The sequence below is a fragment of the Elephas maximus genome, chromosome 22 (genome assembly GCF_024166365.1).
Source record: "Elephas maximus indicus isolate mEleMax1 chromosome 22, mEleMax1 primary haplotype, whole genome shotgun sequence".
Classification (NCBI taxonomy): domain Eukaryota; kingdom Metazoa; phylum Chordata; class Mammalia; order Proboscidea; family Elephantidae; genus Elephas; species Elephas maximus.
Window position 1 is genome coordinate 9156404 of NC_064840.1, and position 144179 is coordinate 9300582.

Here is a 144179-nt window from a genome sequence, read left to right on the forward strand (position 1 = left end):
CAATAACCCTAGAGAAACAGATGGACATTTTATATCACAAACATTTATGAATAACCCAGACACTGCAGTGTTGGAAAAATAGGGAACAGATGTTAACTTCTCTTTGTGTCCTTCCATCCAAATGAGGTAACCTGCTAAGGCCAGGGCGGAAGGAAGGGAGAAAGGATCCTCTGGGATGAAAGATGAAAAAAGCCTGGCTCAAGAGGGTATCACCTGACAGAAACAGGTCACTTGTGAAATGAAAGATCCAGTTTTCCTAAGATTTGCAAAGTGTATCTGAGTTGATGTAACCCTTATTTCGACTTGGTAAGATGTCATAAAACGACTTTTTGGTTATGTACTGACTGAGATTGGACAAGAAGGTATGATGAGATTATTTCCCAAATTGTGTCCTAGTTGGAATCATAGGATGTTAGACTTGAAGAGGAACTCACAGGTCATATAATCATGAAGATAAAAAAAAAAAGAAGTTAAAGCCAAAGAGCACTTCATCAAAGTCTAATGCAACAACAGCCTAAAATTTCAAAACAGAAAACAGGACAAAGTGATTCACAGATGTTAAGCAATAAAAAAGAGAGTGAAATCCTGGAAATGAGGAGAAGGTTTAAAAAAGAAAAAGTCCTCGATTTAGCAATTATGAGATGGAGGTTTGGAAAAAAAAATTTTTTTTTTGAGGGAAAGTTTCATCAGTTATTAAAAGTGGTTCAGAATTTCAGTCAGATGCCAAAGCAATGCTATGAAGAAAAAGTTGGAACTGTGTGCCACCCATGAGTGATCCAGCTATATTTTTCTACGCTTTCTCCGGAATGCCACAGGAAGGTGCTAAAGATGTTGCTTTGATGATTTAGTTTTGCTATATATATATATTTTTTATTTAATAAACTAGGTATATGTGCTGTTTTGGCATCTTTCTGAATTGGTAAATAAATGTTTCTTGAATAAATACCATGATACGTTTAAGTATTTCGACATCTGCTTCTTAAATGTGAGATTATTTGTCCACGGTATAACTAACCTCCGTGGGTTCGGGTCCCCTCTGTAAATAAACCAGTTTAGGATGAAGGGACTTCCCTCTAAGTCTTGTGGTCTCTTTATCACTTTGTAGGATTACAGTTGATTTGCTTTGTGTTTTAAGACTGAAAATCATTCTATTTAATTTTTGTCAGTTAAAAAAGTCATTAAGTGTTCATTTGTCCCCCTTACCACAGAGCGGTGGACAGAAGTTACTTGGAGACCTCTCGGGATGCGTCTACAACAAAAAAGGGAAAGGCTGGGTCGAGCGCGTTCTGGATGGAGAGAATTCAAGGACGGTGGTGCGACGCCCATACTTCTTCAAAGGACTCGTATTTCGTAGCATCAGGACAAAAAAAAAAGAAAGCGGTTGCCAAAGTTCCGTCCCCTCACCGGTGGCGTCAGGGCACTTGTGAAAAATCCTGATTCCAGGACCCTGCGCGACGCCAACCCAATCAAGGTCTCCTGGTTGGAACCCGGAAATCTGCATAGAAGAGCCGCAGTCGAGCTGGAGAACGACAGCTGGGATTTCCCCGCCCCTCGTTTCCGCCATGTCGCGCGGCTTCGCGCCCTCCTTCCCGTGATGCCCCGCGTTCGGCCACCGCGGTTGCCAGGCAACGCGCTGTCCACCGCAAGGACCGCGCGGGGGTTCTGCAGGGCGATGGGGCCGCGGGGCTTCCAGCCGCTCCTGCTCCTGCTCCTGCTCCTGCTCCTGGGCTGCTGGAGCCCGGTGAGGGCCCAGACGGGGACCACCCCGGCGGTGACAACGGAGGGCCTCAGCTCCACCGAGGCAGCCCTGGCGACTCTCGGAGCCTCCACGCCGTCTGGGCCCCCTGCCACTCCCAGGGCGCGGGGCCCCTCTTCCGGTCCCCGGCCCACCCCGGTCACGGACGGTGGGTACCAAGTGCCAACTCCTGGGCTCCACAGTGATTCAGCCAGGAGAGGGTAATGATAATGATGATAGCTAAAGTTTACTGCACACTCAGTGTGTGCCAGACATTGCCGAGTGTTTCACAGGCGTTATGTAATTTCTGCCAACAACCCTGAGAGGTAGATGATAGGGTCCCCGTTATACAAATGAGGAAACCGAGGCTCGGAGAGCGTAATGGTGCAAAATCAAATATTTTAAAGCACTAGCAGAGCTCTTGGGCAATATTAATGTTAAAGGTAATAAATACTGAATAAAGCGTTGCAGCCTTCCAGCGGCAGATGAAATTTAATCAGAAGTTTCTAGACAGTTGTGGAAATTAAATGGATGGAATGTGTTCGGAGTTTTTAGTTGTATTAAAGAGACTCCAAAGGTCTAGTTTTCTAAATGTCAAGGCCCTCGTCTATCGACTTGAATTCTGAAAACTCTGGATTCCTCTTTAGTTAAGTTTGCCATGGGAAGATATGGGGTGAGGGATTTTGCCCACTTTTTAAGATTAATATGTAGAGCTGATTAACATTTCTCAGAAAGTGTCCCTGGAATCGGACAGTTACATGTTTAGTGAGTATTTTATAATCTGATTTGCCATGGATGACTTAGGGGGTGTCTATGACCCCCTGAGACTGAGTGCAAAATCTTGTGAACACGCATTTTTCTGGGATGAGGGTCCCTAGCAATCAGTAGATCTTCAAAGGAGTTTAGACCTCTAAGTAGATAAATAGCTGGATAGGTTATCTGACTGTGAAGGTTGAAAGAGGTGTGCAGTAGGTTTTATCCCCACTTAAGAAAACAATACTTTTTCTTAAATTGAGTAAGTCTCAGTACTAACTAGAAAAGTCATTATTGGCTGGCATTCTGAACTCTAGGACTTAACTTTAATAACTGAACTGTTATTTCTCCAAGGGGCCTCCCTTATAAATCATGAGTGGTTTGTCTGAAAAAGTATGGTGAAGTATAGTTGTTTAATAGATATGAACAGAATTCTGTTTCATATTTAAACTGTTGATTGGTGAATTAGTAAGGAAGTGAAATCAGTGATAAATTGTGACAGAATACAGCAAAGTATTCAACACCCAAAATTCTCCAAGGTTTTTGGAGCTGGCTTGTCTTTTATCTACGTTAGTCCTCCACCTGTTAATGTGCTTTCTCTCCCAAATGAAGCTATTCTTGAGCCGTCATTATTAGGGCTTGGGTTCAGGGCTCTTTTTGCCATTATAGGGGATTAATTTATACCGATCGTCATCTTTTTAAAGAATACTTTAGGCCTGTGACAGTAATGATAAATGACAGTCATGTATTAACAGCTTGCTATGCGGTGGAGCCCTGGCAGCACAATGGTTAAGTGCTATGGTTGCTAACCAAAAGGTCAGCAGTTCAAATCCACCAGCCACTCCTTGGAAACCCTATGGGGCAGCTCTACTCTGTCCTATAGGGTGGCTATGAGTTGACATCAACTCGACAACAATGGGTTTGGTTTTTGGTTTTGCTATGTGGCAAGCACTGTGGTAAGCATTTCAGCTGTGATATATCTCACTTCACCCTCGTAACAACCCTATGACGTTATCACTATTTTTCAGATAGGCGAAGTACTTGCTTAATTTAAGGCCACATGGCTGGTAAGTGGTGGAGCAGAAAGCTGGCTCCAGTAGAGAACTGGACAGCCATTTGCAAAACTGGTTGCAGCCAGTGTTGGTGGAAGAGAAGAGTGGTAACTGTTCATCTTGAATCTGAGCTCTGCTCATTAGTACCCTACTCTACGATGCAGGCATGTAGACATTAAGAGGTGTGGAAGAGCTACTTAGACCCTTCGAGTGCTCAACAGATACTTGTTGGCTGATTAAGTACACTCGCATCCTGGATAGAAACCCTTTTTTCCTAAGTGGAGTTATTAAACACTATTGCTTTGTCCTTAGTAGTCTTATAACTACTCCCAAGGGTTTTAAGTTTTAGAAAACAAGTCAAGATTGTAATTCAAAACATGCAAGGCAGGGAACCTAAACTTTCTCATTTATATTAGCTTGCATAAGTTGCATTACCATTTTACTAAGCACATAGAGGAGTCCTTGGCTACAGAGAAACATAAACTTAAGAGGGAAAACTTTTGTGTCTCAGACTAAGAAAGATTGTACTTCTTGATAAAATCTTGCCCTTCCCCTCACTCACACTTTTTTCCTGGACATGTTACTGTGCCTTTCTGGGGGAACACTTTTTGAAAGCTTATTTTTATTGCGATATAATTAAAGCATACAAACAAGAGTGTTTGTATGGATCCCCTACCAGCATTATAAAATCTTAATATTATGCCATATTTGCTTGAGATCCTTTTATGAAAAAAGAAAATGTTACAAATAAGATTGAGGCCCCCATCTTATTCCCTCCCTCACAGCTGTAATCACTACCATGAATTCAGGGTATCATTCGCATGCTCTGCTATTTCTTTGAAAAGGTTTTTTTTTTCCTGTTCGTTCTGACAGACTAAATAGGGAATTGAAAATGCAGATAATCATCGTTATTAATAATTAAACATTGTTAAGTGGGATTCCTACGCACACACACATACACACACACCCGCCTTGCCTTGTCTAAATTACTAAGGATATGTCTAGGACCCCAGGTACTAAATCCTGAATGTATTTGATTCATGGCCAGTAACCTGTGAACGTGGGTTCAGTTACAAGGCTGCCGGTTATGTATGGGGAGAGGGACAAGATTGAAAACCCTGTTTCCTAGGTGGGCCCAGTCCTCTGAATCGGATACTCCAGAGGAGGGGCTTGGAAAGCTGCTATTTCAAGCATGTGGCTCTTAAACGGTCAGGCAAGTGACCTAGCGTACTGGTTCTTAAACCAATTTTAATCGTAAGCACTACCTTGGAAGTTTTTAAAAAAATACAGATGTCTGGGTTTCATATTCAGCTTACCAAATCAGAGTCTGTTGGTGGAACACAAACAAACAGAATTTCCAAGTGAGTCAGAGGATTAGTCTCTTTGGGGAACCTCTGATTGAGGGGTGCTCAAACTGACTAATTTTCATTTCACAAGTTTCCCCCAAAGTACAGTAAATTAAAAATCCGTTCCTGTAGAGTCCATTCCGACTCATAGTGACCCTATAGGACCCAGTAGAACTGCCCCCTCAGGTTCCCAAGGAGCAGCTGGTGGATTTGGACTGCCAACCTTTTGATTAGCAGCCGAGCTCTTAACCACTGCACCACCAGGGCTCCAAAATGTAGTAGAGAAGATAAAAGGATCTTTTGTGTGAAATCCACCTATGGTACATTGTGGTGGCAGGGGACAGTCACTACCTGCTGATTGTGATGCTGTGTCTCCTCCGCCCCCCCCCCACTCTCCTTTCTGTAGTTGCTGCTCTATGTGTCTGTGACTTGTCCCCGGCACAGTGTGACATCAACTGCTGTTGTGATCCTGATTGCAGCTCTATGGATTTCAGCGTCTTTTCTGCTTGCTCAGTTGCAGTTGTCACGTAAGTTTATGCCATGTGCAGTTTTGATAAAATTTGCCCAAGATAGTATTTGGGGACAGAGGCAGAAAAACTCAATCCTCAGTACTTTCCAAACCAGTGTGTAAAGGAGTATCTATTCCTTAACTGGATTCAGCCAGATGATAGTGCAGACAATAGAGAAGAGAGTGTATGTTTTTTTCTGAGGTATGTAATGAAATCTGTGCTCAGAGATTGAGTTGCATTTCAGTTTGATTTATAAACAGATTGTGTTTTTGTATCAGTGATCAAGTCTTATGTATAGCCAAGGGTGAAAAGTACACTTTAACTTTACAGTTTTTGTTGTGGACGTACTACTTGGAACAAAAATTATATAGGTAGTCAGGAAAGCTTTGTTTATACTTCTCTAATATGTAAACTCACCGGGAATTCTTACAGTTCACACTGTATAGGAGAACAATCGAATGTGACATTCCCTGTTGACTACAATGTAAAGAAATAATCTCTTCTGAATGATCTGTTTCTCATAATTCAGATTTCAAAGTTTTTTGAAAGAATAGCAGTACCGAGAAGAGGCTTATTTATTCAGGAATGGGACAAACTTATTGTTCAGAGATAGTTAATTTAAATTTAGGCTTCAGTAAAAAAAAAAGTAATTGATACTTGAGAGGATGATTCCTTTCTGGAAGTTATATAATATGTTTTTCCCATGAAAAACTATCCCACTAACCAATAGGAAATTGAATCTACTTCTTATATAGTAAAAATGCTTGGAGAATGGGGTGTTACAATCAGATTAATTTTCTGGTTGCCTGGATTATAAAATCATTGTGCTTTCCTGCCTTAGAAAGTACAGGAGCCTGGGAGTGAGGTTTCTGCTCAGACTTGGGCTCATTATTTAGAATATTTTTTATTAGTACTATAATTTTAAATGTAGAATGTTTAGATTCAGCCAACTTTTTCTATAAAAAGCCAGATAATAAATATTTTAAGCTTTGCAGGCCATACTGTCTCTGTTGCAGCTACTGAACTCTGCCATTGCAAAAGCAGCCGGGGACAATATGTAAATGAACAGGGTGGCTATGTTTGAATAAAAGTTTGATTATAAAAACAGGGTTTGTGGACCCCTGGTTTAGAAGTGGAAACCCTGGTGACAAGTGGTTAGGTGCTATGGCTGCTAACCAAAAGGTCGACAGTTTGAATCCACCAGCTTTGTTCCTTGGAAACTCTATAGGCCAGTTCATAGGGTCACCATGAGTTGGAATCAACTCGATGGCAATGAGTTTGGTTTAGGTTTGGGTTTTGGTTTAGAAGTTAAGGTTGAATTCTTAGTGTCTTCAGGAAGTACGTGAGAGTTTTGTTGAGTTAGTTTTGCTGAATGAAGTACAGAAATAAGAATGAAGAATGAAGGATAGAAATAAACAATCCAAAACTAATAATTCTCATTAATTGCATGTTTTGGTTATTTAGGTCTCAACTTATAAAAGGTTTGTTAACATTTGTTAAATTGTTAACAAGTAATTGTATCATCTAATAAATTTTTAATTTATTTGCAAGATTTTTGGGTTGATGTCTGTTTCCCCCATTAGGTGTAAGCTTCATAGAGCAAGGAGAATATTACTTTTATTTACCATCAGTATGTAGCACAGCTCCTGCCACAGAGTTGCCCTCATTAAAAATTAGTTGAGCTTTCCCTTTGTCTCCTGTGCTGATTGAGGCCCTGCTGGGGTGGCCATGTGGCAGTGACAGGAGCTCGGCCTAGAAAGAGACACACACGGGTCCCTTGCCCTGTCACCTTGCCTGGCTCACCAGCTCAGCTCAGCTCAGCTCAAGGCCGCTGTGCAGCAGCTGCAGTTTGTGTGCATCCCACACTTGCTTCCCTTGGGCACTCCTGGCCCTGGCACTGCCTGGAGGCGATTTCACTCAAGGTTCATGGCCTAAGTAGCAATGTCTGCTCTGCCTGTGAGGAAGAGGAGTCCTCGAAGAGCAAGATGGTGGTGAGGTTCCTCATATAAGCTCATGAGTCATTGTGTGAAGAACTAGCCAGCTTCAAGGCAGAAGGGGCCTGCAGTGCAGTGTATGAAACAGACATATTTGTTGTTGGAAGAGAGATAGGACATGCTTTCGTCAGTACCAGGGAGGACTTTCAGAAAGACTTTGTAAAATACCGTGTTGGAAAAAAATCTGCAGAGATGAATAAAATGAAATCTACAACCCAGGTGAACTGGATGAGTCTATATGCTGCAGAAATTGAAACACTCAGAAAACCAGTTGAGGACTATTTCTGTTTTTGCTATGGAAAAGCTTTAGGCAAATTAACAGTGGTACCTGTTCCATAAGAGAAGGTGCTAAGAGACCAGTAGGCTGCAGTAGTGCAGGGGCTCTTTGAAGAAGTTGCCTTTCAACACCCTGAAATGGATTTTGGAGAACAAAGCAGGGATTTCGTTGATCATTAAGAGACCTTTCCTAGAGCCAAGGAAGTATCTAGGCAGTCATGTGATGATAACAGATGCTGATAGGTCATGTGATGATAACAGATGCTGATAGGTCAATACTATCTCCAGGTATAAGTTGTGGTCCAGTCAAAGTGAAAACTGAACTCACAGAAGATTCTGGCATTTCCCTGGAAATGGCAGCTGTGATAGTAAAGGAAGAATCAGAAGATCCTAATTACTACGAATTTAAAATTCAAGGAGGCCATCATCCTTCAGAGGGCAGTGAAGGAACAGAAATGGAAGTACCAGCAGAATATTCTACTCAATACGCTTCTTCAGAAACAAGTGAGGGCCCCGAATTTGAGGTGACTACTGAAGATGACGATTATTCTCCACCTCCCAAAAGACCAACCAAAGAGCAATGAGCCACCACAGCTGCCAGTTACTGAACCTGCCAGTGCTGGAAAATGAAAAGTGCAGGAGTTCAACTCTGAGAAGTGGAATGCTTGAATTACTGATTTATGTTAACAAGTTGAAGAGTTGTTTGAAAGAAAATATGCTCAAGCTATAAAAGCCAAAGGTTCTGTGATGTCCACATAGCCGCTTTTCCAGTCACATGTTGAAGATCTTTATGAAGAAGGTTTTCCTGAAGGAATTCCATTTAGAAGACCATCTGCTTATGGAATCCCTTGCCTTGAGAGGATATTACTTGCAAAGGAAAGGATTCATTTTGTGAAGAAATGTAAACTTTTGAATTCCACGTGTTGAAGATCTACAGCTTGATAAACCAGCCGCAGGAGTAAAGGAAGAGTGGTATGCTAGAATCACTAAATTAAGAAAGATGGTAGATCAGCTTTTCTGCAAAAAAAAATTGCTGTACCTTACCAGAAATTTGAGGTACATCCTACTGATCTCTATGTGGAAGGACTACCAGAACACATTCCTTTTAGAAGTCCTTCGTGGTATGGAATCCCAAAGCTAGAAAAAACCAGTTAAGTGGCAATCAGACTATATTTGTTATTAAAAGACCAGAACTTCTGACTCACAGTACAACTGAAGTTACTCAGCCAAGAATGAATGCCGTAGCCAAAGAAGAATGGAATGTCAGAACTACCAAGCTATAAAAGCAAGTGGAGAATTTCAAATTTGAAATTTTGCTCAAGCTCTTGAACTCACAGAGGCAGTAAAAGTGCCGTATCCTGTGTTTGAATGAAATCCTGAGTTCCTTTATGTAAAAGACTTGCCAGAAGGAATTGGAATTCCATGATTTGAAAGAATTGTCCATGGGAGTAATAAAATCAAGTTTGTTGCTTAAAAAAATGAACTAGTTATTTCCTACTTGCCTCCTGGAAGAGCTAGTAAAATAAATATTAAAGTATTGCAGACCCCGAAAAGACCACAAAGCCCTGGGAGTAATTCAGAGGTTCCTGAAATTGAGGTCACTGTGGAAGGCCCTAATAAGAACAATCTTCAAACCTAAGCTGTTCAAACCCCTACCCAGGCAAACGGTTCTAATGTTCCTGACTTAAGCTGAGTTCTCTAGAGAAGCAAAACCAGTGAGGTATATATATATGTGTATATAGAGAGAAAGAGAGACAGAGAGATTTATCTCAAGGAAATGGCTCACACAGTTGTAGAGGCTGGCAGATCCCAAGTCCGTGGGTCAGGCATCAGGCTGGAGGCTTCTCCTGACTCATGGAACTGCAAAGGCTGACAAACCCAAGAGGAGCAGATCAGATGGCAGGCCATGGACTGCTGCGGAGGCTGATGAAACCCAAGACCAGCAGGCAATACAGCAGGCAGCTGGCTCAAGTCCCAAGAACTGGAGCTCAGAAGACGACAAGCCAGATGCAGGATCCAGAGCAAGCAAGTGAGCTTTTCCAGAATGCCCACATATATATTGGATGCAGGCGATACCCCCAAGGAATTTCCCCTTACAACTGATTGACTGATCACATCAGATCACATCGTGGGGGATGACTACATCATTACATAACAGCCAAATTACATTATTACATGACTGCCAAACACGGAGAATCATGGCCCAACCAAGCTGACACGCAGACTTAACCATCACAGTTCCCTTCAAGCCTCCAGGGAGTTTTGTTTGAGGCCTGGAATGCCAAAATCACGGACATAAAACAAAGTTGAAAACCTTTTCAGTGAAAAATGCGGTGAAGCTCTTGGCCTTCAACAAGCTGTGAAAGTGCCGTTTGCATTATTTGAATCTTTGAATCTTTCCCTGAAGACTTTTATGTGGAAGGCTTACCTGAGGGTGTGCCATTCCGAAGGCCATCTACTTTTGGCATTCCAGGGCTGGAGAAGATACTTAAAAACAAAGCCAAGATTAAGTTCATCATTAAAAAGAAATGTTTGAGACTGCAATTAAGGAGAGTACTGCCTCCTCTAATACCCCCAAGAAAAATAAATTCATCACCCAGTGTTAATACTACTGTATCAGGTGTTGAAGATCTTAACATCATTCAGATGACAATTCCAGATGATGAAAATGAAAGACTGTCAAAAGTTGGAAAAGCTAGACAGCTAAAAGAACAAGTGAGTGACCTTTTCAGTAGAAAATCTGGCGAAGCAATAGGTACGGGTTTCCCTGTGAACGTTTCCTACAAGAAAATTAGAATCGACCCTGGCTGCTTGGTGGTTGATGGCATGTCCCAAGGTGGGGGTCGGGGAGGGGTCATTCCAAGCCCCCGGTTTCCTGGAAATCAGCTCCATGAGAAGGCTCTTAGATTCTGCACAGTTTATCAAATTCAGTCATTAGACCATTTCCAGGACTTTTAATTAATAACCAGTTGGTTGATCAGAGTGAGTCAGAAGGCCCAGTGATACAAGAAACAGCTGAGTCAGGCTAGTTGGAGGTTCCCATAACAGAAGAAATAAAGGACACTGATGGAAGCTCTCAGATCGAGCAAGAACCAGAGCTGACATGGTAGACCTCTTCCCTCCTAGGCTTAAAGTATTAGGGGTTGAGAAGAGCTTTTTGGACCTGTTACTGCCTCGAGCTGTGTGATGCACTTTTATAACAAAAATACCTTCTATAGAAATCTTTTTTTTTCACCTTTTAGATAGAAATGCTACTTTTTCAGCAGTTCTGTGAATTGAATTAATGAACAGGTGACTGTAGATTTGGAATGGCTGGTTTACCTTGGAATGTATCATAAGAATTTTACAGCAGTGCTGGAAAAACAACAGGGAACATGACAGGGATGGGTATCATCAGATTTTTTGCGTATCGGCAGAGCCTTCAGTGACAGTGTTTATTTTCCACTCGAGTGAAGAGCTCTCCTACTGGAACATCTCAGCTTCTGCAGTGAAGAAAACACCTGTGATAGTTCAGTTCTTTCATTTTTTCTATTTGAAAAAACACCTAAATGATCCTTGTTCATGGCTCTCCTTAATGACTGAGTGAACAATTAGTATCCGTATATTTGACTAAACCCTTTTCCTAAGCTATCTCTCATGGTTCATATGTTTTTTTTTAACATAATATAAAAAAAAACTCTGGATCATCTAACAATAACTCAGCACATATAGATGAATTACAGAGAACCTCTTCCACTTTTACATTTTGTTCTAAAAAAGTGCAAGGTATATGAGAAGTTTAAAGATGGCGGTATGAGTATTTGGGCAAGCCAGATGACGCAGAAGCCTCATTAGCATGTGACCAGCTTAGTGCGGCATGGAATCCTTTGGAACACTGTTCCAGCTGGGACCAGGCTCAAGGGTTTTCATTATTTTATATTTCTACTTGTAACTCTGAGGTTCCAGTGTGGGGAGTAAGGGGTCAATAAGCTAATTATGCATCCTTTGATACCTGTGCCATTTGCAGGAGAAGCTTCCATGTGTTGAGATTTCACAAACAATGAGAGTTGTAAAATACTAGCTATGTGAAAAGCTAGAGTCTGTGATGGCACAGAGTTTTCATTAGCTTTACCACAGTATTCACCGTGGAGAATTATGTTTCATGGTAGCAGAAATAGGCATTTTTATATGCTGCTTATGTTTTACCTCAAATTAAATTGTTGGTATAGAGCAATAAGTAAAATCCATTCATGCATGAATTAGTTGGATGCGTGAATGAATTTCTCTCCTCTAAACCAGTAAGAAGATAAACGTTCTAATAAAAAAAAGGTTATAATATGAATAAGCAACTGACTGCAGAAGAAATACCAGTGATCAATAACCATATGGAAGAATGTTTAACCTCACCAGTAAAAAAGAACACTGAAATTAAAATGAGATAACAGTTTTTTTCTATCTTCCATTGGAAGAGTAAAAACTGAGTAAGTCCCAATCTTGGCAAGAGTACATGGAAATAAGCTGTCTCTCTCCCTCTCTTTTGAACTGAGCGACATTCAGATAATATAAAATTAACCATTTTAAAGTGATCGATTCAGCAATGTTTAGTGTATTCACAGTGTTCTGCAGTCTCACCTCTTTTCTAGTTCCCAAACATTTTCATCACAGAAAAGGAAAATACGCACTCTTAATGACAGTATTGGTGAGGATGTGTATTGTACCTTTCTGGAGGGCAATCTGGCGATATGTCTCAGAAGCCTTAAATAACATACCTATCTTTTGACTCAACAATTCCACTTCAGGGAATATATCCTAAAGAGATAATTGGAGATATTCATGAAGATGGATGTAGAAGGATGGCATCATAGCATTATATATAATAGGGGGAAAATTAGAAACAACCTAAACCAGTAGTACAGAGTTGGTTAAACAAATTTGGGTCTGTTAATAACCTGATATATGATGATACTATTTAGTATAATATTACAGAAGAATATTTGATGCCATGGGAAATACCTGAAAATTTTTAGTAAGTGAGAAAAGGTTTTGTTTAAAGCAATAGGTAGAATATGATCCCATTTTTGTTGTATCTCTATATTCATACCATATCTATATACTTCAGAAAAAAATTTCAAATACAGATAGCAAAATGTGAGCATTGATTTTATAGGTGGTATTTTTCAAGTTTTGTAAGCATGTATAACTTTATACTTAGGAACCAAATCAATAAAAACTCTACTTTAAAACTTCTTACTCCAGTTTTTTTTTTTTTTTTTTTTTTTGAGTCAGCTACCCCCGTTCTATTTTTCTGTGTCTTCCATAGTTACATCTGATTGATCAGTGTGACAGTGTGACTGGGGTTTGTCAAGTCTGGGCTTAGTTGCCTGTACTGTAACTTCTAAGCCCTGAAACTGCCAGGTGACTTCACATTTTCTTCTCACAATTCTTTGAAAACAGCCTTATTCTAAAGACAAGAAATTTTGGATCCATTCCTGATAGTGTGGTTATAAACAATCTGAAGTTCCACAAAATTTGATATAACTGATTCTATCAGAGTTTATTTGGTTCGTTCACATGAAAGTTATGCCCTGACCTATATTCCGTACTTCACAAGATTTCCTTCAGATTATTCTACTTGCCTTAATTTTTTTCTATAAGAGGAAAAAGTTTCAAATGCCAGATATTTTAACACCAAATAAACTAAACAAAAATGGATTCAGTTCTAACATCACGCCTTCATAAATATCCTCCACGTAGCTGTTAACATAGTACAGTACAAGCATCTGACAGTTTTAAAATAATCCTGCTAACCTTGTGTGCATAAGCCTTAAAACGTTGTCGTATTATTATTTTTTATCTTTAGGGGTGATAGCCAGTTTTGCAGTCAGAAAGCAGCCGTCTATTCTATGAATTTTACAGCAGATCCACCTGAAAGGGTATTTAAGCTTGTTGATAAGATCAATCCATCCATTTTCTGCATTCACATTACAAACTGTAAGTATTTGACATTGATGTATTTTGTGAAACTGTGGGGAAAAAAACTTTTTAAATTATTTTATGGCAAAATTTCCCATTCAGTTAGCTTTAAAGCAGCCATTCTTATGGCTTGGCGAGGGTACATCTTCTCAGGCCATTTCCCAGGCAGCTGCGAGTAACGTTCTAGAGCTATGGGCACACATATCTTTAAAAGTAACTGTGCTGTGTAGTTGCCTTTTGAAATCTCATAATTGATTTAAAAAGTGTTCATAATATGTAGACACAGATAAGAATCTAGATTCATTTACGGTTTTTTTTTTTTTACTTTATTTTCTCTTGGTTTAATGGTTGAGAATCAAGTTCAGCTTTGAACATTACCTGTGGTTTCTATTTCCTTTTTCTCTTTTATTTTTACTAAGTGTATTTGCATGAAAACAGGACTTTTATTTTTCTCTGAGCATTTAGCTCAAATAGGTGTCTAGGTCCAAAGTACATGTAAGTATAAAATCTTATCAAGACGTGGAAGTTCAGAGGCACATTTATGGCTTCACTTGTCTGTTTAACTTGTTCACGATCTTTACAGAATGTCTTTCATGTTTTGGTCCTGTTCCCTCTGCTGGAACCTTTAGGTGAATGCTCTGCCGTTTGTAACGTGAGGTAATGACTGGTCAGTCATCGTTATGCCCTCTGACACACCAGCCCAATGCACAAGCCAGCCGTTTTCTTCTTAGTTCACAGCACATTTTTCCCCAGGGTTTGGAAGTTGGCTGTGTGAGCTTGGAATGAGATTCTTTCATTCCTGTCCCATCCCTTGGAGCCTCTCCTTGGAGGTGTGTCCTAGACTCATCAGCCCGTGGGCTAGAGGAAGAGTGGTTACTTGTAGCTTCTGTTGTGCTCTTTACCTGCAAGTTCTAGAAACCATTGCTTCCACAGTTAGAGAAGCAGGCTGAGTTTAGGGATCCTGTTTATTAAAGAAGATTCAATATAAATATGGAAAAGACTTTATTTTTTCATATCAGCCCTTTTTTTTTTTTTTAGTTGTGCTTTAAGGGAAAGTTACAGTTCAAGTTAGTTTCTCATACAAAAATTTATACACATATTGTTATGTGACACTAGTTGCTCTCCCTATAATGTGACAACACGCTCCTCCTTCCACCCCAGATTTCCCGTGTCCATTCAACCAGCTCCTGTCCCTTTCTGCCTTCTCATCTCGCCTCTGGACAGGAGCTGCCCAGTTAGTCTCATGTATCTTCTTGAACGAAGAAGCGCTGTCTTCACAAGTATCATTTTATATCTTAGAGTCCAGTCTAATCTTTGTCTGAAGAGATGGCTTTGGGAATGGTTTTAGTTCTGGGTTAATAGAAAGTTTGGGGGCCGTGTCTTCTGGAGTCCCTCCAGTCTCGGTCAGGCCATTAAGTCTGGTCTTTTTACCGGAGTTTGAATTCTGCACCTCACTTTTCTCCTGTTCTGTCAGGGACTGTCTGTTGTGTTCCCTGTCAGGGTGGTCATTGGTGGTAGCTGGGCACCATCTAATTCTTCTGGTCTCAGGCTGATGGAGTCTCTGGTTTATGTCTCTTGGGCTAATATTTTCCTTCACTCTTTGGTATTCTTCATTCTCCTTTGCTCCATGTGGGTTCAGACCGATTGATGCATCTTAAATGGCCACTCGCTAGCTTTTAAGACCCCAGACTTCACTCACCAAAGTGGGATGCAGAACATTTTCTTCATAAACTTTGTTATGCCAGTTGACCTAGATGTCCCCTGAAACCATGGTCCGCAGACCCCAACCCCTGCTATTCTGTCCCTTGAGGTGTTTGGTTGTATTCAGGAAACTTCTTACCTTTTGGTTTAGTTCAGTTGTGCTGATTTCCCCTGTAGTGTGTGTTGGCCTTCCCTTCACCTAAGATAATTCTTATCTACTATGTATTTAGTGAATACCCCTCTCCTTCCCTCCCCACCCTTGTAACCATCAAAGAATGTTTTCTGCTGTGTTTAAACCTTTTCTTCAGTTCTTATAATAGTGGTGTCATACAATATTTGTCCTTTTGTGACTAATTTTGCTCAGCATGATGCCTTCCAGATTCATCCGTGTTATGAGATGTTTCCTGGATTTGTCGTTGTTCTTTACCGTTGCGTAGTATTCCATTGTGTGAATATACCATAATTTGTTTATCCATTCATCCATTAAGGGCACCTAAGGTGTTTCCATCTTTCTGCTATTGTTAACAGTGCTGCAGTGAACAAGGTGTGCATATATCTATTCATGTGATGGCTCTTATTTCTCTAGGATATATTCCAAGGAGGATATATTCTAGGATATATTGCTGGATCATATGGTAGTTCTATTTCTAGCTTTCTAAGGAAGCGCCAAATCGATTTCCAAAGTGGTTGTACCATTTTACAACCCCAAAAGCAGTATATAAGTGTTCCAGTCTCTCCACAACCTCTCCAACATTTATTATATTGTGTGTTTTGGATTCATGCCAGCCTTGTTGGAGTGAGATGGAATCTCATTGTAGTTTTGATTTGCATTTCTCTAAATGGGTTTTTAATGGCTAATGATCGAGAGCATTTCTTCATGTATCTGTTAGCTGCCTGAATGTCAAAGTTCATATCAGCCTTAACATTACTAAAAGCTTTCCAAAATATTATATATGGAATATAAATATTATATTTTATATTCTTTTAAAATATTTTTTCCAAAACCAGATAAACCTGCGTTATCTTTTATTAATCCTGAAGTGCCTGATGAAAACAATTTTGATAAATTGATGAAAACGTCTGGTGGTTTTACACTGAACGCAGAATCAGACATTTCTTCTACAGCCAAACTGGATTCTCCAAATACTTCTGCTAAATATGAGGTGAGACAAGAACTTGGTTAAGTCTGCTGCTCAGTTAGCCGCATATATCCTGTCCTTGGAAGTTAAATGTTCAATATGTTATCAGCCAGACCGGCTCCCTCAAGACATAGAATTCATCAAGTCTTAGAGTCTGTCGTGAACTGCATTTTGTCTCCACATAATTCTTTGTTCTTCTCACCCTCAGAAGATGCAGCGGATGCTTGAGGCATGCTGCTGGGAACCTGGGCTGGATTGGGCAGGCCCCTGGTCCTCTTCTCAGAATCGTGTTTAGTGTTACAGACTTGAGGGCAGTGTGTGCTATTTTATATCCGTTCATCAGCTATCCTTTAAATGTGATATATGTTAACTTTGAATAAACCTTTAAAAACTTTTTTGGAGGCATCTTTTTTAAAAGGAAAATGTAAAAGCCCCATGAACTAAGTTTAAAAGTCAAAAGGATAGAGGTATGTACAGTAAAAATGGGAAGCTCCCTTTCCCCATTAAAATTCACATGGCAAATCACTGTTAACAGATTGGTTTGTATTATTCCTGATTTTTAAATGTATCTATAAAAATACAGTATTGTAGAGAAGATAGGTCCCTGGGTGGCACAAATGGTTTCGTTTGACAACTAACCTAAAGCATGGTGATTTTAACCCCCGAGTGGCGCTGCAGAAGGCCTGGCAATCTGCTTCCCTAAAGGTTACAGTAAAAAAAGCAAAACAAAAAAACCCTACGGAGCAGTTTTATTCTGTAACATATGGGGTCGCCGTGAGTTGGGATCAACTTGATGGCAACGAATTTGATTTTGGTTTTGGGTGTTGTGTAGAAGTTGGATTTCTAGTTATCCACGCTGTTCTGTGGAGTCCCTGGTGTTGTAAATGGTTAATGCACTCAGCTGCAAATTGAAAGGTTGGAGGTTCAAGGCCACCTGGAGGCACCTTGGAAGAAAGGCCTGGTGACCTACTGCTGAGAAATGAGCCATTGAAAACCCTGTAGAGCACAGTTCTACTCTGACACACATGGGGTCACCATGAGTCGGGGGTGACTTGATGACAACTGGTTTATTATCACCCCCTACCCCCAACCACCTCGTTCCTGCCAGTAGAGGTAAACGTTTATATCAGCTTCTTGGGTATCCTTCCAGAGGCATTCCATAATCAAAGAGCCCACAAATATAGTAACACACACACACACACTCATCCTTAAAAGCGGGGCAGGGGGGTGGTCAGTTAGATGTAAACTCCCTATGGGCAAGGACCACATCTGTTTTTTGCTCATCACTGTGTTCCTGGTGCCTACAACACTGCCTGGCACGTAGTAGTTGCTCCATCAGTGTTGAATGAATGACTTAATAACACCCTACCAGCTGCTGGTTGTTCTTCTGTTTACAGTATGGTGTTCCTGTGCAGACTGCAGATTCCTTTCTGAGATTGCCTTCTCCTCTTACGTCAGAGATGTGCACTGACGACAACCCTGCAGGTAAGAGTGGGCAATCTGACTCCCCTCTGTAAACAGAGTTTGCTCTGGCTTCAGTGTGGTAGCCTTAATTCAGCAAGCCTCATGACTAGAAACAGCCTCAAAGGTTATCCAGGCCAGTTTTCCACCCTGGGCAGGAGTCTTTTCCGCCCCATGCAGTCTCTACTTGAGTACCGCTAGTGATGGGAAACTCATTACCTGAAAAGGGCCTACTCAGATGTTTGACACTTCCAGTTGTTGGAAAGCTTTTCCTTAGTGGAACTAAAGTTAGCCAGTAGCTAATATGTATGAAGCACTTACTGTGTGCTGGGTATGGTGCTAAGTGTATTGGTTTTTCCATTTAATCCTCACCATGAGGTAGGGTGATTATCTCCATTATTTAGATGAGGAAGCTGAGAAGTTCATTTTCTTTCTCAGGCTCACTCAGGCAGCGGTGGAGTGGGGACGGGACCTGTGCCGTCTGCCTGGAGCCCCTGCTCAGCTGCACTCCACTGCCTTCCGTAGTCTGCTTCTCCTTCCAGAAGCATCACAAAATCCCCAGAGTGGCCCCCTAGGTTGTGGGAGGCAGATGGCAGGCTCTCCAGTTCTTAAGCAAGCCTCACTGTGAGGAAGTAATCAAGGACAGCTTGTGGCTTGAGGAAGACATCATTTGATACATGAAGGAAAAATGTATCTTGTTGAAAAGACACTTAATCTTGCTCATCATAGGAACAATGTAAATTGAACCAACCTGAGATACCATTTTCATCTCTTGGCAAAGCTCAAAACATTGAGGCTGTCGGGAAGTGGGTGCTCACCTACACTGCTGGGGGAGCAGGCTGGAAATTGGTGCGACCTCTGTGAAGGGCATTTAGCAGTATCTATTCTTTTCTATTACCCAATAACAGATGCCTGTACCCTTTGACCAGCTGTTCTACTTTTAGAAGCTGATCCTGTGGAAACTCTGCCCACATACAAAATAATAGATTACAGCATTGCTTGTGATAGCAAAGTCAGAGAGAGCCCACTAAACGTCCATTAGTAAGGAACTGGTTGACTAAATCCCAGCATATCTATAGTAGAATACTAATTATATTATCCCTAAAACAGGAGGAGGAAGTATGCCATGTACTGACAGACTGATCTCCAAGATACATTGTTCAGGGAAAAAAATAATGAGGGTAAAATAGGTTGTGTATCTTGTATCTGTTCCCCAAAGGGGAAAGAAGTAATAAATACTTGAAAAAGAATTTCCAGAGGGATATGTAAGAAGCTTTATGCTGGTTGCCTCTGGGGAGAGGAATTTTGAACCCTATGAATATATTGGAGCCCTGGTAACATAGTGGTTAAGTGGTTGGCTGCGAACCAAAAAGTCAGCCGTTTGAATCTACCAGTCACTCCTTGGAAACCTTCTGGGGCAGTTCTACTCTGTCCAGTAGAGTCAGTATGAGCTGGAGTCAGCTTGACGGCAATGGATTTTTTTTTAAACGAATGTCTTACCTATTTGAAAAAAAAATTTAAAGAGCCTATTTTAAATATATCACATATCTGTTGTAGTTTATTTTATGGTTTTATCTAGATGATAACTTTTTTGTTTACCATGAGACTGTCAAAAATTTTCTTCTGTTTCGTATTGTTTTTTTCCTTGGGAATATTATGACTTACAGCGTTTCTGGTGAACCAAGCTGTTAAGTGCACCAGAAGGATAAATTTGGAACAGTGTGAAGAAATCAAAGCCCTTAGAATGGCTTCTTACAGCAGCCCGGAAATTTTGAGGGTAAGAGTTACTCTGAACTGGTTTGTTAGGCATGATTTCTGATCTTTGTACCCTTTTAAAAGAGGTCAAGTATAGAATAATTTCAGTAGATGATTGACCCTCAAGCTTAAATTTCTCTAGTTCTCTGGTATCAGTAACCACTGAGTTTATCACGGAAATAATTTTTCTTTTTACATAGTTAGCATATATTTGGCTTTCATTTATTTTGGTGGTAGCCAATAATAAGTGTTACTTGCATTAAAAAAATCTTAACAAATAGCCAGAAACTTAAGGAATTTCAGAAGCATTTTAATGCCTGTGACAAAAATAATCATATTAGCAGCAAAAAGATCTCTCTCTCACAAATAGACCAGAAGAGAAAATCTGTTTTCAGCACAGGACAGTGGTTGACTGCCGGAGAAGGGAGATGAGGTAGCCCCTTCTCTCTGCTCGCAGTGACCCTGCTCTGAACTGAATAAACATACGAGTCCCCTGGCCCACTGGGAGGTGTGCAAGGGGGGAGGAAGTTTTTCTGTGATGAAAAACCATATGATTATTGTGAAAGACCCCTCCCCTCCTGATTTCCTTTTTTTTGGTGGGAGTGGTGATAGATGTGGTCCATGGCACCATTATTCATCCGGGCTTTGGTTGCCAGACTTAAGTTTAACCTCTTCCTTTCCTGTCCCTCTCCCCCGCTTCCTGTAAGTCAGCTATCTAGTTCTGTTCATTCTTCCAGCTAGTTTGACTTCTCACAGTTGCCCTGGAGGTGGTCCCTCATGCATCTAGGCACAGTTCTCCCTCAGCACAGGCCTCCCCAAACATTTCTACTCACCCTCCCCAAAGCTCCCAATGGCCCAGTAGGATGTCTTGGAATTTTAGAAGTAAGGTTGGTGGAGGTGGGGGACAGGAAGTGGAAAGAGGTAGAACCCTTTGAAAGAAAGCTCTGGCTGTAGACCTGTCACCTAAAGAAACAATAAAAATGTCTTTGTTGTACTTAAAATTCGTTGTGGTTTCTTTTTGTCTAGGTGCCTAATTCAAGAACAAAGGTAAGAATATTTCTTAATGGAAAGTAAGATGGTTTATAATACACTGTCTTACTTCTGAGCCCTTTTAAATGAATACTTTTACGATTAGAAGGGGACCTTAAGGCCAGTAACAAAAACATTTGCCAAAAAAAAAAAAAGGTGAAATAGGGAAGTTTCTCAGTAGACAGCCCTTTTGTAAACACATTTCAGAGTTTTAGGATCCCATAGTTTTGTAGTTGCACAATTTTTCGTGTTTGAATGGCATAACTGTTTGGCTGATGTTGGGTATAACTGACTTCTCTGTTTTCAGGACATTGCTTGGTGTCTTGCCAGGAAAGCTGGGTAGCAACTAGGATGCTGTTGGTCCACTGTAGAGATGTAAACATTGACTCAGTGAATGTACAAATATAGGCAGTGTGCACTCTCCACATAGCCTTCTGGGATTGATCTGAGGGTAGGTTCTAGTCAAAGTTTGTTGCCTCTACCAGGGGGTCTGTCGGGCTCTGGTTGGGAGGCCGAGCCCTCTTTGGTTGTTGTCTTAGGCTAGGTTCTCTAGAGAAGCAAAACCAGTAAAGCATGTATATGTCTATAGAGAGAGAGATTTATGTCCAAGGAAATGGCTCATGCAGTTGTAGAGGCTGGAAAGTCCCAAGTCTGTGGGCCAGGTATCAGGCTGGAGGCGTCTCCTGACTCATGGAGCTGCAGGGCCTGACAAACTGGAGATCAGCAGGTCAGATGGCAGACTGCTGGCTCAAGTCCCAAGAACCCAAGGTCAGAGGACGATGAGCCAGGTACAGGATCCAGAGTGAGCAAAAGCCTTCGAGCTTTGCTAGAAAGTCTTATATATTTTGGACGCAGGCTACACCCCCAAGGAAACTCCCTTTCAACCAATTGGCTGCTCATAGCAGATCTCATCATGGAAGTGATTATATGATTACATAACTGCCAAACTACATCATAACTGCCAAACCACTGAGAATCATGGCCCAGCTGACACACAACCATAACTATCACAGTTGTGGATGTGTCAGGTCACTTTTCCAGGCTCTATATCCCATGCCTGCTGTAAATACAGTCCCCAAGGAGGTGCAAGGCCTAAGAGCCGAAATTTAGAGCAAACATCAGGTTTGTCACACAGATTCAAAGGCCTAGCTGTCTTTAGAGGTTCAAGCCATTTAAAGGATTGCTTGCTGCTTTGTCACTCTGCTGGCAACAGCCATAAATGAGAAATGTCCTTTAACAGCAAAGGGCTAACCAGGGCTTCCTAATTCCGTTTGAATGATGTGCCTCTCGCGTGTTCTCTTGCCCATAGCCCCACCACCCAGAGAGAACCACTTTGTGTGTGTGTGTGTGTGTGTGAGTGTGTATTCAGGCATGTATAGGAGCAGTGTATAATTTAGATCACGTGTGTATTCAGTGGGGGTGTAAGGGTGTGTATCCTGGGGCTGTATGTGGAATATGCATGTGTGTTTAGAACGAGTGGACTTATCAGTAGGAGTTGTGTTTTGGAAGTAAGAGTATATATGTGCTTTCGATGGTTTGATGGGGTGGGGTTGTATGTGTGGGGCTTTTTTTAAGATATAATATTCACCATTTTAAAGTGTACAAGTCAGTGGATTTTATAGTATATACACAGTGTTGTGCAAACCTCCCCTCTATCTAATTCAGGAACATTTTCATCACCCCAAGAAGAGACCCAGTACCCATTAGCAGTCACTCCCCATCCCCCGCTCCCCCAGCCCCTGGCAACCTCTAATCTACTTTCTATCTCTACGGATTGGCCTATTCTGGACATTTCATAGAAGTGGAATTATAAGTGACTTTTTGTGACCGGCTTCTCTTACTTAGCATCACGTTTTCCAGGTTCACCCGTGTCGTAGCCTCTATCAGCGCCTCGTCCCTTTTGATGGCTGAGTAACAAACAGTCCATCGTAGGGAGAGACCACATTTGTTTCTCTCTTCATCAGTTGATGGACATTTGGATTGTTTCCACTCTTTGGCTATTAGAACAGTGCTGCCTGAACACCGTGCACAGATTTTTGAGTGAATACGTATTTTCAGAGATGGCCAGTTTTTAAATTTTGGTTATATTCTTCTGAAGCATTTTCTGTATGTATGTATTTACATATAAATATATGTATCTTTGTAATGTGGAACCAACACTATTTTCCACTTGGCTGACATTTGAGTTTTTCATTATTTTAACCCATTCGGCTCTGTTGTAGAGTCTTTCATAATCCAGGCGTTCTTCCCTTTGCAGGTCCTTGTCACTGTTCAATCCATCGTTGTTCAGTCTCTAAATCAAACGTTAACCCGACTGGAAGACGCTCAGGTTGATTTGCAGCCTGCTTTTGTCAGTGCTGGAAATCTCAATGTCTGCACTCATGTTGTTGTTGAGGTAGGCACCTGGTTTGCTTTGAAAGCATGATCTGCCTGAGGCCCACTCAAGCTGTGTCCTGAGCGGGGAGGGGGGCTTTGAAGGGGGCTTTGGCCCATCTTACAATGTCACCTTTCCTGGCCTTGGCCTACTGCTTGCTTTTATGCTGTCTCGTCAAAGGATGCTTCTTTAAGTCTCTGGAATAATCGTGTAATTTTCCCCCACAAATCCCAGTGACTTGCAAGAGTATGTAAGAAAGTTGTTTTTAACGCCTTTTCTCTGCAGAGATAGGCTAATTGTATTCTGCTTGGGCCAGCTGGCCTGGAACTTAGGAAACTGGGTATCAGAGGCCCATGTGCCCCTGGCCTGGCAGCTAGGGTGATGCTGAGATGGTGACACCTCTCTGCATTCAACTGGACAAGAGAGAAGAACACGAACAGGTGGAGAAACGGAAAAGGATTTGTCTCCTGAGTGTATTTTATTTGCGATGTCAATACAGCTACTGAAATGGGATAGAAACAGGTTTTTTTTGAGTACCGCTTTGTTTTTAGGCCAAGTACAGCCTCACATATACAGATGAAGGTGAAATAACAAAAGCTGGGCTTTCTCTCCTTCTGGGGACAGTTAGCAGTGGACTTGTTCCAATCCAACAAAAGTTTGAAATTCGCTTTATTCAGGTAAGTTTGGTCAATTCTATACAAATACTTAATTGTGAAGTTAAAAAGAAATCAAAACTTCTTAGTGAAAACAAAAAGCCTCAGTTTACAAGTATTGCCACATCTTCCTCTTTGACTGAGCAAAGGGCCTGCGTAGCACGTGGGGTTCGAGATGCAGCCCGGCAGAGTCCTTGATCCTTTTCCGCAGGGGGTGACTCCCTGCCGTGGTGGCTTGTTCTTTTCCAGCATGATCAACTCCCACACGCAGGAGACGTATTTATAGCTCTGAGTGGGGGAGAAATTCTTTTATTGGTGTGATTCCAGATTTTATTATGAAAAGGATTTCATTTTCCCTGTTATTTCCCCATTAAAATGAAAATTATTTGGGGGCATTTCTGCATTGTCTTTCAGCAAAATACAAAGCCGGTTCCTCTCAGTGGAAACCCTGGTTATGTTGTGGGGCTCCCGTTAGTGGCTGGATTTCAGCCTCAGAAAGGGTATCCTTTTTGGTTATGTAGAGAAGGTTGACTTCCCCGTCCACATGTGTGGCCCTCACTTCTCTTTATTGCAAAGGATCCTTGGGCCGCTTATAGGATGGAGAGACCAGGTCTGAGGTCGAGCTTCCTGTGTGGGTTTGGGGGGTGGGTGGTTAGCTGCACATCGAGTGGAGCTGAGAGTGAACTGAGAGAGGTTAGGGGTGAAACCACACGTTGCAAACGTCAGCGTTTTAAAATGAAAATCTTAAGACAGAAAAGTTGACAGACCCCTGGATATATTTAATTTCACATTTAAACAGAGACTCCTAAGCAAATTTAGTGATTTTTGAAATTTTAGAATTAATTTTGAAGGGCTAGTTTCTGAGGCTATTTCTTCTTATAACTGTCTTTTTCCTCTCCTGGGAAGTAACTATCAAAATCCCACAGGCCTAGAGAAGGGACAGCTGGTCACACTCATGTCTCCTGTCACACAAGTGACACCATCTTTTTACCTGAGAATCAGATTCTTCTGATACTGGGTGATTGTCCCTTAACTTCCTGTAAATGTCTGGGATTATTCAGACGACAAATAGATATGGACAACTTACTGTTCTTCATAGCACAACTGAGCAAGACTGTTTAGCAATAGAGGGGATCCGGACCCCAGTATTATTTGGTTATAATATGCATTCCGGCTGTAAACTAAGGTAAGAGAGCAACTTGTTTATATTTGACCTTGTTTGTGTTGATCCAAAAATGAAGAATTCCTACCTGTCCTGTCTTATGAAACTTCTGCGTCGGCTGCGTCTCTATATGACAAACCCATATGTAGCTTCTTGTCATCATTAATAATAGTAGCAATATCTTATAATGATGTAGTTTTTCATTTTCTAATTTTAACTCTCCTAACAATAAACCATTTGTTAATATTCCAAGGAAAACTATTACAACCATTTTTCTTATTCCTTGAATCAAACATACCAAAACCAAACCATTGCCATCAAAATGATTTCTGACTCACAGCAACCCTATAGGACAGAGTAGAACTGCCCCATGGGGTTTCTAAGGCTGTAATCTTTATGGAAGCAGACTGCCACAGCTTTTTGCCGTTGAGCAGCTGGTGGGTTCGAACTGTTGACCTTCTTAGCAGTGGAGGGCTTAACCACTGCCCCACTAGGGCTCCTTGAATCAAATATGGCAAAATAGAAATCTCAAGATTTGTTTCATTTTTAATTCTCCATAGCACTTGAGTTCACACCAAAAATATCTTCCCCACAAGTCTCTCCTGTGTTTCTGAATGTTAATATACACAGCTCAAGAAAATCAGTGATAAGCCAGAACGTCACCTTTGTGCTTAATTTACCTTTTTCTTGTTATCAAACACGTGTACAATGTAAAAAGGCAAATAGCTGAATATGGCTTTTTATAAAAAAAAAAAAAAAACAGCGGGTCCTACTCTCATTTTGCCCACCCCGGAGGCAATCACTTTCAACTCTTGTCACTGATTTTTTGCAAATTTGCCCCCGATCCTTAAATAAGCGGCATATAATGGTATGTCTAGAGTTGTTGTTTCTATGGGTTATTTGTTGACTTCTCACTATGGAAGATGGCGAGCTGGCTCTTCCCTTCTTTATTCTCTACCCCCACCCCACATACTACCCCTCCCTACGTCTCCCCAGTATAGTTTAATGTCATTAATTTTGGTTAGACCAATATTCATCATTAACATTATTCTGATTTCTTTAGCTCAACATTTCTCAACTCGGATTCTACGGTATAGAATCCCACAGGATTTTAGGAGGGGTAGGTCTATGGCCCATAATGTTTGGGATGTACTAAATTCAAGTTGAAACATGAATCCTTACTGTAGGACTTCTCAGAGGCTTTAACACGTGTTTCAGGAGGGAATTGGGGTATGCAGCGTTTCCCCAAATTTGATCATGGAACCCTTGCACAGAGCCTGTCAGTGGAATATAGTTTGGAAACATTGTTTTGACTTCATCTCCATAGACAACTACCAAGATTCCACAAAATTAAAGACAACATAGCTCTGTCAAATAACCCCCATTTTGAAGAGAAAATGAAACTGGCGGGAACTGCGTGTCATTGAGCCTTAAAACTGCTGGCTGAGGGACAGCATCTCATCTGCTGACCTCTTTTTCCTCCCCAAGACTGACCAGAGCTATCCCGTGTCAGCTCACCATGCAGAAGGTGAAGAGCCTCCTCAAGGGCCAGGGCTTTCCAGATTATGTGGCTCCTTTCGGAAATTCCAGGGCCCAGGATGTGCTGGACTGGGTGCCTGTCCACTTCCTCACTCAGTCATCCAACACGAAGGTAATGGGGAGAAGTTGAAGGCCCCATGCTAGCCATCTCTCCCACTCCCAGGCGCTCCTGGTCTGGGTGGGGAGATTAGAGGCGGCTGGGGAAGCCTGAGAGTATTGGCTGTTGATGGCTCTGGGTCAGAGCTTGGACTTTGTTATCAGGTTGGCCTGCATCGTGAATACTAATTTTGCCCCTTAGTGGCAATATTGCCTTTGTGTCTCCACCAGTGAAACGGGATAGTCACAGTACTAATCTCATGAGCTTGCTGATAGGGTTAAATGAGGTACCATTCATTTGGCCCTTGGCATGGTGCCTGGTGGTCCCTCCATAACGGGAAACTGCTGCTCTCCTGTTAACTACAGTCATGCGCCACATAACGTCCATCTGGGCAATGTCCAACCACATATGTCTGTCGTCCGTGTGCACCCTCTGGGGGATACCCACAGCCCGACTCAGCAGGGAGCCCACCCTGCCACCCCCCACCATGTGAACAGGGGCCCCTGCTGCTGGGAGGAGTGCTCCCGAGCACCCAAGATTACGCAGGCTGGGGCAAGGGTGCTGGGTTTAGAGTTGCCCGGCCTGTGCCTGGAGCCTCCCCACTGTGATCTTTATGGGGCCGTGGGGCCTTGTGCCAGGCCCTCCAGCCGAGTGCTCACCTGAGGTGTTGGCAGCGAGAGCCGTCCACATGCTTGCTGCACAGCAGCCCAGGGGCCCCCAGCCCGTGCACCCGCGAGCCCTGCACCCCATGGACCCAGGTGTTCGCACAACGTCCAAATCACGTAACGTCCCATTTCACAGAATAGGTCCTGGATGTTAAGCGACGCGTGACTGTGCTACCATTAGTGGCGGTGGTGTCACAGGAGCCCTTCCCTAGGCATCCTGTGATAAGATAGAGGTGAGGACCGGCTCAAAAAGATGGAGAGGCCTCTCCTCCCCACAGCTGTCCCATCCATCCCGTCTTCCTGGTCTATCAAGGCAGCCCACACGTGAAAGCTTTCAATTCAGAAGGTCCTGAGTTTAATGGAAGTCGACATCCTACAAATAGGTTTTTGTTCCCAAGTGACGCTTCTGCCCACCTCTTTCTTTTGTCTTAGCAGTCAGCGTGTGGGCTGGCCCCATCACGGAGGCATGCTCTCCCACGATTCTTTAATTGCCCAGCTTTTTTCCTCAGCAGTTGCTTCAGGCCTCTCATTATCCTCTTAGTGTATTTATAGCTCAGGGATAACGGGGTGAGGAGGAACTCATGCTCAGCCCCGCCCTCCTACCGAGTCCCCAGCCAAGAGAGCGGTGATTACTCAGGCCCTGCTGCTCAGCTGCTGAAAGTTGGCTGTGCCACTTCAGTGAACCAGGAAACCATGTCAGGCTCCTTGGAGATGGCGTGAAGACACCCAGTTACTACCTACCCCTCAGAAGGAAAACAGGTTGGGAGGGGCCATGGGCATTAACACTGGCAGGGACCTGGTCCAGGGAGTTCAGAGGGCCTGGAGCAGGTTTTATAGCAACCTTCCAGGAAACCCAGGGAGAAGCAGGCATGAGAGCAGCTGCTAAGTGCATTTGACAGCAGCTGCCTGTTGCATCCTCTCCTGACAACAGGATAGTCTCGAGTTTTTCAGCCTACAGTTTCTTAAAAGGCAGCTCCAAGCTAAGGAATTCCATCAGTGCCTTTTGGGCAGGTACCAAATTTAGCAGGCCTGATCCCTTTTCATGCTCAAAAGAGATGTACTTTCTAAAACTTTTCATTACGCAAAAACGTCAAAGTACACAGAAGTAGAACAGTACAGTGGTGTCCCCATCTACCCATCTTGCAACTCCAACACTTACTACATTTGCCACCTGAACAGCTGCTAAAGGCAGGACGAAGGTCTGCAAGACCCACTCACATTTTCCCTTGGACCAGATCAAACAGAGGTCTCAGAGATCTTGGGTCTGGCTCCCGACTGCTCTCAGTTCAGATGTTGTTGCTAGTTGCTGTCAGGTCAGCTACAACTCATGGCAACCTTATGAAGACATAATATCTTTGATAATATATGTATACTGCCTGTATACCGAAACGTAACATCTTAATTGCCAACTGATGAAATTAAATAATTGAAAAGAAAGCACTTCAATTTCCTCTAAGTGCACTTTACCATGATGTGCAGTCAGGTTTAATTTGCCTGTTAATAATGCCATCCTCTCTTCAGTGCCAGTTTCTCTTCTAAAGTATCTCAAATAAATGGAACTGGGTAGGAATGGTCCCATTTTGGATAAGATCAGTTAAGACCCTGAAGGTTCCATAGTTGGGTATTGGGATTATCACAACTCCCAGGTGATGATGGCTTCATTAGCATTAAAAAAAAATCAAACCTGTGGCCTTCCTGTCCTCCCGACTCATAGCGACCCTATAGGATAGAGTAGAACTGCCCCATAGAGCTTCCAAGGAGCGCCTGGTGGATTCGAACTGCCAACCTTTTGGTTAGCAGCTGTAGCACTTAACCACCACGCCACCAGCGTTTCCTCATTAGCAATAGGAGGATTTTTAAAAAACTATGCTTTGCTTTAGGCATTAAAATATTTTTGGAGCATTGAGTACTTAATGAGCTTTCTTAAGCTTTTTTTATCTGGACTATTTTATTCTCTCGTTCAGATCAGAACGTTTTGTAATACGTGAAACATTTTATAATTAAAACTCTGAACTGCAGGTTAAGTTTGACTTGAAGTTGGATCATGTTCAGATCGACTAATGGCATTTTGTTTTGCAGGATTCATGCCAGGTCCCGGTGGCTTTGGTTATAGAGGTGAAGTGGACTAAATATGGATCCTTGGTGAACCCGCAGGCTAAAATCGTGAACGTGACCGCAAACCTCGTTTCATCCCCGTTTCCTGAGGTCAGCCTAACTTCAGTTTAGACGTATAGGTTAGGACACGGGTCGAACCAAAACTCACGTTTGATAAGTGGAGTTTATTACTTTATGGAAAGGATTCTTACTAAAATGTAAACAATCTGGATTCTTAAACAATTAAGTAGTCATTATATGCTACTTAGCGGGGAAAAAAACCCCACTGACAATGGTTTTATTCATATTAGCATTCTTGTTTAGATTTGATCTTTAAAATTCTTATGAAAATTGAGTTGTGATTGATATTGGCAACTTGGGTAAAAATTGTATCTCTCATCCAAGTGAGTGGCTGGTTAACCCTCCACATACCTACCAGATTCACGGGCCAACAGTGGCTGTGTCAGAAGGAGGGCGTACGACGTCCCATCTCTGTTATCCTGGTGACGTGCTGGAGGGCAGGCTGGTCTCACTCTCATTTTGATCACAGGCCAACTCAGGAAATGAAAGGACAATTCTTATTTCCACTGCGGTTACGTTTGTGGATGTGTCTGCACCTGCAGAGGCGGGTTTCAGAGCGCGGCCAACCATCAACGCTAGGCTGCCCTTTAATTTCTTCTTCCCGTTTGTTTGACGTAAGTTGTTCACTAAGGACCCTGCACGCCACAGCTATGAGGGCTTTACCTGTAGCACAGCAGGCACGCGGGCCAGAGGGCCCTCCTAGACATCCCATTTGGTTACCCTTCTCCTAGCCCTGGAGGCTGCCCACAGCAGCACCACCCTCTCCACTCTCTGCTCTCCTGACTTTGGGATTGTAGGGGTTTATCCTACTTGGTTTGAATGGAGAATGGGAGAACATCTGGTCTTGGTCATTGTCAGCATTCTCAACATGTAAGTCAAATATGGAAACCAAATTGCCTTGGGGTGGTGGTAAGGAGAGCAGACCTCGAGGTGGCGCAGGCATCCCAGGCTCCATCCAGCTATTCATCCCACTGCTTGAGTGAGTTATTTTAAAAACATGAGTTGTTTCAGCTCAGGTTTTCTTTCCTTTTCAGGTCCCCTTGAAATGAGTACAAAAATAGCAAAATCCTATCTGAAATGGTGTGAGTAAAGCACAGCGCCTCATAACGGGATCTCTCCCCAAATATCATGTTAGTTACAGCGTGGTCTTGGCTCTGACTGCCATCGCTGAGCCAGGCTGGAGCCCGCTGGTGGGCTGGTGTGGATGCCACACAGTGCAGGCAGTTGCAGCTGGAAAGAATACAGGAGGAGTGTCCAACGGAAGGAGAGAGTTTATTTTATACATTAATTGTACAGTAACTGAAAAAAATGTTGTCAGGTGGCAGAACGAGGTGGAACCAGCTAGAAGCTGCTGATGCAGCTGTCTGCTGTAGAGGGGGGCCTGGGTCCCCGGAGCAACCTCCTGGGGGGTAGGGGAATACAGCAAGAGGAGCTGTTTAGAACAGCTTGGAAGTAAAAAGGACTTCTCTAGAATGGGTTGGCAGCTAAGGTAGCTGCTTTTTCTTTTTTTGGCTGTTTTTCAGAAAGCTCATGTGGAAGGATGTGCAGGCCCTCAGCATATACGTGAACTTTAAAAACGACACTTGAGGAAGTTATATTTTATATACAACTAGTAATTACCCGCTCTGTTGTTCATCTTCAAGCAAGAGTAAAGAGTTCACTATGAGAAGACAGTTCATGATACATTACACAAGTGAGGGTGGGACTGGGATGGGGCACTCCTGGCCACACTAAGGGAGGAACACAGCCTTCAGAAAAACTGCCCACACCGAATCGGAGCTGGACGTGCGGGAGTCAGAAGCATGGAAGCAAACCTCTCCCCACATGGCCCAGGAAAGGCTGCTGTCCTCGGCCTGGGCCCAACCCAGGCCCCGAGGCAGGGTTCTTCTTGGGGTGGAGTGGTATGCATCTAGTTCACCTCACCAAGAAGTCCATGCTGTCTCAATAGCTTGTTAAGTCTTTCAATTTCTTGTTCCTGTTGGTACAGAAGCAGACAAACATCCGAGTTTACCTTCTGTTCCGAGCTTCACCAGAGATGTGACAGGCATTCACTGAGCCCTGGCACAGGAACACAAAAGTGAATGAAAGACAGCAGAATCCCGTCTGCTGAAGGAAACTGCAGCAGTCAAATGTGGCCCAGGGAGCAGCAGTGATAGCAGTGACAAGGGACATCCAGGGTAGGGACACCTGGCCTAGCTCTGGGGAGGTGGGAATGGCTTCCGAGAGAAGGTGATGCCTCCACTGAATCGGAAAGGGCCAGGAAGACTTAGCCAAGGACAGGGTGCCCCTGGCTCAGAGCCCCCTAGGAGCAGAGGCAGGGCAGAGACAGCAAACATGACATTTCTCTGAGGTGTCCTCTTACCTTCTCAGTGCAGCTGAACTCAAGGTGTTGGATCTTGGCGGCCAATTGTATATTCATCTGTTTTAACCTTAAGAGTTGCCGTTCTGAACGTGTCTTAACTGAGATAATGATCCCTGGAAAAACAAGCATCTCCATGACACTGGTTTCTAATTTAACAGTTAATAAAAAAGAAAGATTTGTATTTCTGTATCCTTTACAGATGCATTTAGACAATGCAGAGATACTACAGACCTATCTGGAAGAGTGGTGGCAGACAAGGACAAACCATCAGCCATGACTTAAAGCATCAGAACCAGGAAGGGCAGATTATTTGTCCGAGCTACTTAGCACCCAATTGTGAAATATTTCTCTTCGGCCCCCAGAGGTTGAGAAATCCATACGAATCATCAGTGACAGGGTGAGCGTCATGCTCCTTAATGCAGAACTTGCCGTGACAGTATCATCACCCAGCAGCAGTGCTCACAAAGGCCTCAGGGGCCCAAGCCTGGAAACTGAACCTCTGGTGGGATCATTACTCCCCGACTCGCTGAGTCCACAGCTGTGGCCAGTTGTCAGGTACGACCTACATCTTGGCTGACAGGTCATCAGCCTCATCTGATGGCTCCCAGATGCCCACACAGTAGGGGACACTGCCCTCCAAAGACTATGCCTTTGACCTGTAACCGAGGACACTCTATCCAAGTGAGGGTGCCCATGTCTCAACCTGCCAGGGCACAGGTGGTGCCCGTGAGGTGTGGGGTCAGTGCCTTGGCTCCTCTTGGTTGGTTCACTGAGCTCGGTGTAGCCTTGTGTTGCTTTGTCAGAGCTTTCGGCAACATAACACAGACACTGGTCAGCCCTTCTAAGTCTCCTGACATTTAGACAGAACACGACCAAATCTCAGACTTTTGGTTTCACCTGAAAAAGCAAATCTCACTGTGGTGTGATAAGGGTAATGGATATTAACTGTGGTTAACCAGTCATTTACAGTCAGTAGACGGCACTGGGTTTTTTAGTGGTTTATCCACCTCCATTGTGCATAACCTTTGCAGACTGTTTTTCTCTTTGATTAATGAAATAACCAATCAGCATACACATCTCAGCAGCAACTGAAAAAACCAAAAAACCAAACCCATTGCCATCTGGTTGATTCGTTTCCTTTATTTCCCCCAACAGAATCCAAATGAATGTCCTTAATTGGCTTTATTTTAATGCTGAGGCCTGAACTGCTGGTGACTGACCCTTAAAGCCAACCAGAGCCCACAGGGAGAGCCCTTCCCACTGCACACCACTGAAGTCGATGGTCCTTGGTCTGTGGGTAGTGCTGGAGCCACACAGGTCAGTAGGAGAGTCTGTGGTCATACCCACCAGGCCAAGACGGGAGCTTGATGTCAGAGGACCAGCCTGTCCCCACCCCAGGCCACAGTCGCTTGCTCGTTCTGACACCACAGCCCCTAGTCTAGGGATTCCCAACCCTGGCTGGACACCCAAGTCATTCCCCATATTATAAATGAAAGCTTCAGTGGCGACTCTGGTGCAGCAGAGCTATGGACAGGCATTTGAGGAGCTCTGAACACTTAGTTGGAGCCCTGGTGGCGCAGTGGTTGGGAACTCGGCTGCTAACCAAAAGGTTGGCAGTTTGAATTTACCAGCTGCTCCTTGGAAACCTTATGGGACAGTTCTACTCTGTCTTATGGGGTCGCTATGAGTTGGAACCAACTTGACGGCAGTGGGTTTGGCATTTGTTTTTGAACAGTTTGTCCACTGGCCGTCACTCTGTCAACATAAAAGCACAGCAGAAACATGGCTTCTCGGAAAATAAGTCTCCCCAGACCAATGGAGAAATAGGATTTTTACCAGAAATAAAGCAGTATTCCTAAGTGTGTTCTCTGGAACCAGAGTTCTGTGCCAAACCAATAGGGATTATTTCCCCGGGGAAAGTGCTCCATGTTCAATTTGGAGAACACAAGGTCTCAAAGCCTTTATTATGGTAATGTGTTGTGACCCTCATTTCTCAACTTATTCATACCCCTCTTTGGTGGTCCACCTCCCAAGCTGGGGCTGCTTTTGGGAACACTAAATTAAAAGCTAGAGGTGTTCTGGAAAGCAAGCTGGGAGGGACGGGTCAGGATCAGTCCACCCTGTTTCAGGTTTTTTTTTTTTTTTTTTAATTGTGCTTTAGGTGAAAGTTTACAAATCAATTCAGTCTCTCATAGAAAAATGTGTATATACCTTGCTATATACTCCTAGTTGCTCTCCCCACAGTGAGACAGCACACTCCTTTCCATTCTCTATTTTCATGTCCATTCGGCCAGCTTCTGACCCCCTCTGCCCTCTCATCTCCCATCCAGACAGGAGCCGCCCACATAGTCTCATGTGTCTACCTGATCTAAGAAGCTCACTCCTCACCAGTATCATTTTCTATCCCATAGTCTAGGCCAATCCCTGTCTGAAGAGTTAGCTTTGGGAATGGTTCCTATCTTGGGCTAAGAGAAGGTCTGGGGACCATGACTTCCAGGGTCGTTCTAGTCTCAGTCAGACCATTAAGTCTGGTCTTTTTATGAGAATGTGAGGTCTGCATCCCACTGCTCTCCTGCTCCCTCAGGGGTGCTAAGTGTCCTTTAATGATCAAGAGAATTTGGCCTAAGAGAAAGGCAGTCCCCTCAGAGCACAGGTCAGGGTCGCACTGTGCAGCCCACAGGCGGCAGTCGTATGCCCAATCGCGCCACTTCAGTTTTCTCTAGACTCCTGAGGAGGAGACCGGAAGGGAACCATGCAGGTGAGTGCAGGATCTGGCCCACCCCCTCCCCGGGGCTCAGCAGACGTACCGTTGACGATGCGGGCCACCCGCCACAGCCGGAGCAGAATCAACAGGCCAAGAGCCTCAAACTCATGCTCTCGGAACAGGAGGACGATGTCGAGGATGAAGGAAACCACCACCACGATGGCATCCAGGATTTCAAACTTGTGGTGAAAGAACTCCAGGCGGAAGACAAATATTTTAAAGGAAACCTCCATCATAAAAAAGGTCAAGATGGCGATGCTCATGTAGTGGAACACCTGGAGGCACAAGGAGCTAGGTCAGAACAGGACAGGGGCTGTGGTCAGGGCTGGGCCAGGTCACACAGACGAGCTGACCTCGAGAGCACTGCCTGCCACCAGGAGGAGAATCTACTCATCTGACAAATACTGAACTACGGAACCCCAGGTGCCACGCTCTGTGCTGGTATACAGCTGCAGACGTACACGACAGACAAGGCCCCTACTCTCTGCAGGACATTTAGGCAGTCAGTATCTATCAGAATTAAAAGCATATATAGCCTTTGGCCCAGCAGTGGCACTGCTGGGAGTCTGTCCTACAGCTAAGCTCACGTGTGCACAAAGATGGGTGAGGATATTTGCTGCGGCATTCACTGTAGAACAAAGAGTAGAAGCAGCATAACATACCTATCAAAAGGCCCTCGTCAGATGCTCCATGTGGAGCACTACCCAGTGTTGGAAAGGCCAAGTTAGACCCATGCGTACCAGTTAGGGATGATCACCAGGGTCCGTGGTTGGTGAAAGAGTTCCCAGATCTTGGTTTATAAATGCCACTAAACACCACTAAAGTCCTCACTAAAGTACTATATCTTTCCGCAAATAATGCACTCCCGTAAACAATGCACCCACAAAGTGCGCCTAGGAAAGTAATGCGTGAGGGGGTTGCATGGTTGGCAAAAAACGTGTAATGCACACATTATCTGCATAAAAATACAGTAACCATTTCCAGTTCTGGGGCAGGGAAAGTACAAAGAAGTCTGGGGGCATCTTCTGGTGCCAGAAAGCAAACAAATGGTCCAGGACTCCTGAGTCATGTCTAAAGCACAGAGCAGTCAGCTAAGAGTCTCACAATAACCAAATCTGGGACAATTTGAGCATCCAAAAGATGGATTGTAATACACTAAATTAAAAAAAAAAATCGAGTCCATAGTGACACACGTACACACAGACATGCACACATATAGAGAGAAAGCGCTTCTTCATTGAAGAATGTAGAGGAAAGAGATTAGAAAATGACCATTTTGCATTCCCTGATGGATTCATTGACTCAAGCAAGAATCATTGATGGAGGAAGTTGGGAAAGGTTGCATGGTACCAAAGTACCAGCTGGCAGATCATTTCCCACTGCAAAGGGAGTGGTACCTCCGGTGCAGTGAATGAATGAATACGGCCCTTCTAGCCATAGTCTTCTTAACTCCTACCAAATGACTGGGTGGGGCTATGTAAATGAGGTGCTTGTGGCCCACCATGGGGATTGAATAGCTTGCTAATAATGTAAATAAGGTGGCATGGCGCCCTTGTGGAGGTAAGAACCATGCAAATAAGGAATATGGAACCCTAATGAGGGGATTGGCCAATTTTGCCAACCTGCTGGGCTTAAAGGGAGACGTGGAAAGAGAGAGAGAGAGAGGAGCTGTAACATGGAAGACAGTGAGAGACAGCAAGAACCAGGACTGGTGCCAGAGTTAAGAGGTGTGACACTTGCCCAAGAAGGCCCCCAGCAGGGCCTGGCGCAGAGGACAAGAAGCAGCTGTCCTGATCGAGGAACTGCATCCTGAGTTGTTGTTCCTGTTACTTCCAAGTTGATCCTGATCCCAAATTGTACCCTGTTACTTCCCTAATAAACCCCTCAACAGTAAGTATGGTCCACGAGTTCTGTGACACATTGCAGTGAATTACGGAACCCAAAGACGGGAGGGACGGCACTGAGGGGAGGGGAAGTAGTCCATGTTAGAGATGAGGGAGTGGGACAGCAGCTTGGAAAAGTTGGATATTTGGGACATCTTTAACCTCCACCTCATGGGAACCAGCTTTGTGCTGACCCTTAGAAAAGAAATTATTCATTTAGTCCCCCTGGATGGCAGGGCTGTCTAGCATTTACTGCCTTAACCAGGTGTCACTAACAGCGGGCCTCCTGCCATGATGGGCCTCCTGATGATGCAGTACGGAGGACACAGCCCACCAAGGGAAGGCCCGGGGGCTTTTCTGCTCTGCCATGCTTGGCGTCTTCATAACACAGCCCATTATACTTTGTTCAGGGTGTTATGATGCTTCTAGATGGAAAGTGACACACACCCACACTCAAGTGTAGGTACAGAGAAGTATCCTCAGGCCAAAGCGAGGGTGTATTTTGGCCGGTGCGTGCGTGTGTGTGTGTGCGCACGCGTGCACGTACCTGTGTGTTATCTACCCTACTCTGCCCACCCTCAGTGTGGATAGCAAAGTGAACCAAACAGTTTCCGACACACTACCCTGGCAGCGTAGTTGTTCCTGTCAGGCTGAATGATCTTCAGGTCCAGGATGAGTTCGGCAAGCACCAGGAGGGCATCCAGAACGACCAGGCAAATGATGATAACCTGTGGCCGCGGGAAGTAGAAAGAAACCATCAGGTTTAACAGGGACCCTTCTTTAAGTTATAAGTACTGGTTTGGACACATTTGGTTCAAACTACCCAGTAAAGATGCCAAAGCTGGGCGAAGGCCGCTGCCAGTAGCCCGAGTGCTCTACACGGAACCTGGAGGCCCAGCTGCCTGTCCTACAGAGAAGGCTTCCGCTGCCTTCCGGGCCTGCTTCCCTCCGGCGGGCTCTGCCTTCCCTGCCCTTGTGGAGCGTGTCTGCACCACTCATTTACCAACCCCTTGGCCATTACTAGTCCTTTTCTATCCGTTCCCTGTTTCTCAAATAGCATCTCTCAAACCCCACTGCTAATTCCTAGATGGCAATAAATAAGTAAATAAACACTATATTTCTTGCAGGGGTATGCACAGAACAGATTCTCAATAAATAATGCAAAACATCTCAGCCTTAGCGATCTGAGTCCTGGAAGGGACCTCTGGGGACCACCTACTTCAGGCAATGTGTGATGGTGATCCCCACTGTACAGATAAAACAGCTTCTGCCCAGAGACGTGCAACACTCACCGCAGTTTGTATGTGCTCGTTAGCGGGGCAAGGGTGGCTAAGCCCTGGGTTTCCTGGAGAATTGAGAAGAGCTGCTCTGGGAAGACAATCTTCCATGCAGTCTTATGCCATGTGTCTCGTGGGCTTGGCACCCTACTGGTGGTGGAGGAGGGGGTGACAGGGTAGAGTGTGAGCGGTCTCAGAAATGGTGGTTGAGTGAAGCAGAAGTGATGGGGTGATGGAAGCAGACATGGTCACAGTGATGGAGTAATGGTGTTGGGGAGGGCCCTGATAGTGGCCTGGAAGTGACTGAGTTTGAGGAGACCATGGGAAGGTGACAGAGGTGGTGATGATGTTGGTGGGGCACCGATGGTGGCGTGGAGGTGACTGCATTTGGGGCAACCACAGGGAGATGGTCACGGTGGTGAAGATGGCAGCATGGGAAGGAACCCTGAAGGACACCGGGTGATCCCTCTCTTCCCTTGGACATTCGGGACCATCACTTACTTCCCCCAGGACCTTGCCTTTTACACGCTCAGATCAATAGATTCTGACCTCTGAAAATTAATCTGCCATTACCTTGACAACCTCTGCAGTTTCAGGTTTAAAAAGTTCAGGCCTATGGCAGAACAGACTATTAAACCTTTTGACCATTTCAACCTTTGGCTCTAATTGTTGCAGTAATTATTTGATGGCGTGGCTTATTGTGAAAAATGCACAGTAAACTGCTTTGTAATGAAGTTTTCACATATACCCATATTCAGTAGCTTAAAAGATCCAAGCCTCTGGCGTTTCATTTTCTACCCTTGGCTTTATTAGAGTTAAGGGGGCCTGCCTGAGCGCTCATCTGGTCTAAAACCAAGGCACAGAGATAATAGGACACAGACCCAAGGTCACTAAACTACAATACCCAGGGCCCAACCCCATTCTCCGTCAGCTAAGCCCCAAGGCCCAAGCTCTCCCATTCAGAAGGCTGTACTATTGCCAAGGGAGCCGCGTCACAAAGAACAATGCCGGGAATCCAGTGCTCCTTAGTGATTCCAACTCCTGCCCTAGCACCTCGGGCCCAACTGAGCCTCAGAATTCAGGAGACGGATCGTGGGTTAGCCTGGGGCCTTCAGGACAACTCAGTACTGAGAGCCTCTACACGAGGAGCCTCTCCAGACTTCAGTGCCTCCTGGGAAGAGTGGGATTACCCGTATTTCCTACCCCAGAGAGAAGATGGGAGCATTACCCGAGATAAGGGGGAGGGTGAAAAAAAACAAAGGTCTTCCTCAAAAGTTTCACATAGAATTAATGTATAATGCAGCTACTCTACTCCTAGGTACATACCCGAAAGACTAGAAAGTGGGATCTCAAATAGATCCTTGTACACACGTGTTCATAGCAGCACTATTCACAACGGCCACAAGGTGGAAACAACCCAAATGTCCATCAACAGGTGAATGGGTCAACAAAACGGAGTTTTATTCAGCCGTAAAGAGAAATCAAGTTCTGACACATGCTACGACAACCATGAACCTTGAAAACATCGTGCTCGGTGCAAGAAGCCAGTTACAAGAGGGCAAATATGGTTTGATCTCACTTATACAACATATCCAGAATAGGCAAATATATAGAGACAGAAGTTTAATAGGGGTTACCAGTGGCAGGAAGGAGGGAGGAATCAGGCGTTATTGCTTAAGGGGTACTGAGTTTCTGTTTGGGGTGATGAAAAGCTTTTGGGAATGGTGGTGATGGGTACACAACACAGTGAATGTAACCAATGTCACTGAATTCTACACGTTAAAATGAAAAATTTTGTGTTACATATGTTTTACCACAGTAATTATTTTATTTCTATCGTCCTCTGGCCCAATTCTACCCTATCTGTCCATATTCTCTCCCTTGGCTATGTCATCCCTGTGCAAGAAGTAACAGCACTTGGCCATATATCCTGTGACCATGGCCACTTCATACCATCACAACAGGTGGGGGTTGCAGAAGGATGCCAGCAAAACCTTCTGGTATGCTGATTCTACCTATAGAGAATCACAGCCCCTGAACCCTTCTCCCGTACTCCAATCTGGCCTCCTGCTTCCACCCTGAGCCCTTCTACAAAGCTGACTGCGCCACCCCACCACCCGCACACCCAGAACCTTCGCTGGCCACCCATACCTCAGGACGTGCCCTCACCTCTCTTGCCAAGCTCTCCCTCTGCCCCCAGGCCCTGCCGTCTCTGTTCCATGTCAGGTCCCTGCTGCTTGGAAAGCTCCTCCCCTCGCCACACTGGGCTCACTTCTGCTCCTCCCTCAGGTGCCAGGTGAAATGTCACCTCCTCTGACTCCCAATCCTAAAGCAGGTCTTCTCCCACCTCCAGGATGTCTCAGAGCCTCTTCTGTAATACTTATCTCCATTCATAATCATATCTGGGTGACAGTTCCTTCCACTCAAGACCATGGGATTCATAGGGGCGAGGACCTTATCTGCCTTATGTGTGGCTATACCCCCCAGCACACAGTAGGTGCTTAATAAACAACTGACATGTGAATGAATAAACATCTCTACTTATGTGACAATAGTCAGTCTTCTCTTTTCTCAGTAGGAGGGTCCCTGGGGGTCCCAGGTCAGGGTACCAGCCCTCAGCAAGCCAAGAAGCCCTGTGGCCCGGCCAGGCAAGGAGAAGCCCCTGAGGGGGCGGCCCAGGACTCCCTCTTGCAGCTGGAAGGAAGCTGGCTCCTTCCTTCTGTTCCTGAAATTTAGGGTTTGGGATTTCTATCCCAACAACTTAATACCATGTTTCCTTTCCTGTCACAGCCACAGAGGGAGTGAGCTAACATGCACAGAGAGCTAGGCTGTTGCCTTGTTTCAATGCTTTAAGCCACACAAGAGGGAAAAAAAGACCAAAGTAATTTTTTGTGTGTTTTACCCTAGAACAAGGTCAGCGATGGGAGAGGCAAGGGCGGCTTCTCTCTGTTTCCAAAAGGGACATTGGAACTGGGAGGAAATGGTTTACTCTGTCTTAAGAGGAAGCTGACAGTAACATCCCCAAAATGGCTCCATTCTAGAACTGGACTGACAGGAGCTTCGCCCTTCCCTAAGGTCACTGAGCCTCCCACGTTCTCCGGAGACTCACAACATGCTTCCAGACCCCTAGAGGCCCACTTCAGGGCTGAAGGCAGAGGGTGGTTCACGGAGGGCAAACTCAACCTCCATCTGCCCTTCAAACTCTGAGGGTGTCAGCACAAACCCTGAACCCTGTAGAAAGTCCAGGGAGCTTTGCTATACTTTGAAGTCCCACCTCCTCTCTTACCTTTTCCCCGTAACCACACCTTGAGGCCGGCAGTGGGTTAAAGCCAGGCGGACATTTCTGGCATCACTTCACAAATGAAGAGACTGAGGACCATGGTGATGAGTCTCTGTGAGGGACGAGACCCAATGGGCCTTGTTCAACTCAGAGCCAGCACTCAATGTTTGCTGAAGGAATGAATGAGTTTTTTTTTTTTTTTTTTTCCCATCTCCAATGTTTATTCTTTATTTTTTTTCATTGTGGTGAAATACAAATAACATAACATTTACCATTTTAACCATTTTAATGTGTACAATTCAGTGGCATTAAGTGCATTCACCGTGTCGTCAACCATCACCATTATCTAGTTCCAAAACATTTTCGTCACCACAAATGGAAACTCCATACCCATTATTAGCAGTCACTCCCCCATTCTCCAGCCCCCAACAACCAATGACGTGTTTTCTGTCTTGACTGAGTTGCCTGTTAGGACATCGCACATAAATGGAATCCTATACTATGTGCTCATTTGTGACTGGCTTCTTTCACTCAGCACAAGGTTTCAAGGTTCATCCATATTGCAGCACGTTATCAGGACTTCTCTTTATGGCTAAGGAACATTTCATTGTATGTATGCAGTGCACTTTGTTCAGCCATTTGTCCACTGATGGGCCTTTAATGCACTTTCGATTATGATTCATTTCCCCTGGACACTGTGGGCTCTGTCTGCTGTGCGCCCAGTGCTGAGGGCGGCTGCTGGATATGGATGGCAGAGATGGCCCCACCCAGGCCTCATGACCCTGGCTGAGCTCTTCCCCCACACCCCCAGGGCATCTCGGTCTTCTGCCCCACCTACCTGAAACCTGTGACAGCTGAAGAGCTTCCGCAACGTGGTCCTGAAGTCTGGGAGTGGCCTGGGTGCTGGGGCAGGGCCAGCAGTTGGGTCATCAGCTCTGCTCTCCTCACCAGAGGCTGGCGTTGGCGGCTGTTCCTCCTCCTCCTCCTCCTCATTTTCCCACTTCTTGTAGTTGATGTTCCAGGCGTGGTAGTCGTCCCCAACAACCGTGAAGTGCCTCAGGAATCTGCTCATCCTCTCGGCAGGAGCCACCCTGGCCCTGCGGGTGTTTGCCTGGGGATGGAGGAGGTAGAGATTCAGGCTGGGTGGCCCTCAGAGCCTGTCTGGACCCCTCGGACCCCACGGCGCTCTGATGGGAAGACAGGCCCAGGCTGAGCCAGGCTGCAGGGGTGAAGACAGTGCCAGGGCACTCAGAGCACTGTGTGAGCTCAGAGACTGTGAGGTCACGGTGGTTTCTTGTGCTTTTATTTTTAGAATCCAGGTTCTCAGTGCCAGTGAGGCAACAGGAAACCCCAGACCCAACAGGCCTGTCCCTGTGGTCTGCTTGGCAGTAACCAATGGAATTGGTTCTGCGGCCCCGTCACAAAATACCCACCCCAGGCCCATGGGTGAATACCGGAAGAGCTGGGCCCCATGGTTCTGAGACATCACAACCTGAAAAACCGGAGGTGAGAGCTGGCTGAGAAGGGGGAGAGCTAAAAGTAAAAGTGCCCAGACTTTCACAGAAGTGCAGTGAGACCCCACTCGTACCACAGATCAGTTCTTGAAAGGTGAGCGACAAATGGACTTTTTAAAGTTCAGCCAGTGCTGTTCTAAATATACTATGGACAATCATTTAAATGGGGGAGGCTTCAAAGCAAAAAACAAAGAATCCTCCCCCTGCCCAATTTATCCTACCTGATATTAATTTTTAACAAAGTTTTTAAAATTTTTTATAAAGTTACATTATTAAAAACTGCTATAAGAATAGGTAATATGATCAGTGGAACAGGAAAAGAGAGCCCCAAATAGACCCATGTCCCCGAGGAACCTGAGATGTGATGGTGGCAGCATTACAGATCAGTGGGAAAGGCTGGAGAGACAGGACATCTGGCTTTCACCATCAACACAACAAAAAATCTGATCCCTACCTCACACTACACACAAAATAAATTTCAGAGACACTAACAATAACATATATAAATGTATAAAACAAAACTTGAAAATTCTTAGCAGAAAATACAGGGCAAGTATCTTCAGGACCTCAGGATAGGAAGAAATTACTTAAATAAGACACAAAACACAAAGGGAATTGATAGATTTGACTGCAACAAAACTCAAAGCTTTTGTATGACCAACCAACCAACCAAACCTAACAAAAACCCTACAAAGTTAAAGTACATACCACAGATTGTGAGAAAATATTTGCAACAAATTTAATAGAAAAGGATTTAGTTTCCAGAATATATAAAGAAATCTTACAAAGCAAAAAATTGGGCAATAGATATTAAAAGGCAAGTGGAACCCCAAGTGGCTATGATGCTCAATCTCACTAGTACTCAGGAAAATGCAAATTAAAGTAACCATCACACACATTTTCACTTCTCAGATGGGCAAGAATGAAAAAGTCTACACTATCAAATGGTGGTGAGAGTGTGAAGCAATGAGGTCTCTTGAACATGAAGCTAGGAAAAGCTGCTGGCACCACCACTTTGGGAAGCAATTTGGTATCACCTTGCCAAGGTGAAGCTGTACATAGTCTACTCAGTGATCTAGTGATTCCATCCCTGGATATACTCCAAAGGGAAACTCCCTCACATGTGCCCAAATCAATACCACGTTCAAGAATGTTTACTGCAACAGCTGAAACTGGAAGAATATTTAAAAAACCACCTACATGTCCATTATTGGGACACAGATGAATGCAGTCTTATCTGTTCATATGACGGAATACTATATAGCTGCTAAAATGAATGGAAGTCTTTATATATCACGGATGACATCCCCATTTACCCTCTCAGCAGTACTGTACCCAGCAGATCACTTCTTTCATCTTCAAATATTTGCTTCACTTGGCTTCTGGAAGGCCACACTCTCCTGGTCTTTCTCCTACTTAAAAGATTGCTTCTTGCCAGTCTCCTTTGCTGGATCTCTTAATAGAAATGCCTTACACTGAAGCATTGGTCTTACATTAATATTCCCAGGGCTAAGGTCTCAGACCACCTCTCTTTTCCATACTAAGTCCCTCGGGAACCTCATTCACTCCAGGGCCTTAAATACCATCTCTACGATGATGACATTCAAACACAATTTCCAGTCCCAATCTCTCACCTGAACTCCAGAAATGATATCAAACTGATTGCAGAACATCACCCTTGGATATCTAATAGCTCTCCTATATTCACCATGTCCAAAGCAGAACTATTCATTTCTTCACCTAAACCTTCCCCATCTCAGCTTATTGCATTTCGTTTGTCCAAGTTCCTTAGACCCAAAACTCTGGCATCATTCTTGATCTCTCTCTCTCTTACTCAACACTTGCCCAGCAGTAAATTCTGTTAGCTTTGCCTTTAAACTACGTTCCAAATGGGACCGTTTCTCCCATCTCCATTGCTGTTCCCTGGTCCAAGCCAATCATCGCTTGCCATCTCTTGCCTGGATTAATGCAGTAGCCTCCTCCCTCCATGCTCCCCTTATCCATTCAGCAACCAGAAAGACCTTTCTAAAATATAAATAAGATCATGACACACTCCTGCTTAAAACTCTCAAATGGTTTTTCAGTACACTTAGTCCCTCTTCCTGAAATTCTCTTCCCCCAGATTATCTACATGGGTCACATTCTCTCTTAGTCAGGCTTCTGTTCAAATATCACCTCTTCTAAGAGATCTTGCCTTGGTCGCATTCCATTCCCTTATCCTGCTTCATCTGTCTTTATTGCACTTATTGCTCTCAGATACTATATATGTGCTTGTTTATCTGTTTATTAGCTGTCTTCCCTATTGAACATGAGAGTGGGTCTTTTGTGCAACTGTACACCCAGCGCCTAGACCAGTGCCTTGCTCTTCACAGAGACTCAAAAACATGCCAAAATTTATTAAGTGACTAGATGGGTATAGCAATATGGACAGATTTTTAAAAATATGCTGCATGTAAAGGAAGATACAGAAGAATATGAGCCATATACTACTACTAAGTGTAACTTTAAAATACATGCAAAATATTGCTATGTATTATTTTTTAATGTGCAAAAACACAAAAAATGGGATTTCTGGATCTGGCCACAGTGAAGGAACTGGTATCAGGCTAGTCCTCCTGTCATAAACAATTATAAATGGGCAAAACAGAAAAAGTAAACTGTGATCCCTGAGAGAAGATAAACAAATGAGGTAGCCCCATAATCACCCTGGCTTTCTGCCTTGAGGTACTTTTTTGAACTGTGGAGGCAAAGACTGAAGTTCAGGGCTACAGAGGCTCCCTCCCCCAGGAATTTGCATGGCAGGGTACCACAGGGAAGGAAGCTATGCAGAGAAGGAGCTCCAAGAATTGAATGCGGGCTGAGTCCTAAATTGCACATATGCAAAGCAAGGTTCCATGAGGCAGGGCAAAAAAGACTCTTGGGGACCTGTGAGCTGAACAACAATAAGAGATTACACGGGGCTAGCCTGGGAGATGCTCGAGTTCCAAACAGCCAGAATGGAGATATCTCATTGAACACCCTGAACATTCAGTTGAAAGCCCAGAAAAGCTAGGTCTTAGAAGTAGTAGTATCCCTAAAGTAAAGGCCACCTTAGACTAACCCAACTAAGCTTAAAAATTTAAGTCTTAAAAAGATCAAGCTGATCCACAGTAAATTAACTGCTTGCTGGAACAAAACTCAATAATCTATGAGGGAAGGCAACCCAACGCACTCAGTAACATAGCACCTATAATGTCCAGCATACAACAAAAAATGAAGCAGAAACATGTGACCCATCCATAACTAGTAGAAAAATTAGTCAACAGAAGAGACTGAAAACAGTGATTAGAAGAAAAGGACTTTAAAACAGCTATTATAAATATGTTCAAGGATTTCAATGAATTTAATTTAACGAGGGAACAAGTAGGGGATGTTAATAAAGAAGTGGAAACTATTTTAAAAAAATCTAAAGAGATAGTCTACAATTAAAAATACAATACATGAAATAGAAAAAGATCATTGGATGGGCTTACAAAAGGCAATATCAAATGGTCTAATATACATGTCCTTGGCATACCAGAAAGAGATGAGAGAGAGATTAGGGCATAAAAATGATTTGAAGAAATAATGGCTGAAAAGATTTCTAAATTTGATGTACAGATAGAAACATACGGATCCAAGAAGCACAACGAACCTCAAGCAGCATAAACATACAAAGAAATGGACTAGAAGGAGACACCAAATTTATGGTAGTGGTTGCTTTAGGGAGAGGTGAGGGCTGTGGGAGTGCAAGTGGGGTACCAAAAAAAAAGTGAAACCTGTTGCTGTCAAGTTGATTTTGACTCCTAGAGACCCTGTAGGACAGAGTAGAACTGTCCCCCATGGAGTTTCCAAGAAGCACCTGGTGGAGTCAAACTACCAACCTTTTGGTTAACAGCTGTAGCACTTAACCACTACGCCACCAGGGTTTCTGAAAGTGGTATAGTGGATGTCAAAAAGTACTTGAACTCTATCTGAAAAATATCTTTTTTAACTACAAAAAGACTTGAGGAAAATATGACAAAATGTTAACAGCTATCAATTAAAGATGATGGTTACATAAGTATTTGATATCATTTTTTGCTCATTTATAGTTTCTACATTTTTTTTAAAGTGAAATAAAACTATCTTTCTCTATCAACATACCTTCGGAGTACATTCAGATTTTTTCATAACAGAGTTTCATAAACCGAGAAAAAGAGCCCAAAGAGAATATCTGGTCTTATCTCCCCACTCCTTCAGAGAAGGGGAACATTTCAGAGATGGTATTATAGATTGAATTGTGTCTCCCAAAAGAGATATGTTGAATTCCTAACCCCTGGTACCTGTGAGGAGCCCTGGTGGTGCAGTGGTTAAGAGCTCAGCTGCTAACCAAACGGTCAGCAGTTCAAATTCTCCAGCCTCTCCTTGGAAACTCTGTGGGACAGTTCTACTCTGTCCTATAGGGTTGCTATGAGTTGGAACATGGCAACGGGTGTGTTTTGTTTTGTTTTTGGTACCTGTGAACATGACCTTGTTTAGAAATGGGGTCTCTGAAGATGTTACCAGTTAACATGAGGTCGTATCAGAGTAGGGTGAGTCCTCATCTCAGCTGTGTGGTATCTTTACGACAGAGGAGAAGAGACACAGAGAGACAGACACATGAAGACGCATCTACAAGCCAAGGAATGCATGGAACTACCAGGAGCTGGAAGAGACAAGAAGGGATCTTCCCCAGAACAGAGAGAGTGTGCATGGCCCTGCCGGCACCCTCAATTCGGACTCCCAGGCTCCAGAATTGGGAGAGGATAAATTTCTGTTCTTAGAAGCCACCCACTTTGTGGCACTTTGTTAGGGCAGCCCTAGGAGACTGAGACAGGAGAGCTGGGGCTAGCTGAGGTCTCAGTCAGCAGCAAAGCACTGAGGAACAGGACTCAAGGCCCCTGGTTTCCAGGCCACCGTCCTTTCCTCTGTTCTGCCTCGTAGGTCTCTAAGCTCTAAATTTGGTCAAAGGATACCACTCCTCTTACAAGCCTTCCCTGAACCCTAACATTTTCCAGTTAAGTGCCCTGGGGAGGTCTTTGGCATTATAAAGACTGCAGCGTGTGTACGTGTTTGTGTGCACGTGTGCGCGCACATGCATGCATGCTCCAACACGCTACATTCAGGAATTCAGTGCTTCGTTATTAGGGCAGATACGGGCAACCTTAGCAAAGGCCGCCTCCCTGTTGTTCAGGTACCTGGGGAGTCCCAGACTACAAACTCTCTCAACTGTGGAGAGGCCCAAGGAAGGCTCATGACCTCCTGAGAGTACCTGCATTCTCCTGCCTTCTGATTCTTGATCCTCAATCCTGGGCCTGCCTCAGTCTCTCTTCTCTCTACCCTCACTGTCTCTGCCACCTCCCCTGTCCAACCCATCATCCTTTCTTGCCTGGGGAAATGGCAACAGCCTCCTCACCTATCTCTCTGCTTGCATTTGGGTCCTTCCAGTGCCTTCTCTACCCAGCAGCCTGAGTGGACTTGATGAACCTTCACCCCAGATCATGTCACCTGTCCCTACTTAAATTCTGCAATGGCTCCTTTTTAGTCTTTGGATAAAAATCCAAGACCCTTCACATGAATAATGCAGCCCTGTGGGGTTTGGCCTCGCCCCCTCCCCCAGCCTGCTCACCATACCCCAGCCACACAGGCTGCCTCTTCGTTTCAGTATTCCCAACTTTCTCGGGCTTAGGGCCCTCACCTGGGCTGCTCTGTAGGCCTGGAAGGCTCTTCTTGCCACTTTGAACTTGGCTCACACTTACTCATGCTTGAAGCCTCGGCTTAAGTTCCACTTCCTCAGAGAGGCCCTCCCTGACCCCTCAAATCTAAATTAGACTCCCCCAATTATGATCTAGCCTCATATTTTCTACTTTTCCTTCGAGAGCCCTTATCACAGTTTTTAATTAGGAACACTTTTTGTGTGACTGTTTATTACTTGTCTCTTCAGTAACATATAAACTCTAACAGCAGAAACACCTAGTGGGTCAGGACACTGGTGCTCCATCTCCTATGCCGGGCTGTGGCCTCTCCTGTGACCACCCACCTTGGGTTCCTGGCACTCATCAAGGGCCAGCCCTGTGGGTGTACTCAAGCCCCCTGGGTGGCTACCGGCCATAATTTTCCCCTGAAACACCTCACCCAGCAGGTGCGGGCCTCCCATGCTGTTTCTCAACATGGTGGGACCCTCGGGGTGCTTTGCAAAAACCACATTATACTTCACAGGAGAGGAAAATTTTCTTTCTGAAACTTTTCGCACAGTAAAGAAGCCACTTTCAGTCATTTGGGATGAAAATATTTACAGAACCTAGCAGAGCAGAAAACAACTCTGGTTTTAAGTCAAGAGCCTGTCATGCCAGTAGCAGAGAAGTTCTAGAAAAGAGCAAAGCTATGGTTGATCAAAAAAATGCTTGGGCCAACTTTACCACACATCCTGGACGAGTTCCCCCACACTCCCCAGGTGATGGAAGGACTGACTCAGTGAGCTCCCCACGCAAAGCACTGAGTTCAGCGCTGCCTTAGGGAAGGCTGTGCACCAGCACCGCCATTATGACTCCTTCACAGCAAGCACTCTCCCCTCCACTCCAACAACTTCATGGAGTCTGTGGAGACTTCACTTCTCTGGTTATCTGCCTGCTGCTTGCCTCCACCCAGACTTTTCAGTTACATGAACTGATGAATTCCCTTGATGCACAAGCTAGACTAAGTTTGTTTCTGTCCCTTGCAACCCCAAGATTCTACACCAATAGAGTCACTGACAATGGGCCCCTCCTCATTTCCATCTCCCCAGCATCAGCCCTTGCCATTCCCACTACATCACTGACACAGCGCCCCATGACGGCACTGTTATGGGTTGGATTGTGTCCCCCCCACCCATAAAAGATATGAGGAAGTCCTAACTCCTGTACCTGAGACCTGTTTGCAGATGGGGGCTCTGAAGATGCTATCAGTTAGGTTAACACAAAGTCATTCTAGATAGGGAGAGTTCTTGTTCTATATAACTGGTGATCTTATAAAAAAGAAGATACACAGAGAGAGGAAGAACGTGACACTGAAGCTGCAAGCTAAGGAACACCTGGTGCTACCAAAAGCTAGGAGAACTTTGGAGAGTGAAGTCTGGCGTCTTAAACGCTAGCAGGTGACCATCTAAGACGCATCAATTGGTCTCAACACACCTGGAGTGAGGAAGAATGAAGAACACCAAAGATACAAGGTAATTAAGAGCCTAAGAGACAGAAAGGACCACAGAAACCAGACACTACATCAGCCTGAGACCAGAAGAACTAGATGGTGCCCGGCCACAACCGATGACTGCCCTGACAGGGAACACAATGGAGAACCCCTGAGGGAGCAGGAGAGCAGTGGGTGCAGACCCCAAATTCTAGTAAAAAGATCAGACTTAATGGTCTGACTGGAACTAGAAGGACCCCGGAGGTCATGGTCCCCAGACCTTCTGTTAGCCCAAGACAGGAACCATTCCCAAAGCCCACTCTTCAGACAGAGACTGGATTGGAACATGGGATGGAAAATGATACTGGTGAAGAATGAGCTTCTTGGATCAAGTAGGCACATGAGCTATGTTGGCATCTCCTGTCTGGAGGGGAGATGAGAGGGCAGAGGGGGCCAGAAGCTGCCCAAATGGACACGAGGAGAGAGAATAGAGGGAAGGAGTGTGCTGTCTCATTAGGGGGAGAGCAATTAGGAGTGTATAGCAAGGTGTATATAAATTTTTTTATGAGAGACTGACTTGATCTGTAAACTTTCACTTAAAGCACAATAAAAATTAATTAAAAAAAAAAAAAGCTAGGAGAGAGGATCGATGCAGCTGGCCCACTGATCTTGGACTCCCAACCACCAGAACTGTCAGACCATAAATTTGTGTTGTTTCAAGTCATCTAATTTGGGGCACTTTGTTATGGCAATCACAGGAAACGACTACGCCCACCTTTCTTTGTCGAAGCCCCTGACTGGTTTCAGCCTCCTGACTGGGCTGCATCATCTGATGCTGTGGACTCCGTTCTGCCTGACAAGCTCTCCTCCAGGCTTTTCTTCTACTCTCTCGCTGCCATGTCCCCATCCCCATGCTGGAAGTCCTTGAGGCCCCAGCCCTGACCTTATCCTTGTGCTGGGTGAATTTCTCCCTTCATTAGCCTCAGTGCACCTGTGTTCTCAGTGCTGTTCATGCTCCAATCAAAATCTCCAGCCTGATGTCTGATATCCTGCCAGAAGATTAGTTTATTCCAACCCAAGATGACTAAACTGAACTCGCTTATTATCTTTCCCCCAAATCCACTCCTCCTTCCATGCTCCTGCAAGGAAGGGTACCATATCTACCCTATTGCCTAAATCAGGAGCCAAAATATCACCCTTGACTTTTCTCTCTCCCTCAAGTCCCATCAATTCCTAGACGAGTCCCAACTTCCTAAACGTTGCTCCCACTCCATCTTCTCTTCTCCACCACCTCTTGCCTGGATGTCTTGCAACGGCCTCCTTGCTCGGCATACCGCCCCCACTCTGCCCTCCCTCCAGCCCTTTTACCACACAGTGGCATCCAGAGTCATTTTTCTCCAGTGCAAATCTGGCTATACCCCTGCTCTCTGGACCCCCAATCTTAAAGGCCTTCAGGGCCTCCCATTCCCACCACTGCTTTCAGGATAAATTCAAAACCCTCTTGGTTTCCTCAGGCCCGTCTCTTCTCCAGCCTCATTTCTTCCTAGTCCCCCAGCCTCCTCAGCACCCCAGCCATACCCAACTTGCTGTTCTAGAATGTACCCTGTTCTCCCTTGCTTCCGGGACTTCTCACAGCCTGTTTCCAGTGTCTAGAATACCTTCCTCTGTCTCAACCTATTTATCTTTCAGGTCTTAAGCCGAGGATCCTTCCTCTATTTCCTCATTATGCCACTTACTATCAAACGCTGTGACACCTCAGTATAGTCAATTCTCATTATCTGTGGTAGTTACGTTCTATAAAATCACCATGAACAATGAACTGGCAAATACCTTATGTTCTATAAAACCGCCATGAACAATGAACTGGCAAATACCTTATGTTCTATAAAATCACCATGAACAATGAACTGGCAAATACCGAATCACTGCTCCTAGGAGAAATACAGGGTTACGTTCCTGCAAGCCTCTGGTCACAATATTTTTTTTCACCAATCAATACATAATCTTGTTTCACATGTGTTTCTATTTAAAGACACCATATTTAACACACATTGTGGATTCATTAACATTGAATTCAAAGGCCAACAGCATTAAATTGCATGCCTGAACGAAGCTTATCTAAGACACGTATCTTCTCTATAAGGCACGTCACAGCCTTCTTGCGTGTAGGTACACAAGACAGCGCTTCGGCACTATAGTTGGGGTCCATTTTAAAAAGAGAAATCAACAAAAAGCACAAAAATGCGAACAATGTGGCATTAAACAGAGCATGAAAAGGATGCTTGTTTACACTATGAGAGCTGAGACAGGAAGGCTGAGTGTCGCTTTGTTCCACCTCAGCTGGGAATGTGCACATCAGGCAACTCAAATTTTTGTCACTCTCAGCACGTCCATGAAAGCACCATGAGTGTTGATTTTCGGGTTACAAATAAATTTTAGCAAGTAAGTGAATCTGCAAATATGGAATCTGTGAATAATGAGGTTCAACTCTACTTGTCTGCCTTCTGCAGTAGACCGTGATCTCGGTGAGGGCTCAAACGCTTCCTTCTTCAGTTCATGGGAGGGGCTCAACAAATAATAAACGGATTCACAACGACAAAATTACAGGAACCACCCCTCAAAGGTGAGGGTGTCGCTCATTTCCCTTTACACATGAAGGGTATTTTACCAGAATTACTACGGGGGAAGGAGGGGTGGGAATGAGAAAAACAACCCTAGAAGTGAAGAAGAAAAAAATGTTCTCTTGAGCACTTATTTTTACAGGCCTTCTGAAGCCACACTGTCTGTAGGAGGGGGGAAGTCCCTCTTACATGGCCATTCAACAATCACAAAGGTACTTTTTAAGAAATTCAGCTAACTTCCAATTCCCAGGGCTTGATGATCTTTGGGTTGCCATTTCTCCATTCCCTCCTTCCTAGGGCCAATTTTGAGGAACTGATTTGCTTATTAGCTACCACCCGCCTCACCCTCAAACTCAAGCAAAACCCAACAGCAGCGACACCTATTATTAATGATTGTTTCTCACGTGCCAGGCACTCTGCTAAGTTCCCTCCATGTACTATTTCACTTTAACTCCTAACGCATCCATCAATTTGGGTCTTGATCAGGGAGGTGACTGGTCTAAAGTCACACATGGCTGGAACATAGCAGAACCAGGGTCTGCCCTTGGGCTGTATGACTTGGGCACCTGTGTTCTTGAACACATGGACCCGAGAAAGTCAGGCAGCCGGCAACTAGAGAAGAGCCTGCTACAAGGACGCATGCACGTGCCAGTCTGGGATGGGCAGCCCTGGGGCTGCAAACTCCCTCTCCCTCTATCTTCGAGGGACACGCTCTGAAGGCAGCCACCTTCAGAGGTCACAGAACCACTTGGTCGAAGTCTGTTTCTGTGGCCAATCCCAGCAGCAGCTGCTCCTTTTTGTTTATACCTTACAGGCCACCTCCAACCCCTCTTGCTCTTGCTTGATGTTTGCAACAATCCTAAGAAGTCAGCAGGGCAGGGAGGAGCATTGTCTACATTTTATAGGAGGGGAAACTGAGGCACAGAGAGAGGGAAAACACTTACTGAAGTCAGACCATGTCACCGATCAATAGGAGGTGACAGAGGTGCAGGGAAGTAGGCTCTCTCATATACCCCCTGGTGGATGTTTAAGTCGATGTACCCTTTTTTGGGGGGTAATTAGGCAGTTTTGTTCATCTTTTCAAAAAATATTTGAGTCTCTCCAACGTGCCAGTCATGGAGTAGAGGAAATCAACCATTTTCTATGAAAATTTTAAATGTTCCCATCCTTTGACCTGACCAGGAGTCGGCACGTGTGCACACGGATGCTCACTGCTGTCCTGAGACAACTGTCGACAATTGGATCAAAGTCATCACTCAACACGGCATAGTCTTCTTCCACACGGCAGAAAACTATGCAACTGCTGAGAACGTGACACGCCTGCTCACCTACAGGTATGGATGTAAAAAAGAAGGCCCTGATCTATGGTCAAGCGAAAACTGGCAAGTTACAGACTGGAATGTATCTTACAAAACCAACAACCCAAACCAAATGAGTTATAATCGACTCAATGGCAATGGGTTTTAACGGGGAGGAGTTTGAGATTGGGTTAGGGGGTGAAAAGAAACTTCCATTTTTTATTCTATTAGATTTAACCATAAAAATTGTCATTTTGTTGTGAATTGAGTGGTGAATGAAATATTTGGGGGGAGGAGGAGGGAGAGCACATTAAGATACTAGAAAGAGAGACTCAAATCTTGAACCTGGGGTTGGTCTTGGGGATCCCTGACACACTCTCTTAAAGCTCTTCTTTGGCTTCCCACTACTCTTAAAAAATAGAGGCCAAAGCGCCTCTGCCTGCCTACCTGACCTCATCTCTCACCTCTTTCCACTCTGGCCACGCTGCCTCCACTCAGCCTTTTCTCTGCTGCAGGTTCCTCCCACCACAGGACCTTTGCACATGTGGTTTCCTTTGCCTGGAATATCCCTCCCCCTTTCAGTTCGTCATTTATCTTCTTTGCCTCCTTCAGGTCTCCCTCAAGCATTCTTGTTCAGGGAAACCTTCCTGAGCCCCAGCCACAAGGCACCTCCCCCATTCTCTGGATGAAGGAACCCCTTGAGCAAATAAATCTCTCCTCTGGAAGAGGTGGGGCTGAGTGCTTGCCTCTGTGAGGTGAGGGGAAGGTAGGCAACAAGATTACCTACCCCAGCACCTCTCTTCCCCCACCCCCTAGGGAATCTGTGTTCTGAGGAATGCCTATTTTTAAAATCAAGGAAGTCTTTAAATAAGTGTAGCAGCTTTTCCTTCTCTAGGGTGGGGAGGAAGTTTGAGGTTCACAAAAGCAACCACCGCAACGGCAGACCAGCTCAGGTGGGAGGGGGTGCTCATGAGCCGAGGAGCTTGATGGGGACTGGCAACTTAGCCTGGTGGTCAGGGAATCCCCTAAAGCTGGGCTCTCCACTTGTCTCTCCCTTTCCTGTGGGGTCAGGACACCTCCTGACTTGATAGACAAGTTGCAACCTGGCAAGATTATTGTGAGGTTGGGTGCCCATGATGAAGCATATAATATTTATGTTAGCCAAAATCATAATAACAGTATCTATCTACAGGGCACGTGCTATTTCCTGAGCTCTATGCAAAGCCCTTTATAACACACGGCCCCCAAGAACCTCACAGCAACCCCATGAGGTGTAGAATGAACTGTCTCCATTTACAGATGAGAAAAACCAGGTACAGAGAAGCCATGCAACTTGCCCAAGATCACATAGCCAATGAGAGACAGAGCCGGGCTTCCAGCCCAGGCTGCTGGCCCAGAACCAGCTCCTCCCATACTACCTTCTCGACCTCTCTGGAATAGTGCCCGGCCCAATGCCCAGCTCACAGCTAAGCAAATCCAGGGCTGGGCAGAGGGTACGGGGCAATACGGGTAGTCCCCAACTTATGACGTATTCAATTTACAATGAATTGCACTTACGATTATCCTTTTTTTTGTACATCTTATCATTAGGAATATGTACTATATACAGTGTTGTACCGCACAATTTGCTGATGTTATCATTCTCAGGTGTTCACTCACAGATGTTCCATGTTATAATTCATAAAGACCTTGATAATAAAAAGCAATAAGAAAAACTAAAAAAAAATAATATACACAACTTATGTCCGAAGCGACTTATAACGGAGTCGTCAGAATGGAACCCGGCCGTAAGTTGGGGACTACCTGTATTTCTCAGTAAGAAATAACAATTTACGTCTGCCTCTTAGCCAACACTTAGATATATGCATTCTATAACTGACACTAAAGTTACCATGTGCTGTATGCTCTTACATTTTCCATCTTATTCTATTTAATTTTTTAATTTCTAAAAAGGCTGATTGCAAGCCATGAAATGGAGTTCATGACCTCCCCAATAGGTCAAGACCTCTAGTCTGAAAGAGGTGTGAGGTGCTCATGCCTTGCCTACTTCCCTGGGGGAGGGGACAATGACAACTGTCAGAGACATGACATCGTGTCTGTCACATCTGTCATGTTGACTGGGATGCCTAAGTCCTGGTGCGATCTACTTTATGAAAGCATAAAAATGAAATATCAGTTGTCCAGGTAGAAATTAAGACCCGTCACTAGCATGACTACATTAACTGTGCCACCCTCCCCTGCCCCATGTGTTAGTTATGCTTCACCCATGCAAAGGTGGAAATAAAGAGTTAAGCGCACCCCCTACCCTGCCTCACTGGGCTGTGGTCTGCAGAAGGAGGCCCTGCCCAGTCTGACTAATGGCTCTTGGCCCTGGCTACACACTGGAATCACCTGGAAGCTTTAAGCATACAGATGCCTAGGTCCCACACCCAGAGACTCTGACTGAATTGGTCTGGTGTAGCCTGGGCATTGGAACTGCTTCGTTTCAGTGCTGTAAATGAACCATGGCTTTCACTCAGGGCCTCCAGATACCTCCTGGGAAAAAAGTCAAAGAGCTCCATCAGTATCTAAGCATACCCCTGGCTCCCAAGTCCCCAAATGTGGCTGGTAAAATGGAGTCAACTGAGGCGGGGGAGAAGGGCAGCTGATGGGCTAAAAAGCCAGTTTGTCCTCATGGCAGAGCCAATGCCAACACACCTGTTTTAAGGGTTTGCTGAGGCCGGACACCCTGCTAAGTGCTTCCCAGGCATGATCTTGGTTAATGTTCACCCCAACTCCACGAGGTAGTGTTACTGTGCCCATTTTACATTACAGGAGAGGAAAACAAAGGCTCAGAAAAGTACATATTCACTATTCACGGATTCTAGATTTGCAAATGTGCCCGCTCTCTATGCCAGTGCCTGGCACACGGCTGGTGTTTGAGAAGCATTTGTGTGATGAGCAAATGAACGTGGGAAGGAGTTCCTGAGCCTGCACTGTCCAAGTTCTCCCAGAGTGCCTTGCTGTCCCCTGCTCCCAGCTCCCCTTCTACACACACTGGACTCTGCCTTGGGCTCCTCCCCCAGGAGATCTATCCCGACTCTGAAATGGATCACATCTGAAAAGTGCACAGGCCTGACCAGAGTCATTCAGGACACGGGGGCCAGCTGGAATGGGTCTGAACTTCTCGCCAGCTGGGGGTCCTTGGGCAAGTTGCAAAGCCTCACTGTGTCTCAGTTTGCCTATCTGTAAATTCATAGGATTGCTGTGAGGGTTAAAAAAACAATACAGAGACAACCCTGAGCACGTGCCTGGCACACAGCAAATCCTCAACGGATGTTAGTTGTTGTTGTTATTGTTGTTATTACTACGACAACCATACTACGAGTCCCTGGGTGGCACAAACAGATAAGCCCTCCACTACTAACAGAAAGCTTGGTACTTCGAACCCACAGAGAAACCATTTTCCCCACACTTCAACATTTCTGAAATCAGAATAATTGATGGCATCCTACAAGTGCCATTGGCCACTCTCCCGCCCCCCATCTCTGAAGTCAGAATGACCCTCAGGATTACAGGAATCGTCAATTTAACGAGATACAAGATCATCGTCATCATTCCACAGCCCTCTCTGGGCTATTGACTCTCATGTTTGTTTCTCAGACTCTACCCCCTCACCCTTGCTGCTACTCTGAGCGTCTAGCACTGCCCTAGACACTTCCACCCAGCCAGAATTCTGGAAACTCTAAGCTGAAAGGGAAGTCAACACCTCCTTTCCACCTTGAATGCACAACTTCACAACTGGTATCCCCCAAGCCCAACAAAGCTACACCCTGGATACCAACGACACAGTTTATTAGGCAAAGTGCTCCCTTTGGAGTCAGGCCAGAGTTGGATTCTTGCCTCTGCAACTTCCAAGCTGTATGATTTTGGACAAGAGGCTCTACTTCTCTGCGCCCAAGTTTCTTCATCTCTAGAGTGGGTGGCTAGGAAAAGCCCCTTATAGGCCCAGTGTTTGCCTAGTGCTCTGCGAGCATTGTCTTATCAAACCCTTCCAACAATCCTTCCAGGGAAGGAGTGTAAATCACCTTCCCTCCATTTTCCAGATAAGGAAACTGAGGCTCAGGGAGGCAAAGGGCCCAGTGTAAGGACACACGTTAGCTGGGATATGATGGTCTGATTTCAGACTACCAGGCTATCTCAAGGTTTTGTGAGGCCCTTCAATAGTTTTTCACCTTTGAGACTCTAAATACTTGGAGATGATGGAAACGCCCTGAAACGCTTGGTTCCCTCTAGCCTGTTTGAAAACACTGAACGGAATTATCTCAAGGCTGAGAGGTCCTTCAACACTGCTAGCCCCCTAGAATCAACTTACCTTTTCATTCCAGGTGGCCATTTTTCTGTCACCACTGGGTCTGCAAAAGAAGAACATGTTGGTCCAGGTCTGTCATCGTTCTGTCACTTGCCTTAGTAATGTGGCGTTGCAATATTTTCTTACAAATCATTTTTAACTTTCATAAGTTAACAATGTCTGAAAAGAGTATAAGGCTCAAAGTATATGTTGAAGGCCATATATCCTGGGTATACTCACAAAAGAACTGAAAATAGGTGTTCAAACAGGTAAGCGGACACACGTGTTCACAGCAGCACAATTTACAAAAGCCAAAAGGTAAAAACTACACAAACGTCCATCAACGAATGAATACCCAAAATATGGTCAATTCATACAATGGAATCTTACTCAGCCATACAGAGCAATGAAGCCCTGACGCATGCTACAACATGGATGAAGCTCGAAAATATCATGCTGAGTAAATAAGCCAGACACAAAGCTCATACACTGTATGATTCCATTTATATGTTAGATCTGGAAAAGGCAAATCCAATCGGAAAGTAGATTAGTCGTTGCCAAGGGCTACGGGGGAGAGGGATGGGAAATCACTGTTTAGGGTGTGCGGGATCTCCTTTGGGAGGGACGAAACGTTCCGTCGCTAGACAGAGATGGTAGTTGCACAGTACTGCGAACATGCTAAGTGCCACTCTAAAATGATTAATTTTATGTTATGTAAATTTCATCTAAATTTTTAAAAAATAGGTCGTAGGATATTGGGATTATTCTAAACAGCAGCAAAGACTCTAAACGCCCACCAATGGGAATGTGGTTAAATCAATTAAGCTCATCTGAACAGTGATGGCTCTAGTACTGCTAAAAGGCCGATATTCAATTTTCATATGTGAATGTGGAACGATGTCAACAATAAAGTAGGCTGAAAAAATCATGTTACAATATAATGTGTATAGCATAAGCCTATCTATGTCAAAAAAAAAAAAGTACATATGAAAGCTTTTAGAGCTAATAGATAAACTTAGCAAAATTGCAGGGTACAAGGTCAACAAACAAAAATCAGTTGGGTTTCTATACGCCAGCAATGAGAAATCTGAAAGGGAAATTAGGGAAACAATTCCATTTACAACAGCATCTAAGAGAATAAAATAAAATAAAATATTTATTATTTTATTTTTTTTATTTTAGGAATAAATCTAATCAGAGATGTGGAGGATTTATACAATGAAAACTATAAAACAGGGGCGGAGCCAAGATGGCGGACTAGGCAGACGCTACCTCGGATCCCTCTTACAACAAAGACACGGAAAAACAAGTGAATCGATCACATACATAACAATCTACGAACCCTGAACAACAAACACAGATTTAGAGACGGAGAACGAACTAATACGGGGAAGCAGCGATTGTTTCCAGAGCCTGGAGCCAGCGTACCAGTCAGGTACGGCACAAGCACAGAGACCTGCTCCACCCCCCTGAACTAACCCCGGGAGGAGGACCAGCCGGTTCCACGGGTGGCGTGGGACGCAGCCGTTAGGAGAAGTCCCCGGGAGGCAGTGACTGATCTTGGAGCAGAAAGAGCAGCATCCGAGCCGGGGAACCATCCCGCAGAGATTTGGACTGCACGCAGCAGATTTTCTGGAAAAACTAGTTTCCCAGCGATGGCTCGGAGACAACAATCCATATCAAACCACTTAAAGAAGCAGACCGTGACAGCTTCTCCAACCCCCCAAACAAAAGAATCAAAATCTTTCCCAAATGAAGATACAATTTTGGAATTATCAGATACAGAATATAAAAAACTAATTTACAGAATGCTTAATGATATCACAAATGAAATTAGGATATCTGCAGAAAAAGCCAAGGAACACACTGATAAAACTGTTGAAGAACTCAAAAAGATTATTCAAGAACATACTGGAAAAATTAATAAGTTGCAAGAATCCATAGAGAGACAACATGTAGAAATCCAAAAGATTAACAATAAAATAACAGAATTAGACAACACACTAGGAAGTCAGAGGAGCAGACTCGAGCAATTAGAATGCAGACTGGGACATCTGGAGGACCAGGGAATCAACACCAACATAGCTGAAAAAAAATCAGATAAAAGAATTAAAAAAAATGAAGAAAACCTAAGAATTATGTGGGACTCTATCAAGAAGGATAACCTGCGGGTGATTGGAGTCCCAGAACAGGGAGGGGGGACAGAAAACACAGAGAAAATAGTTGAAGAACTTCTGACAGAAAACTTCCCTGACATCATGAAAGACGAAAGGATATCTATCCAAGATGCTCATCGAACCCCATTTAAGATTGATACAAAAAGAAAAACACCAAGACATATTATCATCAAACTCACCAAAACCAAAGATAAACAGAAAATTTTAAAAGCAGCCAGGGAGAAAAGAAAGGTTTCCTTCAAGGGAGAATCAGTAAGAATATGTTCTGACTACTCAGCAGAAACCATGCAGGCAAGAAGGGAATGGGACGACATATACAGAACACTGAAGGAGAAAAACTGCCAACCAAGGATCATATATCCAGCAAAACTCTCTCTGAAATATGAAGGCGAAATTAAGATATTTACAGACAAACACAAGTTTAGAGAATTTGCAAAAACCAAACCAAAGCTACAAGAAATACTAAAGGATATTGTTTGGTCAGAGAACCAATAATATCAGATATCAGCACAACACAAGGTCACAAAACAGAACGTCCTGATATCAACTCAAATAGGGAAATCACAAAAACAAACAAATTAAGATTAATTAAAAAAAAAATACACATAACAGGGAATCATGGAAGTCAATAGGTAAAAGATCACAATAATCAAAAAGAGGGACTAAATACAGGAGGCATTGAACTGCCATATGGAGAGTGATACAAGGCGATATAGAACAATACAAGTTAGGTTTTTACTTAGAAAAATAGGGGTATATAATGAGGTAACCACAAAAAGGTATAACAACTCTATAACTCAAGACAAAAACCAAGAAAAACGTAACGACTCAACTAACATAAAGTCAAACACTATGAAAGTGAGGATCTCACAATCTACTAAGAAAAACGCCTCAGCACAAAAAAGTATGTGGAAAAATGAAATTGTCAACAACACACATAAAAAGGCATCAAAATGACAGCACTAAAAACTTATTTATCTATAATTACCCTGAATGTAAATGGACTAAATGCACCAATAAAGAGACAGAGAGTCACAGACTGGATAAAGAAACACGATCCATCTCTATGCTGCCTACAAGAGACACACCTTAGACTTAGAGACACAAACAAACTAAAACTCAAAGGATGGAAAAAAGTATATCAAGCAAACAATAAGCAAAAAAGAAGAGGAGTAGCAATATTAATTTCTGACAAAATAGACTTTAGACTTAAATCCACCACAAAGGATAAAGAAGGACACTATATAATGATAAAAGGGACAACTGATCAGGAAGACATAACCATATTAAATATTTATGCACCCAATGACAGGGCTGCAAGATATATAAATCAAATTTTAACAGAACTGAAAAGTGAGATAGATACCTCCACAATTATAGTAGGAGACTTCAACACACCACTTTCGGAGAAGGACAGGACATCCAGTAAGAAGCTCAACAGAGACACGGAAGATCTAATTACAACAATCAACCAACTTGACCTCATTGACTTATACAGAACTCTCCACCCAACTGCTGCAAAATATACTTTTCTTTCTAGCGCACATGGAACATTCTCTAGAATAGACCACATATTAGGTCATAAAACAAACCTTTGCAGAGTCCAAAACATCGAAATATTACAAAGCATCTTCTCAGACCACAAGGCAATAAAACTAGAGATCAATAACAGAAAAACGAGGGAAAAGAAATCAAATACTTGGAAAATGAACAATACCCTCCTGAAAAAAGAATGGGTTATAGAAGACATCAAGGAGGGAATAAGGAAATTCATAGAAAGCAACGAGAATGAAAATACTTCCTATCAAAACCTCTGGGACACAGCAAAAGCAGTGCTCAGAGGTCAAATTATATCAATAAATGCACACATACAAAAAGAAGAAAGAGCCAAAATCAGAGAACTGTCCCTACAACTTGAACAAATAGAAAGTGAGCAACAAAAGAATCCATCAGGCACCAGAAGAAAACAAATAATAAAAATTAGAGCTGAACTAAATGAATTAGAGAACAGAAAAACAATCGAAAGAATTAACAAAGCCAAAAGCTGGTTCTTTGAAAAAATTAACAAAATTGATAAACCATTGGCTAGACTGACTAAAGAAATACAGGAAAGGAAACAAATAACCCGAATAAGAAATGAGAAGGACCACATTACAACAGAACCAAATGAAATTAAAAGAATCATTTCAGATTATTATGAAAAATTGTACTCTAACAAATTTGAAAACCTAGAAGAAATGGATGAATTCCTGGAAAAACACTACCTACCTAAACTAACACATTCAGAAGTAGAACAACTAAATAGACCCATAACAAAAAAAGAGATTGAAACGGTAATCAAAAAACTCCCAACAAAAAAAAGTCCTGGCCCGGACGGCTTCACTGCAGAGTTCTACCAAATTTTCAGAGAAGAGTTAACACCACTACTACTAAAGGTATTCCAAAGCATAGAAAATGACGGAATACTACCCAACTCATTCTATGAAGCCACCATCTCCCTGATACCAAAACCAGGTAAAGACATTACAAAAAAAGAAAATTATAGACCTATATCCCTCATGAACATTGATGCAAAAATCCTCAACAAAATTCTAGCCAATAGAATCCAACGACACATCAAAAAAATAATTCACCCTGATCAAGTGGGATTTATACCAGGTATGCAAGGCTGGTTTAATATCAGAAAAACCATTAATGTAATCCATCACATAAATAAAACAAAAGACAAAAACCACATGATCTTATCAATTGATGCAGAAAAGGCATTTGACAAAGTCCAACACCCATTCATGATAAAAACTCTTACCAAAATAGGAATTGAAGGAAAATTCCTCAACATAATAAAGGGCATCTATGCAAAGCCAACAGCCAATATCACTCTAAATGGAGAGAACCTGAAAGCATTTCCCTTGAGAACGGGAACCAGACAAGGATGCCCTTTATCACCGCTCTTATTCAACATCGTGTTGGAAGTCTTAGCCAGGGCAATCAGGCTAGACAAAGAAATAAAAGGTATCCAGATTGGCAAGGAAGAAGTAAAGTTATCACTATTTGCAGATGACATGATTATATACACAGAAAACCCTAAGGAATCCTCCAGAAAACTACTGAAACTAATAGAAGAGTTTGGCAGAGTCTCAGGTTATAAAATAAACATACAAAAATCACTTGGATTCCTCTACATCAACAAAAAGAACACCGAAGAGGAAATCACCAAATCAATACCATTCACAGTAGCCCCCAAGAAGATAAGATACTTAGGAATAAATCTTACCAAGGATGTAAAAGACCTATACAAAGAAAACTACAAAGCTCTACTACAAGAAATTCAAAAGGACATACTTAAGTGGAAAAACATACCTTGCTCATGGATAGGAAGACTTAACATAGTAAAAATGTCTATTCTACCAAAAGCCATCTATACATTTAACGCACTTCCGATCCAAATTCCAATGTCATATTTTAAGGGGATAGAGAAACAAATCACCAATTTCATATGGAAGGGAAAGAAGCCCCGGATAAGCAAAGCACTACTGAAAAAGAAGAAGAAAGTGGGAGGCCTCACCTTACCTGACTTCAGAACCTATTATACAGCCACAGTAGTCAAAACAGCCTGGTATTGGTACAACAACAGACACATAGACCAATGGAACAGAATTGAGAACCCAGACATAGATCCATCCACGTATGAGCAGCTGATATTTGACAAAGGACCAGTGTCAATTAACTGGGGAAAAGATAGCCTTTTTAACAAATGGTGCTGGCATAACTGGATATCCATTTGCAAAAAAATGAAACAGGACCCATACCTCACACCATGCACAAAAACTAACTCCAAGTGGATCAAAGACCTAAACATAAAGACTAAAACGATAAAGATCATGGAAGAAAAAATTGGGACAACCCTAGGAGCCCTAATACAAGGTATAAACAGAATACAAAACATTACCAAAAATGATGAAGAGAAACCCGATAACTGGGAGCTCCTAAAAATCAAACACCTATGCTCATCTAAAGACTTCACCAAAAGAGTAAAAAGGCCACCTACAGATTGGGAAAGAATTTTCAGCTATGACATCTCCGACCAGCGCCTGATCTCTAAAATCAACATGATTCTGTCAAAACTCAACCACAAAATGACAAACAACCCAATCAAGAAGTGGGCAAAGGATATGAACACACATTTCTCTAAAGAAGATATTCAGGCAGCCAACAGATACATGAGAAAATGCTCTCGATCATTAACCATTAGAGAAATGCAAATTAAAACTACGATGAGATTCCATCTCACACCAGCAAGGCTGGCATTAATCCAAAAAACACAAAATAATAAATGTTGGAGAGGCTGCGGAGAGATTGGAACTCTGATACACTGCTGGTGGGAATGTAAAATGGTACAACCACTTTGGAAATCTATCTGGCGTTATCTTAAAAAGTTAGAAATAGAACTACCATACAACCCAGAAATCCCACTCCTGGGAATATACCCTAGAGATACAAGAGCCTTCATACAAACAGATACATGCACACCCATGTTTATTGCAGCTCTGTTTACAATAGCAAAAAGTTGGAAGCAACCAAGGTGTCCATCAACGGATGAATGGGTAAATAAATTGTGGTATATTCACACAATGGAATACTACGCATCGATAAAGAACAGTGACGAATCTCTGAAACATTTCATAACATGGAGGAACCTGGAAGGCATTATGCTGAGCGAAATGAGTCAGAGGCAAAAGGACAAATATTGTATAAGACCACTATTATAAGACCTTGAGAAATAGTAAACCTGAGAAGAACACATACTTTTGTGGTTACGACGGGGGGAGGGAGGGAGGGTGGGAGAGGGTTTTTTATTGATTAATCAGTAGATAAGAACTGCTTTAGGTGAAGGGAAAGACAACACTCAATACATGGAAGGTCAGCTCAATTGGACTGGACCAAAAGCAAAGAAGTTTCCGGGATAAAATGAATGCTTCAAAGCTCAGCGGAGCAAGCGCGGGGGTCTGGGGAACATGGTTGGCGGGGACTTCTAAGTCAATTGGCAAAATAATTCTACTATGAAATCATTCTGCATCCCACTTTGAAATGTGGCGTCTGGGGTCTTAAATGCTAACAAGCAGCCATCTAAGATGCAGCAATTGGTCTCAACCCACCTGGAGCAAAGGAAAATGAAGAACACCAAGCCCACATGACAACTAAGAGCCCAAGAGACAGAAAGGGCCACATGAACCAGAGACCTACATCATCCTGAGACCAGAAGAACTAGTTGGTGCCCGGCCACAATCGATGACTGCCCTGACAGGGAGCTCAGCAGAGGACCCCTGAGGGAGCAGGAGAGCAGTGGGATGCAGACCCCAAATTCTCATAAGAAGACCAAACTTAATGGTCTGACTGAGACTGGAGGAATCCCGGCGGTCATGCTCTCCAGACCTTCTGTTGACACAGGACAGGAACCATCCCTGAAGAAAACTCATCAGACATGAAAGGGACTGGTCAGCGGGTGGGAGAGAGACGCTGATGAAGAGTGAGCTAATTATAGCAGGTGTACACTTGAGATTGTGTTGGCAACTCTTGTCTGGAGGGGGGATGGGAGGATAGAGAGAGGGGGAAGCCGGCAAAATTGTCAAGAAAGGAGAGACTGAAAGGGCTGACTCAAGACGGGGAGAGTAAGTGGGAGTAGGGAGTGAGATGTATGTAAACTTATATGTGACAGACTGATTGGATTTGTAAACGTTCACTTGAAGCTTAATAAAAGTTATTATAAAAAAAAAAAAAACTATAAAACACTGCTGAGAGAGATTAAAAAAGACTTAAATAAATGGAAAGACGTTCCATGTTCTTGGATTGGAAGACTTAATATATTTTGTTAAGATGTTAATACTACCCAAAGTGATCTATAGATTCAATGTAATCCCAATCAAAATTCCAACAGCCTTCTTTACAGAAATAGAAAAACAAATCCTCAACTTTATATGGAAACGCAAGAGGCCCTGAACAGCTAAAACGATGCTAAAAAAGAAGAACAAAGGAGGATGCACACTTCCAGATTTTAAAACATATTATAGAGCTACAGTAATCAAAACAGCCTGGTACTGGTATAACAATAGATGCACAGAGTAATGGAATAGAATTGAGAGTCCAGGAATAAAGTCATATATCTAGGGACAACTGATTTGCGTTCCCACCAGCAGTGGACAGGGGTTCCAATTTCTCTACATCCTCGTGAACATTTATTATTTTCTGTTTTGTTTTTTTTTTTAACCTTAGCCATTCTAGTGGCAATGAAATGGTATCTCATTGTAGTTTTGATTTGCATCTTCACTCAATGGGTAAAGAAGAGTCTCTTCAATAAAAGGTGCTGGGAAAACTGAATTTCCACATGCAGAAATATGAAACAGGATCCATGCCTCACACCATACACAAAAACAAATTCAAAATGGATTAAGAACCTACATGTGCAAACTAAAACCACAAAATTCTTAGAAAAACAAGCAGGGTCAATGCTGTCAGCCTTAGCTTTCAACAATGGATTATCTAATATAATTACAAAAGCACAAACAGCAAAAGAAAGAAATAAAAATTAAAAACTTCTGTTTATCAAAAGACTTTACCAAAAAAGTGAAAAGACAAGCTGCCAACTGCGAGTATCTTCAAAAACCGTATAGCGAACAAGAATCTAATAACCAAAATATATATAAAACTTTGAAAACTTAACAACAAAAAGACAAATAACTCAATCATGAAATGGGCAAAGGAACTGAATAGATATTTCACCAAAGAGGACATTCAAATGGCCACCACACATGAAAAGATGCTCACCATCATTAGCTATCAGAGGGATGCAAATCAAAGCCACAATGAGATACCATTTCACTTCCACTAGGATGGCTAAGATTAAAAAAAAAAACCCAGAAAATAATAAATGTTTGCAAGTATGTGGAGAAACTTGAACACTTATCCACTGCTGGTGGCAATGCAAAATGGTACAGATGTTGTAAAAAAACAGTGTTCTGGAAACAGAACTATCATATGACCCAGCAATTCAACTCCTAGGTATATACCCAAAAGACTTGAAAGCAGAGGCTCATAAAGAGACTTGTACACCAATGTTCACTGCAGTAATATTCACAATAGCCAAAAGGTGGAAACAACCTAGATGCCCATTATCAGATGAATGGATAAACAAAATGTGGTACATGCATACAATGGAATACTACTCAGTCAGTAGGAGAAATGAAATCTTGATGCATGCTACAGCATGGATGGAGCTTGAAGACATTATGCTGAGTGAAGTAAGCCAATCACAAAAGGACAAATATTGTACAACCTCACTTATATAAAAAGGCAAATGAATAGAGACCAAAGCTCATTAGTGGTTACCCGGAGCAGGAGGAAGGGAGAGAAGGGAGGTTAACAGTGATGGAAACAGGATTAAGTGTAGGGCTGTACAGCCGATTATTGTAATTGCTGTCAACAGGTTGTACACCTGTAAAAAGTTGAATTGGCAAAAGTTGTGTGACAGATATATTTATAACAATGACAAAAAAAAAAAGTAGCTGCTGAGGCTGCTTACGTACAACCAAACACCTCATGGGATTTGGTTCCTTGGTTTGAGGTTTAGGGTCATGGTTTCATGAGACATCTCAGTTAACTGGCCTAATAACATGTTTAGTGCTACTGTTCTACCTCCTGGTTTGCTGCATGGTGCCTGGGGTCTTAAAAGCCTGTAAGCGGCCACCCAAGGCACATTAATTGGTCTCTATTCACCCGAAGCAACAGAGGAAAAAGACAAGTCAGGGATTGAAGGAGGAGGAGGATATGTAATGTGTGGCTAGATGAACAATTAGCCTCCTTTGCCATGAGATCAGAAGAGTTGGATGATGCCCAGTGACCATTACTGAACATTTTGATCAAAGATTGGAGAAGAACGCTGATCTAAAGGGGGAAAATGCAGAGCAGAACTTCAAATTCTTGTGGACTCTAGGCCTTCTGGAGCCATAGTGGGCGGATGAACTCCTGAAACTACTGCCCTGAGATAATCTTTAAACCTTAAACCAGAAATACCCCCTGATGTCATCTTAAAACTGAATAGTTCAGCTTACCTAGTAAAATATGTCTGCCTTGGGCATTATGCTCTTTTAGTAACTATCTATTTGGGATCAAATTGACAACAGCAATTCGAAAGATTAGACAGGAACCTTAGGGGGCAGCGAGTTTATGTTAATGAGGGAGCAACAATTCAGAAAAAGGAGGGTGAGAATGGTCGCACAACTCAAAAAGTGTAATCAATGTTACTAAATTATACATGTAGAAACTGTTGACCTGGCATATGTTTTGCTGTGTATATTCTCAACAACAAAATAAATCAGATTTAGAGAAAAAAAATCATGTATGTACTTTTTTAAGTTTAGAAGAATATAGCAAAACTCTTCAAAGTGGTTATCTCTGAAGAAAAAGGGAGTGATTTCTCTGGATAGGGGATGAGTATTTTCCCTTTCTTTGTTTCTGGAACGTCTAAACCTTTACGATGACTCTGTTACTTTCAAAAATTACTTATTTTTTTAACGTAAGTGAAATATGCATGTAGTAAAAAAATTTAAATAATACATAAAAGATTTACTATGAACAGTAAGTCTTCCTCCCACCCCTGTTCTCCTTTCCAGAAGTGGCCACTCTTACTAGTTTCCTGTATAGCCTTCTGGGGTGTTCTATGCCTTTGCAAGCACGTACATATATATTTCTTTTTGTTTTTTAAACAAATGTGAGCTCCATACACTGCTCTGACCCTTGCTTATTTCCCTTAACTATCTGTGGCAGGTTGAATAATGAGCCCCTGAAGACGTCCACGTCCTAATCCCCGGAATCTGTGAATATGGTACCTTACATGGCAAAAATGGAATCTGCAGATGCGATTAAGGATGCTGAGATGGGGAGATTATCCGGGTTGGCCCACATAATCACAGGGCTCTTATAAGAAGAAGGCAAGAGGGTCAGAGTCAGAGAGAGAGATGCTATACTGCTGGCCTTGAAGATGAGAGAAGGGCCCATGAGCCAAGGAATGTGGACTGTGTTTAGAAGCTGGAAAAGGCAAGGAAACAGAATCTCCCCCTAGAGTGTCCAGAAGGAGTGCAGCCCTGCCAACAAGTTGGTTTTAGCCCAGTGAGACTGATTTTTGACTTCTGATCTCTAGAAGTGTAAAATAGTAAATTTCTGTTATTTTAAGCCACCAGGTTTGTGGGAATTTGTTACAGTGTCCATGGACTAATATAATATCTCAGAGATCATTGTATATCAGTGTGTCCTAGATCAAGTACACTTATGGTAATGGCTACACAGGACCCACTATAGGAACGTCCCTTCACGTGTTCAGTCCCACTACCAAAACCTGTTGCTGAAGAAGCGAGTCCGACTCATAGTGACCTAGCGGCCAACATTCAGGTCATTTCCTAATCTCCTGCAGCCCCAGTGTTCTAACAAATAACCCTGCACATCATGTGATCCTTTTATAATTAAAAAATAAAATGTTACCATTTTAAAGAAAATATTCACAAAGACTAAAAAAAAAAAAGAGCCCTTTCTTTCCCCACATTGTCTAACCCACAGCAAGAGCACAAGGGACCTTCAAAGAGTTTAGTGCTGGCTGACTGACACAGCAGCTCCTGTAACCGGAGTTCAGCTTGGTGTGTTCCCCGTTTCAGCCTCTGGGGGCCCTCACAGGCTCTCAGGAGATAGGCTCAAGCGGAACCATCACCTTAAGTGAAGGTAAAAGGGAGAATTAATGTGCCCTGGAGAGCTCCCTCCCTTTACAAGACAGGGAATAGAAACAGCAGACACATTTAGAAAAACATCCAGCTTCACTAATTCAAGAGATAGATCATTAAAAACGATCATGCCCTTCCCATTAAACCAGCCAAATTCAAAACAAATAAAAAATAATAAAACCCAACGCTTGAGGCGCTGTAGGAAAACATGCACGTTTTGCTGAGAGTAATCTTTCTGAACAGCCGTCTGATAATAAGAGGCAAGTGCCTTCAAAATGATGGTACCCTTGACTTGAAGACCTCAGTTCAGGAACTGTATCTCAAAGAAATCATTTGATAGCAAAAAATGTACAATTTGGACAAAGATATTATAACCAAGCAGGGTATTATTTTGGCTAACTAAAACCGGGAAACAGCCCAAATGTCCACTTTAGGGAAAAACGAGAATGGTAGTGTTCTGTTAAAAGGAATTACAATTTTGAGATCTATGTAGAAATGTGGAAAGAAGCCTATTAGGCAATGATACGTAAGAAAAGTAGAACTCAGACGGTTGCGTACACTGGCAGCAACCGTACAAAAATTATCTGAACGCTTACTATGTGGCAGGCACTATGCTGGGCCCTGGGGAATCAGAAGTGAAGAGCAAAAAAAAGGTCAGGGCCCTGGTGGACTGATATTTTAGCAGAGGAGACAAATAAGGAACCAAGGAAATGCATAAACAAGATAATATCACCCAGGGCTAATGGCTGGGCAGAAAGGAAACAAAGTAAAGGGGATAGAGAGCAAGTGCCTGTGGCTCCTTCAGCTGGGATGGTCAGGGAAGACTTCTGAGGACGTGACACTTCCAATGCTCCCTAAATTACAAGGGGAAGAGTCACAAGAAGGAACCCACCATAACGAACAGCATGAGCACAGGGCAAAGAGAGAAAAGAGCTGAGCATGTCCAAGGAACAGCAAGGGGGCCAGTGTGACCGCAGCGGACCATGCAGTGAGAAGCTGTAGCAAGAGATCAGATCTAAGAGTTGGGTGGGGCCCGAAAATGTACAGACTTGGTAGATAAAGCTGAGGATTTAGGCAGCAGAGGTGCCACGGGAAGATCAGTGAGGAGGCAAAGGATGATGGTGGCCTGGACTTGCGGGTTGACGTGAGGATGCAGAGGGGTGGTCCAATTCAGGATGTGCCTGAACGTAGAACTTGCTGATGGCCTACATGCGGCGGTTAAGTGAAAAAGAAGACTGGAGACGGCTTCAAGATTTTAGGCTTGAGCAACTAGGAAAGGACTGGGTTTTGGAGCAAAAATATTCTGCGCTTCCTCCTTCTTGCTAATCGGTGGCGGAGGAAGGCTTGGGGGCTGCAGAGCAGTTCTGGAATTGTGCAAGCCACAGCTCAAAGATTTTCAAAACCCTACCCTCAACCCACTCTGGCAGAGCTCAGAGCCTCTCCCCCAGGGGAGTCAGATGAGGAGAAGTTACTGCCCCCAGCCTGGGTCTTACTCAAGATGCTTCCAGCTGCTGATGGGGCTGTCCGGAAATACTGCAGATCTCAGAGCGCCCTGACCAACCTGAGGTTAAAGGTGTCCAGAGCAGAGTAGTGCTTTCAGAGGGGCAGGACGGAGTGGAGGGGGGCAACAGGCACTGGGCTACCACAAGAATTCTCTCATTTCATCTTCTCCACAGTCCTGTGAAGTACCTACTACTGTGCTTAACCCATGGGACAGAGAAGAAAACTGAGGCTTAACAAGGTACAGTCACACCCAGCGGAGGGAGGTGCCGGGTAAGGGTTCCTGCTCCGCACTGTACCTCTTCTGTCTTGGGGTTTAGCCCTGGCCCCAGCTCATTATGCCGCTTCCTGCGGATCCTTCGACTAAGTCGGTGTTTAAAGTATTTCCAGGTGAAGGATTTACTGCCCTGGGATGTTCCTGGTGCAGGCAAAGTGCCTCCCTCCCTTCCTGATGGGTGAGGTCCTCACTTCAGCCTCCTCCTGGGACACCCAGCACTGCCTGTACCTCCACTTCTCTCCATGCACGCAGGTGGCAGGGCACGGATGGTAGATAAGAGGGCTTGTGGGTTCACACAGACCTGGTGGAGGTTCTGGTCCGTCTCCTTTAGCTGTGTGACTTCAGGCAAGTGACTTGGTCTCTCTTGGTCCCCTCACCTGTAAGAGGGAGATAAAGATGGTACCTACCTTACCTCATTGCTGTGAGGAGTGTGATGAGGTGAAGGCACCTGGCCCAGGTAATCAATCACTCAATACAAATGGGCGACTCTTAACAACACGCCCATTTTCCAAGGGAGATAACTGAGGCAGAGGCACTTCCCTCCAGGTCCCGCGGGGGCGCCTCAGGCTCTCCCCTCTACTGGACTCCAGCAGCACCGCCTTCCCGGTTGCCCTCCGCACTGGTCCGCGCTGGGAAACGCCAGTAGCCAGGGCGACTGGGGCCCTGGGCCCGCTGGGATTCCGAGGGGCCTCGGACAGGATGGAGGGAGCGACATGGGGTCGGTGGCAGGGATGGGGCCTTGGCTCTCCTCGGAGTAATTAATCGGGCCGGGGAGGCTTGGAGAAGGGGCTGTGCGCCAAGGGGGGTGCCCCTGGCCCCGGAGCACTTACCCTGCGCCTCGCCCGCCCGCGGCCACCGCAGCAACTGGAGACTCGCTGCGCCCCGGGCCGCCCCGCTTCTCCCGCCTCGCCCCGCCCCCGCCCTGGGCCTGCCCCCTCCCACCCCCTCCATCCCCCGTCTAACAGTCTATGTGTTCGGCTCTCGGCTCTCGGTCTCTGTCTCACCTCTTTTCAGTCTCTCTCTCCTTCTACTGGCCTGTCTCTTTGTCAATCTCCCTGTTTGTCTCAAACTTTCCCCACCCGGCTCGCCCTGCCTCTTCTGGGCTTGGGCCTCCCGCAGTCGGCAGATGGACAAAGGTCCCGCCTGTGGGAGCGAATCACGAGAATCCCAGGCCCAAACGAGCCTAAGGGAGGAAGGGAAGGGGTGGGAGGAGGGAACCAACTACTTCCTTTCTCTGGCTGGATGGGGGAGGGGGAAGCCACCCCCCCTCAATGCCACAAACACTTTAGGGTAGCCAGCCTAGCTTCTGGCAGCCGAAGCCATCCCTTGTGTCTGAGACTCCTCATTCCTTAGGGTGGAGTGGCTCTGCTGGTCCCCTGCACAGTATCAGGCATACAGGGGTTGGGGGTGGGCACCCTTAGTCCCTCAGGGCTCCCCGGGATGGGGTCTGAGGCTGGAGGTCCCCTTGATCCTGGCCAACTCCTTCCCACCTTCCAGGCCCAGCACTAATGGCCTTCCCCTGTGGGCCCTCCCTTGCTCAGCTTCTGTTCATACCTCTTTTCTGGTGCGCTCACACCTGGAATTAGTTGTTCTGCCTTCCCAGGAAGACTTGTCCCAAGCTTTTCAAGGGCAGAGGCCATCTCCCACACACCTCTCAGATTCTGATTTAGTGCGGGTGGGGTTGGAGGTAGGTGTCTCAAGTCTTTAGGGGAATATATGTGTTTCCTATTGCTTTTGTAACAAATTATCACAAACTTAGTGGCTTAGAACAACACAAATTTCTTCTCTCACAGTTCTGGAGGTCCAAAGTCTGAACTGGGTCTCACTAAGCTAAAAACAAGGTGTTGGCAGGGCTGTGCTCCTTCTGGGGCACTAGGGGAGAACCCCGTCCTTCTCTCTTCCAGCTTCTAGAAGCCATCTCCATTCCTTGATTTATGGCCCTGAATTACTCAAACCTCTCCTTCTGTCACATCTTCTGACTCTGAGCCTCCTGCTTCCCTCTTTTAAGGACTCTTGTGATTACACTGGGCCCACCCTGATAATCCAGGGTGCTCTCCCCATCTCAAGACCCTTACTTAGCTTAATCGCGTCTGCCAAGTCCCCTCTGCCATGTAAGTAATATATTTATAGGTTACTGTGAATAGGAGTCTACACCTTGGGTCCTGTTTCCATTAGCTTCTACTGGCTTCACTTTTCCCAAGGCTGCTCCCCTGACCCCCCCTGCTGGGCAGCAGGCTTTCTTAAAAACATCTCTGTCTGGTCTTCTGACTCCTTAGTTCCGTTTCATTATTACGACAGTCCCATTCCAGTCCCCAAGGCATTGTTGAGTCCATTTTAAAGATCAGCTATATATTTTACTAGATACTCTCCTCTGCCCCAGGGCCTGTCTAGGGTGGAGGGGAAGTGTGCACTGCTCCCCACCCCCCCACCCCCCCCACCCTCATTCATGCCCCTCACACTGGGGAGGGGAAGAAAGGGAGAGAACAGATATGCCCTCACCTAACTGCCCACTTCAAAGCTCCATCCTTTCTGCTGGTTGTAACAACTGGCCCTGCCTGCAGTTTTAACCTTAGTGTAGACAGGTGGTGGCCTCGGCGGGCCCTACTAAGGCCAGGCTCTAACTAGGACCCTGACTTATCTCTGGCTGACCCCTGCTGCAAGCATCAGTCTTCTTCCCATCTGCTGGCCCCTTTACTCCACACTGCAATGGTCCTGGGACAGCCTGCAGCTCCCAGCCTTACTTATGCCTTGGGGCTGCAGGCAAGGACTTATGGCCTACTTTTTGGAAACCAGGATCCCCAGGGAGCAGCTCAGCCAGTCTGGAGGATTTAATAACGTTGTTCTCAACAGTGCTGCTATCTACGCAGCCTTCTCAGTGGACAGGAGAAGATCTCCCAGCACAGCCTGACACATAGTAGATGTGTCAATTTATTTGCTATTTAATAAAGTAGCAAATAAGTGCTGAGCATAACAAGACAAGGATGCTAGTATTAAGAATGGCACCTAAGATCCCAGCCAATGCAATAAGAAATAAGAGGTACAAAAACTAAAAAAAGAAAAGGCTATCATTTGCAATCAGTGTGACTGTCTACCTAGCAAATCAAAAGACCCAACCAGCCAGAACGGGGCACTGTGTGAGAGGCTCCTTCTAGATGTTTATGATTTACTAGAAGATGCAGGGCCCGCCCCTGTTCTCAGTTGGGGAGGTGAGACCAGAGTAAAGTTTTAACCTGTAGTCCACAAAAACAATTCAGGAAGTTGGTAAACTTGGGTGGGAAAAAATTACATCCTTCTTTTCACTAACCTCTAATACCACAGTGGTATTAACAGTACCTATGATTTTGTCTTCAATCCAACTCACAGATGTTTTCAAATCAGTGGTTACCGTAGATATCTCAAAATATAACTTATGCTCACTACTTTAAAATGACGGTAGCTGTTGAACCAACTGATAGTTCTTGTAGTCTAATGTGCTAACAAGGAAATTCATATATTACTTTATCACAATTAAACGTCATAACTATTTCAAGATAACATGTTCTTTGCCATACCACACATCCTATTTCACGCGTTTAAAAAATCACTCTCAGAAGAGGTCTAGAGGCTTGTTATAGATTGAACTGTCTCCCCCTGCCAAAAAAAAAGTTGTAAATCCTACCCACTTCATGTGGCTATAATCCCATTTGTGAATGGGTTGTGTTTTGTTATGTTAATGAGGCAGAATTAGAGTGTATCTTGTGTCAATCTTTTTTGAGGTATGAAAGAGATTAAACAAGCAAGCAAGAGCCGAGATGAGGGAAGAGAGATGCCAAGCCACGTGAAGATCACCTAGGAGCAGAAGCTCAAAGAGACAAGGGCCTTCCTCCAGAGCCAACAGAGACAGAAAGCCTTCCCCTAAAGCTGGCAGCCTGAATTCGGACTTCTAGCCTCCTCGACTGTGAGAAAATGAATTTGTTTGGTGTGTTAGAGCAGCGCTAGATAAGTAAGACAAGGTTTCACCAGCTGTCAAAGAACCCCTGTTACAAAAAAAGATCAGGAGCCCTGCCACAGAGGAAGGACTTGTTTGGGCAATGCCAGCAAGGTTCCCTTTCACAAGGGAGTCCCAGTAAGGCAGGGAACAGAATTCAAATAGTTGCAGCAGACATCAACAGGCAACTGCCAGGAATTCAAGCCGTATTCAGAAGAGGACATGCCTGTTGGGAGCAGGCAGCAGGGTTGAGTGAGATGCAGACTGACATTGCCCTTCAAACAGAGTGACCATGATGATGATGATAACAAGGAGGGTGCCTGACTACACTCCCTTCCCACCTCAGGGCCTATTTTGGTTAAACATAAAAAAAAATACACACGACTAATTCCAGGCGGTCCCTGGGGTCACGAAAATCTGATTTACAGACAACTTTTTTTTTTATACTTGCCCTTTAATGTCATGTAAATTTGCCATCCCTTTGAAAGGACTGAACAGAGGGGCCCCTAAATCTGCAATTCACACTAACAAATTAAAGTAACAAAGTAACAGAAAATGAGCTGGGGTGCAGAAACATAAACCATTCCCCAGAACAATGAGGCAGGGTATCAGAAAACAGTCCTTAAAGTTGTCTTTCAGAAGCAGCCAAATGAAACCAGCCCCAGGGACACGCGCAGAACATCCACCTGTGACCGTTGTGTGACCTTCCACCAAGGGCAGTGAGAGGCTGCAGCCACAGCTGGGGAATCGAGCTGGGGGAGCGAGAGCGCGACACCCCATAGTAAGTCCTGCTATGAATCCCAGAGGCCTCCCAGACAGAAGCCATCTTAGAAAGCTGCTGAGCGCGCACCGTAGTTAACATATTTTCCACCCAAAAACCTTTAAGAACCCATGCAAATCCTTTGTTCTGTGAGATGGGGGTAAGCCTAGGCCCTCCTCGTCCCCTACTTGCAAGCCTCTTTAATAAAGCTTTGCTCATGTGGAAAATTCTCCGTGCTTTACCTGCTCATTCTTGACCAGGGAGAGGCAAGACCCTTATTCAATTGCAGCAACACCTGCACCACCCCCATGTCCTGCATGTCCACCATGCAGTACAACCCACTTGCTTCTGTATGTCAGTCATCATCCCAGGAGCTTTCTAGGCTCCTGCATTTTGACATTCACAGTGCCTTTTGAGGAAGACCTAAGTACCACCTGTGGAGTCTGATCCTTATCTTGCCCAGAACAGCTGGGCCTGTTCTGCCTTTACCCAGTGGGAAGAGAGACGGTCTGCCTCTGCTGGTTTTGGTTCCTCCAGGACAGTGCTTTCCGCTGCTGCAGTTGACCACTTCCCATCCTTTGGCAAAAGCCAGGTCCTGGCTCTAGGAGAATGTGAAAGTGGAAAGAAGGACAGAGAAGTGGATGAGCTCTCGGCTCAGGAATGACGACGCAGTGGTTATTTAGATTTCGCAGAGTTGTATCTGCTGTCAGGGCCCAGGGGCTCCATTCCCAGCAGATACGATTCATCTAACAGCAGTGACAGCCATATGAGAACATTTGCACAAGGCTTGGGTACCCATGTATGACCATGTAGCTACAATAAAAGGTCATGGCTGACTCTGAGTCCCTTCTCTGAGACTCAGCGCAAACTTTGGCTTCATAGTTCAGAATCATGTGGAAGAGTAGAAAAAACAAAGACTTGGGTTCAAGTCCTATGTCTGTCCTTTTTATTGCTAGCTGGATGACCTTTCCTTAACTCACATATAGTTTGGGTGCCAACTATGTGCTAGGGACTGAGCATACAGAGGTGAACGAGACAGACAGGTCATCCCTCCCTTCACTGGACTTACTCTCTAGTAGGGAGGCATGTTGTTGTTGACCAAATTACAAACTTGGATAAATATCAGCAAAGAAATGAGCAGGTTATGTGGAGACAGAGATGAAGTAGAATGGTTGGAGAAAGCCTCTCTGAGGAGGTAATGTTCCAATAAATACTAAAAGCTAAGGTACAGCCATATATGGAGAGGGCCTAAGATGGGAAAGAGGCTGGCCCGATGAGAAACTGAAAGGAGGCCAGAATTACTGGCCTCATGGGAGCCATCATGGGAGGGGACAGAGTGATGACAAATGAAGTCAGAAGGAAGGACAGAGGCCAACAGGAGGCGCTGGAGTTCATATGAAAATCAAGAAGCCATGGGAGCTTTAAGCAGGGGAGGGACAATCTGATTTCTTTGTAATTGTGGTCAAAAACATGTAAAATTTGATATTTTAACCATTTTAAAGTGTACAATTCAGTGGCATTTAGTACAATCACAGTGTTGTACAACCACCTATGTAGGTCTACATTTTCATCACCCTCAAAGGAATCCCCACACCCATTAGCAGTCTCTCCCCATTCCCTACTCCCCGACCCCGCCAGCCCCTGGCAACCATTAATCTGCGATGTCTATAGATTTGCCTATTCTGGACATTTCATATAAATGCAATCATATAATACGTGGTCTTTTATGTCTGGTTTCTATCACTTAGCATAATGTTTTAGAGGTTCATCCATGCTGTAGCACGTATCAGCACTCCATCCCTTTTTACGGCTAAATAATATTCCATTGTATGGCTATGCCACATTGTGTTTATCCAAACATCAGCTGATACGGTTTGACTTTAAAAGGTGGCTCTGGCTGCTGGGTAGAGATTGAATTACAGAAAGGTAAAAACGGGAGTGCAGGCAAGTGGCAGTGATAACTTGGCTTAGAATGCTGGGAGTGGGGAAGGAAAACAGGGTATGACTTCGGGACCCATTTGGAGACTAGACAGACAGATGGGGATTATAGGTGGATTGGCTGTGGAGGGGCAAGGAAGAAGCTGGAGAATCTGGGTGCACAGTGGTATCACCTACCAAGATGGAGACACCTGGGAAAGGCCAGAAGTGGGAGACATTCTATGTGTTCTTGATAATGTTTCATTTGTCAAAGTGGAGGGGTTAAGTGGGTGTTGGGTTTCAGTCTGGAACTTGGCAGAGAGGTGTGGGAGTCATCAGTGCACAGCGGGAATTGCAAATCATGGACAGGGCTGAGACCCCCTCCAGGAATGTAGACAAAGGGGCCAGGACTGAGCTAGAGCACACCAACTTAAGAGGTTCATCAGGCAAGGAAAAGGCGGCAAAGGAGACAGAGGAGCCAGGGAGATAGAAGGAAAAACCAAGGGAGTGTGGTGTCCTGGAAACTGAGAGAAGTGTTTCCAGAAAGAGGGAGGAAAAAACAGTATCAAATACTGATAGGAGTATGCTGAAGAATACAGATGGGGTAGTGGAGAAAAGATGGGAGAGACCACCCATGGAAAGGAGCAGAGAAATGGGACAATGGCTAAAGGGCTGGCAAGGTCCACATTGGAGTCCTGGCCTAGTGCAATGCCTGGAATTTAAGAACTGCCACTAACCAAAAGCAAAGAAGTTTCCAAAATAAACTGAATGCTTCAAAGGCCAGCATAGCAGGGGTGGGGGTTTGGGGACCATGGTTTCAGGGGACATCTAAGTCAATTGGCATAATAAAATCTATTAAGAAAACATTCTGCAACCCACCTTGGAGAGAGGCGTCTGGGGTCTTAAACGCTAGCAAGCGGCCACCTAACATGCATTAATTAGTCTCAACCCACCTAGATCAAAAGAGAATGAAGAACACCAAGGACACAAGGTAATTACAAGCCCAAGAGACAGAAAGGGGCACATAAACCAGAGACTACATCAGCCTGAGACCAGAAAAACTACATGGTGCCGGGCTACAACCGATGACTGCCCTGACAGGGAACACAACAGAGAACCCCTGAGGGAGCAGGAGAACAGTGGGATGCAGACCCCAAATCTTCATAAAAAGACCAGATTTAATGCTCTGACTGAGACTAGAAGGACCCCAGTGATCATGGCCCCCAGACCTGTTGGCCCAGGACAGGAACCATTCCCAAAGCCAACTCTTCAGACAAGGATTGGACTGGACAATGGGTTGGAGAGGGATGCTGGTGAGGAGTGAGCTTCTTGGATCAGGCGGACACTTGAGACTATGTTGGCATCTCCTGCCTGGAGGGGAGATGAGAGGGTGGAGGGGGTTAGAAGCTGGCTAAATGGACACGAAAAAGAGAGTGGAGGGAGGGAGCAGGCTGTCTGATTAGGGGGAGAGTAACTGGGAGTATGTAGCAAGGTGTATGTAAGTTTCTGTGTGAGAGACTGACTTGATTTGTAAACTTTCAGTTAAAGCACAATAAAAATTTAAAAAAAAATCACCTATGTGAAATCAAATGGTCAGGAATTACTTTACAACAAAGAGAGAATGTAAAAGGGCAGGGAAACTAGATTATGGAAACAGAAGATCCAGAACAGAAATATGAGAATGTTCATACATTGTGAAGAATGTAACCAATGTCACTGAACAACTTGTGTAGAAATTGTTGAGTGGAAACCTAAACTGCTGTGTAAATCTTCACTAAAAACACAATAAAATATTAAAAAAAAACAAAAAACTGCCACTATTCAGCAATTACTACATGCCAGGCACTGTGCTAAGCATCTTGTCCCCATTTCACAGATGTAACTGAGTTAATCGGAGTTTATTCAAGGCTACCCAGCTGGTAAGAGGCAAAGCTAGACCACAAACCCTGCTCCAGATACAGGGCTCTCAACGGACTCCTTTACACATGGCAGCAATGGTGGGTGCTAATGTTCGTGGGTCAAGGTCTCCAGTTCTCTTGAATCTTTCCCATCTATTGAAGTGAGTGAGACTTCCATTGGGAAGAGGAGGGCAGAAGACTCTGGAATTATTTCCTCTCATTTTGGTGAGCAGAACCTAAAGGATTCAGCAGCAGCCCCTGTCCATCTGCTGGTTACTCATGGAAACCACTCCCAACAATGTGGTTTAGCCTTCTTGGCCGGCGGATAAGGCTTCGAGCAGACGGGCCCAACATGGGTCCGACAGCAGACCTGGGATTGACTCCCAACTTCTCTCCACCGCTGGAGATGAGGCCAAACCAGTGTCAGTGCTTCCGTCCCCTTCTTGCTATTGTCTGTTTCAGGAAACGGCATGTGACCCAATGCTCTGGCCAGTGTGATCTGAGGGGAAGTCTGCTGGGGCTTCTGGAAGTTTCCTACTTCCCAAAGGAGACCTGGAAGATGCCTTGCCTCTGTTCTTTCTCTGGAGAAGGTCTCGATGTAAGGCCTGGGACTGCTGCCACCACCCTGCTCCCAGCCTAAGGAGGGCAGAGCTGTGAGAGATGCGAAGCACCCTGATGATGTTGCTAAGTCACTCTGTCCACCAGACCTGGAACAGCCCCACATTAATACTTCCGTTTATGGGAAATGTTACTTTCTATTAGTGTCTGGGTCAGGGCTTCAGTTACTATCCAGCACATCCAGACCCCATCTATGTCACTCTTTTGTTATCAGCACTCCACATTCCCTGCTGGATCCACCCCTGTGGAACTGTTAATCAAGGTACCCCCTCCCACGCATGTACATTCATAGAGGACACAGTTACAGGTACTTCTCAGATATAACCAAACACCTTGCAAGATTTTTTCTGAGTTTGAAGGCTTAGGACCTTATTCACATGGGACAACTGAGCCAAATGGCATAATATAGTTCACACAGTTCATGTTCTGCTTCCTAGTGAGGTATGTAGTATCTGGGGTCTCACAAGCTTGCGAGCAGTCAACCAAGATAGAACTATCCGTCACTAGTAGTCAGGAGCAAAAGAGAAGGGAAACCAAAGTCTCAGAGAAGAAACTAGACTACAGGGCTGACAGCCTACATGAGCCATGGCATCATCTACCGTGAGACCGAACTAGATAGTGTCCGGCTATCATTACCCACCATTCTGATCAGGGCCACAATAAATGGGCCCTGACAGAACAGGAGAAAAACAGAACAGAACTCAAATTCTTTAGAAGTCTAGACTTACTGGACATGTTGAGACTAGAGGACTCCCTGAGACTAAGGCCCTGAGATACTCTTTAGACTTTGAACTGAAAAACTGTCCCAAGGTCACCTTTTAGCAAAATAATAGATTGGCACAAAGGTTATTACCCATAAGTATGGTGCTCCATTAAAAAACCATCTATATGTTGGTGAAGGGTAAGACAGTACACAATACCAAGGAATTCAGCACAACTTTTACAAGGCAAGGTCCTGGAAGCTCCATAGACACACCAAACTCCCTGAGGGACTGAACTGCTGGGCTGAGGGCTGTGGAGACCACGGTCTTGGAGAACATCTAGCTCAACTGGTATAACATAGTTTATAAAGAAAATGTTCTACATTCTATTTTGGGGAGTAGCATCTGGGGTCTTAAAAGCCTGTGAGCAGCCATCTAAGATAGTCTACTGGTCTCACCAGACTGAGTACAGTACAACCAGATGGTGCCCGGCTACCACCACTGACTGCTCAAACAGGGACCACAATAGAGGGTCCCAGACAGAGCTGGAGAAAAATGTAGAACAAAATCCTAACTCACAAAAAAAGACCAGACTTACTGCCTGACGGAAGCTGGAGAAACCCTGAGAATATGGCCCCGGACACCCTTTTAGGTGAGTAACGAAGTCACTCCTGTGGTTCACCCTTCAGCCAAAGATTAGACAAGCCCATGAGATAAAACAAGACTAAAGGGGCCCAGGGACAAGGATGAGAAGGCAGGAGAGGACAGGAAAGCTGGTAATAGGGAACCCAAGGTCGAGAAGGGAGAGTGTTGACATGTCGTGGGGTTGGTAACCAGTACCATAAAGCAATATGTGTACTGTTTAATGAGAAGCTAGTTCTGTAAACTTTCATCTAAAGTACAATAAAAAAAAAAAAATCTAAATGAGACCAAAAGGTCAACAATTACTCTAAAGCAAAGATGAGAAGGGAGCAGAGAAACTACAGCACTGGAAATGGAGCAACCAGAACGCAATTAAAGAGAATGTTGACACATTGTGAAAAGTGCAACTAACGTCATTAAACAACTCGTGAAATGGGAATTTAGCTTGCTGTATAAACTTTCACTTAAAATACAATTTTTTTTTTTTTTAAAAAAAGGCAACCGCTCTCCTAGCTGAGGGGTGGGCACATGACATAGGTGGAGCCAATGAGACAGCCAAGGGTTAGCATTCACTCACGCTGTGGTGGGATCCTGGGAGACTTCTGGCCGTTTCTCCTGAGAATCTTTGGGACAGCTGATGCTCCTCTGTGTCCCGCCCAGCTCTTGAGCCTTTCCTTCCATCTGGTGGGGCCTCATAGCCTTCCAAAAAATGCCCTTTTTGCTTAAGTTTTTCTTGTTTGCATCCAAGGAACTCAGGCTAGGAGCTGAGGGAGAGGGCCAGGGAAGACAGTCTCTGCTATTAAGGAGCATGCCCTTTGTGAGTGTCTTAGTCTCCTACCACACAGTGGGCAGCTTTAAAGAACAGGACTTTATTTTCTCACAGTTCTGGAGGCCAGAAGTCCAAATCAGGGTCCCAGCCATGTCGATTCCTTACAGGGGCTTTGAGAGAGGAACTGTCCCATGCCTCCCTCTTAGTTTCTGGTGACTGCAGGCAATCCTTGGGTGTCCCTTGGCTGCTTATAGACAGACGCATCTGCCTCTACTATCACATGGCATTCCTTCTCTCTTCTCCATGTGATTTTGCTTCTGGGTCTGTCTTCCTCTTTTATAAGATGCAAGTCTTACAGGATTAGGATCCACTCTACTTGGGTATGACTTCCTTAACTTAGCTGATAACATCTGCAAAGAAAAACTTTTATTTCCCCAAACAAGAGCACATTCACTGGTATAGGGGTTAGGACTTTAACATCTTTTTGGAGCACAGAGTTCAATTCATAACAGTGAGGGAGGCAGAGTTGTAAACGACTTTCATACAAAGCAGAAGAATGAAATGAAGAGTGATAACAGCTGTGAAAAAATCACCATTTTTATTGAGTCAGGCACTGCAACAGACCCATTAAATACAACTCATTAAATTGTCACAACCACCCTGTGAGGTAGGTACTCACATACTGGCATTAGATTCAGCGGTAAAAAAACCAAAAAAGCCAAACTCATTGCCACGGAGTCAATTTTGACTCATAGTAACCTTATAGGGCAGAGCAGAACTGCCCCATAGGGTTTCCAAGGAGATGCTGGTGGATTCAAACTGCCGACCTTTTGGTTAGCAGCCGTAGCTCTTAGCCACTACACCACGAGGGTTTCCATTCAGCTGTAATAGAAGTCCAAAATACCAGTTATTTCTCTCATTGAAAATGCTGGAGGCATCAAGTCCAGAGCTGGTGAGGTAGCCTCCATCCCACAAAGCTTTAGAGAGCCACTCCTTTCAGCTCACTGCTCTGCCATTCCTAGGGGCCATCTAGATAGGTGAGGCTGGGCAATCTCACTCGAGGTCCTCCTCCAGCTGTACCCAGAGCTACCTTGGACACATCAGTGGCACAAGTCAGTACATTTCCTTTTGTTGGGCCAGTTTGATAGGTGTTCCTGTCACGGCCAAAGAGTGCTGACTCATATAGAGATGTCAGACTTGATTTTGTCACCACCTAGGGGGCTCGGGGAGTATTTGTTTGTTTTATAGTAGTAGGGCCTAGAGCAGTGTTTCTCTGAGTATGGTCCACAAACCACCAATATCTGAATCACTCAGACACTGAACTCGATGGAAACGCACATTCCTGGCCCCAGTTTCCAAATCGGAATCTCCAGAAGTGAGGCCTAGGACTCTGCATGTTTATAAGTGCTTCCAGAGATTCCCATGGGCATCAATTTCAGAACCAATGGCTGGATTAGGTGATTCAACCTCTATCTCACCAACTTGGGTGTTAAAACACATCTCTATGTTTTCAACAATCACTACCATCGATTTCTTCCATTTAGCGGTTGTTTCCTGTGTGCCCAGCACCGTGCTAGCAAACGCATTACAAGCATGCCCTCATTTAATCCTCACACCCACCCAGAAGTGGAGGCTCTGAGAGGCTAAGTGCCTTGTTGATTGTCACTGCTGGTGAACTCAAAGCCAGTTCTGCCTGTCCCAGGATCAGTGCTAATAAGTACCACACTATAAGGCCTGCACGGTCGCTATGGGTCGGAATCAACCTGATGGCAATGGCTTTGGTTTTTTACTGCCTGTCTTTAAAACAAAATATAACTTTGTACTTTTAGGCAGAGAAAGTGCTAGGATTTACTCACGCTAGAAGACTCTTGGGTTGCTACATGGTCACTATGAAATGAGCTGCTATAGGGTCAGAACTGACTCAGCAGCAGCTGGTCTAGAAGAGTCTTGAGTCTTCTCTTTCCTTACCCCCCATACCACCTAATCACTCCTTGCGCCCCATCCACACCCCACAGCTTCTCCCTCTGAATATCTCTAGAGACTGTTTTTTCTTATCTTTGCTGTCATGACGCTGGCCCATGTCACCACTGCCTTTTGCTTGCACCAGTCTCTCCACTTCCCCTCCTGCCTTTCTCAAACCTCCTTGTCACAGTACTGAGAATAATTTTTAAGAAAATCTAACCTCTTAATATCTCAGACATTCAGAAAATTATACAGGATACTATAAAAAGCAACTGTGTCCTCACCATCAGGCTAAGAAAAAGTTGTGTTTCTTGAAACACAAAGGTTAGAGCCCTTCACTGGCTTCCTCTTGCCCTGGGAACTGAAACCCTCCTTGTGGCCAGCTAGCCCTGCCCGGTCTGAGCCCTGCTGCTTCTCTAGGCTCTCCTGCAACCCCGTTACTCTGCTCCAGCCTTGCTGGCCTTGATTTCCTCTTATGCACCAGCTCATCACCTAGGGCCTGCGGACTTGCATTCCTCCTGCAGAAGCCTCCCCTTGCCACTAGGCTTGGCCGGCTCCAGCCTCCATTGCAATGATGCTTCCGCAGGAAAGCCTTCCGACTCTCCATACTCCTGCCACACTATTTAGTTCTTGGTTTAGAATTAGACCTGTTCCCTGAGGGCAGTGTCCGTGCCTTCCCAGGGCCCGGTGCACAGTAGCTACTTTAAATATTCCCTGAATGGAGAGAAGTATTTACAAGGAGTCAGCCTTTTACAGCCTCACTGAAATACGTAAGACTCATTCATTTGACAAATATTCACTTAGTGCTTACTATGTGCCAGGCTAACATTTGTTTTTAAGAACACATCACTTGGCCCTAGTAATAACAACCTGTGCCTGGCCAACCTTCCCACCCCTGAACAACACCCACTGGTCAGGGTGTACCATAAGCAGAGTGATTTCAGCCGTGCTGCCCATCTCTAAAACAACCTCTGTAACAAGGACTGACAGCCAGTAGTGGGTTAATCCCACCCAACCTTTGACTCTACTTACCGAAGGAGGGTAGGGTGCTAAGTTAGTGAGGCACCTGTACCGTGCATAATGTCCACAACAACCAGCTTGGATTATCTTTGTCCTGAATTTGGGGAATATTTAAGTATGGGCATCAGGGCTTCCAAAAGTGGAATCTGAGTGGAAAAAGGATACTTGGGGCCAGTAGCAGATCAAGGAAGGCTTCACAGAGAGCTCTGAATCTGTGAGGCAGCAACCCTTACTGTCATTCTCACCAGCCTCTACCCTAATGCACCACCCTTCTGTACTCAGACAAGCCGACCCCAGATTACAGTACAGGGGTAGTAGCTAAAAGAACTCTTGTCACTCTAAGTAAACAACCTCACCTGGCAGACCCATTAGGACCCTCATGCTCTTTCTTTGCCTGGTTTCAACGGCAGGCTCCTGCTTCCTTTCAGCACAAGCACAGAGCTGTAATGGGCCCTGCCCAGCTCGTTTCCCTCTCTAAGCCTGCACACTTGGAGGAATTTGGGCTGGGTACGTGCCTTGTTACAAAGAACAAGTGTTTCCACGTAAGTACCATCAGCTCTGTTCGGGGCTTCAAACCCGTCGGTTCATTTCCATCCCAGATATACTGAATCAAATTCTATAGTTTAACAAGATCCCCAGGCGATTCTCATGTAAAATAAATTTTGAGAATCACTGCTCTGCTAGTGGTTCTCAGAACTGGTCCCTAACCAACAGCACTAGCATCAACTGGGAACTTGTTAGAAGGCAAATTCTTGACAGGGGTTCAAACCTGAATGAACCCATTGGAAGTCTTCCTTCTGTTGAAATAAAACATGTTCCCACATCTGATCATGATAGGGTTTTTTTCCACAATTTTTTTTTCCTGTTGTAATCTTGATTTCACACTTCTCTATTTTCAACAAAGGGAGGTAGAATGTTCTTTCAATAAGTTTTTTTGAAAAATTAGAATCAGGGGCTGAGTTGAAAGAAAATAGGGCAGCTCTATAATGTTTTAATATAGAAAGTCTACAAGAAACAGTAATTAAAACAATGTTTAAATATCATTTGTGTAAAAAAAAAAAGATGGAGTAAGGTGTGTATACACATACCCTGGGGTCTGCACAGTGTATCTCTGGCAGGATGCACAAAAACAGCTTCATTGGGAGAGTGGCTGGGGGTTAGCAGTGAAGATCGACTTTAATATTTTAGTGTCTGCATTTTAAAAACTTGATTTACATGTAGTACACCTATTCAAAACATAATTTAAAAAGTAAAAAAAAAAGTATGAACTCAGGGCTAAAGGAAGTGCTCAGGCCTAGTTTTGTAACTGAATTGTTGAGACTCTGTGTGAAATGACTTACTCTTCAGTTTCACAGTTGACCTGGGGTTACCTGTGGATCTTCACAGAACTTTCTAGCAGTGCTTTTGGCAAACTAATTCCATGAACTGATAGCAGACGGAGTCTTTTTGCATTAACTGTTTTATACCTGTCATTCAATGTGACCTGGATTTGGTGGCAGGAAATAGTCAAACAACAATGATGATGATGATAAACCAAAACCAAACCTACTGCCGTTGAGTCGGTTCCGACTCATAGTGACACCGTAGGGTTTCCAGCGCTATAAATCTCTATGGAAAAAGACTGCCACACATCTTTCTCCTACTGCGCCACTGCTGGTTTCGAACCCCTGACCTTCAGTTAGCAGTCAAGTGCCTTAACCGCTGTGCCACCAGGGCTCCTATGATGATACCTAATGTGTGCTGCACGGTTATTATGGATCTGGGTCTATGTTCTTTTTGGTATTAACTTATTCGGATCCCTAAATTCATTACAGAAATGGTACCTCTGCCTACGTAAGAGTAGCTTGGGCGTAGTTTGCAAAAAACCTTACAATATTTAGTTTTCCTGCTTCTTTATAAGAAATGACTCCTAAAGGAATACGAAGCTTAAATTGAATCTCACTCTATATTGTTTGGTCCTTAGAAACTAACAATATACAAAGTTCTCTTATGGCTGGAAAATGGATGATTCTACTGATTATTCATTAAAACAAACACAGATGTGCACAACATAAATACTAACGTTATTCCGATGGGATCTCCGTTACTCTTAGCAAAGAAACCATGAATGTGATAATTACTAATAAGACTGTATAAATACAATTTTAAAACACAAGACAAAAAAAAAAAAAAAGCTCTAAGCCTGGGGGTTTATATTTTAAGAACCCTCTCTAGAATTAACGTAGTAATTATAAGAACGGTTAGTTCCAAGCCAAATGATGTTTAGGTAGGACCCAGGCCCACTCACTCATTTCATACCACCACTTACCCCCAACTAATTATGCAAAACTGACGAGGCTATAAATCCTTTCCTTAGAAAGATTCACATAGGTGCTCACAGGTAATATACTGCCTAGGGATTCACGGAGCTCACAGACCCAGATCGATACTCCCAGAGGCTGAACTGTGGAGTGTTAATGGTCCTCTGCTACCTTGGGCTCTGGCCTCAGTAAATAGGACAGGTCTTCCACAACAGCAGCTTCACTCTCTGGTGTGGAAGCTAGAGTGCGATGAATTCTTGCGGAAGGAAAATTGTCCAGCAGGTCAACAGGGGTCTTTAAAATAACAACAGTAATCCGACCATCCAGAAACTACTTTCTGCTCACACTCTGACCTTAAGAGGATTTCAATTCTACTCCATAACACACGGGGTTCACTATGAGCTGGAATAGACTTGACAGCAACTGCTTTGGTTTTTGGTTCAACTTCAATTTAAATACAAAGTAGAAGATAATTCCCATTCAAAGTGGGACCCAGGATCAAAGATAAGCCTATGTGCTTTCACTAATGAAGGGATACTGATTAAGGACCAATTCAGAATTTTTGTTATGGGTTATGGATTTTCGTAGCTATCATCTGGGATCACATGTGTGTCAGCGGACCATGGACAATGTAAATCCTGCCCATATGAGTCAACAATAAAATTGGTCTAAAAAAAAATTTTTTTTAATTTCTTGAAATTTGCAAAACATGAGGTAAAACATGAAGGCACCAGGCAATGAGTGTGCATACATTTTATTCTAGTCTCCTTCTTCTAGCCTTTTTATTATTTTTCACGAAATTTTTCAAAACATGGTACAATGCATTCTTCCTTACTGCAAAAGCAGTACTTACAGTCCAAATAAATAAAAAAATAAATAAAGCCACGGGATTTTTTATCTCGGGAAAATCACTACTATGTCTTTTTCATTCTAACAAAAGCAGGAGTAACAGGCAGGAAGCAGACACAGCTGCCCCAGAATCCTGCACAACTGCTCACAGCTGTGCATTCCACCAGCTACACGCGGAAGCAGTGATTGGGCCCTAAGATCGAATGCAGGGTAAAAATAACTTACGGGAATTACAATCTCTTAAAAACTACCACTGCAATGCATTACTCCTGATTGGAAAGGTATTATTTACTGTTCCAAAGCTAGAAAAAGGAGCCAGTACCGGAAACAATAAAGGAAAAAATGGTCACTATGGCTGAATGAAGACTGGCAATAGCTTATTCTTGCGATAAGTATGTTATCACCAGAACACTGTAACTGGGAAACATAATGAGGAGGCTTATGTCACAGAAATTAAGGCAAACCCATCAACAATTTAGAAAATTCACACATCCTGGAGGTACCACCTAAGATAATGGTCAGTCTACACCTAAATGAGGCTCCCACTCAGGATTGGCTCCCACCTTGAGGCCAAGTGAGTTAAAATCAGGCTACCCTCTTGCCAAAGAGCTTGAGAGGCACAGGGAGTGGGATGCCATATGTCCCATGGGTCTTGAAAGGGTTAAAGCCAAGCTGACAAGCACCTGAATCCCAAAGTCTCTAGGTTTCAGTGACGATATACTTTAATCTTTGGTATTGTTTTTTATGAATTAAAACAATCATTCACAGAAGAATATGTGCAGTATAATTTTCTTCATACAAAGTTCAAACACTGGCAAAATTTAACATGCTGTTTAGGTACAGGGACACACACACACAGAAAAGCAAGAAAATGATTAACCTCAAACTGCAGATAGTGGTTAATTCTGAGGGGAGGGAGACTAGTGCCATCGGAGAGGTATAAACACATACAGGGCTAAGATATTGGTAATATTCCATTTCTCAAACCAGGTAGTACGTACATGGGTATGTATTTGTTTTATATATTCGTTTGTATTAAGATATGCTTCACAAAAAAGACATTAAAAATACAGTACTTTGAGAAGGGAGGGGTGGGGTTGGAAAAACAATAGATAAGTGGTAACTTTGGTGAAGGCTAAGACAGTACACAATACTGGGGAAGCCAGCACAACCTATACAAGGCAAGCCTATGGTAGCTCCATAGGCACATGGACCTGAGGGACCGAATTGCTGGGCTGAGTGCTGTGGGAACCATGGTCTCAGGAAACCTCTAGCTCAAATGGCATACAGAGTTTATAAAGAATATGTTCTACATTCTACTTTGGTGAGTAGTGTCTGCGGTCTTAAAAGCCTGTGAGCGGCCATCTAGGATACTCCACTGGTCTCACTCCTTCGGGAGCAAGGAAGAATGAAAAAACTGAAGACGTAAGGGAAAGATTAGTCCAAAGGACTAATGGACAACATCTACCACGGCCTCCACAGACTGAGTCCAATACAATTAGATGGTGCCCGGCTACCACTTACTGCTCTGACAGGTATCACAACAGAGCGGCCCGGACAGAGCTGGTGAAAAATGTAGAACAAAATTCCAACTCGAAAAGAAAGACCAGACTTGCTGGCCTGACAGAGTCTGGAGAAACCTTGAGAGTATGGCCCCCGGCCGGACACCCTTTCAGCTCATCAATGAGGCCACTCCTGAGGTTCACCCTTCAGCCGTAAATGGAACAGTCCCATGGAACAAGACTAAAGGGGGGCACCAGCCCTGGGGCAGGGACTGAAAGGTAGGAGGGAACAGGGCAGCTGGTAATAGGGAACCCAGGATTGAGAAAGAAGAGTGTTGACTTATCATCGGGTTGTTAACCAATGTCATACAACAATGTGTGTACTGTTTGATGAGAAACTAGTTTGTTCTGTAAACCTTCATCTAAGTTCAATTAAAAAAATACAGTACATAAATAATATGTATTAAAACATATCTAATTAAATCACAAACACACACACACACACACAAGAATACAGAAACAGCAGCACCTGCTATTGTGAACCCCCCACACTGAAAACCCTAATAGCAGCCCTGAAGGATGTTTTGCTAGGACCTGCAGAACGCTTTCCTGATCTATTGTGTCCCATAATGCAATGCAAAGAAACGAAAACCAGCCAGTTACTTTGAAAGGGGTCACTTTTCTACCTGGGGAGCAGGTGGATGTAATTTCTTTTTTATTTAGACCTTAGACAAGGCACACAAAGTCCGGAAGACTCTAACAGTATAACGTTGTACCACATCTTATGGAAGCTGATCTATATAAATACAGACCTGGAAGTAGAAGCCCATGTTTCCCTTAGAACAGGGGTTTCAATCCTTGGGGACTGAAGTGGGGTGGGGGGGGCAAGCATCCCCCAGCCCCTGCTTCTAATAGAGCTATCTGATTTTATTTATTTTACATATAACGTCTTTGATATGATTTTCTTTGAAGGGTTCCATCTGTCAAAAAAGTTTGAACATTGCCTTAGAAGAATCCTAGCTTTTTGAGTTGGGAAGAGAATTGCTCTTCTCAAACCATTCATTCATATATTGAAAAACAGAGGTTTTAAAATGAAATGGTGTTGACCTGGGCAAGGTTATACATTTTGACCTTATAAAAACATGCCATTCATGGTGACCCAAATGTGCACCCAATAAGTACTTTGCATTGTAACAAATCTTAAGATTGCCTGCTTCTCACCTGTCTTGTACTTGGTCCGTTGTGATGAGAAGAAAATACTCCACAGGCTCCCGAACAATGGGAGGCACCTGGGGGAGACTTGAAACCAACCCAACCCAAGGTGAAGTTAGCAAACCCTGCCATCCAGGATCCTCGCATCTTACTGTTCACGCCTAACCACTGGGGCAGTATTTGAGTCTATGATCTGTTACAGTCAAACCCATAACCCATTGCCATCACATCAATTCCAACTCATATCAACCCTACAGAACGGAGTAGAACTGCCCCCTAGGGTTTCCAAGGCTGTATTCTTTATGGAAGCAGACTGCCACATCTTTCTCCAGCAGAGCAGCTGGTGGGCTCGAACCACTGACCTTCTGGTTAGCAGTAGAGTGCTTAACCACTGCACCACCAGGGCTCCTCAGTCAACTCTTAATCTGAAGGACTGGCATTACTGCATGTAAAAAGGAAGACTCTGTGTTTCTGGATGGGTAATCCAAAAACGGGAAGCCGCACTTTCACACTGGTAACAGACAAGCATAGATTCTGACTCCTCTGAAAGCTTGCAGAGCTGGCGACTGAGCAAATTCCAGCAGACGGCATAGAAACTTCTGCCACCCTCAGGAAGAACACGTTTATCCCACCCGCCACACGCACCTAACTTGCCAGGGTTTTGCTGGAAAGGTCAAGTACCCAGTTTGCCCAAGAACATAAAGGCTGGTTTACTGTTTTCTTGTTCACCAGTTCCAAACAACTGATGTGTGGGCCGGTCCTATCTGGGAGGCAAGCTATCTGATAACTGTGCTAATTGGTAGCTAGAAGGAAAGAAGGAGCATGCATTTTTAAACGGCTTTTAAAATCTTCTAGAGTTGCACCCAACACACATCTTGGCTGAGTATCAAAGTCAGTATCAGTTCAAAGCAAAATATCACTGCGAGAGAACTGGTCTCTCGGGACTCAAGAGTGAATGTGGAATTGTACCTCAAAATGTTTAGTACAACGGAAATTCCCAATTTACTGCCCAAAAGTTTGATGCTGGGCAGTAATTTGCGCTGGTGGTATCTGCACTGTGATGCTAAATAAGACCCTTTTATCTGAGGTTGGGAGAAGAGCAAGTTGGTTTTTGGCCAGCCCTACCACCAAAATCAAGCCTTCCACCCTAATAGTAAGATGAAGACTTACCCCTTCCTCCTCAATTTCTGGACTTTACAGAGATTCGGCTGATGGCAATGATTTATTTTCACACAACCTCATGCTTTGTGCTTCAGGATCTGAGTATTCTCAGAAGCACTTCAGTCTAGTGCCACACCAACTAATTTTCACTACTTTGCATGCCTTATATTTTTGAATTTTTATAAGCTTTTGGTAGCTCAAGGAGTACAAAGCTCTTCCTAAACTTCTCTAGATAACACTCTATTTCCCTCTTTAATCACTGCACATGTCTAGTTCTAATTTTTTTAATTACAAAATCAACAGCTTTCATAATTACCCAAAGTGCTTTATTTAGTCCTGTAATCTATTTATATTCCAAACAATAAAACTCATACAAACGTGTATCTATGGCATAATTTTCACAAATTAAACACTTACCTGTGTTTGAAAGTGTTCAGATATTTGCCATAAATCCAAATGCCAGGCCTTGTTCGAGCAACTGATGCTGTTGTGATCTAGCGGAACAGCAGCAGTCTCTGATCAGGCCCTAAGTCAAGGATAGTGAGAATTCTCCTCACACGTTCACTCTACTTCAGTCTTGCACTGAGGCTGAAGCTGAATGTACTGCCCCTTCACTCGTACTGTCACTTGGATTGACTTTGCTTGTACCTGGACCAAGTTTTCCTCGTGTAACTAAGTTCCTTCATGCCGGCATTGGTTTAAATCTTGAAAATGGTCTTTGGCACACCTCCTGATAGCTGATGTTTATCAAACGCTTACTATCGCCAGGTAAACGGTAAGCACTTTTTGTGGCTTCATCCTCACAATCCCATGAAGTAGGTATTCTATCAGCCCTATTTTATCAAGGTGGACACCAAAGCCCGGGGCAGAGCATGTCCTGTTCTCGTCTGAATTTGCAGATTCAAGCGAGCTGGTCCCGAAGACTGAATGAGCTTCATGTCTCTTTAAGAGATGGGAAAACGGGCAGCACAGAGAACCTCGGACCTGTTTTAACCTACTTTTTTGAGTGAAAAATTTCATGTCTTCTACATACCCAAACATGAGCAAAACATTCCTTCTCTGTCCTCATGCAGATCCCAAACTGTCCTCTGTACTAAATTCAGGTAATATGTGGGAGTCTAAGACTCTTGCCTTAACCGTCACATGCTCAGTCTGCAAAACTGTCAGAAGAAAACCCTCTTCACGTAGCACTTCTGCAATTCCTTTGCCCTTCTTGGGGATCATGATGCCCACCTTGTCTTGGTTTACCAGCAGATCTTCTATCTTCTCTTCCCAAAAAACCAAGTTCCTTTTCAACCTCCAATCACAGTCCCACACTGGGAAACTTGATTTCTCTGCCTTTCCATCAGTCTAAGTCCTATATCTTCTTCATGGCTCAAAACCTAATGATTTGCTCCTAGTCCCCACATCCCCTATTCCATTTATGTGTATGTTACTTGAGAAGTCTCTACTCTTAATTCACAGTGCCTCTGTGTCGTTCACAGCAGTCAGATGAGGGCAGGCCTAGTCAAATGGGCCAAAGAAGTAATTTCAATGGATGGGCTTCAACTATGTTATATAAATTACTTAGATACATTAAGGTGGCCGTCACTTGACTTTCTGTATGGTTTTATAATGGTGCTGTGATTGAGCTAATTCATGTATAAGAAAACTAGAATTTAAACTATCACAATAATTATTGCAACAGCTTCATGTTTCCTAGTTATTGCTTTCGTATCCGCCATAAACATCTATAACGGTATTCTATACACAGTAAGTGCTCAGAAAGGTTTACTATCCATGGCTTGGTATCAGGGCATAAGGGGCAGGTGCCACTTAGAATTCAGCCAGCTGACATTCAAACACAATAGAACTGGAATTAAGGCAGTTAATAGTTAGCACTTACTGCATTCTATTATGCATCATTATTCTTCTGAAGACATCAATTCTTCCATTCAAGCTTCACGATAAGTAGCACTATTGTCCCTGTCTCACAGCTTGGACACTTTGGCTCAGAGTTCAAGTCACTCACTCAAATCACTAACCTAGAAGCAGAGCTAGGAGTTGAACTATGTGTGTGTGACCAATAAGTTATAAAGGTAGACGGGGCCTCAGCTGCACACTTAGGTAAGAACAAGGAAAAAAAGATGAGTGTAGACTGAGATATACAAGGCAAGGCCTCATGTTCTGTTTTCACATGCTAACTTCAAAATCCTGGGGTCTCTCCTAAGGATTGCCATCCTAAAACCAAAGATCAATTTTGCTCTCTACTTAACAGATGCAATATGCCTATATTCTCTTTGACACAACTTATCATGTCCAGGCATGGATTAAAGACAAATAAAGCTTGCCCAAGACACAATCTATTACTGTCTATCTTTTTTTTCCTATAGTCAAAGGGGTCAAGGAGAATATTACTGAAAACCGAAGTAACTGCAAGTCTGGGTATGCCACAGAAAGCAGAGCAGGCAGGCTCCAAAGGCCACCAGGTCCACCCTCCCTCACTCAAAGAGGAGCATACTGAGGGTCAGAAACGTGGGCCAAGGCCTCCGATGTGTGCATCAGTGCAGACTGGGGCTTGGCCTTGGCGCTCTGTCCTCACAAGCCACAGTCCTTCCAATCATTTCCTCGCTAGAAAGCCCTCTCCCAACACCCCAAGGGAAACCAGTTTTTAACAAAAGGTAATATTTTTCAAATGGCATGCTTTTCAACCACTTTTAATGTACTCTGAGAGATTAATATGCATTCAACACACTTGTGACAAACGTAATATGGCACAACATTGTGTTCCATTTGAATTTGGTAAGGGAAAGAGATCCAAGAACTGTGCGTGAAAACACTGGTGGCAGAATGAGTATAATAAAGAAGGCAGCTTCTTTACTTCCAAGTTTGACTGAACCCAGACAGTAAGAAAACAGCACGGATACAGGTAATGTCATAAGGACTTGGACAGATCACAGCTCAACAAATCCCTCCTCCCCCAATAGTAGGTCTTATCCCTAAGAGCACAGTTCAGCCTCATCACTCTATACTAGACTTCCAGAAATTTAGTTATACCCAGGTTAGAGCTCAAAGACTATGCATATCCACGTTATAACCCATCTCCGGAACACAAGACTGAAGGAAGACAAATCCAAATTGAGACTGTGAGGTTTCCAGAGCAATTTATTCATTAAAATCTATTCGATATGCCATCAACAGTTCTCCTGTGTGTATTGTGCTGATAAATGGACACTGAGAGGATTGTTATAACAAGTTCTTCATTTAATAAGTCTGAATTCATTTTCACCACATGGTATTACACACGGTCATCTGTTGAAACATTTCTTTAATAGATCTTAGTTAAAAAAAAAAAAAAGTCATAGATACTGTGAGTTTTGTATAAACTGGTGGATAGTAAGTTAGTTCCTTTGTTTTGACTTATAAGCCTCAACTTCACCGCAGAATAAAGAACGTAGGCCAAAGAAAGCATAATCGGTCACTCGTATAGGACAGTATTGTTTCTATAATTTGAAGCTTTCTGAATGGACGGGTTCAGGCCTGATGCAACTGTAAAAAGATTACTTAGTGAATAGGCTATATGGAAATTGTACAAAATGTTATTAACTTTAATTATTAATAGCTTAAACAGGACTATCTTACTAATTGCTATTCAAAATAAAAACCTGTTTCTGAATTCCCAAAAGGTGGCATGTGTACATAACCATCCCACCTTCTATTTTGGGCTGTGTCAATACATATTTCAACAGAAACTTTGGCTTTAGGAAAGTGTCACAAACATTTAAAATAGTGGCTTTAATTGTCATTTTAAGTATATGATGGGGAAACATGTGCTTTAATTAAATATACATCATACCAGTGATGCTGGAGAGGTTGAAAGTTACTCCCTAAATGTTGACAGCAATAAAAACTAGTTTGTACATGAAAAGACAATGAGAGGAAAAAAACCAATCCCTTTGAAACATGTTTTTTTTTTTTAAAAAAAAAAGTTCACAGTGGTTTATATAGACAGTATGCATTTTATGACAATAACATGTACAGATTCAGAGCACCCTAGGGCTCTCTTTATGCCCTAAAGAAAACGAGCATTTACATTATTCATGGGTTGTACTGAATTAAAAAAAGATCAGTTGTGTACTTACCCCTTAGACAGGATAAACTGTCCTGAGGTATACAGCTTTAACACCATCATTAAAAGTTGTTTGCAAAAGGAATAGAGAATTAAAAAATAAAACAAAACGCTTTTCTTGGGAGTGGAGAGAGTCCTTCATTTGCTGTTACAACCAGCAAATGCTATTCAGTAAATCAAAAATGGAGTGGGGCCCACAAACACAGATCTATTTGAGCAAGCTGACCAGTACACATTACAGTTTTAAAAATGGAAGTTATATACTATATGTTACAAGTCCCAACTAGGCAGTGTCAAAATGACATCTATTTCTTTGCTTGCTTTGTGATCATACCCCTTGGTGGTGTTACAGGTCTAGTGGCATTTGGCTTCTTTTTCTCTGCAGGCTTTAAAATCTGTGAAGATTCAAAGGATGAAGTGTTTTAGAAAATACGCAACCCAAAACTTTAAGATTCCTTAAATCTCCCTCAAATCTTTTGTTTAGAAAGATTCTTGACTATTTAAAAGTATCCCGGAAATTCCGAAAGCCTCTCTAACCGATCAACACAAACCAAGATGACAAGTAAACACTTTGGTAATAAATACTACAAAGAGCAGATAAAATATATGATCTGGACAAATTATTTTGCCTCTGGATAAAAGGACAATTTTTTGAAGGCTGTACCTGATAGTCTCTTCTGGCCACCCCCCCCCACCCCCCACCCCCCCCCCCCCCCCAGTATAGGGAAAACGTTCTTTAGAGCAGTGTTTCTCAAACCCCTACGGGATCTCAATCTGAGGGAGCTGGAAGTTCTCCATGATAACTGGCCAACAGTAATTTCATCTACTGATGCCTGCCATGTAAATTCAGTGGCTGCATTTATGTTTAGAACTAAGCTGGCTTCAAGTTGTACAAGTTTAATTATCATAAGCGAATAAGAAAAAGACTGACGCTGGCTTTATGTGTAAATGATGCTTTTGTGCCAAGTGAAGGCCAAGTGATGTCATGGTGAGTCAACAAAGGCTATGTAGAAATTAGACCAGAGAGAAATGGTTGTAGAATTGAGTAATCACACGGAACATCTGGCATATGGCAATCAGTACTGTTTCACATGCAAGCAGTGATTTATTTTTAGCAGAACATCACAGTGACATTATGGTTTTAGATTTACAGTAAAAGAGCCACAAGCATATGGAGTTAATATTTATTTTATGTTTTTACCTATTTAAGTAATGTAAAAACAAACAACACTGGGGGAAAGGGTCCATGCTATATATATTTTTTCTTAAAAAGGGCCAATATGACAGGGAACACAACAGAAAATCCCTGATGGAGCAGGAGAAAAGTGGGATGCAGAACTCAAACTCTAGTAAAAAGACCAAACTTAATGGTCTGACTGAGACTGGAGGGACCCCAGGAGCCATGGTCCCTGCACTCTGTTAGCCCACAACTAAAACCATTCCCAAAGCTAACTCTTCAGACAAAAATTAGACTGGACTATAAGATTCTGGCAAGGAGTGTGCTTTTTTTTTTTTTTTTTTAAGCTCAAGTAGACACATGAGACTATGTGGGCAGCTCCTGTCTGCAGGTGAGATGAGAAGGCAGAAGGGGACAGAAGCTGGTTGAATGGACACAGGAAATACATGCTGGAGGGGAGGAGTGTGCTGTCACATTGTAGGAGAGCAACTAAGGTCATGTAACAGTGTGTGTATGAGTTTCTGTATGAGAAACTGACCTGAACTGTAAACTTTCACTTAAAGCACAATAAAAAAAGAGAGAGCGAGAGGTGGGCTCACACATTACAGAAGTTGGAGAAACACTGGTTAAGGAAAAATACAGATATATCCTACTCAACATAACTGAAAGTACACAACCAGTTTTTTTTTTTTTAAGACTCAGCAAAATTATGACAGAGTAAAAGGAAATCATGAAGACATGCTGTACCTGAAAAGAACACATGAGCGTTTCATCCACACTCATCATGGCACCTGCATTGTCAAATTCTCCACAATAATTGGGTGCAGAAAACAGAGTGACCAACTGCCTCTTGGCAAAAAATTCATAACCATCTTCAACCACCTTGGAGAGAGAATGTTTTCATTATCAGTACACGTAAATTTTAGCTAAGTAAAACCCCTCTTCAGTTTCCCAATGAGCCTGATACCCTGGTAGGTCGTTTCCAGAGACATTTTGTATAATAAGCATACCTACCCACCAAAACCAACAAGGAGAATCTGTGTTCACACACATGCTCTTAAGGGTACATGTAAAATTCAAAATCAATACCTGATGGGCTCTACATATAAGATCCAAATCATGCTTATGGAGAAATTTTGCAACCACTTCTGCACCAAATGTGAAGGACACTCCTCTGTCATTTTCACCCCAGCCTAAGACATCTTTATCGGGGTCAGACCACAAAAGATCACAAAGAAGACCTTGATCTGGTACATCAGTTGGTCGCATAATTCGCCGAATCTGCTCCATAGATTGAAGATCTGGTGATAAACCTATTAATGAGAAGAGGGGGGAAAAAAAAGGAAGACCATGGAACTTTAAACAGGATGTTATCGCTTTGAAACAGCTCCGCGTGTCTACTGAATTTATTATATGCACTCATTTGTGGGGCATACTATGTTTTAACAGTTTATGGAAATAGCTACTGCAACATCACAGGAACCTGTGAAATTAAAATCCAGTGACTTTTAAAATTACCCTTCTGCTCCCATCCTTGAAGCTGATAAGAATAATGGGCAACATACACACTGGATTTTACCAGTGACCACTTATAATGACTGGACATAGAAGACGCAATGCTCAGGGGTGATGAGACTCTCTAGGAAACCTGTGCTGTCCACGGGTCTCCAAATTCTGAGTCTCAAATTATCAGATCAGCTCAGATGCAGTTTACTTTCATCTAAGGTAAAATCACGTGCCCATCTCTACCAAAACCCGTGAAGTATGAAGGGCAGGGATAGTGCCTGTACTAAAATACATTATGTTGGCTCATTGACAGTTGCCTTATTTCTGAACACAGATGAAAAGAAACACCCCCAATTCAATCACTGTTTTAATTACACTATACAAAGCACAACCACTGAGCACAGCAACATTCCAACTACAACTCAAAGGCAGAAGACAGTATCCTTGAATGACTGAAGCAAATTAATAGCTTTTAAGGTCCAAGTCAGAAAAATTTCTGAAAGGAGAGACTCAGGAACAGATCCAGGGAACGTCTACTCACATCCTCAGTATTCTAGATGAGATCTGTGGTATAGCAAATTAACTGCTGTTCATTTTCTATTTAAAAATATTTTCTGCTGTATTTTCAAATCTTACATAGCCTAGAGCTCCCTTTAACAAAATAATCCCCGCTTTAACCTTCTATCCAAATTATCCTGGGTTGTCCGAGGAGACCTGTGATATAACGTGCTGATGACGATTAACCTGACATAGGAAGCCATCAAAACTATGCACAAATGCTGAAGTGTCCACCCTTTAGAAGCGATCAAAATCTCTTTGGAACTCAACTTAGCCCGCTTACCTCCATGACAGCAGAATATCTTCTCATCCACGATGGCGGCTATCGGTAAACAGTTAAAGCAGTCTGTGAATGTTTTCCAGAGTTTAATGTTGTACCTTCTTTTACCTGTGAACATTTTAGGGTGGTTTAAACAGATTGTCTCTGTACGTTTCTCTGAGGATACAAAAAAAAAAAAAAAAACCCAGTGCCGTCGAGTCGATTCCAACTCATAGCGATCCCGTAGGACAGAGTAGAACTGCCCCAGAGAGTTTCCAAGGAGCGCCTGGTGGATTCGAACTGCCGACCCTTTGGTTAGCAGCCACAGCACTTAACCACTATGCCACCAGGGTTTCCTCTCTCACGATAACTTCCCCAAAACCAAGGTTCTGATTATCTTATAAACTAAGTGCAAACTATCTGTGAACTACCACCTAGAGGGCTTAGGAAAACTGAATATACCTTGGAGATATCTGATCTATAAACAACAATTTACATTTTCACATGAAATATTTAAAAATTCCATAGGCGTCAGAAACCAGAATTCCAGACATGATAATGATTAAGGAATTTCATCAAAACCGACAATTACTTGGTAGCATGAACTCCGTAATCCAGTCTGCTGTTTTGTTTAATTTCTACCTACGCATAAGCTCCTTATTTCTAAAGATAATTTAAGAACATTTTACACATGTGCTGTTACCATCTTTCTTCTGAGGAAGCCTAAGAGCTGAGACCCACGCTGTTCCCCTCTCAATAACCTACTGATACCAGGCAGCCCTCAGCCCCTAAATACTCTAGCAAGAGACACAATGATCATGGGGGAATACAGAATGCTTCTTGCGGGCACTACCAAATATCTGTTCCTAACACGCTGCACAAACTCAGAACGTTCCCCTCAGAAATGACGTTAGAGGTGGTTATAGTTCCCTCATCAGCCCATGTATTCCGGAATCAGGTTGTGATTCTGACAGAAGCACTATAAACCTTTTAAGGCACTGTTTTTACTAGAAAACTGTGTTCAAAGTTAAAAATCTACTCACAATCCCCTGAAGTACAAATGTGCCTGAACTGGCTGGGGACTGCCCAATTGTTGGGGCACCTAAGTCTCCGGTATCCCACACCATGCTAAGAAAACTGAAGGTCAAAGCACACTCTTTATTCCTAAACCAGGAGTTTGTCCCAAGTCTCGTCTTTCTTATCCGGGGTATCAGGGAGACATCTAAAGGTTTAAATGCACACCTCTCCTCTGAGTGAGAGCTAGTCCAAACAACAGGCTTCCAGGACCACACCTTCTACCTACTGTAAATCCAGTAGTGTAAGAAGCTTAGCACAGGGCTGAAAATGTAATGCAAATGCAACAAAGAGGAGACATCACCCTTCAGAGAACGACCATGGTCTTTTCTCCTAACAGTTTCTGGTTTGTGTGTCTGGGTATCACTCCTACCATGGCTCATATTCTGTTGTTTATTCTTGAAAGGCCACTTAATTCCCACTGTCCCAAATCTTCCTTTACTAGAGGGTTCTGGAAGCTTAACAGAATTCCTCTCCACAGAAAACTGAAGGGGAACCTGTGCACGATCACCACCTCCAACCTCCAATTTATACTAGTTACTATAAGAAATGTAAAAACAGGGGCCAGACTTAGCCCCCATTTATAAAAGTGAGTTGGTTTCTCTTCTCCTGAAGCCTCTCTCTGAACAATCATCCACTGGCTTCCTTGGATTTTTCCTGTTGTCTCTATTTGTCCTTTTCCTCTGCACCTGCCGTTGCCAACTAATCTCCTGCCTTCTTGAAACCTGCTCTGTTCCTTGATTTTTTCATCACGCAAACACATTCCAGTTTTTCCACTTATTCCTTTGTTATCTTTACTGGCTCCTCCATCACAAATTAGGATTCTTCCTCCTGTTGCCTCCCGGCCCCTACTTTCTCCTCCCTCTTCTTTTCCTCCCTGCGGCCCATTCAGACCACTATGAACTCCTGGCTCCAGAAAAGTTCAGTCTGGGTAACAGCCAAAGTGCCTTCAAGGTTTCAAATCCCATTATTCTAAACTAGAAGCCCTAAAGCAGTTTCCTATTACTACAGGTCTGACAGCTCTGGTGTAAGAAAAAGACCAACAGTCACTTTCTATCCTACAACAGAAACCTCAGCCTTTCCAACGTCACATTCACGAAGCTTCCCTCCCCCCGCCCCGCCAAAAAGGTGGTATAAAGGGTGCTTATTTTACTTTGGAACTGAGCCTACTGCTCACAAGATCTGCACTTGAATAAACCTTTTCATTTGAATAAAATGATCAATGATCTTTTTAAAAAGAAAATCTGCAAACCACCAATTTAAAGCCACCTACATCCAGGACACTTTTATGCCCTCAAATAGACAGGATGGCAATTTATACCTGCCTGATTGCGGGGTAAGGAGGCAGAGGCCTTGAGTACAAGATGTAGAAATGTGCCTCAATGACCAAACAAGAGTCAAAACTAATACCAACACTGAGCATTTATATCATTTAAAGGTTTCTGCATTAAAAGGACACCAAGACTGAGGTATTGCACCTCATTAGGACATACATCACAATCATCTGAACTTCAAAGAAAACATCCAAGTGTTCGCTGAGCTTAAAGTGTCTGAAATGAACATTTTCTCAACCTCTTCTACAAAGCAGCAGCTATAAAAATGTCCAAAACACCACGTAAGTTACCAAAAATTCCTGCTCCTCATTTCGCTGCCTAAGGAGGAGCACCACCTTGGCAGTACTTATACACTCATTCCCGGTGTCAAAGGTCTTACTTGTCCATTTGTCCCACCAGTCCAGAATCTACTGCATTTTTCTTCCTGGTGATTCCTCCCACCTCATCTTCCCGTGGCATTTATCTCGTCAGCTAGGATGGCTGGGTCTCAAGACCACACACCAAGCAAACATCCAGTTATGCGAGAGGCCACTGACAAGAGGGCCAAGTCTATGAATGCAACTCTTTCATATTACCCTTCTAACAAACGAGCTAGCTGACCCACCTATGTCAAATGTGAAATGAAAATGGAAGAACATCACGCCCTGACAGACATCACAAGGTTAGGAGTATCGCTAGGGGAGGGCCACAGTGACAATGCTTCATTGGTCTGGTTATAATCACATTAGCAAGTGCGGGAACTCGATTTTCCTAAGCATCCCTCCCTTCCAATCTGAACCCTCTCCTGGCAGAAATGATGAGCACAAAAGGTGGACGGAGACAAGGATCCAAAACTTTTTTTTCTTTTGGCCATTTTATAGTCACTTGAAACAGCAAACTCTGTACCAAAACGGACTGTTTCCAGGGCTTTAAGAATACGGTTTAAATCAACTATTAACCTAAAGTATACTCAACTAAGTAATCAAAAATGGATCATAAAATATTGCAAAATTAAAAATGATAATGTAAACGAATTTTGCTTCCTCCTTTCCACACATTTCTTAGGTGCCGATGTGCTGGAAGGGAAAAAACTATACAAAACAACTTCCAAAAACTAATTATTTGTAAACTGCAAGATTCCATTGATATCAAACATCCAGAAAAGGCAAATCCCTAGAGATAAAAAGTAGATGAGTGGTTGGCTGCCTGGGGCTGGGGTAATAGTTGCACAATTCTAAACATTTACTAAAAATCATTGGACCATACATTTAAGTAGATTAATTTTCTATAATGAAATTACATCACAACAAGCTGTTAAAAACAAATCTATCTGGCCAGATTCCCAAGAGTTGTACTAAGAATAAGAACTAAGTTATGTGTGAACATTCACGATAATTGTCTTAGATAAACTACCACTGTGATCATTACTTCCTAACCTGACACCGTATCATAGAAGAACCCAGGACATTATCGCACCACAGCAGGAGCGTCAGTAACACGAGAGACTGTTAACACTGCATCTGAACTCTCACAAATAGAAGTGTGTGATAGTTGCTTTTGACTAAGTACCTTAATAACTCGTCTTCAGACGTAAAAAGTACTTACATTCATCATAAAATCCATAAATTCTATTGATGCTGGCACATTCATGGTTTCCTCTGAGAAGAAAAAAGTTCTCGGGATATTTGATTTTGTAGGCCAGTAAGAGGCAGATAGTCTCCAATGACTGCTTCCCCCTGTCCACATAGTCCCCAAGAAACAGGTAGTTGCTTTCTGGTGGGAAACCACCATACTCAAAAAGTCGAAGCAAATCATAGTATTGCCCATGGATGTCACCTAGAAGCAAGAATTTTGTTACACAGTGTCTCCACATTTATGTATCAAAGCTATGGGAAGACATTCTTTACACACTCATTGCACAATGGCATTAACCTCTAATTCCAAAAGAAACAAAAACAACCCACTGCCATGCAATCAATTCTGACTCATAGCGAGCCTGTAGGACAGAGCACAGCTGCACCACGGGGTCCCCAAGGCTGTAATCTTTACGGAAGCAGACTGTCACATCTTTCTCCCACAGAGCAGCTGGTAGGTTCAAACTGCTGACCTTTCAGTTAGCAGCCGAGCATTTAACCGATGTGCCACCAAGGTTCCCTGAACCTCGAATAATACATCTTAAAAGCTAGCATTTAGTATTTTTTACCACATTTAATTCTACTGAGCATAACAAAATGTTAAGTGTTTGCGTACGTCCAGCATCTCACACAAAACTCAATTAAGAATTTATTTTGTGGAAAGGAGTACCAATGCCTATGTCTGCCTTCCTGCCAAGTAACAAGGCTTTCCTTTCAGGCCGGCTGATCAATATCAGATCTGTGACAGCTTCTCTCTCTGGGTACTACGGCGGTAGACCTGCTGGACTCTAGTGAGCCCTGCCCCACATGAACAAATGTCTGCAAACTACAGCCTCCAATGCATTCAGTTTAAAATTTTTCCTTGTTAGATAATGCCAAAGAGCATTTTATTTTAAAAACATACATACATCCTAAACAGAGCAGGAAAAAATGTAGAACGAGATTCAAATTCACACACACACACAAAAAAAACCCACCCTTGCTGGTCTGCCAGAGACTGAAGAAACCCCAAGAGTATGGCCCCTGGACACCCTTTTAACTCAGTACTGAAGTCATTCCTGAGGTTCACTCTTTAGCCAAAGGTTAGATATGTCCACAAGGCCAACAGAGCCCTGGTTGGTGAAGTGGTTAACGCTACGGCTGCTAACCAAAAGGTGAGCAGTTTGAACCAACCAGCTGCTCCTCTGAAACTCTATGGGGCAGTTCTACTCTGTCCTATAGTGTCGCCGTGAGTCAGAACTGATTCAACAGGAATGGGCCTGGCTTGGCTTGGGCTATAGGGCCAAAAATAATACACGTGAGGAACGTGCTTCATAGTTCAATCATGCATATGAAACTAATGGGCACACCAGCCCAAAAGCAAAGATGAGAAGGCAGGAAGGGACAGAAAAACTGGACAAATGGAAACTGGGAAACCGGAGTAGAAAAGTGGAGAGTGTTGATGCATTGCTGGGTTGGCAACCAATGTCACAAAATAATCTGTGTATTAATTGTTTAATGAGAAACTAACTTGCTTTGTAAACTTTCACCGAAAGCACAATAAAAAACAAAACACACATATAATCTTTATCAATGTAGTCAAAGGTGCTAGAAGGATATATCAAAGCTTGGACGAATATAAGTTTAATTTTTATAGTCTACTGAGTTTAAAATATTAATTACCTGCATCTACCTTTTTTACCATGTAGACAAGTGTAGAATCCTAATCTAGAATCAAGTAAATTCTATTTTTAGGCTTTTCAAGGTTAAATATAATTCCTACATACTCATGCTGCCCATTGCCGTCGAGCTGATTCTGACTCACAGTGAGGCTCTAGGACAGAGTAGAAGTGCCCCATAGGGTTTCTAGGGAGTGGGCTGGTGGATTCCAACTGCTGACCTTTTGGTTAGCAGCTGAGCTCTTAAGCACTGCACCACCAGGGCTCCACATATTTGTGTAGTTCACACCTTTTCTTATTAGCTCTCCATTCTTGATTTCATTCCTTTTTTTCTGCAATCCTTCTATTCTTTCAGGGAAACAATTTTTTAAAAATCTGAAGCACATTTAGGTAAGCTAAGCCCACTGAGGTATTTATTCTAAAGCTGTAATTATTTAATTTAAAGCAGTTCCATGAATAGTAAATGATTCTGCTGGCTAATACGTGGTCGTCATGACCAACTGATTCAGGATCCAGTGACTCAATCAGGTAACCCGAGGTAACTGTGTGCCAGGACTTACCACATATTTTGAGTGGTGCTTCAAGTTCTAGTAGGATAGGCTGACTGAGAAAGATCTCCCGAGACTTTAAGCACAGTCCTCTGATTTCATTCTCCTGTAACTGGACATTCTTACCAGGCTTGGACCCTCTCACTGTAAGGTAGAAAAATCCCAATTAGTCAGATAAAGTAAAAATTTTTATGTAAAATTTGAACATTTCTGAAAAGATGTAAGTTTCAGATGAAGAGGGAACACAAACGTGTTTAACAAACATTCTCACTGGCTTTATTTTCAGGACTCTAAGAACATGGTTTTAATGCCTACTCAGAATCTTAAACCTTAGAGAGGATTCAGAGATTACTTAGCTGCATCTTCTAGCCCAAGTAAGACTCCCTTACAGTCTCCCGATGGCCGTCCTGTCTGTGAATGAACAGTTAACTGTTACGAATACTGCTGGCTGGAATCGGACTCCCTATGGCACGGGAGGCTGCTGTCCTGCACTGGAGCCACACACTCAGTGTTCACCTCCAGCCCGCCTGCCAGCACAGCTCTTTGGCCTCTAGTCTCCTCTTCTCCAGCCTTATGAATTAGCATTTGCACAGGAGAGAAGAGATTAATATGTCCTAAGAATTCTCTGTTCTAAAATGACAGATTAGAAACGCTCAGAACCCGCACCCCCAACCACCAGTGTCTTCCACAGGACCACAGTCTCTTCTCCAGGGTCCCCGATTTACCAGTGGAAAAAAAATTAACGCTGTTTCCATTTCATTAAAAAATGATGCCAACTCACTGCACATACTCTGTGGCGCAATTTCGGGGCCTGCACTTGTGTTCGCAATCACGCCTGTAGAGGGCAAAGGGTGTCAGCAGCATGTGCTGCAAGGAGGAAGCTTCCAGTCATTTCAACAGATAAAAGAAAGCCTTGCACAGCGCAAGGCATGCTAAACTCATTAAGTTTTCCTGGCAGCGGAGCACTGAGTTCTGCTCACTATGGGGCGGAAGCGCTGGAGATCCCCTGTCCTTGTAACAGTTCATTTATCAGCATACAGGTTAAATCCTACTACGTAGGTAGTGGTAGGAAGTGAAGAAATTTTCTGTTTTGACTCCAGCTTTAGCAGATTAGTCATCTAAGCAGGCTAAATAACAATGAATTGCTAAACGTGCCTCAATTTTAGTTAAGTGGCCCCTTCGTTAAACTGGCAATCCAGAATTGTTCGCTGGTAGTTTGAGAAAGTATGAGGCCTGATTATTCTCAACTTGTTTAATGCTTGTTTTGTACAAAAAATATACGAAAATTGGCATTCTTTGAAATACAATTGACGTAAAAACACCAGATTAAATACAGAACCTAAGCAAAACCAAACTCCATCAGATTAAAAATCAATGTTGCTTATTTAAATTTTATGAGTGTTTCTGTATTTAAATTATAAAATTATTTTGGTCTAATAGCTGAATAAAAGCAATATAATATAACTGGTTTGCACCTAACTTTGAGCCCTAGTGGCGCAGTCGTTAAGAGCTACGGCTGCTAATCAAAAAGACTGGCAGTTTAAATCCACCAACTGCTCCTGGGAAACCTCCTGGGGCAGCTCTACTCTATCCTATAAGGTTGCTATGAGTCGGAATTGACTCAACAGCAATGGGTTTGGTTTTGGTTGGTACCTGACTCTGGTCTGTAAATATTTAAGTAAAATTACAGAGTAAAAGAATTAATCAAGTAAAAAAACCTGAAGTCTGTGAAGATTTTTTTCCCCAGGAAAAGGGCTGTGTTTATTACCAAGTTTGAGAAATACTCCCTAGGTGAGGCCATCAGTCACAGCCTGAATGGCCACTGAATCCCTGAATTCTCTGAGGAAACAAGCTTTGAGCTGAAATGCAACAGGGCCTGGAGGCGAATTAAAATAAGAAAGGAGGACTGGACGGAAGGGACAAACTCTTGAAGCACACAATGAAGAAAAATGATAAGAGTGGTGCACTGGGAGCCAGGAGCCCTGATTATCTGCACTGGTTCTACAGTCTTCGGTACAGGACCCAAGAATATGTAATTGAACTAAAAGACTGACAAAGTCTCTTTCTGATTAAAACGCTACGAAAGGAGAAACGGTAAAAGGAAAAGCAGAGTGATGATAATCTTTGAAGAAAGACATAAAATCAATGCATATGTATACAACATCAACTGAGCACCAAAAAAAACCTTCCCACTGGGGGGGGGGGTACAATTTCTCTGTTTTTTTTTTTTTTCCCCTACACACACACAAGAAAACTCTAGAAACACACCCGATGGAAAGATGGTGGGATCCCTGCTTCACTGGCCAGAAAACCCCAACCATTAATGATTTCACCACAAGTCATCCAAAGGCTTGGGCAGCTTGCCTAGCAGGAAACTTTATTTTTGACTAGGAGGGGACTTCCTAGAAGCTTTTGGTTTCTACCCAAATCTTTTTCAGCAGTCTCACACTGGTGAATGAGGAGCCCACTCTAGGTCTTTCGGGAGACTGTTTCCGTAGAATTGGCTTACAGCTACTTAGATGGCGGACTATACTGTGTTATGTGAATTCCACATGAAGGATGATTTAAAATTTGGTTAGTGATATTGCTCTTAAAGCTGTTATTTCTTGTTTTACTCATTTCTGTATGCTCCCATTCAAACAGAGACAAACAAAAACAGATCAAGAGAATTAAAATTACCATAAACTATGTCTATAGGTGGTAGCAAAAAGGAAGTTAGAATAAATGGCTTCTCAAGAACACATTAAGATTTATATGTGTATAGTAGTGCTCATTAAAAATTACAACAAACATGGTCTCAAGGCTTCCTTAATTCTCTTCAATTAGTTCTAGGAATAAAATTATCGAAATAGAAACTCTGTCCAAATCTACCCACCCACTGGTGGGTCCCCACTCAATGTCAGGACCCCGCCTAGACATCACTTCACCTCAGGAAGCCTCTCCCCTCTTTCCTCTCCTCCACAAGCCCAGTGAGGTGCTCTGGCGACACCTGGTTACTACCCATTACAGATCGTACTTGGTGTTAGAACTTCCCGTTCATGTCAGCCCAGTCACCTGGACCTCCTAGTAGCAGAGGCCTTTCTTTGCAGCGTATATAGATGGCCAAGATCGGTACACGGCAGGCGCTCAAGTCTCATAAATCTTGAAGTATCGCTGACTTGTGGCATTAGAATTCAAGCACACATTCCAGACTAAAATCTTATTATTATATGAGGGAGAAAAAAAAAAGCAAAACAGAAAAACAGGTTCTGTGCTTTAAAATGACAAAGCACCAGTGCCATTTTCCTATCAGGCATACCAGAATATTTTTCTAGTTGTGAAAATTTAGAATTACTCTTAAATTTCAAGTTGAAGGTTATTTGTCTGTTAGAAGATAAAAACTCAGAAAATGACAACTAAATCTATTTTTCTTATATACATTACAAAATGAAACTGTTCCATAAATAAAGCTGTCATTTCAATGAAGGGGGCTGGGGTCAATACCAGAACCAGAGTATTTTCCTCTCAAATGTATAAAAATTCAATAAGTCACTGAGAAATCTCTAAAATTTTGGTTTACTTTACTTCTGTCTAATCTAAGAGCTCAAAAAAGGACGCACTCAATTGAAAATAAAGCTTGCACATGGCAAGTGTTCATATCATTCTAAGTGATCAAACAGAGTGATTTCAAGCATAATCTATACTACTGGCCTCAGAAATTTATAGGCTAAGATGCTGGAAGCTGCAGTTAGGAAGAAAAAAGGTAAGACTAGGTTGAGAGAATAAGTACAAATTTTCTCTTAAGTCTCCGCGGAATCTGGCTAGCAAGTAGAAACCAACGCTGGAATGAACAGAAATAAAAATCTATAATTTCACAAATGAGTTTTGGCAGTCCAAGTGAACACTGTAGATATTTCTTTAAAATTTTCATATCAGCCAACAGCATAAAAATAGAATTCACTATTTTCAATGTATGCGAATACTATCATTTAATAGTTACAGCTAACATTTACCAAGCAGTCAGCATACACTGGGACCTGTGCTAAGGGGCTTTACACTGCCATCTAATCCTTACGACACTCCAATGAAGTCGGGCACTGTCATCTACTTCATAGCCCGGGAGAAGTTCAGTGACTTTATCTGAGGTCACAGAGCTGGTAAGGAAGACGCCAGGCCCCAGCTCTAGGTTATGGGTGATTTCGCCATACCACCCTTCCAATTAAACATCTGTTCTACATTAAACTCCCAAACCAAAGGAGTTTCAATAGAACAGACCTCCAAAACTCCAATATATAGTCACTGCCCCCTAAGAAAAATCTGATATAGGATATAAAATTATAATGCATCCTTACAAATGGGAAGCATTAAATAAGAAAATTATGGAACCTGTTTATTAAACTTATAGCTCTGACTCTCCTGCTCCTCTCCCAGAGGTGAAAATGTACATGCTTCAAACATTCAACAAAATTGTTTGTGAGCACTACTATGTGCCAGGCCCTACACAAAAAGCTGGGGGATATCCTGGCCAAAAAACATTCTCTGCCCTATAAAACCAGTTGTCATCAAGTTGACTGACTTATGGTGACCTCATGTATGTTGAGTAGAACTGTGCTCCGTAGGGTTTTCAGAGGCTGATTTTTCAGAAACAGACGGCCAAGCCTTTCTTCCAACGCCTCTGGGTGGACTCCAACTTCCAATCTATCAGTTAGCAGCCAAGCACATTGTCTGCACCACCCAGGGACACCCTCTAACCTATAAAGATCAGTCAATATTTACAGAGGTTTAAAGCCCTGACTACTTTGTGAATGATGGGAAAAGGAACACTAAACATAAAAAGGAGTCCCTAGGTGGGAAACTCAAGAATTTTTACCTCATGATACCTTCTAAGTAGTAGTTCAAATAATAAATATCAAATTATTTCAATAACTGCCAATGGATGTCAAGATATTCCAAAGAATAGGATTCCATTCTCCATAATGGAGTTGTTTCTCAGAAACCCATGCACTAGTCGCATTGCACGGAAATAGCTGGCATTCTGAACAGGTAGGTCAGTGATCAATACAATTAAAATATCGACTTACACATTAGACATAAACCTTTTTAGTAAAAGCATTTCTTTATTGGCTAGAAAGGTAGATTCAGAAATGCGTTACGGCTGTCAATAGCACAGGCTGTTTCGTAGAAAATCTGATTTATTTATGGGGAAAATTACTAGCATGAGCAAATTATAAAAGCTTTCATGCAATTTTATTGAAAACAAACTGATACAAACATAATAGAATGTATCAGCAAGTATTTGTAACACCAGTTTTTCTCATAAGCAACAGTAACTTTCCTGACAGGATGGCAAAAGCAAAGGAGAGATGAAAACTATGGAAGAAAAATTTTAAGACTACTTTGGGCTGATTATGAGGATTAAAAAAGGAATCTCCTTGCCACATAAACCAAAAACCAAACCTGCTGCTGTCGAGTCAAGTCAATTTCAACTCACTGTGACCCATAAGACAGGGAAGAACTGCCCCCTAGGGTTTCCAAGGCTGTAATCTCTACAGAAGCAGACTGCCACATCTTTCTCCCTCCGAGTGGCTGGTCGGTTCCAACCGCCGACCTCATTTGCAGCCAAAAGCTTAACCACTGCACCACCAGAACTCCTCCCTTGCCACATAGTAGTCCCTTAACTGTTGAAAAAGGTCATATTAAAGGAACAGCACCCGCACAAAAAGCCTCAACTTGTCTATATGAAGTTTTAGAACCTAAGTCAGAACAGCACAACCAATATAAAAATAAGCCCAAAGAGGTTTTACTATTTTAAGATAATCCTATTTAAACTGATAATCTTAGGAATATGCAATTCATATTCATTTCAGTGACAGCACCAATAATCTCATGATATTTGACAGATTTAGGAAAATAAAACCTCAAAACAAAATGAAACAAAATACCAGTGAATATTGGCAACATTAAATTTTCTCATGAAGAAAAAAAAAAAAAGGCTTCTTTTCTAAGAGATAATATAAACCACAGAAATGTTATCAAGAATCCTTTGGTTTTATCAAAAAGTGGCCAGCACCAGATGGACACAAAAATAGAGTGGAGGGAAGGAGTGTGCTGTCTCATTAGAGGGAGAGCTATTAGGAATATATGGCAAGGTGTACATAAATTTTTGTATGAGAGACTCACTCGATTTGTAAACTTTCATTTAAAGCACAAAAAAAAAAAAAGTGGCCAGCAGTAAGAGCTCCACTTTCTGAACATCTTGTTTCCATACCCTGACCTCCTCCCATCTTGACTTGCCTAACTGCTGGTGCTACACTTGGACATTTAAATTGACAAGGTGGGTAGCAGGATGTCGCTGCAGAACACTGTTTCCTACTCTCAGAAGGGTCTTGAGCTTTCTACATCTAGGCTGAAGCCAATTTATTGAAAAATGTTCAGTTTTCCACAACCCGACAACACATTTTAAGAAAATGTCACTGTGGTTATACTCTACACCAGACCCTATGCTTTATGAGTGGTTTTCATATCACCACTCCCTTCTAGACAAGGGATGGCAGTAAACTCTAGGGCAATGGAGAAATTGGCTTGGAGAGTTCAGATAAACCATCAAGAACCCCAAGTGAATGATGTGTTTACCTACTCAGGCTTTAACTTAAGTACAAGGGTTTAATCCTAAAACAAAAACTCTGTAAACTGCAAGTCAATGTAATCTTAACTCATTTCTACTGAATAAGACTTTCCAGTTTGTTTCCTCATCTACAAAGCAATTCACACCTGGAATATTATCTCCTTCACATTCCAATCTTTAAAGCCTACTAAAATTCCCAATTATAAATTAACTAAAATGATTAAGTCCATATTAGCATCAATCCTTTCCCTGGCTTGAGATCAGTAATTCTCACCTAGTCAAGCTGACTGGCACATGCTTTTGCAGTACAGGTGCCAGGTCATAACAACAGTAGTTTCAAGGACACGAAACATTCTCACCAGTCTCTGCTCCTGTGCACAACACCCCCACCTCCCCCAGCACAACAGAATGACACCAGTGATCCTGTCAGATTTCCCGTTGCCTCCTGCTGACAAAGAGTAATCCTTTCAATGCTGTGGTTTAAAAGGATTCACCAAACTCAAAAGCTGCGTATCACCTGTTTCTAGTACACACAACTGCCATGCTGGAGTGGAGGAGGGAAAGGCCTCACAACACAGACTTAAATTACAGAGTCAGAAACGCAAAACTTAGATGTTACTGTCCTTATCAACAAAACGCCTCCATAACCGATTCCAAGAAAAACCGCTACCTGTCAAAATCTTAAAAATTATTTGACTAACAACAAAACTAAAATGCAATGTCTCATCCAGGAAGATTCTGTTTTCTTCCTTTGGTGACTGCTTTAAGAATGTTCTCTTTTGCCATTATGTTTGTCCTTTGTTATCTTCAGGACCAGGGACCTCTCTGCCTTTTTAACATATGAACGTTTCATATTACATCAAGGACATTCAAACATCTTTGAGTTTCACAATATCTGAACACTCACCATCTTCAAAGAAACCCTCACAAATCAGATTTAAATTAATAAACTTTCCATGAGCCAGGGCAGAGGTCATACTTAAATCACTAAAGTAAGGCAGGCAATTACACAGAGCCTGGCCAGAGGAACTTCAAGTCCGACAATGGCCATTTTTAAAGCAAACCAGGTTGTGGAATCAGTCACAGCCGGCTGCTATGCAAGAAAAGCGCTGACCATCACTGCTCCTTGAGTGAGGTCGTTCACAAAGCACAACTGTGCCACAACTCGGTCTTTTCTCTAACACATAGACTATCACACCAAATCAACAGCTGATTGCTTTTGTCTCTAATTTCCCCATGCACGCTTTTACTACGTAGTTCTGTAAAAAGTGAGCATCATTTATACTAAGGAACAACCACTTCAAGGTTTTGTCATCAGCAAGGCAGAGCTCAGATAAAAGCTTCTACCTTCCCAGGTGGGTTGCAAAAGTGATGCCCAGCTTCAGGAAAAACTACTCCAAGTTCACAGTCAGACAACGGCAAAGCCGTAAGGACCAAGGTATAAATCAACACCAAGTTTTCTTAAACAGGACTTCACTTTTGAGTTCCCCTTTGTTACTTCTAAGCTAAGCTGCACAGTCCTGGACCTTAAATATCAGATAATTCTGAACATGTAAAGAAGTCTCACAAGGCCACAAAACTCATTTTCACATATACTGAAATATTAACTAAAAGTTTTAGGGAAAAAGGCTTTTGAAATATGTATTACAAACACTACCAAATTTATTATCAACGTCTCCCAACTGGGATGTATGCGTATCCTCGATGAATTATCTTGCGCAGTTTCTCTACCATCTTAACACCCACAAGAAAGAAATCTAAGAATACTGGGCAGCTAGCCTATTCCTCAGGCATTAAAATGTTCTGTTTTCTTCGTTTTCATTGGAAAAAACCTAGGAATTAAGAAACGATGACTGATCTCATTTTAGATGGGCCCATTTTATGAAGGTAAATTTCTTAGCACAATTTTCTTCCTTTTTAAGATTAAAATTACCAAAATCTGTTAGGTGAATAGTGTTACAGGCAAACCAGAACTTCAAGATTTAAATTATCTTAAAATTCTAATCCATGTGGATTCTAATTTTTTCGGTTTTTCTCTGAGAAATACCCCCCCCCCCAAAAAAACCACTGCCAGAGAGTAGTATATTCCGACTCACAGCGACCCTACAGGACAGAGCGGAACTGTCCCATAGGATTTCCAAGGAGTGGCTGGTAGATTCGAACTGCCGACCTTTTGGTTAGTAGCTACCTTTTGGTTAGCAGTCAATCATTTAACCACTGTGCCACCATAAAGCCATTCTAATATAGCCATACACCCCTGCACAGATGTGCAGAAGTTAATTTTAAAAACTGAAATAAAAATATTTAACAAAACGTTCGTTTTTCACTGCCAAAACGACCAACTACTGCTTCATATCAATCAAAGAACTGTACTAAATAACATGAAAAGTATTTGATCTTTTAGTCTCTGGTTCTTATAAGCACTGAATGAATGACAAGGTTTTCACCCACAAATGGTGGTGACATTTCAAGAGCATTTCAGGGGTCGTGAAATGAGTTTTCTTTTAAGAAAGCTACAAAATACTGTAGAACAGAAGAAAAATGAAAGGCACTGATTAAGAATAGGAAAAGATTTTCTCAGGCATTTCATTTTAATGACTTCAAAAGATCTGCAAAACCCACTTTGCCCAGTTGTTCGTGCTCTAGCATGCACTCTGTGCATGCAAATTCAACCCTATTTGAGGACAGCAGTATCAAGCAAAAAGCAGTTACAACTCAGCCAAACTGACAACAATACCCTGTGCCCAGATCAAAAAAGGAAATTATGTGGCTGAATTCTTCCCAAGTCTGGGATGAGATATTTGTATTACTGGACATGCTTCCGAACCCGAAGGTGGCAGAGCAATTTCAGCTTTCCCTTTAAAATCTGAACCTCATCCCTCTCCCTATCAATAGGAGTCATTACCACGCACCTCAAACCTTAGGTTAAATTAAAGTTTTGTTTTAACCTTAGTTTATTCATGGGACATCACCTTCCGTTTTCCTTTGCACACAGGGTCATCTATAGGGTGACAGCTGAATGTAGCGAGTTCTGGATCCTGGCTTTGAAGCCTGTCACTTACTAGCTGTGTGACCTTGAAGAAGTGACTTCACTTCTCTGTGCCTTAGTTTCTTCTGTAAAACGGGGGAAAAAATTAAAAAAATAGCACCCACCTGGCAGGGTTGTGGGGACAATTAAGTGAAATCTGTGTAAAGTGCTCATAGAATGCCTGACGTATAGTAAGCGCTTTAGAAGTGTGCGCTATTATTGTAATTTGATGGACGCAAAGCACTTAACACAGCGCTTAAAACCTGGCACGTTTGAAAAGATGTTAACGATACTGTCACCCTCGCTGCTTTCCTGCTCAGGAAAAGAGCGCGGAGATCTCTTCAGCATAAGAACAACTTAAAACACTTGAGGAGCAGGGGAACTGATAAAAATAAAGCAAGATAGGAAAAAGCCCCCAAAGCTGGTGGAACCCAACCCCATCAAATTGCTTTTTGAGAAGAAAAGTACCAGAAACTCGATCCTGGCCGGATTAAAGTCCGGAACCCGCCGTCCTGCAGGTTGGATTGGAGCCCCCGACCTTCTCTCCTGCAAAGACTGGTCCACTTTGCGGGGCTCAAGGGGCAGGGGCGGGAAACGTGGGGGTGCGATGCGAAGTTTTCAAATTTCAGGCCAAGAAAAAGACTGCAACCTCGTGCAATGAATGAGCGGGGCCGCGGGTTGAGCCAAGTTCGGGATCCCGGCCCGGCCTCCCTCCAGCTGCAGCCCCCGGCCCGCCGGCCAACTCGCGGGTTCGCTCCCCCAGTGCTGCAAGCCCAACCGGCCCCCCAACTCTCCTCCCGCGAGCGCCCCTGGCTGCCCACAGCCCCAGCGCTCGCCTCCCCTCAGCCGCCCGCCGTCCCTCTCACCTTCCAGTAGCCGTTGGATGATGCTGTCGATGTTGAGTTTGTCTATATCCGCCATCGCCTTCCCACCGCCGACCCTCCCGCAGCGGCGCCGCCGCCGGCTCGCGCCCGGGACTCGCACTCCTTCCCCACGCCACGAGCACAGAGGCAGTGGTGGCGGCGGTGGCAGCAGCCGCGGCGGGTCCCCCCAGCCGCCCCGCTCCCTGCTTCCTCCTTCTCTCCCCACTGGAACCACGAGAAGAACAAAATGGCCGCCGACTCCTCAGCCAACCTCGGGCGGCGCACGGATGCGCGCGGGGGAGTGCAGCGGCCCGACCGGGACTTCTTTATGGGCCATAGGGCGCGCGGGAGGGGGCGGGCCCGGGCGCGGAAGGGGGCGTGGCCAGAGCGCGGGAAGGGGGAGGAGACCGTTGAGAGTGACTGGGCCCTCACGCAGATCCTTCCGCCAAACGGGTCGACCAAATAGGCCCCCCGGCCCGAGCGTGAGTTGCAAAGTTGCACGCGGGAGTTGGGGTTGCGAGGAGAGGGGGCGCGGAACACACGTGTGCGCTCCGAGCTTTGCGGCTTCCGCAGGGTTGTGTTCGTTGGGGCCACGTGTTTGTAGACTTGGCCACGTGGATGTCCAGCAACGGATTTTATGCGGTTCTGGAATTTATGCTTTAAAATAAATCTGGTGTGGGGATGGGGGTGGAGAGGGAGGATAATAAAGAGATGTATGTTGATTTATTTTGCCTTCAGAAAATGTTAACAATTATTCATTCTAAGCGGTGGGAAATATGGGTGTTGTATATTATTTCTCTGCGCACTTTTGTGACACTTACATTAAAAAAAAAAGATGTTTAAAAATCTACACACACACACACAAAAAAATCCATCATCCCTGTCTTTAGATTATCTTTCCTGCACTCGGCAATTACATAATCATCGGAACGGCTACCCTGATTCTAGCCAGAGCGAAGTTGAAAGAGCGCGTGCACAGGAGATAAAGGGAGAGTTTGCAGATTTCGCGCGTCGGAGCTGAGGCCGGAAGAGAAGTTTGCAGAGGCCGGCAGTGCGGGCTGGGGCCGGGTTCTACAGATCCCCAGTGAAACTTCGGGCCACTCCCCTCCCGCTTCCCAACAGCTCCAAGGTGCATCCCTCTCCGTGGGGGCTAGAGATGGTGGCACCTCCGGGGGCTGCGCATGGCTTTTAGTTGGATTTTGAAGTGCAGCCCACACTCAGCAAACATTCTCTTTCCTGACCTTTCCGCACATCTCTTTTTCCCTGCAACGCTTTACAGTTTGGAAAGCCCTTCCCCTCCTCCGAGAAATTAATTTGATTTCTCAAGGGACGCAGGATGCAGGAATTCCCATCCCCAAATGCCCTCGCGGTGATGGCGCCACCTGGGCAGCCATCTTCGGAAGCGGTGCGCTCCTGGGGGCCCTGGCTTCATGCACCTGGGCGCCCCCCCACCCACTACTGTCGCCGGGGGGTTGGAGTGTGGGGCTCTCCTGGCTGTCCGGAATCGCCAGCTCATTCTCCCGTGCTGTGACTGTGTCCGCCGCAAGTCATACTAGTGTCCCTTGTCAGTCCAGGGCACTGAGCCCAACTGGTGACATTCGAAGTCGGTGCCCAGCACTGCTGTGAACAGCTGGTTGGTGAGGGCTGGGTGGCTCACGCCGGAGTCCACGAGACCTTGGGCTGCTCCAGGGCAAGGCGCGTCATCGCAATGGCAATGAGCGCAGGAATCTGAAAGACGGCAATTCATTGGGCAGCCAAATATTTATGGAGCACCTACTCTGTGCCAGGCATTGTTCTGGGCCGAGAAGCAAGGGTGAGCAAGACAGACAAGGTCCCTCTCTCATGGAACATCATCTAGTTAGCCAGACAGACAATAAACAGAGACGCAAATAAAAATACCAGCTTCTGATAAGTGCAGTGGGGAAAAGCACAAACACTGCGCTCATGTTTTTTAGTACGTGCCAAAACATCTCATTGAATCCCCAAGCCAGTTCTAGGAATTGTGTACCATTCCTATCATCCGCATTTTACAGATGAAGTAAGGCACAGAGGACTAGGTCAGTTGCTGAAGGTCACACAGCTAGTAAGTTACGGAGTCAGGGTGGGACATCCTGAAACCAAAGCCCTTGTTCATATTCAGTGAATCCCGAGCACCTAGCACGATTCTGGCACACAGCAGCCCCTTCACAGATAGAGAACCCAATGGAATGATATAAAGATGCATTGAGCCACAAGAAGACTGCTGGAAGTTTCCATATGCAAAGTGGCAGGTGTGTTAGTCTCTGTCGACATCACGTGGTTGTAGGAGAACTTCAGACTGGGCTGGGACGCTGGGAGGGCCTCTATCCACACGCCATTCTCCGCGTGGGCAACTCCCTCCAGAGCCCAGTTTCGCTGGCACATGCCTGAGGGAATTAGCTGGCTCCAAGCCTGAGAGTGGCCTGAGCTCAAGGGGAAGGTCTGAGCAGCTCCTGGGAACCGCAGTTCATGGAGGAAAGAACTGATTCCCTGTTGGTCTTTGCTACCAAGATCAATCCTAGTGGATAATGGGATGAACTCTTCCCCCATCCCGACCCTCCACCTCCCACCCCATCACACCCCCTTGCTGATGCAAGAATTTGCCAGAAAGTCTATTGCCTAATGGATGGAGTGTCCCTTCCTCTTTCCAGGCCTGTTTGCTTATCTGCAAAATGAGGAGAGTAGATTAAAATTTATTTCTTTCAAATGAACTTCCTGCTGAGGAAAATGGGGAGCTGACAGGATTCTAGTCCCTGGCCCTCTCAAGTCAACCAAAGCAGAGCCACAGCACACAGTAACTGCTAAATTGATATTAACTATCACTACTATTGGAACCCTGGCGGCGCAGTGGTTGAGAACTTGGCTGCTAAGCAAAAGATCAGAAGTTTGAACTCACCAGCTGCCGCTCCTTGGAAACCCTATGTGGCAGTTCTATTCTGTGCTATAGGGTCGCTATGAGTTGGAACCATAGCGATGACTCATAGATTCGCTAATGAGTTGGAAATGGGTTTGATTTTTTTTGTTTATTATTACTATTAAAGGAGGTCTGGTAGTGCAGTTGTTAAGCAGCGGCTGCTAACCAAAAAGGTTGACAGTTTGAACCCACTAGCCAGCCGCTCTACAGCAGAAAGATGTGGCAGTCTGCTTCCATAAAGATTAAAAAAAAGAAACAAAAATGAAACCCATTGCAGTCAAGTCAATTCCAACTCATAGTGACCCTATAGGACAGAGTAGAACTGCCTCATAGAGTTTCCAAGGAGCACCTGGTAGATTTGAACTGTGGACTCTTTGGTTAGCAGCTATAGCACTTAACCACTATACCACCAGGGTTTCCTCTATAGAGGTTACAGCCTTGGAAACCCTATAAGGTGCTTCTACTCTGTCCTACAGGGTCACTATGAGTCTGAGTCGACTTGACGGCAATGGGCTTTATTATTACTATTACTACCACGCATCTGTCAGTTTGTTGTACTTTGGTGGCTTGTGAGTTGCTACGATGCTGGAAGCTATGCCACCTGCATTTCAAATACCAGCAGGGCTACACAGGGTGGACAGGTTTCAAGGAAATTCCAGACTAAGACAGACTAGGAGAAAAGACCTGACAATCTGCTTCTGAAAATTAGCTGATGAAACCCTACGGATCACAATAGAATACTGTCTGATATAATGCTGCAGGATGAGCCGTCCGAGGTTAGAAGGCACTCAGAACACACAGTGGCCACAACAATGGACTGGAGCATACCAACAATTGTGAAGATGGCACAGGACTGAGCGATGTTTCCTTCTGTTGTCCGTGGGGTTGCCTTGAGTTGGAGCTGACTCCATGGCTACTCACAACGAACCCGAACAACATTATCACTGTTATCTGTTTAATACATTGAGCTTTCGTGTAACATTTGAAGTAATTTAAAATAAGAGATTTGAAAACCAATTATATCTGTAAGCCATCCTTAGGCTTTGAGGGGGATCTAGCTGGCTGGGTAGAGACTGCAGTGAACTGGGGAACCCACATCCCATCTAAAGGGGTGGCCACTTCCCAGCTCCAGTTTGTTGGAGCCAAATGGGAACATGGGCCCAGTGTGGCCAGATCCTCAGATTTTTCAGGAGAATTTGGATTTTTATGTAAAATGTTTCAATCTTTAAAATTTGGTCAAGAATTCAAATTCTTCTAAGACACAGTCTGCAGCAGACAAAGCATGTCTGTGGGCTACATTGGGTCCCTGGGCGAAAATTTGAATTCCCATCTAGAAGATTGGGGTGAACTCTTTTCCTTCCATTCCCCCCCAATTTGGTGAGCACTAAGGATTATCATTAAATGATTGAAAGAAGTGCTGACGATGAGGTTCGCCAGCACGTCTGGACCTATCTGGTTATCCGGAAGGCTCTGTACCAAGTGGGGAACCACAGGAAACAAAATATGGATGAATCCCCTTGACTAAGTCCATAGCTTTTGTGAAGCGAAGCTTTATTTCAATGTCCTACTGTGTTGCCAGCAGATACTCTTTTGACCACCGTTTATTAAGGCCTTACTATGTGTCTGGCACCGTAGTGAGAAGCTGGGGACATAGAAGTGAGCAAGTCAGATGTAGTCTCTGCCCTCATGGAGCTCCCATCCTAGTGGAGGAGACAGACAGAAACAGATGAACCAATCAAAGAAGACAGTTTCAGAGTGGTATGCTATGACAGAGTTAAAGGGATCATGTGGCCACATAGGAGAGGGACTCTGAGAAGGTGACATTTGAGTCAAGACTTGAAGAATGAGAAAGAGGAAGGCGTGGGAAGAACTATATAGGGAAGAGCTTTCCTGGCAAAGGGAACACCAAGTGCAAAGATCCTGGGGCAGGAACAAACTTCCTGTGTTGAAGAAATGGAAAGAAGGCCAGAGAGGCTAGAATGTAGAGTGAAGGAGAGAGTACTAGGAGGGGAAGTTGGAGAGTGGGCAGGGGCCAGATCATTCGGGGCCTGGTAGGCCGTGGGAAGGCATCTGGATTTTATTCTAAACGTAATGAGAAGTCACTGCAAGGTTTGGGGCAGAAGAATAACATGATCTGATCTCATTTTTTTAAATAAGCTTTTTAGTTTAGATTTGCAGAAAAATTCAAAGCTAGTACAGTGCCTGCCCATAACCTCTTCACCCAGTTTCCCCTAAGGTAAACATTTTACATAATCACGGCATTGCTCTTAATTTTCCATGACACCTAAATCATAAAGAAATGTTGATTCACGAAATATCCTGTAACATCAGTACCCAGAGAGCGTCTTCTCCTAGATAAGATCTGATTTCATTTTTAAAAGACTTCTTTGGTTGCTGAGGGGAGAATGGACTATAGAGGGGCAGGAGTGACACCAGGGAGAAAGAAGGCTGTTGAAAAATGTGACTTTTCTGCTCTGAGCCTCAGTTTCCTCCTCTGCGAAATGGGGATGATATCACTTAAATCAGAAGGTTGTTGTGGGACTTAAACTTTCAATGTACTTGGGAGGACAACACTAGCAATAATGATGACATGCCTGATCATATCAAATGCTTATACTATTTTAGGAGTTAGGTTTCCAGAAGGGTAAAAAGTTGGTGGTTTGAACCTACCTAGTGGCTCTGTGGGAGAAAGACCTGGGGATCTCCTCCTATAAAGATTAAAGCCTAGGAAACCCTATGGGGCAGTTCTACTCTGTCACAGAAGGTCCTTAAACCAAAAAAAAACAAACCCAGTTCTGTCGAGTCAATTCTGACTCATAGTGACCCTGTAGTGCAGAGTAGAACTGCCCCATAGAGTTCCTAAGGAGTGCCTGGCGGGTTCAAACTGCTGACCCATTGGTTAGCAGCCGTAGCACTTAACCACTACACCACCAGGGTTTCTAGGAGGTCATTAGCAGTCAGAATTGACTCAACAGCAACAACAAAAACAGTAATTTGTGATACAGCTAGGGAGGGAGAGTCCAGATTCAAATCCAGGGAATCTGCCTTCACACTTCCTAGCACCCAACAGAGAATTCGTGTTCTTGGAGATCAGACAGAGCAGATTCTTTGGGCTGGGGAGTTTCCAGAAGCCTTCTTGGAGAAGAAGGCTCTAGAGAGTTCTGGTAAGATCTCTTGAATCATACTTGGTCCTCACCAAGTCCATGCTGACCTTGGGTGAGAAGGCCCCAAACATACTTCCATCTGGGCTTACCCAACAGAGAAATTAGGGTAATTATCGCCCTGTTAAATGTTCCTTTGCTTCACAAAATAACTCAGTGTGTAGTCAGGAAAACAGCAAGCTGTTTCAGTGTCTGGAGTGTGGATTGCACTGCCAGTTGGAATCAACTCGGGCCCAGGGTTTCTCAACCTCAGCACTGTTGACATTTGGGGCGAGATCATTCTTTGTTGTGGGGGCTGTCTTGTACACTGTAGGATGTTTAGCAGCATCCCTGGCCTCTCCCCAGCAGAAGCCAGTAGCATTCCCCCACCAAGTTGTGACAATCACAAATGTCTTCAGACATCGCCAAATGTCTCCTGGAGGCAAAATTGTCCCTAGTTGAGAACCACTGCTTTAGAGAACTTGGGGACTATTGGAAAGTAGCTTTGACTTGTTCTGTGTTCCTGTCACTCCTAACCCTATGTGTTAAATGCTTTGCTTAATTTCTGTTTTAAGAAGAAATAGTTCCTTAATGTAGGGACGCCCTCCTCTTTTTCCTTAGGCAAGCTTAGCCCCTTGTACCCCACCCTCTCTTTGGTTACCTATAATAATAATAATAAAACAGCTGCCATGGAGTTGATTCCCACTCATGACACATCCTTCTCACATGGACAGGGGTGGATTATCCAACAGGCATGGTAAGCACGAGGTTTACCTTGCTTACCAGATCATCTGTAATGAACAATTTCACTACAGATTAGTTAAGTAACACAAGAGAACCCATGCTTACCTTGTTTACTGGGTCATCTGCCCCTTTCAGGGATTATGAATTTGAAAAGAGTTTTTGATTCTGTAGGAAGGTGCCGTGGGGTTGGGGAGAGACAGATGTCAGCCATACCTGGAAGCAAAGCCTTTGATGTGGTGAAAAAATGTGAAATTGTTCACTACAGATGATCCGGTAAGCAAAGTAAGCGCCATGCTTGCCTTGTTTATTGGATAATCTGCCCCTGTCTGAGGAGCGGCTGGCGGGTTGGAACCTTTTGATTATTAGCCGAGCAGTTTAACCACTGTGCCCCCAGAGCTCTTCTGCGCCTAGTAAAAAAAATATATATATATATATTTTTTTTAGTAGCCACCATTTATTTAGTGTTGACTGTGTGCTAGGCATTGACCTAGTACATGCTTTATGTATATTCAGACATTCCATATACACAGAATTATAAAATATGTGCCTGGCTTCTTTCACTTAGCATGCTGTTTTCAGTGTGCAGCCATGTTGCCTGTATCAGTACCTCATTCCTTTTCATGGTTGAACAAAATTCCATTGTACAGGTAGAGTACATTTCGTTTCTCCGTATTCATCAGTTGGTGGCCCTTTGGGTTCGCAAGGGCCTTTTTTTACACCTGAGGGGCCCGAGACCCAGCACGAGTTAAACGACTTCCCCAAGATCACAGAGGAGACAGACAAGGTGGCAATGCTGGATTTTAAACTATTGAGACCAAACTCTTTCACCTATATTTGAAATTCCCAAACTCTGGCTGTTGGTGAGAAAAAAATTCGTGAACAGTTTACAACTTAGAATGAAGTGTGGGTTGATGATGAAAAAAATTTTAATGAAATATTTAAAACTTAGAGCAAAGTCTACCTAATACATGCCCCTACCCACACTCTAGATTCAGCAACTGTTAACGTTTAGCCACCTTTGACTTAACAGTTTCTTAAGTAACAAAAGAAACAAAGCATTATAGTTGAGACCCCCTTTGAGCCCCTTCTCCATCCTACTTCCTTCCCTCCCCGCCTCCTCAAAGACAGCAACTAACATAGACTGCTGTGTAACTGATTATGTTTTTGCCAGTGTACAACATAAAAACAAACCATCAACAAGGAAGAAAACCAACAACCTCAACCCCCAGGGACAAATGGGGTAAGTTCCTATAAAGCCAGATTTATTTGATTTAAGACTGTCATTTATTCTGCAAGTAAGACTTTTAGACTTTATTTATATTAAAATGTCCATTCAAGCACGAAATCATGGTGATAGTGGAAGGTAGCTTTTTTTTTTTTTTAAAAAAACATCTTTTTGGCAAAAGAAAAAAAATCCAGTCATGGGAAAATGGAAAAATAGTTTGTGGAATGTTTGTACAGTGAATGAATGAAACTAAGCTGCATGTATCAACATGGATACATCTCAAAACTAACCTCAAATGAGCAAAAGCCAGTTGGGGAAAGGCTAGGCTTGTGTGCTGCTATTTACATACAAGTTGAAAACGGCAAATATTGCATGTTAAAACCCCAAAACCAAACCTGTTGCTGTTGAGTGGATTCCGATTCATAACAACCTTACAGGACAGAGTAGAACTGCCCCATAGAGTTTCCAAGGAGTGCCTGGTGGATTTGAACTGCTGACCTTTTGGGTTAGCAGCTGTAGCACTGTTAAGGGTGGTGTTTCCCCAGCTTTTTTGGAACCATGATCTTCTGTAAGAAAGGTATTTTATGTCTTGATGCAGTACACAGATACACAGATGTAAAAATTGAGCAAAAGTTTCCCAAGACGATACTTAGTAGGTATAATACACTCTGATGTTTTCTAGCCTATCTTCTTCTATCCTATTATTATTTTTAAAGTGCTGGTTGTGATCTTCTAAATTGATTTTACAACCTACTAAGGGGATGTTCCTAGTAGTTTGAAAAATACTGGTTTAGGAATGTACACCCATGTATTAAAACTATAAAGACACACATGAGAAAGAAACATACATTCTGGAACATGTTTTTCTCTGGGGAGGAAGGGAGTGATGGAAGAAATTGGCAATTTTCTTTCTAATGATTTGTTTCTAAAATTGGCAGATGAGTGTGTGAAAGTTCGCTAGATTGCTGTTTTTAAAATTAACTTTATTGAAATATGTATTAGTTTCCTGGGGCTGCTATCACAAAGTACCATAAGTTGGGTGGCTTAAAACAATAGAAGTTTATTCTCTCCCAGTTCTGTCTCCCAAAGTCCAAAATCAAGGTGTAGGCAAGATTGGTTCTTTCTGACTATAGACGACAGCAACTCAAATGATTAGAATAGGAACCTTAGGGAGCAGTAAGTTTACGTTCGTGGAGGAGGAACAATTCAGAAAGGGAGGATGAGAATGATTGCAGAACTTGAGTGTAATCAACGTCCCTGAATTTGCATGCAGAAATTGTTGAATTGATGTATGTTCCGCTGTTTATATTCTCAATCAATCAATCAAATGGTTAGCAGCTGACTGGTTAACAACAGCACTACCAGGCCTCCTTTAATAGTAATAATAAACAAAAAAAATCAAACCCATTATATTTTCAATCTTTAAAAAGAAAAGTTGCCATCAAGTCAATTCCAACTCATAGTGACCCTATAGGACAGAGCAGAACTGCCCCATAGGGTTTCCAGGGAGCGGCTGGTGGATTTGAACTGCCAAACTTTTGGTTAGCAGTCGAGCAATTAACCACTGTACCACCAAAGCTCCATATTCTCAACAACTACAACAAAAAAGTTTCCTTCTGGAAGGCTCTGAGGGACACTCTGTTCCAAGGCTTTCTCCTAGCTTCTAGTGGTTTCCCACAATGGTTTCTTGGCTTGTAACTGCATCACTCTAATCCCTGCCTCTGCTATCACATGGCCTTCTCCCCTGTGACCCTCTCTGCCTCTGTGTCTCCTCTCCTCTTCTTATATGGACACCAGTCATGTTGGATGAGGGCCCACCCTATTTCGGTATGACCTCATGTTACCTAATCACGTCTGCAAAGATCCTGTTTCCAAACAAGGTCATAGTCACAGGTACCAGAGATTACAACTTCAACGTATCTTCAACAGTACAACTCATAACAAGATATAATTTGTTGTTGTTAGGTATCAAGTTGATTTTGATGCATAGTGAGCCCATATGACAGAGTAGAACTGCCCCATAGGGTTTTGTAGGCTGTAAGCAGATCACTAGGTCTTTCTCCCATGGAGCTGCTGGGTGGGTTTGAACCACCAACATTTCTGTTAGCAGCCGAGCACTTAAATGTTGTGCCACCAGGGCTCCTAGGTATAATTTGCATGCTATAAAACATACCCATTTTAAGTTCCATGAATTTTGCAGACGTATACGCCCATGATCAAAGAAGAATGGATACCTTTGAATTATGGTATTGGCGAAGAATATTAAATATACCATGGACTGGCAGAGGAACAAACAAATCTGTCTTGGGAGAAGTGTAGCCAGAATGTTCCCCAGAACTTCGTCTCATGTGCTTTGGGCATGTTATCAGAAGGGACCAGTGCCTGGAGAAGGACATCATGCTTGGTAAAGTCCAGGGTTGGAGAAAAAGAGAAAGACCCTCAACAAGATGGATGACACAGTGGCTGCAACAATGGGCTCAAACGTAGCAATGATTGTGAAGATGGTGCAGGACCGGGCGGTGTTTCACTCTGTTGTACACGGGGTCTCTATGAGTCGGAATCTACTCAATGACACCTAACAACAATAACATACACCACTCCAGTCAAGATATAGAGCATTTCCATCACCCCAAAAAGTTCCTTCACACCCCTTTGCACTTAAGCTCTCCCCGTCCCTCAACCCCTAGCACCAGGCAACCACTGACTCACTTTCTGTCACTTAGATGGTTCTTTTCTAGACTTTCATATAAATGGAATCAGACAGTGCAGACTCTTCCTGTGTCTGGTTTCTTTCACTGAGCATGCTTGCTTATCCATGTATCTGTTGATGGCCATTTGGATTGTTTCTACCTTTTGGATTATCTATTATTTTTTTGATACCTGAAATAGTTTATACAAAAAATAAATAAAAATACAACTCGAGATGCTTAAAAAAAAAAAAAGGAAAAAACAAAAATAAATGATAAATATACCCTGAACATCATCCTCCCTCCCCTGCCCCACATTTTTCTGGTGTGAACCCCCCATCAATGCTTCCTCCCAACGTTCTGGAAAACCACTGAATACTGACCACAGGGGAAGTTGATGATCGGCCACTGGGCAGAGAAATCAGTGGTCCCCAGAGACCATCTCGGTTTTCTCACTGACCTGGCTTTTTCTTCTAGGAAATATCGATTAAAATAAAAAAGCTCTTGGCTCAGCTTAGAAAGCCTCTTGCGGATCTTAGATTTGTGTGGCCTGGACTGCAGCCGTAAAGGCCACCCTCCACCTCCGTTGTGGAGAATCTGAGCCACACATTAATGGTTTCTGGAATAAGTGCTTCCCACCATCTGCCCACACAAAGCCCGCCACAGCCCAGCAGGGAAGCTCCATCAGATCTGGGCCCTGGGTGGTGCAGAGCGTTAAGCACTTCAGAACAAACTAAAAGGCAGAGCTGATATCACCCAGACCAATTGAACCAAGAGTGGGGAGGAGGGCATCCTGAGGAAAATGGAGATGATGGTGTTACTTGAAGGAGAAAGAAAAGAGGAAGGTGGGTAGGTGAGTGGAGAAAACAACAGCTGCTTACTAGAAGCACTACCTGGGGGTGCACAAAGCAGGTGGTCAGTGCCCATCATGGCAGCTGAATTTCAAGACTGCGGCTGGCCTTGAAGGGTATAGCTGACCTTGAGGGGTATAGCTGGGCTCTTTTCTCCAAGTTCTAACCCTGCTATCCTTGGCTTAGTCAGAAAATTGCTTTCAGTTTTGGACTGGAGTCTCCTGCCAAAAAATTCATCAATCACAGTATAAAGGCCCAGCTGCTTAATTAATGGGCCTGGCAGGAAGATGGACGGGTCTACTGTGAGCAGAACCAGTGCCCATTGAGGTCAGGGAAAAAGGGGGAAGGGAAGAAGCCTGGCCCCCTGGTGTCAGGGCAGCTCATCCCCTCCTAGCTGTCACCAACCCCAGGCACAATCTGACATTGATGGATGCCCCTGCACGTGGATTCTCTTTAGAGAAAGCCGGAGTCACCGAGGTTAAAGCACAGCAAGGGTTGGAGGCCTTTGGAAGTTGCTCAAGACAGGATGAAGGAGCCCTGGTGGTGAGATGGCTAAGTGCTCAGCTGTTAACCGATAGGTTGTCGGTTTGAACCCACCAACTGCTCCCAGGAGAAATGACCTGGTGGTCTGCTCCCATAAAGACTACAGCCTAGGAAACCCTACGGGGCAGTTCTGCTCTGTCCTACAGGGTAGCTATGAGTCGGAATCGACTGGAGGGCACATAACTATAGCAAAGACAGGATGAATGCTGGATTCCTGGGCCTGGGCCGGGCAGCAACACCAGGTAGGAGTCAGTCTGCAAACTCTTCCGTCTTCGTAAGACTTTAGAACTTTCCTCTGCATCTTCCAGCTAATACGCATTCCACCCACCCCACGCCCAGAGCATAAACACAAAAATTAAAAGAAAATTAACGAGAAGGCTGTGTACTGAGTAGAATGAATTTCAGTTGCAAATAATAGAAACTCAAGTTCACCATGGTTTGCTTTTCTCTTCCATTAAAACAAGACCATAGGTGGGCATTCCGGGGACCAAGTTTTCCCAACTTTGCCCTCTGGTATGTTTTATATTTGCTCTCATTCTCAAGGTTGCTGGAAAGTTTACTCCGCCCACTCTAGTGGGGGGAACCCCAAATTCACCAAGCTAAGGGAGAGAATGCATGAGTCTACGAAGGGGAGAATTGAAGAACTGCAGTCCTCCAAGCCCTGGTGACACAACGGTTAAGCGCTTGGCTGCTTTCGGAAAGGCTGGCTGTTTGAGCCTACCCAGTGGCTCCGTGGGAGGAAGAGTTGGCAATCCACTCACATAAAGATTACAGCTTAGAAAACCCTATGGGGCAGTTCCAATTGTCACATGAGGTCACTATGAGTCCAAACTGACTCGACGGCACCTAACAACAAGGACCGACCCAGCAGCTCTACAGGAGAAAGATCTGACAATCTGCTTCTGGAAAGATTACAGCCAAGAAAACCCTATGGCACAGTTCTACTTTTGTGACACGGGGTCACTATGAGCTGGAACTGACTCCACGGCACCTAACAACAGGGACCAATCCATAGTGTTAACACTTCCTTTGAATAGTCCTCAGTCCTTGTCTTACTGTCTTGCCATCTTCTGAGAGTACGATAAACATTGCAGAGTGAATCTATCTTTTTGGCTGCTCCAACATAGCTGCAACTTCCTGCTTGCCTGGGAAATTGAACATACAACAATCATAGCTAATATTGATTGCGCATTTTACTTCAAGCCAGACACAGTCTTAGAGAAACACTTTGCATGCATCTTCTTATTTAATAATGATTTTTAAAGATCAGGCACCTGAGGCCCAGAGAGGTTAAGTGACTTGCCCAATGTCACACAGTAAGTGGTAGAGGGGGTACTTGAATCTCATCTGCCTGATTCAAAAGGCACCTTTCTTAACCATTAGGTGGTCTTGCTTCCTTGATTCTCAAAAAACTACTTCAGGATATGTGTGTTGTAATGTTCATGGTAGTGCCATTGTAGCTAACTTTTATTGGAGGCTTGTTTTGTGCCCAACTCTGTTCTACGCATTTTATGTGAATTATCTCATGCGGCCTTCACAAACAGTCCTATTGTTACCAAACCTGGGAAGGTGGGTCCTTGTCTGGCATGTTCAGACCTGCCAATGATGTGGACACCAGCCTTTGAGAAAGTAACTTTATTGCAATGTGCAGAGCAAGGAGCCAGGAGGAAGTTTCTCAGATCTAACTCCCCAAACTATGGGAAAAAAAAAAAAAAAGGAAAGCAGGGCTTATATGTGATTTGGGTAGCAAGATGGCAGCTGGTACTGTAAAAAAAGAGAGGGAACATTCTAGAAGGTGGCAAGGAACCAGGCAGTGACATGGCTCTTATCTGACCTCTCGCTTCAAAATAGGATCTGAGTGATGATTTTCTTTCTGATTCATTCCACCTGTTGTTGCGTCCTCAGTTGAGGTCAGTTAGTGATCACAACTGGCCTTTCTGTGCATGTGGGGGTGGGCCAAATCTGGCTTGGGCTAGTTTAAGGACTAATGGAAATTTACTGGCATTGATAGGATCAGGTTACACTATGAAGTAGGTACTATAATTATCCCAGTTTACAGACCTGGAACACTGAGTCACAGGAAAGTTAAGTAACTAACCCTTGAGTGGCTGAACTAGGATTCAAACTCTGGTCTCTTGGCTGAAGGTACCTGCCAAAAACTTTCAGGTTGTTTACAGATAACCGATCTTCAGAAAACAGAAGGTGATACCACTGCCAGCCCCCACTGCCTTCCTCCAGTTTCAGGTTCTGTTGCCTCAACTACTGTTTTCTAGAGGCCCATTGGGGAGGTTCAGAAAAGTAGCAGTAGGACACATATATAAATTCACAGGAAAAGACCTGGAAGGATTCTTACCAAATTGATGACAGCAGTAAGTTTTGGGCAGTGATCAGGAATGGGGGCAGCATCAAAGCAGACTTTAGCTTTATCAGTAAAATGTCCCTAATTTTTGTCCATCAAGAGCGTATTCATGTATTACTTGTGTAACTAAAAGTCAGTAAAGAAACAGAGAGAGAGAGAGAGAAGTAACCATAAATCCCCAAGAATTTGAACAGAAAACAGGGCAAATGTAGGGATTATGAGGGTGGACTATGATGCAGGCCACCTGCATTCAAATCCTAGCCCTGCCATCTACTAGCTGTGTGACCGTATGTTTTTTATGCTCCCTGGGCCTCAGTCTGTTCATCTCTAAAATGGGGATAATGATGACCTACCGCACAGCATTGTTACAAGGAATCAATGAATAAATGTGTGTAAGGTATTGTTTGGGAAGGTGTCTGGCACAGAGTAAGCACTCAAAAAGTATCAGCTGTTATTATTTTTATTTTATTTATTCATTTTTTGGCCAGGGGGGTGGTGGGTAGCAGGAAACTCTCTTGGTGAAATGGATCTGCCATTAACTAGTTACGTAAACTTGGGTCTCAGTTTTATACTAACACTAATATGTACTAGCAGCAATGACAAACGTTTTTTGAGTACTTAGTATCAGCCTGGCACTTTACATGCCTTATGTCTTCATTTCATTGAATCTGAAAGACCCCGCTGAAGTAGTAAATACTATCATTATCTCTATTCCACAGATGAGAAAACTGAGGCTCACAGAGCTAAGGCACCTTTCCCAAGGTCACATTCTTCTAAGTCCCAGGGGAGGGATTTGAACTCAAGACAGCCTGCCTGAGGCAAGGAACCTGAGAGGATACCCAGTGCACTGCCCTGCCCCACCTCTAAGGTCTTTTTCTGGCTTCGGTGGTCCCTAATTTGGGAGTTGTGTTGCAAGCTGAGGGCTGGGAATTCTGGGTTAGAGTCCTAGTTCTGCTGGACTTTTGGGCTCCAGAGTTTGGTTAACAATTTTTTCATCTGTAAAATGGACCAAAAATAACACTAGTTGTACCAGTTGCCATTGAGACGAGTTGACTCATGGTGGCCCCCTGTGTGTCAGAGAACTGTGTGCTGAAGGGTTTTCTATGGCTGATTTTTCAGAAGTAGGTTGCTGCGCCTTTCTTCTGAGGTGCTTCTGGGTGGACTCTAACTTCAACCTTTCTGTTTGCAGCCAAGCACATTGCCCTTTGGCACCACCAGGACTCAAGAACAACACTGTGCCCTGCATTTGAATGCTTTTTCCCCAGCTTTCCTCAGGGCTTCCTTTGACCCACCTTCCTCATTTTACATTATCTTTCCAAACACCTCCCTCACGGGATCACAATGAAAATAACAGGGCGCCAGAGGAAGGTCTTTGAGATGCTTTAAACTGCACCGGGCTTCTAAGGTTTGCTTCGTAAGAGGAGGAAAACAGCAAAGTGCAGGGGAAGAAATTTGAGTCAGATTATATTACGGATGAAAGTGGGAACATGGAGAGGACGGGCGACTTCTGCCCAGGGCCCCACGAGGGCACGTGTGTGTGTGCTCTTACACGGATGCGCTGTCTGAGATGTCCCAGGATGAACATTCCCAGAAAAACAAGGAAGTTGTTAAATTGTCTAGCTGTTCTGTCTGAATATGTTGCACACCAGGCGGCTGGAAACCTCCAGGTGACTTTTCACTTTATATTCACAGTCTTGCTGTCTGAACCCAACCTCTGAGCTCTAGAGGAGGGAAAAAGGGAGGAAATAAGAAAAAAGGGGGTGGATAGGCAAGGGGGAGGAGGGGAAACAGGCAGAGAGGGATTGAGAGACAAAGATGTAGAGAGAGGGAGAGAGACTGAGAGAGAGGTTTACTTAGAGGCAGAAAGACAAAAATAAGAGGGACACAAGCACACCTCAGTAGGGAGACAGAGAGAAGGAGACATGGAAAGAGATAGAAAAACACGAAGAGAGAAATTCACATAGAGACAGACACACAAACACAGAGAGAGGTAGAAAGATAGTCAAGATAGAGAGGTTCACACAGAGAAAGTCAGTCACACATGCCTTCAGAGTCAGAGAGAGAAATAGCCAAAGAGCGAGAGACCCACATTCAGAGATGGAGAGAAAGAAACACACACAGAGAGAACAAGAAACACTCCAAGAGATAGATTCACACGAAGAGGTAGAGACTGAGAAAGAGAGGGACAGAAATAGAGACAAAGAGCTCGAGTTGGAGACAGACAAACACATGTATGGAGCAGAGAAATAATGAATGAGAGAGAGAGACAGAAAGAGGCAGAGACAGAGAAAGAAAGAGGCAAAGGAGGAAGCAAGAGAGAGCCATATGGAGAAAGAAAATGAACCATACAAACAAAAAGTACCATCAGGATTTTCCATTCTGCCAAAAAGTCCTGGGAGTCAGAAAGTGTTGGGCCTTAGTGCAAAACATTAATCTCCTCCGAGGGAAGAGTGAGTGAACTTTTAAAAATGTTTTCAGTATAAGTAGTTGCTCTCCAAACAGGGAATTATTTTATTAACTTTTCATTTTCTCCTCATAACATCAGAACTTTCTGAGGAGCATGGAAGACAGCACTGACCCTTGTTTAGCTACTTTCTACAAACACCTGGCAACAGCGATTTCTTTTTAACAAGGGGAAAAATTTCCGGGCAAGAATGAGGCCTCTTGATGAATGCTGTGGGGCACAGAGCAGCCTACCATGTAGAAAGTTCTAGAACTGGGAAGGAAAGCTCCTTGCACCTCCTAAGCTCATGGTAAGTGATTAGTAGTGGCTTCCTGAGTTGGGGGAGAAGGAATTCTGAGACCCCCCATCAGGGCTCAGGGAGAAAGTACTGTGCTCTGTTACTGATGTCTGCCATGGTCTGGGAGGGGGCAGTGATAATGGGTTTTCCGTATATTTGGCATTCCTGGACCAGAATCTAGAACCTTCCTGTAACACTAACGCAGCCTAGACAAGAATACAAATGGAAACCTACATGCCATACGTCTAAATACAGAAAAGTTAGAATCAAGTTGCGCACGTGGCCTACCCTGTGTTTTTGCTCTTGGCCCCCACAACCCACTAGCTGGGATTCCCCCTGGCAACCTACAGGCTGAAGAGCTGAGCTCCTCCCAAGCTAGCCTTGTGTCATGCATGGCTGTGTCCCCCCAAAATATGTGTTAACTTGATTAGGCCATGATTCCCAGTATTGTGTGGTTGTCCTCCATTTTGTGATTTTCCTATGTGTTGTAAATCATAATCTCTGCCTGTGGTTACAGGGGTTTAGGGTGGGATGTAACACCCTTGCTCAGGTCACATTCCTGATGCAATGTGAAGGGAGTTTCCCTGGAGTGTGGCCTGCATCATCTTTTATCTTACAAGAGATAAAAGGAAAGGGAAGCAAGCAAAGAGTTAGGGACCTCATGCCACCAAGAAAGCAGTGTCAGGAGCAGAGCGCATCCTTTGGACCCAAGGTTCCTGTGCAGAGAAGCTTCTAGACCACAGGAAGATTGATGACAAGGACCTTCTTCCAGAGTCAACAGAGAGATAAAGCTTCCCCCTGGAACTGGCACCCTGAATTTGGACTTGTAGCCTACTGGACTGTGAAAAAATAAACATGTTCGTTAAAGCCATCCCTTGTGGTGGTATTTCTGTTATAGCAGCACTAGATGACCAAGGCTCCTTGCTATCTGCAGTCCTGAATTGTAGCTGGATAGGCCTTGGGTGGCACTTGACTAACCATAAGTTTGGTAGTTTGAACCCACCCAGAGACGCCTTAGAAGTCAGGCCTGGCCATCTGCTTCTGAAAGGTCACAGCCTTGAAAACCCTATGGAGCACTTCTACTCTGCACACACGGGGTTGCCAGGAGTTAGAATCAATCAACTGGATGGCAACTAACAACAAGAATAACAACTGGATAGGTAGGGCAGGGCGGAAGCTGGGTCTAGGCTTGGGATTCCCAGGTGGTGACTGGACCTGCAGGAACCTGGGACGAGGACTTACCCAGGGAATCTACAGGGTTTCCAGGTAGTTCCAAGCACCTACAAAATTAGTCCACCCGCGTAGAAGGGAGGAAACACAGCTATTTGAGAAACTCGTTTTTAGAATTGATTTTGGGTGATTTGGGGTGACCAACTTTAAATGAACTGCCAGAAGAACAAACAGATCTGTCTTGGAAGAAGTATAGCCAGAATGCTCCTTAGAAGCAAGGATGGCGAGACTTCATCTCATATACTTTGGATATGTTATCAGGAGGGACATCATGCTTTGTAGAGTTGAGGGTCAGCGAAAAAGAGGAAGACCCTCAATGATGTGGATTGACATAGTGGCTGCAACAGTGGGCTGAAGCATGACATTGATTGTGAGGATGGCACAGGACTGGGCGGTGTTTAGTTCTGTTGTATACAGAGTTGCTATGAGTTGGAACCGACTCGACGGCACCTAACAACAACTACTTTAAACTGAAAAAGCCAATCCACCCTCAGTGCTCACCTCAAGGTCTGGCACGTAGTAGGTGCTCAGTAAATATTTGTTGAAAGAATAAATGAATCCCTCCGATAAACTTTTTTGTACATGAGTTCATTTGAGTCAATGTCAGGCCCTGCACCTCAGTGATTCTTCCCAGGGTCAAAGGCCAGTGTCTGCTATCTTTGGGGAACATTTTTTCAGCCACCACGTTATGTACATTCCCACCGCAAGTTGCCTTCTGTTGCTACTCATTTTCAACAAAACTTGGAATTGTTTGACTTTTATATTTTTGCCATTTTTAAAATGTATTCATCCTCATTTATCAATGGCTCTTCCTGGCCTGGCCTGGTTTACACCCATGTAATCACTACTAAGAAGAAGATATAAAACCTTTCCAGCAAGTTTGGGTCAATTTTTCTAAGAAAAAACCCATTGCCACTGAGTCCATTCCAACTAAATTTAAAGATTGATAATCAGATGTATGCTAATATATTGTTGTTGGTAAGTGCCATTGAGTTGCTTCTGACTCATAGTGACCCTATAGGACAGAATAGAACTGCCCCATAGGGTTTCCAGAAACACCTGGTGTATTTGAACTGCTGACCTTCTGGTTAGCAGCCCAGCTCTTAACCACTATGCCACCAGGGCTCCATATACTGATATATACATGGACGTTTACATGTATATGCTAATATGCGATATAATTTTATGTAAATATGTATGGATTATTTTATTTTTTAAAAAGATTATTTTTTCCTTAGTCTGCGATCTGCTTTTTTCCCTCGGCATGCACATTTTAACATGTCTTTGATAAAAATCAAGAGATAAAACATGATTTGGTTCATTCATTCATTCACTCATTCAATCAAAAAATACTTTTTTGAGCTTATTCAATAAGCTCAGCTGTGTGCCATTGAAGGGATTTAAACAGAGGAGTGACATAGAAAGAAGTGATGTCTAAAAGCTCTGCTTTTTAGAGAGATCATTCTGGAAGAACTATGCTACCCCTCACTCTTTTTGGTGGAAGAAGAGAGGTAAAGCAGTTCCTCAAGGTGGGAGGCAACTGGGTCTTGCTTTTCAAATTTTAAGTATTTATTTTTGAATAGGTGTTACATTCAAGTGAATCAATATTCAAAAAGGGTGAAAGGGTATTTTAGTGAAAAGTCTTCCATCCCATTCCTCAACCACTTCTTTCCCCTTGGGAGAGACCATGCTTGTTACCAACCTCTTAAACATTTTTACTGAGGCAGTGGTGGTATACACAAGTATATATTATTTTTTTAAATCTATTTTCAGGTCATTGTGTCTTGTTGTTGTTAAGTGCAGATGAGTCAAACTGCCCCATAGAGTTTTCTAGGCTGGAGCAGATTGCCAGGTCTGTCTCCTGTGGAGCCGCTGGGTGGGTTCGAACCACCACCTTTTGGTTAGCAGCCAAGCACTTAACCATTGTGCTCCTTCACTGTGTCTTACTAAATAATGTATCTTAAAGGCCACTTATGTTAGTACGTGAAAAGCATCCTTACTCTCTTTATCCTCTGTGTGGTATTTCATTGAATGGAAAGACAGCTTCTGTTTTCAAACATTGCCCCACAGCCTGGTGTCTTTTAGTCTTTGCCAGATTTCCCTCTGCCTGCAGCCAGCCGACACCTAGGAGGCAGGGCTCTGAGAGTTGGGCATCCTCCCTGGCCTGATTGGGGAGTCTGGGAGGCTAGAGTTGGGAGGTACAGATGCATCTTGCACTCCCATGTCGCCCCTGGGAGACATTTTGTGGACTCGAGGAAGTTCCAACTCTCTCTGTTATTTTAAGAAGCTTCCCTGGCTTGTTTATGGTCCTTTTCCCCCTTGTTCCCGTGGCCAAGTAGGTCACCAGCTGGCCTCAGGGTCCTCCGGACAACATCTTGGTCTCTCAACCACACAGGCATCCAGCTATTCCACCACAGCTGTCTCGGAAACCCCGGGCCTGTGTCTGTATATTCTGGGGTGGCAGACAGGCCCACCCCTGCTCATGTGACAAAGGGATGGGAACTACAATTCATTCGTTCAAGTACTTAGTCTGTGCCAGGCTGTCTGGTAGCCTTTTTGCAAGTTAATATTTAATTCTAACAATAATCTGCCAAGTAGGTATTGTTGGTCCCATTTTACAGACGGGGAAACAGAGGCTCAGAGTGGAGAAATGACTTGTTCAAAGTCAGAGCTTTGTAACGGTGGAGCTTGAATTTGAACCTACGGACGCCGGACATCTTGGTTACCTTTGTACCCCAGTATAAGTAATGCTGAATAAGTCAGGCACTGGTCTAGGGCTTATGGATAGAGCTGTGAACAAGACAGCCTTCTTGCAGCTGAAATGCTCTCTAGTGGGGAAGAGAGTCTAAACAAATAAGCAAGCAAGCAAATAAAAACAGGATAATTAGTGGCAGAAATTATGGAGGACCTCTGCTAAGATGAGGGGAAGGGTAGTGGCTGGGTGGAACGGAAGGCTGTGGGCCAACTTTAGATAGGAAAGGGATCTCTAAGGAAGTGACTTTCTGGCTGAGATCTGAATGGAAAGAAGGAGCAGTTACATAAATGGGGGTGGGGTGGGAGAGGAGTCCAGGCAGAGGGAACAGCAGATGCAAAGGCCTGAGGCTGGATCAAGCTTAGCACGTTTAGGGAACAGAAAGAATGCCAGAGTGCCTGGAGCCAAATGAGGGAGGAGACTAGTAGGAGTTGAAGTTCAAGAGTCGGGCAGGGGCTTATATAAAGCCACGTAAAGACTCAGAGGGCTTAAGCAGGCGTATTCATTTCCCAGGGCTGCTGTAACAATTACCACACACTGTTGTTGTTAGGGAGCCCTGGTGGCATAATGGTTAAGGGCTCAGGTGCTAACGAAGAGGTTGGCAGTTTGAATCTACCACTCGCTCCTTGGAAACCCTGCAGAGACAGTTCTACTCTGTCTTACACGGTTGCTGTGAGTTAGAATTGCCTCGACAGCAATGGGTTTTTGTTGTTTTGTTTTTTTTTTGGTTGTTGTTATTTGCCGTTCAATGATCCCTTGTCTCATGGTGACCCCATGCACAACGGAAGGAAATGCTGTCTAGTTCTGCACCCTCCCCATGGTTGGTTGCAGATCAGACTGCTGTGATCCACTGGATTTTCATGGGCTGATTTTCAGAAGTAGCTCTCCAGGCCTTTCTTCCTAGTCTGTCTTAGTCTGGAAACTCTGCTGAAACCTGTTCAGCATCATAGCAACAGGCAAGTCTCCACCGACAGATGGGTAGTAGGTGTGCACGAGGTGCACTGGCTGGGAATTAAACCAGGGTCTCCTTGATGGTAGGTAGAAATTCTACCATGGAATCCCACAGCCCTTGGACCTATCAGTTGGCAGCTGGATAATGAGTCTGGGACTCAGGGGAGAAGGCAGGGCAGGAGATAGAAACTGATGAGTCACCATATTGCTGGTATTAAAGCCACAGACTAGATGGGATTTTGTGGAGATGAGTGTAGACAGTCTCCTACTCAAGACACGAGAGGCATGAAGATGCCTGTTATACAGGGTGGAGGTTAGGACTGTCTTTCAGAATAGTGAACTGAGCAATCCCAGGCCCAGAGGGGCCCTGCAGGGCTCTGGCTGGGATCACTGTGGTATTCTGGAAGCTGGATCTTAGACACTTTCCCCAGGGTGGTTGACCCTCTGCTCCAATGCCCTCATTCTGGAGGACCCTCAGAAGGTCATTATCTGGATTTCCTGTTTACCAAACACCTTCCTTTAAGAACTTCAGAAGCTTGGCTGGGGGACCCAGGGAGCCTCCACTCCTCCCTAAGGGCCTTTGCCAGGCGCAGGCCAGAATTGGGGTAGCAAAGATCTCATCCAAGGTCACCAGGGTTCTTTGGTTTCTGACAATGCAGCCTTTGCTAATTGCACCCCCGTGTGTGGTTTAACGCTAGCCCACATGTTCCTTGTAAACTGGTCGTTAATCTAGAGGCTGAATTAGATTGAGGTGGGTTTTTCTGGCAAGAATGCTTTATAGGAATGCCTCCTCTGCATCAGTGGGGAGGGTCACAGCATCTCGTTATCCCACTTTGAGTGATGTTAAGACGGTCAGTGAGTTCAGGGAGAAATTTGGACAAGGTTGGAATACTTCCTGGAGGCTAGCTTAGGTGGGACCAACTTTTCGAAGGACAGGTGGGAATTAGATAGGCAGAAAGGGGAAAATATTCTAAGTGAGGAGTAAGAGGTGGAGAAAGTGAGTCACAGAGTGTTCTGAAAGTACAGAGCAAAAACCAGTCAACCCTCCCTCATCTCAGCTTCCTTCGTTATCCTCTGGTACAGAGGCCAGGGCAGCAACCAGATTTTATCTCAAGTTCTAATTCTAATGGGTTGGTCATGGCTGCATGAATCCACAGTTGAGATACATTGTGAAACCTCATTCCTGCTCAGTGGGAAAGATTGCTGTGATCGACTAGTAATGCCTGTCATGCATCTGGGATACTGCGTGGTGGCATGAGTGCTGTGAATCTGCCTTAGATCAATGACCCTACCCTTCCCTCAGAGTGTTCAACACGGGACTCTAGAAGGAGATAAAGGCTGAATAGAATGCCTGACATAGACTATGTCGGACCTTGTTGATTGCTTACCAGTATTTGTTCACTTTTTTGTCCTTGCTAATAGAACTCTAATGGAGCCTTGGTGGTACAGAGGATAAGAGCTTGGGTGCTAACCAAAAGGATAACATTTCGAATTCACTGCCCGCTTCTTGGGAACTATATGTGGCAGCTCTACTCTGTCCTACAGGGTCGCTATGAGTCAGAATTGACTCAACAGCAACGGGTTGACGGAACGCTGGAGTTGTTTAGGTATTGGGAGGCAGAGATTTACTTAGATAAGAGCAGTGACCCAGTTTTGGCCATTGAGACATAAGAAGTCTGTTCCTGGGGAGTTTTCTTTCTGAATTAAAATAACTATGTGAGGAGATACCTCCCCCACTTCTTTCAGAGGTGGTTGTAAGAGGACATGATGCCTGGAGCAATGGCAGCCATCTTGTAGCCATGAGGAGACATGACTAAAGACAAAGCCAACATATCGAGGATGGTGAAGCAGAAATATGGAAAGAACCTGAGTCATTAATGAAGTTGTTGAGCCATAAATCAACCCTGGAACTAGATATTGCCAAATATCTTGTTGTACAAATAATGAACCTCTATTATTTAATTTATGTTTAGTTGGGCATTCTTTTACTTGTAGCCAAAGACAGCCCAAAGGTCACACTCACCGTTCTTCATGGGCATAGCCCAGGCTAGTGTTTTCAAATTCATGGGTGAATAAGTCATGAAATCAATTTAATGGGCCATGACCAACATTAAGAAAAATAAATAGCATAGATAATATGAGAATACATGACTCATAGAAAGGATAAGTATTATTTGCAAAAACTCTTGTTCTCATTATGCATGTCCCCTGTTAGGTTCCCCAGGAAGCCATTTCGAGACAGAGTTTATCCTGTGGGAGATTTATTAGCGACTGCCTTTGGAATCAGCTGTGGAAGAGACAGGGAGGAAGCAGGACTGGGCAGAGGGAGAAGCTGAGCTGGGATGTAGATCAATGACAACTTTGACTAATCCCATAGGGAACCCAGGCATTAGAGTGGGCCTTCAGAATTGTCCCAAGTTGGGCCAAGATGGCCTTTATATTCCCCTTCGATTAGTCATTAGGCATGCGGGGGCGGGCATTGTGGGAAAGGGGTGTGACCTTGAGCAAGGTGACAGCACTCCCAGTAGTGTGTGTGCGTGTGTGTGCATGAACTAGCTTGTGATACAAATGCATTCTTTATCGTAGGTCCTGGTCAAAAAGTGTGCAAGCCCCTGGCTAGGCTGTGTTGCACCTCCAAGTGAACTTTTTTCTCCTAATTGCTTTTTGGGGTGTAGTCACTTTTTCCGAGGTTCCGCTTGTGAGAAGCAGCCCTGTCCGTGCGAGACAGACCATGGCGTATTTGAACACCAATACAGAGCGGAGCTGCTGGTGCCTCCCATGCATAAAGAAACAGCAGCTGTTGCCAATGGCTCCAAATGGAATTACTAAGGAGGATTAAAGCTGAGTAATGTCATTGTTATCCCTGACAAAACGCACACACAGGAGCTTCCTTGTCCTCCCAGGTCCCTTATCCTGTTTTGGCTGGTTCTTCCTTTATCCTCAGTTTCCTTCTTTCTGTTTCTCTTCCCCAGCAAAGTATCTTTAGCAAATTGTATTTTAAGTCATGTAATTATAAGTGGGCTGGAGGCTTGGAGCACAGCTTTGCTGTTGGTAAAGTCTGGAACAACTTCTCATGCTGTTGGTTTGCAAAACCCTCTATTAGAGGCTCTGTGATTGTTGCCTGGAACGGCAGGGACAGGAAGGTATAAGCCATAGGGCTGTGCTTCTGCCCTCACACCCACTCATGACAATGCCTCTGATTGGGAAAGAAGGCCCCAGCTCTCTGCAGAGCTGGAATTACAGTCAGGTTTCCTGTGTGCCAGTATCCTCCGGGGACCTTGTTAAAAAATACAGATTCCTAGGCCGTTCCAAAGGTTTAATAGTTGGACCCTCCAGTGGGTTGTGACCTGGAAATCTGCATTTCATAGAACTTTTCACTTTGAAATGATTTCACTTGTACAGAAAGATTGCAAGAATCAAAGGACTCATATACACCCGTTACCCTGATTTAGCATTTTGCTGTATGTGTTCTATCAATTCACTTTCTATGTATAAATATGCATGTTATTTTTTTCTGAATCCTTTGAGAGGAAGTTGCAAACATGATACCCCTTTACCTGGGCTTATCTCCTAGGAACAAAGAAATTCTCATGTTTACAGAACTACAGAATAACTATAGTCTTCAGGGTATTTAACCTTCATACGATACTATTATCTAATCCACACACATATTCAAATGTTCCTAATTGTCCCAATTTTTTTTTTTTTAATAATCCAGAATCCAGTTCAGGAGCACACAGTGCTTTGTTTCTTTTTTGTCCCTTCTAACCTGGGAGTAATTCCTCAGCCTTTTTTATCCTCAATGACCTTGACATTTTCCATAAGTCTAGCCCAGTTTATTCAGTAGAATGGCCCTCAGTTTGCATTTGTCCGGGGAAGCGGAATTTTTAACATCTCTTCTGGTGAACTTGGGCCCCTTGAGGAGGCTTGAGCAGCCCCATCTAAGTTGCAAATACTCACAATTCTTACCTCTCAATAAGGCTGATGCTCAAAGGATGATTAAAAAATGGCTTTGTGGGCCACCCGATTTAGCTCTTCAGTGGGGTTTCAGGGTTGGGATTTTTCCTTTTAAAGATCCGATTTGCTTGAAATTCAAATCTGAGAGATTTCTGTAATTGCCTGGGTTGCTAAGCTGGCTGAGTCTTAAGGGATCCTGCTGGGCTTTTAATTTCTCTGACTTTGATCTTCTGGAAGGCCGGAGGGTTCTGGCCAGGTTGGTGAGCAGGTTGCTGGTTTGGGGTAGGAGGTGGGTGCGTTGGAATCAGAAGGGGGAAGAGAGGTCAAAGTTGGTTGGATAAAAATAGCAAAGGTGTCCTTCAAGTATGTGCAGGCAATGCGCTGGGTGCTCTGGGCGGATTTCCTCACCCAGACCTCACACGTTCTATGGAGTGAAACATCATTAGATCCATTTTGCAGATGTGGCGACTGAGGCTTATCCCTCATTGCTTAGTTAGGAAGTGGCTGAGCTGGGATTTGCACCTAAGTCTGTCTGACTCCAAAGCCACCTTTCCTGAGACTGCATCCCTCTCATCAGGGAACAATTTAAATGAGGTCAGGAAAATTCCGGAAGGAACCAAAGTCTGTGGCTGAGGAGCACGCAATTTGACCCAGCTACAGGCTATAACTGAGGCTGTGATCCATCATATTGGGTATCTGTCCCAGAGCTGTTAGATGGTCTTTAGACCTGGCCATCAGACACTGTGGATACAAACTGGAAGCAGAGGGCCTGGGTTCGAATTCCAACTCTGCCACTAGCCAGTGTGGCCTTGGGCAACACTAGGATCTCTGCTTGCCCCTCT

At 43.8% G+C, this 144179-nt stretch overlaps 3 protein-coding genes and 1 pseudogene across 12 annotated transcripts; 2 read left to right on the top strand and 2 right to left on the bottom strand.

The window, feature by feature from the left end:
* Positions 1–711: 711 nt before the first annotated feature.
* TCTN1 (tectonic family member 1) lies at positions 712–31108 on the top strand. 8 transcript variants are annotated; one of them, XM_049867040.1, is made up of 17 exons: positions 712–819; positions 1209–1904; positions 5293–5413; positions 13505–13635; positions 16327–16481; positions 17855–17942; positions 19586–19695; positions 20700–20720; positions 22960–23097; positions 23628–23753; positions 24144–24229; positions 24775–24915; positions 26380–26542; positions 29272–29397; positions 29837–29981; positions 30402–30447; positions 30891–30933. In XM_049867040.1, exons 2-15 carry the CDS (start codon positions 1595–1597, stop codon positions 29978–29980), a joined length of 1860 nt encoding a protein of 619 aa, XP_049722997.1. In that variant the 5' UTR covers positions 712–819; positions 1209–1594; the 3' UTR covers position 29981; positions 30402–30447; positions 30891–30933. The 8 variants fall into 8 exon arrangements, with proteins under 8 accessions (XP_049722997.1, XP_049722995.1, XP_049722999.1 ...); XM_049867038.1 differs by having other exon boundaries at positions 30402–31108; XM_049867039.1 differs by lacking the exon at positions 30402–30447 and having other exon boundaries at positions 713–819; positions 30891–31108.
* On the top strand, positions 7322–12654 carry LOC126066149 (general transcription factor II-I-like; annotated as a pseudogene).
* HVCN1 (hydrogen voltage gated channel 1) lies at positions 30865–72774 on the bottom strand. 3 transcript variants are annotated; one of them, XM_049867051.1, is made up of 8 exons: positions 72622–72773; positions 71919–71994; positions 57924–57963; positions 41772–42044; positions 37000–37104; positions 34537–34768; positions 31730–31842; positions 30865–31342 (listed from the first exon to the last, which is right to left on the bottom strand). In XM_049867051.1, the coding sequence occupies exons 3-8, from the start codon at positions 57942–57944 to the stop codon at positions 31277–31279; spliced, it is 810 nt and encodes a 269-aa protein (XP_049723008.1). In that variant the 5' UTR covers positions 57945–57963; positions 71919–71994; positions 72622–72773; the 3' UTR covers positions 30865–31276. The 3 variants fall into 3 exon arrangements, with proteins under 3 accessions (XP_049723008.1, XP_049723009.1, XP_049723010.1); XM_049867052.1 differs by lacking the exon at positions 72622–72773 and adding an exon at positions 72448–72533; XM_049867053.1 differs by lacking the exon at positions 57924–57963 and having other exon boundaries at positions 72622–72774.
* A 23343-nt stretch (positions 72775–96117) lies between these two features.
* Positions 96118–117501, bottom strand: PPP1CC (protein phosphatase 1 catalytic subunit gamma). The gene is made up of 8 exons (XM_049866087.1): positions 117229–117501; positions 106743–106874; positions 104496–104726; positions 100528–100632; positions 99270–99493; positions 98928–99062; positions 97338–97398; positions 96118–96423 (listed from the first exon to the last, which is right to left on the bottom strand). The coding sequence occupies exons 1-8, from the start codon at positions 117281–117283 to the stop codon at positions 96353–96355; spliced, it is 1014 nt and encodes a 337-aa protein (XP_049722044.1). The 5' UTR covers positions 117284–117501; the 3' UTR covers positions 96118–96352.
* Positions 117502–144179: the final 26678 nt, after the last annotated feature.

What these genes read in the sequence shown, in the direction of transcription:
- TCTN1 (XM_049867038.1), top strand. Translation starts at nt 1,595, where the DNA reads ATGCCCCGCGTTCGGCCACCGCGGTTGCCAGGCAACGCGCTGTCCACC. An exon ending in GGATTTCAGCCTCAGAAAGG is followed by an intron (nt 24,230 to 24,774) that starts GTATCCTTTTTG and finishes CTTCCTGTAAAT; the next exon opens with GTCTGGGATTATTCAGACGA. An exon ending in TTTCATCCCCGTTTCCTGAG is followed by an intron (nt 29,398 to 29,836) that starts GTCAGCCTAACT and finishes TTTTGATCACAG; the next exon opens with GCCAACTCAGGAAATGAAAG.
- PPP1CC (XM_049866087.1), bottom strand. Translation starts at nt 117,283, where the DNA reads ATGGCGGATATAGACAAACTCAACATCGACAGCATCATCCAACGGCTA. An exon ending in TTATGGATTTTATGATGAAT is followed by an intron (nt 100,633 to 104,495) that starts GTAAGTACTTTT and finishes AAATGTTCACAG; the next exon opens with GTAAAAGAAGGTACAACATT. An exon ending in CGCTCATGTGTTCTTTTCAG is followed by an intron (nt 97,399 to 98,927) that starts GTACAGCATGTC and finishes GAATCTTCACAG; the next exon opens with ATTTTAAAGCCTGCAGAGAA.
- HVCN1 (XM_049867051.1), bottom strand. Translation starts at nt 57,944, where the DNA reads ATGGCCACCTGGAATGAAAAG. An exon ending in TGGCCACCTGGAATGAAAAG is followed by an intron (nt 42,045 to 57,923) that starts GTAAGTTGATTC and finishes CTCCATCCCCAG; the next exon opens with GCAAACACCCGCAGGGCCAG. An exon ending in GGAACAACTACGCTGCCAGG is followed by an intron (nt 34,769 to 36,999) that starts GTAGTGTGTCGG and finishes TTGTGCCTCCAG; the next exon opens with GTGTTCCACTACATGAGCAT.